At 36.3% G+C, this 105699-nt stretch overlaps 4 protein-coding genes and 2 long non-coding RNA genes across 13 annotated transcripts; 3 read left to right on the top strand and 3 right to left on the bottom strand.

Moving 5' to 3' along the window:
* Window positions 1-8041: 8041 nt before the first annotated feature.
* LOC117604627 (cytochrome P450 307a1) lies at window positions 8042-14803 on the top strand. Its single transcript, XM_034324932.2, has 3 exons — window positions 8042-9782; window positions 11055-11846; window positions 11937-14803. Exons 1-3 carry the CDS (start codon window positions 9383-9385, stop codon window positions 12263-12265), a joined length of 1521 nt encoding a protein of 506 aa, XP_034180823.2. The 5' UTR covers window positions 8042-9382; the 3' UTR covers window positions 12266-14803.
* Window positions 14804-16247: 1444 nt separating this feature from the next.
* On the bottom strand, window positions 16248-22062 carry LOC117604628 (trehalose transporter 1-like protein). Of its 3 annotated transcripts, XM_034324933.2 has the most exons (6): window positions 21566-22062; window positions 21221-21492; window positions 20711-20767; window positions 17648-17783; window positions 17256-17575; window positions 16248-17192 (listed from the first exon to the last, which is right to left on the bottom strand). In XM_034324933.2, the coding sequence occupies exons 2-6, from the start codon at window positions 21275-21277 to the stop codon at window positions 16248-16250; spliced, it is 1515 nt and encodes a 504-aa protein (XP_034180824.1). In that variant the 5' UTR covers window positions 21278-21492; window positions 21566-22062. The 3 variants fall into 3 exon arrangements, with proteins under 3 accessions (XP_034180824.1, XP_034180825.1, XP_034180826.1); XM_034324934.2 differs by having other exon boundaries at window positions 21221-22062; XM_034324935.2 differs by lacking the exons at window positions 20711-20767; window positions 21221-21492; window positions 21566-22062 and adding an exon at window positions 18730-18870.
* On the top strand, window positions 17470-26228 carry LOC117604630 (uncharacterized). 3 transcript variants are annotated; one of them, XR_004581489.2, is made up of 4 exons: window positions 17470-17604; window positions 23866-24108; window positions 24700-24920; window positions 25048-26228. It is a non-coding gene; the product is annotated as an uncharacterized LOC117604630 (long non-coding RNA). The 3 variants fall into 3 exon arrangements; XR_013062462.1 differs by having other exon boundaries at window positions 24700-26228; XR_013062463.1 differs by lacking the exon at window positions 17470-17604 and adding an exon at window positions 22102-22211 and having other exon boundaries at window positions 24700-26228.
* A 208-nt stretch (window positions 26229-26436) lies between these two features.
* Window positions 26437-27662, top strand: LOC143305485 (uncharacterized). Its single transcript, XR_013062464.1, has 2 exons — window positions 26437-26904; window positions 27024-27662. It is a non-coding gene; the product is annotated as an uncharacterized LOC143305485 (long non-coding RNA).
* Window positions 27625-92852, bottom strand: alpha-Catr (alpha-catenin related). 3 transcript variants are annotated; one of them, XM_034324928.2, is made up of 12 exons: window positions 92582-92852; window positions 62586-62775; window positions 51037-51314; window positions 50552-50794; window positions 46119-46382; window positions 45152-45403; window positions 44613-44772; window positions 44416-44534; window positions 43583-43912; window positions 40317-40523; window positions 38819-39296; window positions 37100-37234 (listed from the first exon to the last, which is right to left on the bottom strand). In XM_034324928.2, exons 1-11 carry the CDS (start codon window positions 92666-92668, stop codon window positions 38892-38894), a joined length of 2535 nt encoding a protein of 844 aa, XP_034180819.2. In that variant the 5' UTR covers window positions 92669-92852; the 3' UTR covers window positions 37100-37234; window positions 38819-38891. The 3 variants fall into 3 exon arrangements, with proteins under 3 accessions (XP_034180822.1, XP_034180819.2, XP_034180820.2); XM_034324929.2 differs by lacking the exon at window positions 92582-92852 and adding an exon at window positions 75777-77692; XM_034324931.2 differs by lacking the exon at window positions 38819-39296 and having other exon boundaries at window positions 27625-37234; window positions 92582-92851.
* A 745-nt stretch (window positions 92853-93597) lies between these two features.
* Window positions 93598-103644, bottom strand: LOC117604364 (myosin-IIIb). Of its 2 annotated transcripts, XM_034324324.2 has the most exons (16): window positions 103265-103644; window positions 102153-102487; window positions 101612-101893; window positions 100514-101098; window positions 99969-100360; window positions 99575-99903; window positions 98803-99309; window positions 98428-98714; window positions 98018-98292; window positions 97408-97775; window positions 97215-97331; window positions 96890-97146; window positions 96541-96749; window positions 96349-96429; window positions 95902-96066; window positions 93598-95250 (listed from the first exon to the last, which is right to left on the bottom strand). In XM_034324324.2, the coding sequence occupies exons 1-16, from the start codon at window positions 103278-103280 to the stop codon at window positions 94335-94337; spliced, it is 5121 nt and encodes a 1706-aa protein (XP_034180215.2). In that variant the 5' UTR covers window positions 103281-103644; the 3' UTR covers window positions 93598-94334. The 2 variants fall into 2 exon arrangements, with proteins under 2 accessions (XP_034180215.2, XP_034180218.2); XM_034324327.2 differs by lacking the exon at window positions 96349-96429 and having other exon boundaries at window positions 93599-95250; window positions 103265-103643.
* Between the last annotated feature and the right edge of the window lie 2055 nt (window positions 103645-105699).

The following is a 105699-nucleotide window of genomic DNA, read 5'->3' as shown; positions in this document are numbered from 1 at the left end:
GCTCGCTCGATAATTCCTTGGTAAGATGGTCCAGGCGGTGATTAGTTAGCGAGCATCGAAAATCATTCTTACGACACCCGGTGCCGACTTATCTTTACGCATACCCGGCTAAGTGATCGCTATTTTTACCCGGCCTTGGTTTTACAAAAAGGGCCACGATTACCTTGAAACGGGGTTTCATACGATATCCATCAAAGTTCATCGTTAACGAGCCGAACAAACCACGACGAGTTTCGACGTCCTAACTGGCTACCGGTGGGACTGGACTAGTCTAACCTGAACGAGTCTAGTGGATCTCCTAGCGCTTCTTGTTGATCCGGTGGATAGTAAACGGCCGACTAGCTTAGTCCAAGTACTTGGTCGTGACCTCGGATTGGTCGATAGACGAGCACTGCTTTCTTGTCCTAGGTTCCGGAGCCGGACTTGCCTACCTTGACGCAAATCCACGTGAACATGCCGGCCCGTGAAACAGCCACCTGACTTAGAAAGCAAACTTTTATTGCCATTAGAAATCTCATTACGAACTGTTGCATTCTGAAGTAGAATCCTTCGACGTAAACGCTGAAGAGACTTAGTGTTTTCGAAATTTTATCAGAATTTTGTCGGTTGAAAGGATGCTTCGACTAGGAACATTAGACGACGAGGATGTTCGGGATTCGATGTACCAGTTGTACTTTCGATTTTCGACGAAGATGCTGTTCGAATGGTACCAAACTGACCCAAGCTAATTTCCCTTTTATCGAACGGCCGGGAGTAATTGGACGCTCGTCGCGAAAGTTCGTCCCCGGGTGAAATTATACGGCGCGACATTCAAACGAATCAGGCCCGGGAAACCGGTTTCAATGCTCTGCTCGTTGGTCTGTCGTTTCTGTCGCTCTGCTGGATAGCCGGCCGGCCGGCTTCGAGATAAATCGACACGGAAGAGTGTCGTAATCGGGGCCGGGGTACCGTGCTACCCCACGTGGTGGGTGACGCAGGTGCAACAGCTCCTCTATCCTCTCTTTCCCTTTCCTCATTTCTCATACCTTCGATATCGGTCTAATTCATCTGTCGATTATACAAATCTTATTTTTCGAAAATTCGTTTCAACAGCATTGCGGGTACCTAATGGAGAATTTAAATTAACCAATAGATTTGTTGAAAACGTAGTAGCCTTCTTCCCATGCAACTAGAGCACACCGTGCATTTAACTCTCGGATGGCGGACCACGTAGAGAGCCCTAGTTTTAATTTAATTTTCTAAGTCAGAGACTCGATTGACGCGTACTCCTTTGTTCAGGATCAAAAGTACCATTGAAAAATAATTAAGTGGGATGATTTCTCGTTGAAAAAGATATTCTTCTTACTTCTTCGTTATCAATATCACGATGAATCAGCAGGATCGTATCCTTACCACGTAGAGAGCCCTAGTTTTAATTTAATTTTCTAAGTCAGAGACTCGATTGACGCGTACTCCTTTGTTCAGGATTAAAAGTACCATTGAAAAATAATTAAGTGGTATGATTTCTTGTTGAAAGAAATGTTCTTGTAACTCTTTCGCTATCAATATCACGATGAATCAGCAGGATCGTATCCTTAAAACCTGATCGGCGAAGCAGGACGAACGCCGAGTGGGGGATGGCTGTATGCACTTGAAGCAAAAGATGCATGGACTACTTTTTACCGTTGTCACTTTTTCTTGCTCTCAATTTTACCGATTCTCTCGTATCGGCGTGGCAAGCTCGAGGCTCCGTTACGGGCGATGCTAATATTTGTTCTAGAACCAAATACCTTTGCATCTCGTCCATTATGAACCAGAGAGATGAAACGATTTGCTCGCCCCTGTCCCATTAATGCGATATATCCATCGATCTATCAATTACAACAGCCACGATCAATCTATTCCATTTTAACGGATTCGATTTCGTTCCAAGTGTCTAGATGTAATTTTAATTTCAAGGGAGACACGACGAACGGATCGGCGGTCAACCTCGTTTGATCTTAATGATCGATTTACCGGTGCAAACTCCACTCGGTGCAACCTCGGCGCCGTGTTATGCAACGTCCCAATTCCACGCGCCGTGATACATGGAAGACTTCCTGTATCCCGGTCGCGAGACAGAAAAAACTTTTACCTTCGATCGGCATTAGCATCGCTCGCCTAACCCGTAACGATCCATTGATTTCGCATAAAGACGTGTCCCAGGGAATCGGCAGCGATCGGCTACGCCTTCATAAATGTAACCGTCGCGAATTTTATAAGCAACCCGTTCCGTTCGCTCGCGTTATGTATACGCTCCGTATAGATCGCTATTGATTTCTTCTTTAGATGTCAAATTTCTTGTACCATGATTTTCTTTTCCAGATAACGATGGACAAAGAACGTGGCGTTTAAAAAGAAATATTTCACGGAGGATTCGAGGATTTCTTAATTAATTACAATGTTTCTGGGCAATTTTTATTAAAGGACAATTGTACTTGGAAACGTGGAAGAAAAGTTGCTTTAAGAAATTTTTTTCCCTTTGCATCTCGTGAAAAGAAATGTACTCTATATTTGTTTCGAACGATGCTGTTAGAATTGGATGAAAGACAGAATGCGGTGAAATATATGGGTGCTTGTAACAAATAAGCCGGCTAGCTGTATGCACTTATGTATGAATCGCCTCTGACCGTTAGAGCGTAATGCACGACCGCTACATGCAGATCAACGTCACCGGGACGAGCTCTTTCACGATGCAGGAGAGAAGGGATAAGGAGGAATCGAGAGGGGGACAGGCCGTTACATTTTCAATAATTTCTTACATAACTCGTAACCTCATAGCCGGAACCAGGCTCTATCCAGGACAGCGGAATATTCCTGTGCTTTTCGGTTTCTCTCTGACTTTCCAGAACCTTCATTGATCCTCCCATAGTTGCTACGATCAATGGATCTACTCGAATTTTAAATTGAATTTTATTGTACCATGTAGATATCCCTTTTTTTCTTATTCTTCTTCTTCTTCTTCTTTTATGACATAAGGAATTGGAAATTTGCAATTTTTATTAGATACCTGGCAGACGATATTTATACTGTAATCTTTTCTTTTTTTATTCTGAAGTAATAATTCAGGTGTACTTAGAAACTTTTGTGAAATAAATATTCATGAGACGGTTTACAACTTCGGAATAAGGTAATTCAAAATTCTTGTCCCAAGCGGTTAAGAGGTTCGAAATTAATTTTTACTATCCAGAGGACCTTGGTAAAAGGACGAGGGCAGCTTCACGGTCTAACGCGAAGCAGAAGATTGTTTGATGATTTTATTCATTGCTAATCCGGGCAACCTTGATTTTCGGCACTGGTCACCTTCGTGTCGACGAATACGAATATCAAACAGCCACCTTATCTCGACGATCTATCTATGGCAGGATTCGTGGTGCCATCATTGGAATCTTCTAAAAATAAATGTACAAGTTCCTCTTTGCTATTTAACATTATTGAAATAGGAGACACGGTTTTAAACGGTTTCTACCTTTATTCGTTGAGAAAAAATATTTTTAAGAGGTAGAAAAATTTAATTACGTTATCGCGGTTCAGATATTGTTAGCTTCGACTGTCAGAAAAGTATGTCACCTAGCCGGCTTCTCTCACTTTCTTCGAATTCACTCTTCTTGATAGAACAATCCATACCGTCGTTGTTTATTTTATTTTTTGGCTTTTTGTATAAATATCAACCAGACTTCCATAGGGAAAATAATAATACAGGGCAGGATTGGGTATTATTTCCAATAATCTTCTGATAAAAATTTCAAGGTTCAAGATTTCAAATAATCAAGAATAAGAAATAAATTATTCATTCGTGTAATTAAAATAATAAATAATTCAAAATTAAATTAGTCATTTGAAAATAACAGTGAAATAATTTCCAAATAAAAATGTCTTTAAATTGAAAATTATTCTCTCTTTTTCAAATAATTTGGTTTTATTCGATCTATAAATAAATTCTTATTTAAGGAAAAAGTTATTTTTGATCTTTAAATATTTTCATTTTGTTCGAAATATGTAACAGGAGATTACTTGAAATAATGACTCTGATACAGAGGAAATAAGGATTTTCAGAATCTTAATTTCGACGATATTCATATAAAAATAATTTAAAAACAAAATAATATAATGTTCAGTTATTATATATTATAAAACATTTTAAGAGAATAGTATAAAATTAGCTTATGAAATATAAAATTAAATGAAAATTGGAATTCTCTCCATGGTCCGCCGTCGGAGGATTAACAAAATGTTAACAATTCAAATTTCCCGCGTCAACGTTTACACGCAAGTGGTGGGGGACTATATATACGAGACCATCTCCTCTATATTGTCATTCTCCACGGAGAAGCCCAAGGGGAAGGGCGTAAACCCGGGACATCGCCATTTCTTTGGAGGGAACCCAATTTGACAGCAAATGTAGGCAAATAGAAACATTGAAATATAAAATATAAAAAGGGGCATAAAATGTGTTATATTTCAAGAATAATGAAAAATTTGACAACCGACTATCCAGACCCACTGTGCGCCAGTCTCGATGAAAATAATAGCTATTGCAAGGTGTAAGGATAAAATCGAAGACATCCGGTATCGTTTCATTATTTAAGCGAAGCGGAGCCTTGATTTTGGTCGAGACGGGACCTTCGCGGAGTCTGGCCGGTTCCCGATAACCGTCGAACGGATCGAATCGATCCGTCTCACCTCTCGACCCGCCTCGGCTCGTCGTCGACTCGGTTTTCGCGGACGCGCAGCGGTCTTGAGATTCCGCGAGCCCAAGGCGGTGCTTCGCCGTCTTGGGATCAAGATCGAAGCTCGATCGCGAGAAAACAGCGTCGTATTCTGCGAATCTAACCAACGATTCCCTTGAATCCATCCGCACGAGGGAATCACCTCCGACCATTTAACCCTTCTAATCTGACCAACCAACTTACAATAATTCAAATTTAAATTGCCTACTTAAGGGTTAAATGGCGCAACGAAGCCAGTATCGTGACCCAGATCTCCGATATCTATTATACGAAGGTTATCCAATAAATAACCTTTATGTAAATACGAACGGATAACATAAAATTACTGGAAGCCGATGAAAATGGCACCTGTTCATTTCTTTGAGAAATTTTGAGAATCATCGAAGTCTGCTACCCTTCCTACATGTTCCTCAGATTATCTCCTTTTGGCTGTATTTTGGAATAGCCCCACCAAAATTGAGAACTCAGGTTCGGTATATAACCTAAATTGACTACAAGAATCCGATTAAAGTTGGTTTCAGAGCTGGATGTCTTACTGTTTTCGAGATATCGTGGTAAGGTTAGGTTAGATTAGGTTAGGTTCTGTGTATGCGCAGTATCGAATAGCACATGCGCAGTATTGAATAGCGTATGCGCAGTATTGAACAGCGCATACGTAGTCCCATAATTGTACATAAATTTCTTACCACGATATCTGAAAGACGGTAAGACATCGAGCTCTGAAACCAATTTTAATTGTCTTCTGGTAGTCAATTTAGGTTATATACCGAACCTGAGTTCTCAATTTTGGTGGGGCCATTCGGAAACTTATCTTTCCTTTTAATTGGGCCATCAAAACAGAAGAATCGCGAGATGCTTCCACACCGATTTCAGTGTTTACTCGTATTCATCGGTTCGCGTGACTCGAAGTATTTCGATAGATAATAACCGAGGTGCAATTTTATTTCGCGTGCAACTAACAACGTCCACCGATTTCGGGCCATCCTCTTTTTCGTCCGTTCTACACCCGAACGAAACGGGGGCCACACGCGGAACGGTTAAGCAGAGGGAAGAGGTCCCTCGGTGATCGGTGCAGGATGACGGGCCGGTATCCGTCCGATCGAAAGGGAAATGAAAAATTGCGCATGGTGGAAAAGAGAAAAGGAAAAAGGAAAATTCGAGCTTCGATTCGCGGAGAAGAATCGAGGAGAGACGAGAGCTTTCCCGTTATCCGCCTCCTCTCTAAGCTGATTTCGAGCTGGCGGCCTGAGGCCGGTACCGCTAGCTTCCCAGAAATCGAGCCTCGATAATACCTCTCGATACGGATGAAGCAATCTCCTACTGTCGCAGCGGCCGAGAGGGGAAAAAAAAGGTTGTCCCGCGACGAAAAGGGTGGGGGAAAACGAATAAGGGTGGGAGAAGTCGCGCATATAACCAGCACACCACTAGCTTTGCTTCATCTTTTATTCATCGATTCAAACGAATTCGAGGTGTACTCTTCATCGCGTGCTTCCTCATCGTCACCGATAACGCGATGTCCTTCTTCTCTTATCCGAGCTTTCAGGGCTAACTCCTCATTCAGGGATACCTCGACGCTGGGATTCTGCTCTCTCATTTGCCTTTTTTTCTTGCGTTTAGAGTCACTTAGGTATTTCTTCTTTTCTTTTTCTAATGCTTCAATGACAACCGACACGACAGACGTGATAAAAGGTGTCACTTATGGATGAAATTGTTATTATTTTTAGTCTTTCCGTGTTTTCGGGGGAAAATTTTAACAAGGTATGTTTCGAACTTCCTACTGTTTCGAGGAAACGTCTCGAGCTGTAAAGTGGATCGAGTAATTGCGTCTGACTTAAATTCGATTTTACCGAACTGACCTACTGTGATCGTCGCGTACAACGTTGACACACGAGCGAAGTATTTTCGCGAATGTTTTCTCGAAGGCATCGATAAGATCGACAGACACATTTTTTATTTATCCAGCCACGAGACGATTCTTCCTGATTTAATTTCACAACCCTCTTTGATCAATTTTGAATAAATGGAAATTAACTCTTGAGCAACGTGGCCTGGGTCAATCGTGACCCCGAATTTAATCTAAATTTAATGATTTTTAAATAAAAGCGAAAGAATAATTTTTAAATAAACAGTGTAGAATTTAGAAAATGAATTTAAATTACATTAAAACTGGGTCTCTCTCCATGGTCCGCCGTCCAAGGGTTACGCGTCGTCGATAAGTAGACGATAGATTTGCAAACTAAACGGTAATTATTTCGTCGACCGTAGTCAATTGCGACGGATTTATAAATATTAAAAATGAAATTTGTTTATAAAGTGAAATTTTCAACCGTTTAATGCAGAGACATTGTAACATGGTATACACGCGTTTGTTATAATTCAGCTGATCGATTCAGCCGGCTGGCGATTGAATCCGATATCCTCGCCCATTGCAAATCGGTCTAATTTTTAACAGACTCACAGACGCTATAATTTTCCACTGGGCACATTACGGTGAACCGTTGCACATTTATCGAATCAGCGCATTATCGTTTTCCATTTAAATTCCCGCGATATTGTGGAAAAGTATGAATGAAATATCGTTTCTCTTTGTAAAGCGTTTTTCTGGATAAAAAGAAAGATACAAGCGGATTCGTTTCTACTATTTATAGCAGGGAACGTTCCGATCGACATTCACAGTTTTTGATCTGAATTCCGTTGTTGCATCTCTTTTTTCTTATTTTTCTCTCCTTTTTCCCTCGGTTCTTGTGCCGATCGCATACGCACGAAGAGAAGTTGGTCGCACAGGATTGTGTAATCTTCATTCAGTTTCCTGTAGAAAAAGATTTCCGACTCAATAGCGATTGATTTTCTCGATCGGAAGTAGCAGAAAAGTCTCCGGCCGATAACGTGAAATCCGCGGACGTAAGCAAGGTGTCCGATTCGAGCGTCACAACGAAAGAGAATGAAAGCAAAACTTTCGAAACGTTTTTTTTATATTACGTTTCACCGGATGGCCGGCGAATGCGAATACGTGCCCGTTCGGGAAATATTTAATTCCGAGACACGGATGAAATCGAATAATACGATTTAGAAGAATAGTACGGACGTTTCGAGTGAACGATGGAAAGTGGAAGCGCGAAAGAAACGGAAGGCGAAAGCGTTACAGCTTTACTCCACTTTTCCGTTCGGGTAAATTCCTTTGTAAAAGGCACTCGATGCCTGGCTCGTTGGTTTTTCTCGCACGAACGACTCGTTTCGCGACACCCCGTTCGCCCTTACATGGTACCGTCGAAAATCCGACAGGAAAATGAGAGGATATTGTACGAAGCGAGTTGTGTCACCGTGAAAAACGAATGATTTTTCGGCTGCCGGCGCCGTCTCGAAACGGGCTGTCCACTGTACAACCGTGGCAAGCGTCCGAAACGATAAACGTCGAGTAGATGGAAATAAGAGCGGAATAAAGCGTGTCTGGATGGGAGGCTGGCGTAGCCGGTCTCACGAGGTGCTCGTTGGACTGGAGGCTCACCACCTTGCTGCCAGAAAACCCGATGGCACCTTAAGCAGAGAAGTCAAGGGCAAGATGCGTCCCTTCGTTGCCCAGTCTGGCTCAGCTTGGGCCCTACTTGGGACCCCACTCTTGGCTTCCTCGTCGTCCAACTCCAACCCCTCCCCTGTCTACACCTCATCTGTGTGTAACACTCCCCGTGCTTCTCCAGCCCCTTCACCTTTCCGTATCTCTCCCTCCTTCCACCTTTCCATACCTTCTATCATCCTTCCGTCCGCTCCCTCCACCTTTCCAGCCCTTCTTCTTCTTCTTCTTCAACGGGCTCTCCCGTTCCTCCACACACTGAACCGCGAGTCGCTTCTCTCGCGTTGGTGCCTTTCTTGAAATTCGTCTCCCTACCAACAGTACAAGCATCACCAGCAACAACACAAACAGCAACAACCGAGCAGCATTCAACAGTAAATAGCAACACCATCCAACAGCACGTGAACCAGCAACACAACCCGGTTGTGTATACACTTACGACAGAGAACGAACGACAGAGAGCACCACCTCCTCCCTCTTCTGCCCTCGTCACAACACGAATCCATATGTATGGGGTTGAGGCGCACAGGCGACGCAAATGTGCTGACTACATTACGTCCCACTATATAAGATAGCCGACCAACCATCCTATCCCCACAGACCGAGCCAGATCGGCAGACCGTTCACAGACGGACCAACGAACCGATCAACCGACACACTAATACAAGACACATCTTTTTCATTCGCGACAGATCGCGACAAGCTAAACACGGTAAAAGTCAATCGAGGGTTTAAAACGCTCGTTCGCGTCGATCGCGATCGGTTACAAACGATTTCTTCGATTTCCAAACACACCGTTCCAGAGAAAGTGATATCGGATTTTCGGCCTTTTTACTTCGACACGCGTCGGGATTCCTGTTATCCCGCAGCGGACCGCCGTAGATTTTTCGGGGTAAATCGAAAGTAAATCGTCTTTACAGGAGAAAACGGCTAAAGGTTTCTTTTCGCGTAAGCCAAAGGTACCGTAGGTCGGGGTACCGCATTCTCCGTACACGTTAAACAAAACCACACCGGAGAACTGTGCCGTAAACGTAAGTGAGTGCACCGAGGAGAGACAAGATCGAAGATGATCCCTTTGACAGCCACCACGTGCTTCCTGATCGCCGTCACTTTCCTGGCACTCGCGCTGATCCTCCTGGATTATCTCCGTTCGAAGAAGACGTCGAAGAACGTGATCGTCGACGATGACAGCCACTTGTTGCCGGAACCACCGGGACCGAAACCGTGGCCGATCCTGGGCTCCCTTCACATCCTGGGACGCTATAACGTGCCCTATAAAGCTTTCGGTGACCTGGTTAAGGAATACGAGTGCGAGGTGATCAAGCTAAGGATGGGATCTGTGCCCTGTGTGGTCGTAAACGGTTTGGAGAACATCAAAGAGGTGCTGATCACCAAAGGACACCATTTCGATTCCCGGCCGAACTTCGACAGATATCATCTGCTCTTCGGTGGTAACAAGGAGAATTGTAAGCAACTTTCATTTCTATCATCTCATCATCCGCTCGTCGAGCCTCTCTAACGTTAATTCCGAATTAATTAACAATCCGTTTACCATGCAAACTGGTCGCGGTTCGTGTACGTTCGGAGAATCAATCGGGATTACGTAACGCGACTCGAATCATGAAGTTTTAATTCACTTCTGATATTTCTCTGGTCTCCTTTCGAACGGACGCGACCGGGAAACGGATCGTCCAGATGTACGGGAGTCAGCGCGAAAAATTCAATGAATCGACACCTTATTGACGGTTGCTGAAAAACTCGTTCCCCATGCTAACGACCTTGCCGATGGTGCCGCGACACGTGAGCGTGTGCGGGCCGTTTATTTTTTCGTTCAGAGAACATCGAAACTCGTGCTAAGGTCAACGCCGAAGCGGTACCAAGTGCAACACCGGAAAGGTCACGGTACCACTTTCACGCGTTCCTCGGCAAACAGGATCAAGGCTGATCCACCGGAGGCGTTTCCGATAGCCGACTCGCCGGGAATTTTCTTTCTCTCTTTCTCCTCTTCCGCCTGCTCCCTCTTCGAACGAGACACGTTCGTCGGGAGAAAATTGTAATATTTTGAAAAAACTTTTTGCAAATTCTATGCCACCTCTTTCCCGGTCTGTGAAATAATGCGATCTCTTAAAAATATGATAAAACACATCCGAAAGGGGTTAAATCGAAAGAGAAGGAGAGCGTAATCGTGTCGTCCTGTAAAAACAGAAGAAACCAGGTCATTTCCTGTTCCGAGCCTGACTGGCGAACGGTTCGATTTGAAATCGAGCCGCAGGCTGGCGCGCGCGATTCGATGAATCGATTTTCTGCCGAGTACGCGCGGGACGGCTTGTATTTCCGCGTGTGCGATCCGAGAATCAGGTGGAAGGAGAAACGGCGAACGATCGGACAACGGAAAGGGAGAGGAGAAAGAACGCGCGTCGACGAATTTTTCCTTTTCGCCTGACAACGATATTTCGAAATCGCGTTCGCGTTCTTGCGTCAAGAAATGCCGTTGGAAGGTCAAGTTTAACGCCGTCGATCTTCGGTTCACCTTGACGCCGTAGCATCAATGAAAATCTCTTTATCGATCGATTTCTTTTCCTCGATTCAACCGTTTTATATTTAAATCCTCGTGATTCCTGGTTTTCCTCTCGTACATTTCCTGTCCGTAGCCGAGTGGAAGATCTTTTTCTTTCATTCCTTCTTTCTTTCTCTTCAACGTCGGTACTGAAGGAATGGATTTTTAACGAATGTTGCAGCTCTGGCGTTCTGCAACTGGTCGGAGGTTCAGAAGACACGAAGAGAAATGGTTCGAGCGTACACGTTCCCCCGAGCCTTCTCCGCTCGTTATAACGAGCTGAACGGTATAATCAACGACGAGATGAAGTTCCTGGTCGACCATCTGGGCTCCCTGTCCAAGAAGGACGTGGACACGAAACCGTTGATCCTCCACTGTTGCGCCAACATTTTCCTCACTTATCTATGCTCGAAGAACTTCCGGTTCGAGCATCCCGGTTTCCGTAACATGGTGGCCAATTTCGATCGGGTCTTCTTCGAGGTGAACCAAGGATACGCGGCTGATTTCCTGCCGTTCCTAATGCCCCTTCATCATCGTAACATGGCGAGGATGGCTCACTGGAGCCACGCGATACGCAAGTTCATCATCGAGAACATAATATCCGAGAGATTGAACAACTGGAACGGCACGGTACCCGAGAACAATTACATGGACTGTCTGATCAATCATGTGAAAACCGACGCGGAGCCGCACATGTCCTGGAACACCACGTTGTTCGTGCTTGAGGACATAATCGGTGGGCACACCGCCATCGGTAATCTCCTGGTCAAGGTGCTCGGGTTCCTCGCGACGCGACCGTGGGTTCAGCAGATCGCGCAACAGGAAATCGACGCTGTCGGGATCACGGGACACTACGTCGGCCTGGAGAACAGAGGATCCTTGCCGTACGTCGAGGCGATCATCTTGGAGACCGTTAGAATAATCGCCAGTCCTATCGTGCCGCACGTCGCCAATCAGGATAGCTCAATCGCTGGTAAGTTTCGACAATTTTATCACCCTTCCTTCTTTTTCTCGAATTCGATCGTCTTCGTTCGTCGTCTTATCCACGGTATCACGTTGTCAGGTTACAGTATCAAAAAGGACACGTTCATATTTCTGAACAACTACGCCCTGAACATGTCGAACGAGCTGTGGACGTCGCCCGAGGAATTCATGCCCGACAGATTCGTGCAGAACGGCAGGCTGTTAAAGCCGGAACACTTCTTGCCGTTCGGCGGTGGTCGAAGGTCGTGCATGGGCTACAAGCTGGTACAGTATCTCAGCTTCTCGATCGTGGCCACGTTGCTGAAGAACTTCACGATAGTGCCGGTGGAGAAGGAGGATTACACGATCCCTATCGGCAATCTGGCCCTGCCCGAGATCACCTTCAAGTTCCGTTTCGAGAGACGGTAGGGCAGCGAACGGCGGCGAAGGTTCGCCAGGAAGATTAAAAGGGCCGACTCGACGAGTCCGGTTGCTTTTCACCGAATGCTGCGAACGAGCTAAGCTCACCGGCGACTTATTGGACGATAAGGTTCTTTTTTTTTTTTTTTTTGAATTTAGCCTAAGGATCTTAGCAAACGAACGCGGAGTCGGCTGAACAGAGAGGTTCTCAATGTAATTAGCAAGGATGAAAATGAAAAAATGAAAAAATCAAGCTTTACAGAAGGTCGAATGCCACGGTGCTACTATCAGGATTCGACGCTTCCATGGCAACGAGAGCTTTACTGACATTACTAGACGCTTAAGCTAGCTAATTTGTTGATCGTCCGTCGATCCGTGACGACTACTCTCCCCTTTCCTCGAGAACACCCCCACCCCCCACCCAGCCCCCCGGTCGAAGACGATCAGCCGCGTAATCAGGAGAGAAAACTTGGACTGAATCGAAGAGGACTGACCCTACGGTTGATGCTGCAAGAGAGCACTACTGTTGCTTTAGCTGAACGCTTTTATTAGGTAAATCGAGTCTTGCCGTTCATCTTCTTCAGCGACTTCCTTGAGTAGAAGGTACGTAGAGTAAAACAGATAACACGTCGCTTTATTGAATGATCGTCGGTTCTGACAGTTGCATTTGTACCGGGAATTAAATCAGGTTCGTTAGGTACAGTTTTACCAGTGTAAATTCAGCATGAGAAAGGTTAGTTTTCAGAAAACGATCGAGGTGATACAGATACGATCGATAATTTCTTCGAAATTGATCCCATGGTCGATCGACGCGATTTTTATCGTTTCGATAATTTTTGCTTGTTGACGTCTCGCAATCGATCGATTTCGAGGAATCGAGCACGGTGATTCACGGTTCCTATCCAGATCCAGGGATCGGAAATCGCCGAGTCCCACGAATTTTCTGTTGATCCCGATGATCACGTACCGACCGTCATCCGATAATGTTCTCGTTCGAAAGACGAGACGCGAGAACGTGACCGGCAAGAAAATACGGTACGAGACGAGACGAGACGATTTTCGTTCGTGTTTCGATCGGTTGTTCGATCGCGGGAAAAAGAGAGAAAAATTTGATGACATTTAGGAGAACGAAACGCCTCGCTAAACGTTTCATTCGCGACCGGCTAAAAATATGTACGTTGCTTTCGACATGCATCGTTTGCGGTATTCCCAATACTCGACCAATATCGGCGTCGATATTGATCCAATATTTTTTCCTTTTCCCGCCAATCCTCGCGATCTTGGAATCGGAAATTTTTAGTATTATATTAAGTTCGAAGGGCACCGATTCCAATTCGGCGAAAGGCGGCGCGTATTTATTGTCGGAATCGTGATCGGTCGAGTTTGATTTAAAATATTCGTAGGAATCTTGACGCTTTTCTTTTTCTTTAACCCTTGAACGGCGAAGCCTGGATCGATATAAATGTATAATTTCCAAAGGAAAGAATACTTTTTAAAGGAACAGTGTAAAATTTAAAAGACGAAGATCGGGACTCTCTCCATGGTCCGCCGTTCAAGAGTTAAGCAAACACCAAAGCTTTTAACGCGTTGAATATTCAAAAGTATATTAAATCGCATGAATATTAGTCGCAGAAAATGTTAAATTAAATGTGTATTTTAAATAATTATAGTGTGGCCGCACTATACACGGACTTTTTTCACTGCGACATTTTTAACGCGTTAAGAATCTTATCGTATCGACTCGTCACGATTTCGCGCACTTGTTTATTCCGTGTTTTCAACGGAACGTTAGCGATGAAATCTCTTTTTTTCCAATGTTGGATCAATATTTTGACCCAGAAGATAATATTCGATCGTTTGGTTGATTGAAAGTGTTTACGAGAACGTCGCACCGAAGCGTACAACATATTAATTTGTTAATCTCGTTTCTCGACGTAATCCTCGACACGTTCCTTTCTTTCTCCTCTCCTTTGATTTCTTTGTTTTCTTTTTCTATTGTTCCTTCACTATCTGTTTCTTCTTCTTTCGTTATTCTATCCCCTAGGTCCTTTCAAACGATCCACCTCGCCATCGTCGTTGCAAAGGAGAATTGTAATTAAACGAAAATGAGAAAAAAAAGAAATGAATTGTTCACGGTGGCGTTAAGTGGCTCGTCTTTATAAGGGATGGGAAATGGTAGAGAACGAACGAGTTCGAGTTAAGACGAGAAAATCAATTATTATACCTGTAATATCAATTATTACACGACTGAATGACTTTTCTCAAAGAGAGAAGTTTATTTCTCGCGGGACAACCTCGCGGTTAATAATTTATTTCTGCTATCGAGCATCGATTCTTATTATTATTATGTTATTATTATTATTAGTATATTAATATTATTATTCTATTATTATTATCGCTTGCTATTATTATCGTCATTATTATACGTAGCTAGAGATGTCATCCTATCCCTTTTTATCATCACATTCTCCATCCTTCGTTTCGTGCTTCTTACATCCGTATGTTATTTTGTGTTTGTTATTTAATTATCCTGATTGTTACGACATTTGTTAATTTATTATTTAAGATTTTAATAATAAAAGCGAACAGTGAAATTTTCATTTCGATCCTTTATTTTATTTTTCTCACCCCCCTTTCAGCTGATTAATTATCGATTAATAATTATTCGCGAATGCACGAATCGCGTGCTAATGATTTTGATTACCGAGCAATAAACACGTGATTTAACGCCGGAATATTTCGCGAAACGTGCAGAAAAAGGTAGAATAATTTGAAAAGATTTTGATATTTTGCCGAGTAAGAAATTAGAGACCTTGAAAAAGTTTTGTGGTGACGTTAATAGAGAGAGTTCGAAATGATCGGTTCAGATTTCAAAAGTAGAATTTCTTAACAGGGATTCGTTTGAAAATTCTTACGATCGATATCGTTCAAGTAATAACAAAGGAGGATGACAATCACTCGTGTCATTTCTTATCGTACGCTCGACCTGTTATCAAATTGACTTTGTTGTCACAGCACTTATCTATGTGGACACAGACGTGCAAATAACTGTATAAAAATTATTTTGCATCAGTTAAGTTAATTATCCCGATGCAAAGCTAAACAATTATTTACCAGTTGAATTAGACGATATTTTCCTCAATCGTGGTTAGTCATTTATTTATAAATAATTACACTTAAATTGGAATAACATCTACAAAGAATGGTGTTTAACAATTACGATATTCGTTAATAACATTGTCAGGTATAGTTGCAGTTCTTATCTTAACGTAAATTAGTAGATTATTCTTAAAATGTACTATACAAAAAGTAAATGAACACAAACGGCATGTATTTGTTGCACAACTCGGTATCTTTACTTTTTCATTCATTTTAGACTAGTTTATACTCAAGTTTCCTTTTTCGGAATCTCGTGTTCGAAATTGAATAGTACCACTTCTAACATCAGTTTCTTTTGTTTTCAGGTGCGCTCAACATTCACTGGGAGAAAAGAGTATTTTCACATTTTCACTGGAATCCAAGCAACGTCTCAATGGTAAATTTTCATATCCTCCAATCTGCATACCACTACTTTTAACACAGTTTCAAACGGAGGATTACAAATTGGAAGATTCAGAACAACAACTGAAACCTTCAGAAGCGTAAGTTTAATTATTGAAAAGAGAAAAGTTTTTCATTTTCTGTATTCTAAAGTCTGTCTCGGAGGATTAATCAAAATTTCCAGCTGTCCATCGTTTAAAAACATCGTTAACCCTCGGACGGCGGACTACGGAGAGAGCCCCAAAACGGCGGACCATGGAGAGAGCCACAATTTTAATTCAATTTCGTATTTCATATTATTTTACACAATTATTCTTCCAATATATTAAATTCATTCTTCTAAAAATGATACATTTAACTTTAGGTTGATATCCTTCTATATAACTTTGGGTCACATCGACCCAGGTTCCGTTGTTCAAGGGTTAATATCAGTAAGGGACCAAGAACGCTGTTACGCAGCCGCCGACACGTCTTTAAGGTCCATCATTCTCTCTTTCTCCAGGCGATCGGCGGCTTTGCCGTTTTTTGAAAACATTTCCACGATCTCGGTCAGCGTTTTCCCCTTGGTCTCGGGTAGGAAGAAGAATACGAACAGGGTACCAAAGAACGAGAGTACCGTGAAGAACATGAACACACCGTATCTGCCCAACGCGACCTCCATGTCCGGGTAAGTCTTCACTGTGATCGAGCTGAAGATGTATGCAATGCAAGTGGTGAGTCCCGTAAGTACTTCTTTCACCTTGGTAGGGTAAACTTCGCCCACCATGGCGAACGGTATCACCAGGAATCCTAAGGTGCTCGAGAAGATGTACATAAGCACGCATATTACAGGAACGAAACCACCGTCCCTCATGGTGTAACCTCTGTCTTCGGTCAGCAAATAAATGGACAGCACACCCATGAAGATGGTCATTCCAGCACCGGAAACGATCGACGGGATTCTTCTACCGAATCGTCCCGACAGGCAGGCAACCAGTACACTTCCAACGAACCTGGTGAAACCAATCAAAACTGCTCCTAGATACGGGTCTATGGTGATACCAGCGTTTTCTATGATGTCAACCGCGTAATAAACCACCACGAATATGCCGGAGAATTGTTGGAAGAAGAAGTATGCAAGCATGATGGCGAACGGAAGCATGGCGTTTCTTTTCAACAGATGCTTCAAGAGATTCTGTTTCTTCTTTTGCGGACGTTGTGTCAGCTGATCGTACACGTGAGCCGGGGGTGACGCGTCCTTTGGGATGCCGTGAAACTTTTTCGACACCTGTAACGCCTCGTCTAGACGACCTCTGTCTCGCAACCAGATCGGGGTTTCTGGGACGATGGCCAAGGTTAACGTGGCCGAGACAAGCGGGAAGAGGGCGCACATCAGAGCCACCATTCGCCAGTCGTCCTTTAGAAACGAAATATCACCTTTTCGTATACGGTTATCTCAAATGCAACATGTCTCTCTTACCTTGAACACGTAACCGAAAATGTAAACGATCAGAACACCGATCGCTATTGATACGCTGGTCCACGTGACCATAGTTGCACGCCACTTCGGTGAGGCCACTTCTGCGCTGTATACTGTGGCTGGTACCGAAGCCGAGCCGGTCGCGATTCCGGAAATTATTCTGCCAACGAGGATTTGTTTGTACGTTCCAGCCATGTAGATGACGATCCAGCCGAGGATGGAGACGACGGATGTTATCAGCAGGCTCACCTTTCTTCCGCATCTCATGGTGTAACTGGAGAGGATGCAACCGAGGGGGATACCCAGCGCCGTGGCGGTAGCTGCGGATTAATCATGATTCAATTTTAAGGTAATCCCAATGAATTCTTTTGTTTTTTAATCAATCGTTTTACCTATCCAATTCGCTTGGGTTTTATCAATTTGTACGTCGCTGGTCTCGGACATCAACGGTCCCAGTGCAACCGCGCTGTAACCGAATGCCATCGAAGGACCCAAGACCGAGGAATTCGCGCACAAAGCCATGATTATCTGAAACAATATTATTCAGTAAATATTTCTACGTAATGAATTTTATTCAGACAGGTTATTTAGAATCGAGAGATAAAGATTTCGCATCGATGTTGGTTGTTCGTCATCGCAAAATGTGTCACAGTGATTGCAGCAATCGCCTTATCAGTAAACCTCTGTCTCTAAATGATGTATAATTCAATTTTAGACTCGACGATTTTTCTAGTATGCACGTGCAGGTTAACATTGAAAAATTTCCATGTTACATAAAGTTTCGTGTATCGTTCATCGGTGACTGCGATTAGTCGTCTTTATATTTGTAATTATCCTGATTATAAATTCAAATTAGATTGCCAGGGAACGGCTTACATCGACGTTGAAAGATTAATCAAGCTCGGTGATGGTGTAGCTACGAAAAATAAACTGATAAGCATGAAATTATTATAATAATTACCGAAGAATAACAGAACCCAGTGGCGTTATCATTTTCACGACAGATAGCGGTCAACTGTTAATGAGTAATAAGAGAATCGCGTGACCAGTGGCATTGTTAAATTTTATTTAGAAAAATTATTTCGAACACATTTTTTAACCTTCTCTGATTTTATCTTATCCATAAAGGATCAAGGATTTGTAAGTTCCTTGGATTCATGAATAAAAAGCGAATAAGTACCAGAGGATAGAGCATCGAAATCGACTAAAAGCGATTCGTTTGGGGAGATTCTTTTTTTTCTTTTTTCTTTTTCTTTTTTTTTTTTTTTTTTTCAAACCACCCTGTTCTTATGTGACCAATATCGAAACCGGTTTGGATCGAAGGTTTGGAAGACGAGCAATACGCTCAGGTAATAATTAAATTAAGCCTTGAAGTGTCGCCACACGAGGTTTACGTAAAGCTGCGTTAAACGTTCGATAATATCACGGTATTTCAAGTTACGCAAATCTTTCTAATAAGCTTGTGTCTACTCACGTTTATAATTTACCGTATTTTGTCTGCACGATGCGATACTGACTGCTGGTTACATAGCCGAGGGGGTCGTGTAGGAGCATCTCTTAAATTGTATTTGTTTAAAAATAGACTAATGATTTTTTAACACTTTAACTTTTCTTTTTTATAATTATCAGTTTGTTTATTTAATGCGATCAGCTGTTCGATTTTTTATCAACTAATGGTAGCGAACGTGTAATGGAACTTTATCAGCGTTCCATTAAACTAATGCACCGATCAATATCGAACACCAGCGAAAGCTGTCGATCAACAGTGTTTTCTTTTTTTCGCGTTCTTTTACGTGTCATTCGGAGTTTATTTCCATGGAATGAAAATTCATATACGAGGCTGATTGTTGAGAGAAAAAAAAAGGAAAAAGTTCAATTACGTCCGACTGAGGCATCCCATGTAATTTATTATGCAGATAAGAGGCCAACGATTGGAATTCTTTACGTAAGCCGATACAGCTTGATCCTCTTTCTTGTCTCTCCGTGTTTCTCGTCAAACGACACTTGTGCTCGTAACACGATCTTAGAAAAGGTCTTGAACAGTCTAACTTTAGCTTTTTCAGATGTTTTATTTCTCTAACAATCAGATTTATTGTGTTCTTTGGAAGGCTTGAAAATATTTTATTTTCAACTCTCAATGCTCCCCTGTACCAATTTTACTTTCTAGTGGATTATTACTCTTTTGACACTTGCGCCATTTACCATTTTAATATTTTCGCATTTCACTATTTTTCAGTTTTTTCATTTCACTACTCGACCATGTCTCATTTCTCATCCTTATCCCACACCCCCACATTTTCCATTTCCCATTTTCTCATTACTCATTTCACTATTTTACCATTTCCCATTTCCCATTTTACTATTTTATCATTTTCTCATTTCCCATTTCACTATTTCACCATTTTCCCATTCCCATTTTACTATTTTACCATTTTCTCATTTCCCATTTTACTATTTTACCATCTTCCCATTTCCCATTTTACTAATTTACGATTTTCTCATTTCCCATTTTACTATTTTACCATTTTACTGCGAACAGAAATATCTAGGCAACTGACAATGAAAATTGGAGATAATAGTATGAAGTCTGATTAATTTAATCCCTTTTTCTGCATTTGACATTGATAGTGAACTATTTCTCACTAGATTTAATTGACTCTTAAATCTTTGAGGAATCAGTTTCAGAGCAATGTAAAAAGCAGATAACGATGAGGGATTAATGTTCTCATAGAACTCGTACATTTATCTGGTCTGTTTAAAAATAATGTTATCAAACTTCTTCGCTTTGATTACGAATTAATGTCAATGGTAATAATATGTCTTAACGAAACGTACTCTCTATTCACCTGTTGAAATATTTTCTTCGAAACATTTTTACAACTCAGTGTGTGTGTACATTTGATAAACTTATAACACTTAATAAATATCTTTCCAATTCCACGACGCTCGAAAAACAGATTTTTCTTTGAAACGACGCGTTTAATTACTATTGTAGGAAATGCAAATTTTTATTGTAATTACCACTCCATTTTGTCTCCAGCAGCAAAATGAACAAAATGACAGCTGAGGATTTTACAGTTATAAATTAATCATTCTATTTTCGTTTGGTCGTTGTATTCCTTTTCAGACCTATACTGGTTAATTACAAAATAATTATCTACATGTCAATTATCTTTTCAAGCGTTTTAATCTTCACCTTTCAGCCATAAAATTGCTTCTATTCTTCACGATTATTTACAAAGTCGTATTCAGACCTGACTCTATTTTGTATCGTGTTTGTGCGAATTCTGTTGTCCAAGTTTCATGAAAGCAGACATGATTTATAATACCTGATAAATCTGTATGCAAAACAACGTACGCACACGATGGCTCAAAATCATTCGCGGCTACGTAATTCTTAGAATTCAAATCTGCAGTGTCTCGTCAAATAAAAATTCTTAATAACATTATTTTACCTGGTACACAACTCCTTTTCTCTCCCTTCTTTTCTCTTCCTCGATATCCGGCTCCATCTAAAGAAGAAAAAAAAAAATCAATTTTTGTTTATCGATGATTACTTTATCGAGTTACTTTATCACTTTTTCAAGACTGTACATAAATTTACGTAATGAAATTACGATGGACGTTCGACCTTCGTTTGTTTGTTTTTCGGAGGAACGTTTGAAATTGCTGAGTGGTGATTGAAAAAGTGCGATAATAAAATTTCGTGATAATTTCACAATAACACGGTCTACTAATAACACGTGACTCGAGACAACGGCAGTTTGACAAAACTGCTGTTGAATTGGACACGTGTTGCGAAATATGGAAATCACCTGTGGAAGGTGAGCATTGAAAATGACAACGCAATAAACTGCACTTATAATTATCGATGTAATTTTAAACTACAAGGAAATAGGAATTGATAAAAATTCATTTACTCCTTAACACACCTAGTCTAGGAAAATTTATTGATAAGAAATTACCTTGGCCTCCAAATCCACGTGCCCGTTCGAATTATTTATTCCATTCACGATACTCATTTTAATTGTTTCTAATTACAATTTCTAATTACACGACTCGATCTACTTATTTTTGCACTCGCATCTAAAGTTGATTTGATTTTCTTCTTTTTTTATATTTCAATATCAATTCGTCTATTGTCTCTTATTTTCCACCGAAATTCGATCGATTTACAAAGCACTCTGGTGTTTCTTCCTTTATTCAAGTTCCCAGGATCCCATAATTTCCCATATACCTAAAAAGAAGCTCATCAGCCAAACGTCCCCAAAGAAAACCAATAAGATCTTTTTCAGGAGCAAGCAATTAACCTTTCTCAAATCAAAGAAGCCCTTGTTCTCGCGTTCCTCTGCCTCCCATAAATTCATTTCAATTGGAAATTCGAAGTGAAAATTTTTTACTGAAAATTTTCACTCATCCTCTTTCTGATATTTTGATATTAGCCTTCTCTTGCTGTTATTCTTCGAATTTTCTGTAAGCTTCCAGCATCCGGAAGAAAACAATTTTCAATTTTCTCACCTTTCTTCAGAAACTCTTTGTCTGATTTACACTATAAAGCCAAGACGTAGGTATCGAAACCGTGGTACACGTATAGTAGGCTGTTTCGCAAGCAAAGTCGTCTGTAAAACGATTTTTCGAAGGTTTACAATAAACGACACTGGATCGTAGCCGATGCAATAGTCACTTGTAGACTCGTTAACCACCGAATGCAAAAGTCTGATTTTATCCTAGGTCGAAGACGTGCGGTTTCTTCGTTCACGATCGTTGAGGACCATTCACATCCGCGGCCGCGTCGCGATATTCCGCTTCTGTCGGCACGCGATGGCGTGGAATCGTATATGAGGCCGGTGAATTCCTCGAGATAAAGGAACCGATTGCGTAAGACGATCTTCTGTTTGTTCGAACCTCCCGGGTAGCTGCGTGGGAGACTGAGACCAGCTGATCGAACGAGCTGAGGTATCTTCTTTCGATTTCGAATATCGATTTTCTTTTTTCTTAAATTGTATGTCGACGAAGCATCTTGATATTTCTTGACGTCAAAATGTATCGATACCATTAATTCTTCCGATAAGTTAAGGATTTCTTTAATCGATAGTACGTAAAAGAAATGAATGAATGAAGATTGCAAGAGAAATAAATGGTTGGTGACGGGTTTGGGAAAATTGTGCTTATTTTTGAAAATCGTTTTCTGCTATCATCGTTATCACTGATATTTGACGAATATGTTAATTGATGTCTATCTGGTATATTTTGACCATTTTATAGTCAACTTCGTAGATAAAATAATGATACTCATTATTGATTTTATCGCATCGAGATGAAATTGAGGGCAGTCGTATCTGATTAACAGATATTAATCGTTAAACAGCGAAGCGTGCGTCAATTGTGTCCCAAATTTACAAAACATATAAAAATATTAATTTTTAAGAGAACAGTGTAAAATTCAAGAGACGAAAATAATATGAAATTGGGGCTCTCTCCATGGTCCGTCGTCCGTGGGTTAACAGAAACAGAAATAAACAAAGTTGCGCCAGAGGAAAGATTAATAACTAAATATCATTATCCGTTCTATTATAAGCGACAAAAATAAAATGCAATCGCAACGAAGTATTAGGAAGACATTATCTGTAAATACAATGAAGCGGAAGTAGCAATAGCAGATTTTCTCTCGTTTAATCGAACAGACCTTGGATCGCTGTTGCAGATTCCAGCTGATCGTCGGTGTATCTTCAGGGATCAAGAGGCCAGTCTGTGACACATTAAATTAAACCGGATTAAGATGATCGATACATTAATCATCCCTTAAATCATCTCTTTTCTTAGTCGCATCTGCGTTAGGGGATTATATCTTTTTTCGACGATGACACGTCGAACTTCTTACATGATTCACACAGTTGAACATTCATTGTCTCGTCTTCCGAAACACATTCTTCCATAGTAAGACAGTTGAAGTTACACATGTGGCAATGAACTTAAACGAAGCTAAGGGAATCGACAGAAACATCCAGCTTAATTAAAGTTAATTGCGACGTTAAACAAATAAGCCGCGAGAAGGAACAACGTATAAATTGGATAATTTTCTTCGCGATAATCGTCTCGAACCGTTTGCCTGGATGTTTTATTTCATTTATTTTAAGCTTTATCATTTCAGTATCTGCTAGTTCAATAAATTTTGTCGGTAAAGGAAAGGGTGGTATTATGGAGCTCTGCTGGTAATTTAGCCCCTTCGGTGATTCTTCAATTGTTTTTCTTTTACTCTTATCTTTTGTTAGAGATAACCTTATCAGTTTATTTAATTAAAAAAAAAGTTCAAGTAGTTTATTTTATGAATCAGATTTCATGCAGGAATAAAACTGGTGGGCCATGTTACCACCCCCTCCTCTATTTTCTAAATGGAAGCTGAACTTCATCAAGCATATCCCTCATTAAATATTGGAACAAGCAGATTAATAAGGCAAGATTCTTCATCAATGCCCCTACCTACTAACAACTTTTATATCTTCTGGACCAACCGAACGTCCGGTCCGAGTTTGCTGATCGTCGACGTTAGACACTGATCGTCGTTTCTCTTCTCCCTTTTTTATTTTTACCTAATGTTTCGTGTCAATAGATGTAGAAGGTATGCTGACGAGGCAGAGAGGAAGATCGACGTCGCCGAACACTGACCTCCCTCTACTACTCGGCTGTGTCCTTGGCCTTGAAACCAGAACGTGTTTCGGGAGATGAAATCCAACCAGCAGCACAGGTGGAACGATAATTGCTTGGCCGTCATAGCGAACGTAAGCCTTGCCTTTACTTTCGCTCCATTACGGAATCGGAGAACGCCCGAGTGAAGAGCAATCCTGCGCGTTAGGTAAGCTGAAACATTCTTTCCTCCTTTTGCCATAATCGCTCGAATGAAATTACCTAGGGAAAAGTGAGGAATTTCTTTATCTTCTTTCCGTCAATTTTCAAAAATTCTTCTTTCTTCGTTGAAAAGATAGTCTTTAAAAGGTCTCTACTTAGGTAGGCATATAAAAACTTTGTAGGGTGAGTCGTGGTTCAGCTTATGGTACAACTTCAACCCCCACGATTGGTAATAATTAAATATAGTCTGAAAATTAAAATTGTTTCTTTTCAATTTTTCAATTTTATTCGACCTGTGAACCATAAAATACTATAACCATGTATGAATAGACAAGTGAACTAATTGAATTTAGTAGACAAATTTAATTGCATTTAGAATATTTTTAATAATCGAAGATTTTATCAGAGATGAACAATATAGAGGGTTTAACATATTTGTTCTCTGATCAAGATATATTATTAATGACTTTTTTTAATAAATATGAATTCGTTTAAATAAATGCATAACATAGCTATGAAACTAATCAAAAAATACTGACTTTAAGTATATACGAAAAGAAAAATCTTTCCTTCATCTATTAATAGTGGTTATTTACAGTATTACTGATGGTGTGCAGACGATAATTATATTTTAATTGCAAAATTAAGTTGCCTGAAAGAGTAGTTTCAAATTCAACCATTACACCATCTGTTCAAAAACGCCGGAAACTATTCGATAACTTACCGATTGATTATCCAAAATAAGGAGAACTAGTGGCGCTACCTGTTAAAAGGGGTAGTAGCAGCTTGTTGAGTTATCGATCGAACGCCCGGCAGTCGGTAAGTTACCAGCACCATTTGTTCAACAAAAATAATAAAAGTTACTTGCCGTTTCATTATTGAATTATCAATCAAATTTTCTGTAGTCAAGATTTATTGTTAAGTTGTGTCCATTCCATTTTAATAGCTTATGCCTGATGTCTTACCGACTGTCGGAAGCTTGACCGATAATACCGACAAGAGACTCTCTCTTCTCGATACTACAGCATTCGGCTTCGATTCTTGGTTATGACTGTACCGACCCCTGCTGACTTGACGTTCAGTCGTCGGTGCTGGGCGGATTGCAGGTTTCAGGCGCTTTTTACTCGAATTTTTAAACGTTAATTACTGGAAAACAGAGCCGCAAACGCTATTTCGTTATTCTTGATTTTCGTCTTATTTTGATCCCTAGAATCACCCTTTAAAATTTTGCCCACCTGTTGTCGATCACCCTGTATATATGTATACATACACCACATTCAATAACTGTTTGATCTTTAATAAATTATAAACATAATATACATGAAAATCAAACTTAAAACACAGTAATTACTTCAGAATATGAAAAATTTGACCTGGAAGAAGGTGCAACCTCCTCAGTCTTATAGCGACAGCCGAGGGATGTGGATCAATTTGTCAAATACACTAATTTCCTTTCGGAGTTTATTTAATTTACTTTATTCATTTCCTTTGCTTACTAAATAAGTTCATCAAAGGGGATTAATATTTCTGATTTTATCCCTCTTCTGAGCCTTGGTTTTTCCAGTTATTTATTATTTTATCCCTCTTTTGAGCCTTGGTTTTTCCAGTTATTTATTATTTTATCCCTCTTTATAGTCCAAAGCCAATTCTTTTCAGTTATTATCCTTTTTTATTTCTTTTTATAAGCCTCACGGAGATCACCCTTCCCAGTTACTTATTATCCTATTCCTTTTTATGAACCAAGGCTTCCCTTCGCAGTTATTTATTTTTTCATTCTTTTCATGGGACTTGAGGAGATTACATCTTTGCATCACTTACGTCTCTGCATCCCTTACATCTCTACAACACTTACATTCCTGATTTCTTTATATCCCTGTAACTCTTACATTACTGCAGTCCTTACATCATTGCATCCCTTTCATCCCTGTATTCCTCACATCTCTGCATCCCTCATATTCCTGCATTCCTTACATCCCTGCAAACCTTATACCACTGCATACACCCGCATTCCCAAACTTTTTGCAAAATTTAGTCCCCCTTTCAACCACCAGATGGCGCTGATTCGACGCCGAAAATTTAGTTCAAATTTTTGCCGCTAGAGGGCCAAAATTTCTGCAAAATTTAGTTCCTTTTCTCGCCATCAGATGGCGCTGATTCGACATCGAAAATTTAGTTCGCATTTTTCCCGCTAGAGGGCCAAAATTTCTGCAAAATTTAGTTCCTTTTCTCGCCACCAGATGGCGCCGATTCGACATCGAAAATTTAGTTCGCATTTTTCCCGCTAGAGGGCCAAAAATCTTGCAAGGTTTAGTTCCTTTTCCCGCAACCAGATGGCGCTGATTCGACATCGAAAATTTAGTTCAAATTTTTGCCGCTAGAGGGCCAGAATTTTTGCAAAATTTAGTTCCTGTTTTTATCGCCAGGGAGCGCTATGATGGGATGTCGGGGCGGCAGAGATGTAAGGGTTGCCGGGATGTAAGGGATGTAGGGATGAAAGGGATACAGGGCTGTATGTGATGCGGAGATGTAAGAGATGCAGAGATATAAGGGATGCAGGGATGTAAGGGATACAGGGCTGTAGGTGATGCGGAGATGTAAGAGATGCAGAGATATAAAGGATGCAGGGATGTGAGGGATACAGGGCTGTAGATGATGCGGAGATGTAAGAGATGCAGAGATATAAGGGATGGCCCAGACGGGGAGGATAAAATAAGAAAGAAAAGGCATGGTCAGCCGAGGCCCATGAGAGGGATAAAATTATAAATTTCATCCCGCTTATAAGCTTATTCAATATGTTATGAAAGTAAGTAAAGTAAATTAAATGATCTCAGTAAATAAATTAAAGGGGAATGTATGTTTGACATATAGATCTGCACCCCTCGGCGGTCGCTGTAAGAGTGACTAGTTTTCATCTCGCTCTAGGTCGAACTGTTTCTCCTCTGCCAGGACCGGCCACGTTTACTGGAATGTTTTTTTGTTTTTTAACGTGGGGAAATCTTACATAAGACCCTCCACCATCTCCTGGGGGAGGGCGGTGGAGGAGTGTCAGATGCTTACTGACTAAAACCCCACGGCGACCAGCACTGGCGCTAAAGAAGGGATAATTAGTGTCCGAATAATAAGTGTCTACTTACTGCTCCCGTCGTTCTACCAGCACATGAGAACTCATTATTCTCTTTATTATACATTATACGAAACGATGTTTAATTAACAAAAAAAAAAGATAATGTTCAATTAAAGGAAACAAAATGAAGAAACGTTCAAAATCATAGATTTTACATTAAACAATAAAACACTATCCTCCTCCTGACTTTGGTTACAATTATTTATTTCCATTGTCCTCTTTGGCTCCAATACATATAATACTTGATATATAATGATTCAGTAATGTTCATTAAATACGAAGTACGAAACCTATCTACTCTAAATTCGTCTACAATCGGTACCTTTTTTTTTTTATTCGTCATACAATATCGTCAATACAAATGAAACGTTCGGTAATAAATTATTAGGTAGGTAAGCGTTATTTATCATTAATTTTTTTTTTTTTTTTGGTTTCAATCATCTCTCACACACGTTCACTCCTTCTCTCAATCGTGCTAATAATTACATAGAATCGTACGAAGCTTAGAACCGAACCTTCTATCGGATCAAAAAACGAACCATTTCGAAGAAAGTTCACAACAGAAATCTCGCGGCTGTCCAATCGATCGCCTTCGTTTTTATAAAATGATCGTTAACGAGGAAACGTTTCAAGCATCGATGGGAAGACCGTATGAACTACGAAAAGGCGTTCATCAAACACGAACGAACGAATTTTCTGTGTGTACTTATGTGTGTGTGAAAAAATCATCGAATGATTTTTCATCGAGCGGTCACGGTGAAAAGAAACGACACGTTTTTGTATTTAATGAATTTTAACCCCGCATTGTGCTACGGCCATTTTTTTGTTTGTTTTCGTTATTGTGTTTCTTTATTTGGTGACAATCACAGCCCCACGTTGAACGAAGAGAAAGAAATAACGACCGAATATGGAATCTTTCGTTTTGCTTGGTATCGATAGCATTTCCAAATTCGTACAGATCCTCTTTTCATTTCTATATTTATATTTTTCTCGCTATTGAATTCTATCGATGCTAAAGAAGTCATACTATGGGTGTCTATACGTGTTCATATAATTTTAGCGATCTAACGACACTTTTGAAATCCTTTCATGTATAGTAAAAGTTGGATAAATACCCAGGCAGATCCATTGAACAGTTTCCGGTAAGCATCCCCAACACCTAGGGGATCACCTTTGAAGAACTGTGAAGCTGATCTGAACTGGAATATCGATGAGACAATACTGATGCAGCAACAAAACCTTTTGATTTTCAATTTGTTTTTCAATAAAACTTTTACTAGTGCAATGGTGAGGTTCTTCTGATTAAAACAAGACCCAACATGATATAATTTGAAGCATACTTACTTATTACCTTAAAAAGGGAATAAGCAAATATGCTTGAAATTATATCGTGGTTGGTCTTATTTTAATCATAAGAATCTCACAGTTGTATTGGTAAATGTTTCATTTAGCAAAAATAAAAAATAAAAAAGTTTTTCAACTTAATGTAATTTAGGGTAGTTATCCAACTTCTGCTGTAATTTATTTATGAGAATTTGTATTCTTTTTTAGTGGTAATGTAGTGAAATGTGGAGTAAGAAGATTGTAAGAATGTGCAATAGAATTCCGTTTATCTTTACTATATTTTTATAAACAAATTAATCTAAAAAATTTGTAACTTTAATATCTCACATAAATATTTGGCGTCGTTGGCGTAAACGTAAATTTTATTAATAATTTTCTTGCAAATGTTCACGTTATATTGATGTGGGAAACTAGATACCATATTTCACCTTAATTTCTTTGCAATACATTTTTCAATTCCTATTCTATTAAACAGAGTTCTACTGCAGAAATTGATCAAACTATAAGAAGAAATGTTGATTTATTATTCGAGTGGTAAAAATAATAAATTTCAAAGAAACATTGAATTAAACTACTGATTTCAATATTCCCATATTCCCATATAAATTTTAATACTAAACAAGCTCGAAGTAGATTAGACAAAATCTTGGATAATTTCGAGAAAACACGTCATAGTAATTTTTATAATAGCGTTATAGAAATAGAGAAAGATCGCTATACGACTATGTTCGTGTAAGATTTTATATTTTGCGTTCAATTGACCGTCTTTCATGGATACTGAGACATCAGTCCCAAAAATGTGACATAACAAATGGCTACTTTTTAAATTCTTTTTTCACTTTGTAAACTCGCGTCTAATCGCAGAAAAACTACAGTCGTGATTTTGGCATCGTTCAGTCGCGTATAATAAAATGTAGAAAAATCTATATTTTATTCGATCGTGCTTTGACATCACGCACTTATAATTCTTTTGGATAAAATCGACGAAAGATAAAGCTTACGATTTACGTAGGTGTTTTGTAAGTGTTTATGTATGTTACTTTTTTCTTTATTTCTCATTAAATTCTAGATTAAGAGTCAAATCCGTCGAGATACATCAAAGAGAGATAGACTTTTATCTACTGAATCAGCTATTCAACGAACTATCGGTGTCTTTTCATCGATATATTATATAAATCGCTATAAGCTCATATATATATGTATATATATAATAAATATATATTATATTAGATGAATTTTGTTGAGTGATTTCTCAAACGTGGATACAAAGAGTTTTTCTTTATTATTTAAAAAGGAGACAATTCGAGTAATTTCTTTTCGCTTATCCTTTCGATTTTCTATATTAATTTAATGCACGTATTATTGGTATATCAGTGTGATTAATAATATTACGACTGAGAATTGAAATAGCCTCGAGAAATTTTCGCGTGAGCTGTTCTATGAGCGAGAAAATATATTTTCAGAAGATTATGCAAAGTTTGCGTTGACGGCACAACAATGTCAGTTTTCTGTTTTTTTTTCTTTCATGAAAGAAAATTGGTAATCCAAGAATTTCTTTCGTTTTCGTACAAGAAATATATTACTATCGCGTTACGTATTCTTATCAATTAATTAGCATTATTCGTTTAATAGTAAATTACCATGCTCATCGTCAAAAGTAATCGTATGATTATATTTCAAATTTTAAGAGATTAAATATATGTAAATGTTTTTTTGTACTTTCTTATAAAATTTGCGTAGCATATATATATATAACTGTTAATTTAGCACTGTTTAAAATTCTGATTAAAATAATTTTAGAGCTATTGCAAAAAGAGATTACTGCAATTGTAGCGCCATTAACACTCACTTTAATTAACAATTCGTTCGTTAAATGAACGATTGTTCGATGGTTCTTTCTCTTTCAGCCAGAAAACTATGAAAAATCTTTGATCCATTGAATTTAATTGGATCACGATCGAGTAATGTTAAAAAATATACCGATTCCAACTATCAATTGCGACCGTATCATCGGGATTAAGAGTTCGCTATAACAAATGTGAAAGTAATTACCAGAAATTATTGTCATCGATATTTGTCTAGAATCGTTAACTAACTAATCGTCATCTAACGTAGGACATTAACAGACAGATCTGAACGACGGTATGCGAAGCGCGAGTATTATATTTAACGATTCATTAAAATATGGAAAGACTACGATTGTGAAATTTATTGTTCGCGGTTAGCAAATATTTGGATATTCGACTTGATTGATTAACAATGGAATAGATATTAATTAATTATAATACAGCAATTTCAGTTGTAAATTATATGGGTTATAAATCTATGCAATTAATTCGTAATTAATTAAATAGATCATTTAGAATAATTAATTACATAGATCCCTAATTAATCCCTAATTGCATGGTGTTGATATTAAGCAACATTTTTATATTTTTTAATAATATAATATAATAATAAAAATAAAATTAATATGACTGACAAAAAGAAAATTTTGCAAATTAAACATTACAATATAATTAAAAGTAATTTTACCAATTAAAAATGATCGAACAGCCGAATATCCAATTATTTAATTATCAAGACTATGAACATTCCTCAGCTAATTTAATTTCTATGTCCGCTCTTTTTAATCGTTTTTTAAAAATTAAAATTGAGGATGATTGAACATCGGATCATCGGTAATATTACACCACAGGCACGAAATAGTCCAACTAACAGCAGTCGTCTCTATTCGTTAATTACATAGTATTTATGTGTATGTATATTAATAATTACGATTTGCACTATATACTTCGTTCGTTACCACTAGTGTCGGTTTATTTTTTCATTTCATCGGAGCGCAGAACAGCCACGAAGCGAACGTTTACGTTCCACAGGCGTGACACGCGTGTTTCGAGTAAAAATTTGTTCACCTTTAAAAGAGATAGGCACAATCGATGGCAACGATGAGCTTTCGGGAAAAAAAGTATCTCGCGTTGCTTCGATCAGTCGTTCTTGGATTATTAACCCTTTGAGTGCCCAACTTAAGGGTAATAACTTTTAACACTTACCCCCTTATTCCACTTATCTGATTAATTTACTAATAAAACTCCCTTGTTAAAATATATTTTTAGGATTGCCATCAACTTAAAAGATTTGAAATAATTAATACCTGTTGATAATAATATTGTTAGGGCGACAAATATTTGCAGTTCTAAAAGTTTTATGCACATCTTTGCATAAAAATTCAAACGAACTGCTGCAAAGCTAGCAATGATTGAAAACACCAGAAGCAATCATTATCAGTTGCTTACAGTCCAACACTCAAAGGGTTAAATTCGGTTAATTCAACGAGTATCCCATTTTTCCCCCTCACAGTTTTACTAAATGGTTTTTCCATCTACGACAGGTTCTAGCTGTTCAGATTACCAGGAATCTTCAAAGTTGATTTACGTATATCAGAAAAGTGTTATCCTGCAACGAACAAATGAAATTCCTCGAATACCTAATCGTCATTTCAAGAATTGAGGTAGAATTATACACGGGTAAATTCGGGACAGTGTACCTACGAAATGCTTGAAAATGGAAATGAACAAGAAATAATTATTCCGCGAGCTTGAATATCAAGAAGCTTCAATGAAGCGTAATGTCACGATTATGTGAATACTAAGAGCGTGTAACTCCGAGTCGTTATTGTTAATGTTATTGTTACATGTCTAACGATATTACCGATTACACTTACAAACTGACTCTATTCAACGACTAGAAATCCGATCATCTATGTGTACTTACTATCACCACTGCTTTACGCTAATATTCGAGATGAGAACTCCATTTTGGATAGGAAACAACAAATTCGACCTGACACGAAGCTGTATCTGTAGATCTTGGAGGAATGGTTAATTGTTGCTTGATTATTAAGATATTTAAGTTGCAATATGAAGTACTAAGTGTAATGAATTTTTAAAGAGTATCAAGATCTAAATTTGAATAATAATAAATTATTGCTTTGCAAAGAAAATTAGTTGCAGTAAAGGTTTTTTATTCAATAATAGTATTATTTATAAATTTCCAAAATTGCAACATGAAATTCTGAACGTAGTGGATTCTAGAACTTTGAAAGCACAAAGATCTAAATTTTAATAATAATAAACTACTGCTCTGTGAAGAAAATTAATTTAGCTAGGACCTTTGATTCCCTAATAATATTATAAAAGAAATTTCTAAATTGCAATATGAAACTCTGTAAATGGTGGTTTTTAAAATTCTAAAAATACGAAGAATCAAGTTACCTATTTTCCATAGACAATTAGTGAAAAATTAATAAAATGAATCACCGTTTTTCATACGTAGATCTAGCAGTCGAGCTTCGTGGATCGTTGCTAGTTGATTAACGATACCTATGACCCCACCAATCAGACACGATTCGATTAACGACAAAAACTGAACCCTCCTTCTCTCTTACAAAATATTTGTGCCGTTTTATACAAAAAGAAAAACTTAAACTTACCCCCCCCTCCCCGTCCTTACGAGCCCTACTCTAACGACCGCGAAATAAGGTATGATACAGAGTTTGTACAAACGCGTCGCGTATGTGTTTACACAACTTACATTCCTGCGAGATTATACGCGTACACGCTCTACGAAATCCGCGTAATTACACTCTAGGAACATCTTGAGGACTCCATCAACGTCCTCTAATTCGAGGCTTCCAATTTACCCCTCGTTTCGTTAATTTCGTTTGAATTTCATCGATCGAATCAGTCGATTTCTCGAGACACAAAGTATGCTTTAATTGCTTTAATTACAATCGCAAGCAATAATCGACTAAAACGATCGGTTTCTAGACCACAGAATAATCTGCTGGTATATTCGCATTCTTTGTGCCAACTCTGTATAATACATACAGAATCGATCCTCTATATTAATAGATAGATTAGATAGATAAGATAGATAGTTGTAAGTACGAGAAATGCATGACTGGTCGACGTTTAGCTCGCTTGAACTTAAATGTTCTATGTACAAACGCTTTCGTCCTCGTTTCATTCGATTTTCATTTTTCTTAATATAATCTACGTTAAAATCACCCTCACTTCGCTGTTTTTATGATCGAGTGATTTTAAACGTCTTCGACCAAGCTTCCATCGGGTGAAAGCTGGTACTTGATCACGGAACTACTTTTCAATTAATAATAGTGATAAGACACTATCGACGTGAGGTGTAAAAGATTCGACGTTTATCGTCGTGTACAAAGAACAGCTCGATACATTATTTTTTGAATTGTCAATAGTAATGTCCCGGTGAAATATAAAATACGTGGCGAGTTGTTCTTCGTGCAAGATCGTTGATAATGGTGATTAACCCTTTCGGTACGACAAAGCAGAGTTTTTGCTTTTTTTTAATTACTTAATTAAATTTTATGGAATAAAAGTGTTAAGCTTTCCACTCGCTACTTTGCGTAATTAATATATCACTGATGCTACTTAACATTTTTCTTTTTTTTTAATATTGAATTTTTTAACGACTAGAATTACTTTTCGTACCAAAAAGGTGAATCGGTCTCGATTTTCGGACAAATGAATCCGAATTTCATCAGCGGTTTCAAAGACGACTCTGCGCGAGTATTTCAATCGCGAACGCGAACAGCTAGTTTCGTTCGCTTCTCGATCCTCAGAACCGCAAGGACTCGAATTGAAAAATACATGGAAACGTGGAATCGAGAAACTGAACCGCATCTACGCTTAACGGGTTTCAAAACCACGAGATTTCGAGATTAGTGAGCCAACGTGTCTTTGCCACAAAGTACGTCCCTGACCGCCCTGCTGCCGCCCCCAGGTCACCCTCTATCACCATCTCCTGCCCCATCGTTTCTGAACCGTGCTCGATCATGGTTTCTTTTTTACCATTCGCAATGTTTGCAGCCTACGATACACGAGTGCGAAAAGCAAACATCTGATAGTCAATTGTATTTTTCGCAAAATCATTCAGTGATGAGCGTGGTATCTGATTTGGAGATCAAATAATACCTTTAAAATATAATAATCATAGTAAAAGGATTCATTGTAACCCACACTAAAATTAAACGATTAAATTTTCAAATTCACAAAATAGTTTTATATTGCAAGGATAATAAATAGAAAATTTCGAATTTAAAATTAAATTTAAACTCTAAATTATTAATTTTTTTTCTATGATTAAAAGAGCATTGTAAAACCAGCTGATAAAGGTATTTTCAGAGCTCCCTAAAATTTATGGTACTTTAATTTTTAATAAAATAATTCAGATTCCACCCTTTTCCACGCATAGCTGATGCACACGTAATAAGCAAGATTGCCTGGCTACACAAATACATCTTGCCAGACAAGCTAATTAGCGATATATCAATCAAGGAACCCTCGTACAATCACTATCAAAATTCTCAATATTCATTAACAATATTCATTGTAGTCGAGAGAAGCTCCATCAATCCTAAAAATATTTTACTTTCAATATTTATTGATCACCTAAGGGTTCCTTTGGACGTTCAAAGCAGATCTCGAGAAGCATTTCAATTAGCAGCACGCTCGCGTTAACGAGTATAATTATAAAGATGAAGAACAGTTGAAAAGAATCGGCGCTTGTAGGAATTCTTTGAAGATCAAAGTTGGTGAGACGCTTAAAATGGAAGATGGCCTCTATTAATGGTATTCACCTCTAAAAGGCACTCTCCGATCGACATACCGAATTATTATTGTCGTTGCACCAACTCTTCTACATGGAAGAACGATTCCTCTGCGCGTGAATTATCATTGCCATTTCGGAAGCCATGGGTTTAATTAACGAAGAAGAGGCTCGTTAACGATGAAACGCGCTGCCGTCGCATTTTATTTTGCTGCCGTTTAAATTCGTGAAATTCGAAACAGCAGCAAAATCATATCGCCCGGAAAAGAGGCTTACAGAAACGTACTATTTACGCAGATTATTGGCTTCGACAAAACGGCTTCCAGTTAAAGCAACCTAAAGCAACTATTTAGCCACGGGTGTTGATTTACCTCAAGCAGCTCGCGTTGTTCGCTTAGAATGTCAGTTGTTTTGATATGGCTGCATTATTGCCACCGAAAACACATCGAGTTTCATCGTGGAATGTGATTTTTCATACGGATCACGGGTCGCACGATGAAATTCGAGTGGAAATTTTCCACGCTGAATCCGTTCGTTTCGAGTGACGTTAATTCCTGTCTCGTTTAGTTTAATTAGATGGGTCGTGTTCGGGGCGATTATATTTTCAACGGCCGCGTCGATCATTCGACAATTTCTTAATTAGTGAAATTTTCAGCTAATCAGCGTAAATTAGCGAATGACGTAAACGAGGTCACATGATCGGACGCGTACGTTTTGGTGCAAAAATGAAGCGTGCCTAAGTTACTCGTCGTTATTTCCTTTTTATAAAAATCGTGTCCTCGTTTCGGAAAGACCACGAATCTTCTATATTGAGCAACGCAGAAACGTGTGTTGTAGCTAGTTCGGCTGGTATATTTAGCTTGTGCTCGAAGCGATTTACGTATTGAAACGTACACGTCGACGATCTAATGATAGTCTATTTGAAAATCATCATTATTTTCATAGATTACGAAGTGGAGAGAAATTCAGTGTGCTTCGAATATCGCGGTTAAACTTATCATCTATGTATCTCTTACGTTAATCATGGCTACCAGTCGACTGGCTCCAATAGCACCGGTATACTTCACTTTCTCCAACGAAAGGCTTGTCCAAGATTGTTTATCTTTTTTTTCTCAAAATTATGCCCAGTTGGATAGTTCTTTCATGCTCTATCGAAGATTTTAATCGAGAGCAATTTGAATGTGATTTTGGAATGAATCTTATTGAATTTCTTCTTTCCAAGGGATTTTATGGCACTGTGTTGGATATTGTAATATTTCTTCAAATATTTAGGACGTGTGATTTTGTAAGAATGTATATAGTTTATAGAAAAAGCTTAGAGGTTGATGGTGTCGGTGATATTTCAAGTTATACTACTTGTTTTTACATTAGCTCTACTTTCGGATGGCGGACCATGGAGAGATCCCCAATTTCATATTACTTTCATTTGAAGGGTTAAAAGGCATCAGATTTTAGACACATACCTGTGAATTTTTGTTGTATTATTTAATGAAATTTTGATATTGCCAATCATCAATAATTAATTACCATATGGTTCTCACGTTGATCTTGGCGGATATATTTCAGACAATACTACTTCTTTCAAATAATTTGATTCCACTGAAAAGTGGTATCAATGACTTATATTGTACTTAAGATGTTAAAAACCACACGAATGACCTTTTCAAACATAAAAAGGAAGAAGCAAAAATCCCTTGGAAAAATATCGAAATTCTGTTTAACGAACGAGTACCAAGGGTCTCTGTAGAGAGTCCTTGAGGCCTCGACGTGTACGCTTCGCTGGGGCAGGCGAGGGTTCTTCCTAGAAAAGTAGAAAGGAAACCCGGGTGCGGCGAGCGTCCCCCTTGGCCCGTCGGGCCATCCCAAACTGTCAGACGGACGGGTCGCTGCCGGGGGCGGAGCCCGTCTTGCTGCCGTCGACACCAGCACCGCCACCGTCGCCGTCGGCGCCTGCACCCTCTCCGCCCCTGTACGGCGAGCCGCCGGCCCCACGCGCCGACAGACCTCGGAAATCCAGGTTGTACTGAAAAATAGACCCAAAAAGTTAGATTATTAATAGCACTTATTGATACCTCTTCGATTTTTCCTAAGGAAGAAGGTTCACGGTGGTTTTCTTCCTACGTCGAACGAAAAATATCTTGAAAGTTTTGATAATAATATTAAAAATTTATCGTTTTACTTTTTACGGAAGTCTCTGGACAATTTTTGAAATGTTTGAAATTAAGAGAAATCGATGACTATTGGTCAAGGGTAATTTTTGTGTATTAATTATTAATGGATATTAATAGTAATAAACTTACGAAACATATATAAGGATATTAATCTAAAGTTAAATGTAAAGTCGTGGAAAATTTAGAAAATGAAAATAATATGAGACAGAAGGTTAAATTATAATTGGGACTCTCTCTATGGTCCGCCGTCCGAGGATTAAATTAGTGGACTGAAATACCAGATTAAAAAATTGTTTTCAACTACGTTTAATTGCTAAATGCGATTATTATGCATTAATATTAGTTACTTCATAATTACGTTCCACTTGTTTCAGTAATTATCTACTGTGAATAATGCGCTTACAAGCACATAATCAAAATCTAATTACCCTTATCTCCGTTGAATCCCAAAACATTTTCGCTCGACGTATCGATTTTCTAGTTAACATTGCAAATGAGTTCCTTTGATAGCACCCTGACTGTTAATGATGCTCTCACCATAGTAATAGACAAACATTATTATAATTATTTTGTTACAAGCTGAATAATCTTATCAAAAATCCAAAAATGAGAGGTTGTTATTTTAAAGATTGCCATTCATGAAAATCACATGTAAAATTGTTATTTCGAATAGATATAAAAATAAGCATTATTTCATGGTTATCAGAATTTCTGACAATAATTGAACAATAAAAATTTCTTTTATAAAACGTTACATTGCCCCAGTTCCTGCAAAAGATAGCTGAAAACAGTAAACTAGAGTGATTAGCAGTTGATTAATGCTATTACATATGTAATTTGTTAATCGAAGCAAAGCTTTTGATAATTAAAAATATCGATAATATTACAGTAAGAAAAACATTCAAGCAACTTACCATGACAATAGAAAGAAGCCTACGCGTAAAATGTGCCACGAAAAATAAAGCGTTAAGATGAAAAACATTTTTATGAAACGCGAATGACTGCAGACGATCGATCACCGTTTGCAAAAAAAATACATAAAACAAAGTACTGCTCCATTATCTATTTAAGTTTCCATTTTTTCAAACAAATTTCATGCTTCAACAAAATAATGGTCCCAGAAAAACGATTTATCCCCCGTTGGAATTTTATCCTCTCAACTTCGGAAGCTAAATAATTCACTTTTTCATCAACGCAAGTGCAGCAGCAGTTTCCATATACCGAGGTTCACCCTTAAACCCCTAAATTCCCGAAAAATTACGTTGCTTTCAATTTTACCGTGACCAGTGAACTCGATTAACCCAGTTCACCAGAAGAAGTTTCGCCTCGGTCGATCGATCGTAAACGGAATCGTTCGCGCGAGTTCGCGTGCAGGAAGCGACGTGAATGCGGCGATAAAGAAAAATTAAGGAAATAAAAAAAAACCAAAGTCGAACCTGTGCAACGTAAAGAACAACGCTTCGTCGGGAATACGCGCGAGCATCGCCTTGCGACGAAGATCTGTCTCTGTTATCTCGGCAGAGTGGCGTGTCTTAAGTGCTGCAGCTGTGCGTGGTGCAGCTGCAGCTGCAGCATCTGTAGATTCTGCAGACAATTGGGTGCCTGCGGTCCGCAACTGGACGTTGCGGTCGTCGAAGAGTAGGGTAGGACCGATGGGTGAACGAAGGACGCGGAATTACGTTGACCGGTGTTAGACGTGGTAGTTGGCACGATGGACGGGCCGAAGGATGGAAAATTTAAACCTGGCGCTCTTAAGATACCGTGTAATTGGGCTGAGGTTAAAGGATGAGGATGTACGTAGGGACTCGTTGAGGGTAACAACTGCGGGCTAACCGGGTACAAGCAATCCTCTTCGCCCAGGCCGGGCACTGTTGTCGGACTGAGCTCCACGTACTGCGGCATCGTGATATTGTGCTATTCGATGAATACATGGAAGGACATGTACACACTTTAGGCGTGATACGATACACGTGACGACCTGTACGATCACCTGTGCGAATATTTGTGTTTCAGTATAATTCAATTCTAATTTGGCCCTAACGACTGTTTTTTCATTCAGTCTATTTGAAATTTTTATTTTAATATTTTTTTGGGTGGATCCGTTAGTAAATTGGTAAATTATTAAAATTGAACAGTATTAGGTAATATTATTCAAGATTTACATTTATGTTTCATTTTTAATTCTTGATGGTGTTAAATTTATGGTGTTAGTTCCTGGTGATCAGCATGGATCCCAATACGTTAATATTCTTGATAATCCATATTATCGTGTGCCATATCGTGCATGGTTATAACAACTATGATAATGAATGCATTAAATGAGAGGAAATTATGTAAATTTTCAAACATTTAACATTGAATCTGTTTTATGTAATTATGTCTGCCAACCCAAGGGTTCTGTTCCACTTGTCTGACCACATATGCTGTTATACTACTGTATACTACTATTTGTCTAATTAGTTTGCTAATGAAATTCCCTTACTGAAATACATCTTTCGGATGCTAATTAACTTGAAAGGTATGGAATAAATAATTTATGTTAATATATAACATTATTAGAGCAACAAATATTCGCACAGAACTAATTGTTTAGGATTTCAAAGTATTACGCACAGATATACGTTTGCATGAAAATTCGAACGTATCTGCTGCTAACGCAAAGCTAGCTATGATAAAAAAATAAAGTTCAGTCTTTCCTTGTTTAAACAATAAAAATGATCATATAATTACAACAATACGATACACATAATAATAAATCAACGATAAGAATTGATATATATTGTAAAAAGAAAGACTAAACAATTTTTCTCGACGCATAGCACAAAAATCAAAGTTAAAAATTACTGAACAAAAGACAAAACTGTAACCTGAATAAAAACAATAGTTGATCCTTGATTCTTTGAACGAAGAAAACAAGTTATGCAGATATCTTACCTTTGTGGCGCAGACGAAACATGTGGTGACCACTTTCGAAATCACGTTCATTAAATTCTTAGTCTCTTGTATCACGTTATCGACTTTCGTAAATGTGGCGGCTTTCCCGACTGTGGGATTCTTCACGGTGAATTGAAGTTGTTGAACATATGTCGGCACACGGTCGAGATTTTCCAGAAGTTCTTTCTTGTGCGGGCCCCCTGGTACCTGCGCCCATGCAACATCGTATACAAACTTACATTTTCATTCGTATCGCCAGGCAAACGTGCTTGCACAATGTTTACAACGATTTCTATTAATTAAAGTTCAAAATACAACGATAATTAATAATATAACAATAATCATAAGAAATGGTCTAATAGATAATTTTAGGCTTAAATTTCATTTGATTTTATATTTCAGAAATTGAACTCTAAAATTTATAATATGACACATTTTTTCAAGAAGATAAATAATTATTTTTATTTATAGGTAAATTATAATTATTTTTTTATTAAAATTGCACGAGTGAAAATTGATTGTGTTTTATTTCTCTTAAAAATGTTTCAAATGTATAAAATTGAATAATTAAATAATTAATATTGATAAAGAAAATATTTTATGATATTATAATCATTGTAAACTATCAATCATATTTGCCCAGCGAAATAATTTATACATATGTAGCGTTTCTCAATGACTCTTCAAAGCAATGCCTGAATTCTATTTTTCATTGATTGTCTAGTAATAAATACTTTCAAATACGTATATATATATATATATATATATATCTTGGATATTTATAAAATTGTATCTAGTATAATTAGTTAACAAAAAAAAGATTTCTATTCATCCTAATAGAAACACAATGCAAAAGTTTGAAACGGAAAGTGTAAATTGTTTGAGAAGAATATTAGAGAGTGATTGTGTGAATGACAGTGAAATAGTACAGACCTTGTTGTTTTTGCTAGCTTCTCTGACATTCATTAATTAACTCTTTATCAAGATCAATTAACACATTATAAAAACCATCGCAGCTAAGATGAATTTTACAAGTAATGTATTAATTAAAAGAGCTGCCTATTTTAAATTATTCCCAGTATTAAATCTTTCATTAGAATCAATTCGTTACTCGTAATTTTCTAATTACATTAATATTTAATTACTTCAAATCTGATGCATAATGTTAGAATTTTAATACTGAAGACATTTATAGGGTATAAAATGAAATATTTTACGAGAAGATTTTCAGAAAATATTTCAAATTAAATATTGTTGAAAAAGCAAATGGTATTTTGAAAAATTTTCACAAGCACATCATTGTTATTTTAAATTTCTAGCAAAAAACATTTGCATAACTTGGAAAAACAGCTATCAGAAATACTAATATGATAAAATTTCATCTTAGCTGCTTGTTAATAAAAAAAATTCATGAAAATCAGAAATCAGAAGCTGGCAAAAACTGAGACATAATAGTCATGCCCCAGATAGTGGAAGGAGGGGGACCACAATGCACATAGACGTCGTCCACAGACGGAAGCATTCCCGTAGCATCTAAAACACACCTTACTAATCGTACACAAAAAAGTCGTAAATGTACGTACACAAAATAGATTTACCAACAAAATAATGATTATAGTTAATCTGACAGTATGAAACGTGAGATTCCAACAGTGGTAGCTCGTCTAATTTTCAAAACGAGAATCACGTTCCTCCAAAATCAATTATCTAAAAGTCTCAACAAATTTCTCAGCTACACTTCAATAAAATAAACAATAATTATTCTCATTACACATACAAATTGAATAAAGAGTAATCCTTGTCATTTCAAATTTCCATTACATAAAATCTTGACCCATGAATATTTCAGACCATTATAAACTTTTCTTTTCCAATACGTTAATATTTTCTTAATCAATCAAATTACCTAATGAGAATGATCTTACTCTGGTACAAATTACTCTAAACAAAAAATGAATGAAACGTTCTTTTCAAACGTGCTTTTCCTCTCTGGTAAGTACAAAATTAACAGAAAGATGTAATTACACACTACATTGTTAAAAAATGAAACGATTGTTAGGATGATTCATACCAGGTGTCACGGATCTTGCATAGCATTACTGTGTATAATAAATATGTATAACAATAAAGAAACAAGTGTAGTGATATGAGAATAGAAACGACAACATTTAAACACAGCAACTGGAACAATGAATTCGTCAAAAAAGAAAATGAAAACACGAGCGGTATATGTATTTATATATAATGCACGGCAATGAGAACGATCTGTACAAGGCGAACGTGATCTCTATGAGCCCAACAAGGGTCTAAAGTAAAGAGAGAAAGAGTTTACCTGGATGGAGGCATTCAAAGAGCGAGGGTCAAAAAAGGGTTTCATAATACAAGAATATATTACAAGGTTAGCGTTTCTGTTGATTTCTTTTAAAGAAGAGTATAGAGAGATCAAAAAATGGTTTCAGGTGACTATATATATATTTCGCCTAGCTAGGAGGGTCGAAAGGGCAGCAAACGTGTTAATTCGAACATGTCTAATGCTAATAGCTCACGCTCGAGTTACTTCCAATCCACTTTAAACATTGTTCCAACCAATAACTTCCAGATTCTTTCATTTATTGATTGAGAGACTAAATTTTTCATTAACGCATCGATGGTTGCATATTTCATAGAATAAATTCTTTTCGTGTCATAAATGAAATTTTTGGTATGATAGGATTTTCTAAGTAAACTAACAAGAAATAATGAATAAATTTCCTTATATATAAAAATATTAAAAATGTTAAAAATCTGTAAAAAATTCTCAAAGTCTTAATTTTGAAGATATTAAATTTTTAAAACCCCAATTTTGAAATCATTAATTTATCCAAGTGGTCAAAGTATTAAACGCTTCATGAATTACATGTTGTTATGTTATAAAAAAAATATTTTTAATTTTTCCGAATGATATTGGGATTCGAAGTAACCCTCTCGCGGCGATTACGTAAAAATGAAACTGAAACAGCGAAATTCAAGTAAAAATATCTCCAATATAGCAAGGATCAAAAAACTCGGAATCAAGTCCAGTATAGAATCCGTATAATAAAAAACAATGGGTAAAAAGAGTATGATCGTAAGAAAATAAGAAGGGGGGATGTACGTGTATACGTGTACGTATATAGGCGATCCCTGTACATGTACACGTATATACATAGCATCTCAACATCAGTCCAATTAAAAAATGTGTATCATTTTGCTTTTAATCTACGCTGACCATGACAACTGCTACATACCTGATAGCTGAATTGTCTCACAACTTTGTACAATCTGTTCGCTTCCTCAGCGAAATACTCAGCTTGGGTGAACAGATCTTGGGTTGTTTTCAATGCACCCTCGCCTCTCGTGAACTGATACATAGAGAACGCCATGGACGACATGTTTTTCGCGCGTTTTACGATGTCGTTGTTCTCCTCCAGGGCGCTTCCGCTTTCCTGCCACTTCTCCGTTTCCGCGTCCATCTCGGATGTAATCAGCTTCATCTCCAGACCGGCTTTTGCGATCTTGGCCTGTTCCTCGCTGTCCAGTCGCACGGGTTTTAGGGGTTTGCTGGTGGTGCCGTGTTTCTGAAATTAAAAAAAAGAAATAATCCTATTAGAAAAAAAAATACTTGATATTAAAATTAGGCTGTTAAAATTGTTAAAAATTTCAGGAGGAATACTGGTAAGCTACTGCAGTCATTATTCCAATCAAATTGTTAAATTATTATTTTATATAGGTGGCATTAGAAAATAATTTGACAATGTATACAGAATTGCTAGATCACTGAGTGTGGACGTAGCTCATGAAAGACACAAAATTATTCAAAAGCAAGGCTTATTCCACTATCAGCTCGTATTAATATTTAGTTGGACCTTCATATTAATTATGCATCCTTGCTGGTGTCGAGTAAGCTACCCTAGAGAATACTATGCATTATTGGATCGAGTCTATCATCCATTCTGCTAATTACTAAATGGACCACCTCGCTTTGAATATTAGTCATGAATAAATTAGATATAATGTATGGTAATTCTTGAATGCTGAAACGGACGATGTACTGTCGGCACGAAAGTGGAAATTCACTTACTCCTGGCCGCGGCAGGGACATGTAAACTTGTTTCTCCGGTCGATTTTGGTTCAACTCGAGCACATCTTTCGCTACTGTGGTCACATCGGTCATGAGCCATTGCCACATGTCGGTGAACACTGTAATATAAAAAATAAACAAATTATGTGAGATTTATTCTATTGGTTTCTATTGTGTTTTAGGTGTGTATGATTTACCTTCTAGGTTTTCCTTAGCGATTTTACTGGTGGGGTGTCTGGCCAACGTGTGAGCGGCTGTTACCACTTGGGGACCGTATATTCTCAAGTTGATTTCCGTGAACTTTGCTGAAACTTGCAGTGATTCCGAGAGTGCAACGTGTCTCAGCATTTTGCAAACCTGTTGATTCAAACATTAAGAGAAGATTTAAATATTTAGTCATTTATGAATCAATCTGAAGTAGGGGTGAGCCTTTTCTTAACCCTCGGAACGGCGGATCATTCACATTATTTTTATTTTCTGTTCTTTTAAAATTATTCTTCTAATATATGAAATCCTTTTATTTAAAAATTATAAATTTAATTCTAGGCTAATATCATTTGGGTCACGATTGACCCAGGCTCCTGTTCAAGGGTTAATACATAATGGTTTCAATTTTTAAAAAACAAGTAGCATTTATAAATATTATTTTTCTTTTCTTTGAAAGGCATTGTTTGTTTGGTACTTGTGCTTTATGTGAGTAAAGAAAGAAGGGATGTTTATGATAGGAGACACTCACTTCAAGAATATGATCGATGTACTCGTGAAATCTATCGCTACTCTCTTGAAGACGATTTATGTCATTAGCCAGAGCGAGATTCCTGATGGTTGACACAAGTTCTTGTCCAGCTTTGGTTACCTGTCCAAGGTCACCAGCTTGTTCCATGGTCGTGGTGCATAGCTGCTGACGAAGATCCCTGGTGGTACGTAACACACCCAGCACAGCTTGTTCCATCTCAGAGCTTGGGGATCCACCTCCACCTTCGTAATTCTGATATAAGAAATAACAAAATCTTTCGTATTGTTATGAAAATCATATGAATCGAAATTGTGAAAAAAGTCTCTACGTTAAAAAAATTCGAACACAATTGGCTTCGATCATGACTTACTATCTTTTATAAAATCAGAATCAGAAAATGATCAATCCAGTGGTTAATGGAAAGATGAATTAATTGATACGTGCTTTAAAAGTGAAAACAAAGAACATTTTTTTTTTGGTTTGGAACACAATGGTTTTTACCATGAAATGTCCTCCAAGGATTTTCACAAACGACCATACATTCTATATCGTTTTCAAAGGGACAACTGACCAACTACTATCCCTATTCACTGGCATTAGTCTTTCATAACTGGTTCGGTTTAGCACGGTCATTCATTCGGATCTATGACTCTTTCAAACGAGGATCAAGCAATCTGGGATTACTCTTTCAAGAGAGAACATTTAATCCGGTATTATATGAATCTTTTTATTTCATGCGTTAAATCCTTCCATTCGGACAAATTTTTCTATATAGAAGTAGATTTTATCTGCTCTATGATTTTTAATTCCACTGAAACTTTTCGTATTTATTCAATTACCATAAAACATGTAAAGTTATTATAAAATAATTTTGTTTCTTTCAAATTCATTTGATTTTAAATAAAATATATATATCCGTGTTTGTAATTTAAATATCGAAGGATTTTCTGCAAAATATTTATCTTACCATACTGTTACCGATCCGCAATAAGGTATTGAGCTCGAGTTTCGCACGATCGCAGAGCAAAAGGATGTTCTCTCGGTGCTCGTGACTCGTGTAAGCGCTATCAGTGAAGTCCTGGGTCCTTTCGACGACAGTATCCAGCGCGGATGTGAGAGTTTCCCGGCAACCTGGTCCTAGGAGAGTCATTCTCGTAGTTTCCACGAGTCTCTCGAAATGTTTCAGAGCTGAGAAAGCAGTGCTGCTGTCCCAGTCCTCCTGCTGTGGGCTCTGAAATTAATGACCGAATCAGCGAAACTTCTCTTCCGAAGAGACCGAGTTACCATCTGCTTCGAAATTTACATAATTCTCCCCTTTCCATACTGCACAAAGACGTATGATTGAAATTTTAATTAAAAATAACTATAGGACGTTTCGTGACTCGCTGTGGTAGCTTGTTTATTTTTTTCCATTTTTTTTCTATTTTTTTTTTAATTTATCAGAAGATACGCTTTAAAATTTAATTACGCGTGTTATAAACAGCGACTATGTTTACATGGGAATATGACCCAGTACCAAGACACCGTGTAAAACCTTAATGGCGCGTCGCATCTAAATATATATCCTGTCCTAAGGTCAGCATACATAGTCGTAGTTCAACTGATCACAGTCAACCGAGGATGGAGTGCATTCGACTATGAAGTATCCGAGCCACATCGTGTGCAACTATATATTTTTCTAGAGCAATTACTCGCACGAGATCCTTGAACGTGACCGAGCACCTCGAAAACAGTATTTCCCTTTAAAGATCCGCGATTATCGGTCAATCTGCACGTAATAAATTTTTCATTTAGTGCTCTACAGAGGTTCTCGTATATCGAGCTCGAATATTTTAGCTCTGTTCAATAACACGATGCATTTTCTTGAGGAAATAAAAAATAGCTGGATGAATTTTGAATTTATAGATCTGTAATTGTCCAAAAATTAGCTCAATAGCAGCAAAATATTAAATTTAAATAAAGTAAAAATTGCAATTAGTGCTTGAAGTATATGAAAATAAAATAAAAAATAGCTAAATGCAATATTAGTCCTCGAAATATTGAAAAATAACCCTCGCACGGCGGACCATGGAGAAAATCCCAAAACGACAGACCGTGGAAAAAACTCCGAGACGAAAAGTCGATTTTCGTGAATTCGAAAATTAAAAAACTATTTACATACATCGATAGAGAATAAACTGTAGTTTAACGTAGTGTAATCCGTTTTTTTATATTTGCTTCCGTTTTGCCGTGGTCCGCACTCAAAGTCAGTACAAATTCGTCAGAACGAAACGCTGATGATATTACCCGTAACTTCAATGTACGATTCTAATGAATTTTATTAGGAAAGATAAAATTCAAATGAATTATAAAGTTTACTACATTAGTATAGATTCTATTCAGTGCATAAAGTAAGTTAAAATCTTAACAATTTTTTTAATAATAGGATCTGATTGAAACAAAGTACATTTAACTAAAATCTCGACTTTGAGTTTGATGTTAAAAGAATGCTGCCACTTGCCAGATGTTTAATTATTACTACAGGAAAGAGTGAACCTTCCTCTATCAGAATCTGAAAAAATTGGGTGCACGTTCTTGCACCTTTTCAAGAAAATGGCGATTGAATGAAATTACACCCATCTTGGCCGCTGCACACGAAGATGGGAAAGCAGTACCAGATACGATTATTAACCAATTAACTGCATTCCACGTGTATATTCGTCATCCAAAACTTTATTTCGTTCTTGCAATATACCATAACAAATTTTCATAATTGTCGAAACTGTTTTCACGAATGATTTAGTATAGATCATAATAAATATAAATAAATATATTATAATAACACATGTCTTGTCATTTTTTAATTATTAAATCCATTTCTCTTACAGTTATTAACAGTTTTGAGTCAAATTTTTGTTAAATGACATAAAATATGTCTAACACAGTGAAGGATATTGACCGCTATACTTTATACGTGAATATTTTGACACCCTGTAGTTCAATATGATTTATATTGATAAATCTTCATTAATTTTCATTAAAATATTTCTAATGGAACCGAAGTTACAGATTTTTGATCGCCGAAAGCCGTTTTGTCCCACTGTGCGGCGGACCACGGAGAGAGCCCCAATTTTTACATTTAACTTTAGTTAAATATCTTTGTATGTATATATTTTATAAGTTTAGGTCTCGATTGACCCAGGCTCCGCTGTGTTTAAGGGTTAAAATCCATATTACTCATTCCATTGTTCATTGTGATTGCTCTAAAAAAAGAAAAAAAAAAAAACAACAAGCTCATGAAAGTGTTCGCGATGTTCTGGACGGCATTTAAACCAAATAAATTCCTCTTTGCCCGGTTCATTGTTCTTGCTCGGGAAGATTTGGCCGTTGGCAAGAAATTTAAACGATGCCGATGCATTAATGCACCAGCTGCAATTTGGCACGTGCCGAAGAATGGGCCGCAACGTTTATGACATCCATTTCGGCATCGTTCGCTATGCGACGCCCTTTATCCACGGTACGATATCAATTCGCATTGCTGTCAATTCACCGAGTCCATTCCATGCTTCTTACATTTCGAAAATGCCCCTGTTTGAAGACGAACGATACCGTTAGAGCACGTTGAAACTTTACTATGGAACATGGAACACCTTTCAAACGACCGTTCTCAACTTTCTAATGCTTCCTATTGTTACACGTATCGAGAATGAAATTTTCGGTGAAGGATCTCGACAAGTGTCAAACAAGAGAAAACCTATCGACGATCCTTCGAACGTCATACGATCCGTCTCGACGTTACGCTTTCACGAATGAATGAATACATGGAAATTTTATCTTCTACAACGGTTTGTATTTTTTATTTTTTAGTCTTCTTTTTATCTCGACGTTGAATGAACGCGCGGTGCTTCGTAACTTTACGTATTATAACTTTTTCGAGTAGTTATACTCTGCTGCGTCTGACTATGTACTGAGCTCTTCTACTCATTTCAACCGCAAGCGCTCGCAGACACACTGTGCAACATATTATATTTACAAAGTTTAATTAAATTTCAATTTTTATGTTTAATTAACACTTTGATAGCTTTACATTTTGTAGATTTTGTTTTCCCGATTTTAGAATTATTTTCTGTGACAGAAGAGAATTTCATTTATCTGTAACGTTTGTAATTTTCGAAGGTTAATTAGTAGCGTTCTAATTAAAATTCTGCCCCGTCGAAGGATATTCTTTCACAGTAGTCCGCAATTTTGGCAACGATGATACGGCGAAATGATTGTTTATGGTGGTACGTTAGAAAAGTTGGCCAATGTTAGCCAAGGTCAGAAAAATCTTATTTCACGGGCGATACAGGTTAATCGTGATTCAGAATTTGGCGAACGAAAGCTCCTTGGAAAGATTCCAGGTTTTCGAATGTATTTCATTGTTAATGTTTCTCGCCGCGTCGTCGCGCGTTATTTTACGAGGGTACCATCCTAGATTTGTGGCCAATATGCGATAACATTGGTCGCTTCACGGCGCCGAAATTCTATGAATGCATGATGCTATTGCAAGAAATTTGGATTTGCATAAACACGCATTGAGAATGCGGAATACTTCAGAGTTTCGTCGTATTTCGAGGCCACGAAAACATTTGCAATTTACATTGATAAAGAGATATATAAAATGTACTGTAAATGTATACTGCAAAATAATACGAACAGTTTGTTATTGCAGATTTATATAAAATAATTTCAAAATCCCTGTTTTATTTTAATCCCCTGTCAAAAGATAACACAGTGAAATTCGAAAATTAAGCTCACGATTGATCGTAGCACGATTCAGTTTTAGATTTAAATCTCACTGACACCGGAAGCTATTTTATTTTCATCTTTATTCATAGCGAAGGATACGGTATATGCAAGGATTAAAATGATATTCATTTCACAGTCAAATATCGGGTTTTGCATGATTCCTGTATTTATTTCACTGCGATGTATCATATTCCTTGAGAAATTAACTGTTCTCAATAGACAGTAAAAAAAATGAAAAATTGTTGAAAATTTTCAGTAGCATCGATAGTATGTCAATAATTTGGGGCGATAAATTTCAAAGGCGAAAGTGAATAATTGTATCTGGGTCTGACTATATCTTGACCATTTCTACTGTGAAAGTCCTGTTAAGAATGAAGAATCTACTTTGCATATTTTTAAATAAACTCTACAAATATTTTAAACATCTTTCTATTATCATTCCTTGTTCGAAAAATATCCTTAATTAGTGCTATTATAATATGTCTGACTATATACGATTATTTCCACTGTGCAAGTGAGTATATTCGAAATCTACCTTACACCTTTTTTAATAAATTCTATAGATATTTTATACTCTTTTCTTTGTTTAAAAATGTTAAATACTAATTCGAAGAATAATTTTAATTCACCAACCTGAGAATTGGAGTAGGATTGTGACTCGCTGCAGTCCAGCACCCCATCTTTAACCACGTAGTGTATCAAATCCATGGCTCTTCTCATCTGGCAGAAAACGGTGTCTCTGTTCTCCCTGGCAGATGGACATTCCGGATGCCTCAAGCAGGTTTTGCTGGACGTGAGCAGCATCATAGTGCTTCTCTCTAAAACTTGGCGAGCTGCGGCCATCTGTGCCCTCCGTCTCTCGTCTTTTAAGTCATTCTAAAATTTCGAAACGTTCCATTCATTCGTTCCTACACGTTTCACGTGTTGCTGGTTACTATTTGTAAACACTCCCTTCTTCGCAATTAATACGTTCACTGCCAAGTTACTGTTTACCACGAGATTTAAATATTAGCTACCGAGCATGCGATATCGTGTTATCGGACATTTGATGTTAATCAAAATGGCTATAAGAAATTTATAAACGACGATGTTTGATTTTAGCATCTAAGTATAATTACCTGTCGATCACCGGTCAAATGAGCCAGTTCCACCATCTCAGCCCCGAACTGACTGAATGCCTTCACGAATTCGGTGAAATTCGAGACGCTCTCGAGGCGACCCAGGCTACGAGCCACTTTGTCTTTCGCGAGAAGAAGCTGTTTGACCACGACGATGTCAGCCAGAAGGAGGACTCTCGTCACAGACCCAAGAAGACATCTCGCAGCCCTGACGACAGAGCCACGATCGGCCAAACTGTCCTCCATCGCGCACTCGCATAATTTCTCGATTGCTGAACCTGAAACGGAATAATTTCTCCATTAGTAACGTCACTCTAATTGCTTCTATTTCTATGGAGATTCATATTCATTAATCTTATGAACGATTACAGAGAAATCAATAAATTCCTGGCGTTACGAGGATTCTTCTTTAACGAGAATTTTATTCGAACGAGCAGGCATCATATTTCAATGGAATAAATATATATATCTTTCATCGTTGAAGATTAATTTGAGGGATTTTTTTCAAATAGGAGAGGAATTAAATGTAGAATTTATTATAGCTTACTTACTGACAAAGTGTCAATTGAGTTTAAATAATTATTTATAGGATCATGTGTGGGTTTTAAAAAAAATTAGAAAACATTAGAAATTTTTTATCTCGAATTCCTTTCTTATTTGACAACCCCTTTGTAAGACTGCAAGAAAACAAAATTTTTGTTTATATATAATATAATGGTATTATTAATGACACTTGGTAATCGGATTGTAGATCTGCATATCCTTGGTATTAAATGCAGAATACGCTTTATGCAAATCAATCGCTCGCACACGCACACACGGTTTCCATCCTTTGGCTGTCACCGTTCTGAAGCCCGCCTCCAATATCATCCTGCGCGACAATCGAATTTCCTTTCATACCACGCAATGAATATTTATCATCTTATGAAACGCGACGAACGTGCGATGAAGAATATCAATTGCATTCGATTTTCTCATCCTTTTCGCGCGACAGCCAACGCCTTGTTAAAGGAAAAATTTATTTTAGTTCTTAATACCGTCGGTGTCATTGTTATCGTCAAATTCATAACTGTATTGTAAAATGATAGAACAGTCTCAGGACGTTCAAGAAATTTTTGCACAAAACACATAAGTGTATTTTTTATTTATGTGTTTAAAATTAATGAACTTATGGTAAATTTTATTTAATTCACCCTAATTCATATGTATAGTAAAAAACATGAATCATTGAGAATCTAAAAAATCTATAAAAATTAAAATTAATTTCAAATTTTTTAATTATATACGAAATTTTGCAATGAATAAAAATATTTTAGTAAAGATATTTAATTTTATAATGTTTAATAATACTTTTTTCAAAACTGATATATATGACATTGAAGTGCTTTTATCATGAAACAGTATGATTATTAAATTCTCATTAATGTCAATTTTCTCTGACACATGAGATATAATTTTATTAATCATTAACAAAATCTAGATATTACAATATAATACATTAAACGAAATTAATATATAACCGGAAACTTCGATGTCAAAGTTAATTTGATACTTTGCAAAATTAATTCTGACGTTCCTTGAATATGGTACATTTAATTAAATACTGAAGCCAATAATTAATACACTTACTGTTACAATGGAAATGATCATTGTTGAAATTATTCCTTGATTCATTTTTCAATTTAAATTTCCAATTACTAATTTGCATGATTTTAATTTTCCTACATTTTTTTAAATTAATCAATTACATTTCAACCAATTTTAATACTATAATAATTAAATATTTCATCTAAATGTTATATGAGGCCCAATTTTCGTTGAATATCTCAGGCGAATATCTGATGACAAGTTATATTATGTTTGAACCCTGTGTCATAGAAAGCAATTTAACACCCATGTTTTGACATTCCATAATATACGATAGGGAATGTCTAAAGTGGAAACAGGTGTTTCACCATAGCGTTGCATCGACTTTGCCTCCATAAACTGTTCCCAGTTGATTATAGTTTACTATAATATCTCCTGTTGTTTCTCTATCAATTTCTCTCGTAAACAGTTTCTTGATCACAATTGTTTCCAAGAAAACTTTCCTCTTCTTCAATTACGGTAATTACCTTCGTGTTGGTCCCGATCTCTGCGTCAATTTTATTTATCGACGTATTTCACATTGGTACAAAGTTAATTTCTGATCTGATTGAAAACCGATGCTCAATGCTCGTCATAGGTGATCATCAATTGTTTTACCTTTTCCTATACAATAGTGTTCTAAACTAAAAATGAATTCTCCATATATTTAAAAAATAGTATTTAAAACAATAATAGAAAATTTACAAAATGAGAATGAGAATAATCTACAATTAAATTTAATAAATGGCTCCTATTTTCACAACATAAGTAAACACATGTATCTTTAATCTGAATGCAATTTCTTCTGCATCAATTTGTCTTAATAAAAACCACGCTGCGTTTTAGTTACCACGAATTAGAAATGTATTCAGGTTCGTTACACGTATGGGCAACTTTAGCGATAAATAAAGTTTAAAGTTACGACCAGGTGACACGAGAACGCCATAAATCGTTTGATTCTGATCTCTGGTATAACCCCAATTCATGCAGACCACGAATCCTCAGATCCACTTTATAACTTTTCGTATCACTTCTTTCTTTCTTCTCTTTTTTTTATCTCCAAACACTCGTATTCCTTGTATATGAATCTCTCTTACGTTCACACGTTTCCCATTTCCTCGGACGATATATCTCACACCTTTAATCAAATTTACTCGACAAAGTTCATCCACTGGAATTCAATTTAATTCACGAAATTTGTTTTATGGAAATTTCTCTTCTGCCCGATAATTCTTGAAATATTTCTGCAATAATTCATTTCGGAGTACCTGAATGTTCTTCGAAACTTTATAATTGTATTCCCGAATAATTTTCCTCCATTTACGTATCGATGTTTTCCATCTGTTAGAAGAATCTTTGCTTGTTATAAAGTTTCTCCGGGTTATTTGAGTTGAAAAACTTCATACGTTCGTAAATTTTCACGCCTAGCCAATGTCCGAGGATAAAGTTCAAAGGCGTTCTGCTTCCGTCGAAGAGAACCGGAACCCTTTCACGACACACCAACCTTTTATGGCGCGTAAAATTTCTAATAGAATTTACTCAGCACTGGGGCGTAACATTACATTTTATTCTTTTAGGGTCAACGCCCCCCTCAATCTTGTATCTTATAAGCTGATTTACATTCTTGTTACCTCTGTTTCCCTTTTTGCATTATTATTGTTATTATAAAGAGTTATAAATATTTCTTTTACAATTTATGTAATTTTACAATATTTTGTAATTCTACAGAATTACAATTAATCATGCGGAGGGTAGTTTAACAAAATTTTATCCTTTTTGTATTTGATCATTGAAGCGAACACTACTGATAAGAAGCAAACGAGGTAGAAGGACGAGATAAGCTGCTAAAAACCTTTAAGAAAGCATTCTTATTCTATTAAAATATCTCCTTATATCCTTGGACAGTGGGAGCTGGGTCAATTATGACCCAATCCTCTGAAAATTCTTTCATACAAAAGACCTTCATATATGAAATAATATAAAACTAATTAAAAATAATTAAAAATTAAATTTAACCTTTTACCAATTTAAAATTACTAATTTCATTATAAAAAATTTTCTAAATATCAAACAGTAATATTTGAATGTCATTTTCTTTTTTCATAAAACTTACAGAATGTATTATTAATAATTTTTATTTTATTTATTGAAATATTTTGTATAACTGTTCCCTTTAAAACTAATACAAAATGCCTATAGTAATTTTTTCTAAAATTTGAACAAGTGAAAAATTTTATCAATAAAAACGAAAGAATTTTACATTTTCATATTGTATACACTGTTACATTCCATCGTGAATTCATATTTCTGAGTATTCATACATCAAAGCTCAACACGAAACTCATTGTATGAGAATGAAATAGGTATTTCAAAAGGTTAGTTGGTTTTGAAACGTACCTTTCTGCCGAACAATTTTACAACCTTTTGCTCTGATAGTAACCAGTAAGGGAAGAGTTAGCGTAACGTAATCAGTTCAGCTGCCTTGATAGCGAAACCTTACGATGCTTTATGCAGATTGAGTATCAAGTACGCCATGCAATCCCCCTTGACCCAATTTAACAATCAGAGAAGTGCATTGCATCGTCCCGATTCGGTATTTACTATATGATTTTTACTGTCACGGATAAACGCATTACTCTCAATGTCAAATAAAATGTTTCTATTTCTAATATGACCTACAAGATCTGATTCCAGTTAATCATTGGATTTCTCTGATACATAGCAATAAGTTTATTTATAATTTAAGTAGATTTGGAAATTATGGAAGAATATAATATTGCAGTTGCATTCATAAGTGCAATATTTTAAAACAGTAAATGGCACTGAACGCTTTCAAATTTATATATATATTAATTTCACAAGATAAATGGAAAATTAAAATTATCCTAAGTAGTATTAATATAATATATTAATTTCATAAGGTGTCAAATAGAACGTTTAAATTCTTGAGGAAAATTGCAATTATAATATGACGTATTTATGACCATTTGCAGTGTAACATTTATCGTGTCAAAGATTATGCCAAATCAGGTCCGTTAAAGTCATGAAAGCATCAATATATAGAATGGGTCCGAATGGATCCAGAATTCCCAGTGTCGGGGTTGATATCCGATAGTAAACGCTCAATCACGTTTCATTACAGCTATAAAATTTTACTGCATCTTGGAAATATATTCTAAATAAATCGTCGTTATGGCAGCATCGTATAGACGGCGAAATTGGATCATACTCTAGTTTCTCATGTAAATTCGGCTGGACTGGATTACAGATATCGTACCACCACAATATAGGTGCACTGCGTATAACCCAGTTCACCGATTGGTAGTTTGCAATCGATTGATCCTTTGTTGTGACAATGGACATAGATAAATCAAGCAAAATGGATCGTTTGATCTATAGAAGTCTATTGCTGTTTATTTGGTACAGGTGTGAATTTAAAATTAACTCTTCGAATAACAGATAAATATCTGTAAAAGTGTATTACATATTTTAATAAATAATTTTATTAATTACCATGAGGACTTCCTGGTTCTCCTTTCTCGGACACCCATCCTTCCCTTTCGACGATAACGAGGAGAATCTCTTTTATAATATTAATATTGTCAAAATTAGAATTTTCAGAATTGTTGCTTTTCCTATATCGCCATTTTCCCTCGGGAAGTCTACTTTGCTCGATACTGTACATATTTTTTGAAATCATTCAATAATAAGACTCGAGTGTATTGAGACAAGTTTTTTTATTTCAAATTCAGCTGTTAAACGTACTGGAAAAGCCTGTCGATTTCCTCCCCAGACACTCAGTGCACATTCGATTCGTTTCGTATGCAAGATGAATCCTCAGGAAGTTGAATCATTTAATATCTGTACCACGCGTCTGCCATCGGTTCGATTGACAGTGCATTTCATGTAGCTAACACACGTGAAGCACGTTCCCAAAGGATTAATCAGAAAGCCGGAAGGTACGTTAGCGTATTTCAATCGATCGGTAATGTCGATATGACTCGGGCCAGATATATTCCTGGTGCATTCAATAGATCTGCGGTTGAACGAACCGATATGTCCGAGATAAGCCTGAAAAGTTCATCTTTTTCCTTTCTATTTTACACTGTGACGCAAAATGATTCGCGTAGCTGGAAATTTTGGCAATAATTCTTGGCACGAATGAAACCATTCGAGATAATATGATTTATTCCACGACTTTAATTACATCGTCGAAGGGTGAAATTTATGGACGTTACCGAGTTTCAACTACTTTTTGCAAACGTTATCTAGTGGCTGAAAACTTCTCATCCGACCGTTCCAATAAATTCGCATAATCGACGACAGAACGTCCTAAAGTAATTTCTTTCACTGATATTAAAATGACCATGAAATAAAACTGTAGTCAAAACGGAAATAAAATTGTTTCAATTTTCAAATCCAAATAACAAAGAACGAGAAAATATTCAAAATAAAGGTAGAATGCTTTTCGAATATTTTACAAGTATCAAAGTTTAAAAAACAGCAAAAAAAAAAAAAGGATATACCAAATATATCCTGGTTCTTCGTTCAAAAATGCTCGAGGGTTAATAAATGTTTTGCACGTTGACTTGACCCGATCTTAAAAGGTAGTTGGGATAAAAATAGCAAAGTGGCGTCTATCGTAAGGGTACACAGACTCTGGAAGAAGTTACCGTTCGCTGTTGATCGATGCAGTTATTAGTGGACGACGACAGAGTAGCTGTTTTCTCCGAACAGAGGGAAAAGCAAAATTGGAACTTCCAAATACGTGCCACGTTTATCGACCATTTTCGATTCCCTCTAACGATCGTTATTTCCCGATATAGAGCCGATATCTGTGTTCATTTTTCAGTGGATCGTTGCTTCGATAAAAATACTTTCCACGATTGACACTCGAAATTAAAATCCCTCAAAATTCTCCCCACCATTATACTTATTTAAAAATAAAAATTTCTAAATATTATTCGCAGGAGTTTCTAATTTTATTAAAAATTTGGAACGAGAAAAATATTTGTATTATTCAGAAATAAATTTCCACAGAGATCTTGATTTATTACATGATTTTCCTTGTAACAATATGTTCGAATTGAAGCACCAATTCAGGAGGCAACAAAGGGCCATAGAAATCAAAACTTTCAGTGTTCAATCTCGAAGGAAGACGTTAAAAGCAATCCACGGAGGAATAGGTAGCCAAAGGCGATCACCAGACTCCTTTGTTTCAGTAGGAAGGGCAAGAATGGATTATAAGATAGCTTTATTCGGAAACTTATGCACGACGCTGCTCCCAACGATATATCGTTTGGCATTCCGCCACTTTCTCAAACCGTGTTGCTTGCCCCTGCCTTTCTACTTCTCTCGATCGTCTTTGTCCGCAAAGTACTCCAAGTTCCCGAAACATTTGAAATTGTAGTGTTCTATGGCAAAAATTACAAACGGAAGTTGAACTGTCTTAACGTTTCTATAAGCAGAGGGCACAGAGAGATTGTAATTCAATTTTAAACGACTTAAAATAAGATATTTTAATATTAAGAAGTACTAAAAGAAGTTATTTAATTCGTTAAATATATAGGAGTCTGGATAATTATTGAGTTATACTACTTCCACAGTTATATATGCACTTATGGCTGACTTGTACTACTGAACTAGGTTGCCTCTGAAAGTTAGACAGTCTGACATAATTTCATGACATAAAAGTACTGCAAAATAGCATGTATGGCACATCAACTTAAAGCTTGAAGCTTCAAGAAAATGGGTGGCTAAAGGTTTCATCAATACTCTTAATACAAAATGGCTGGCGGCTGATTATAGTAAACAGTGTTCGATTTAGACACAAGAGAAATCTGATACGTTTTCATGACAGAAAAGTAGCTCAAAATAACAAGTGTAATACATCAATTTAAAGCTTAAAGTTTAATAAAAATTACCATATAAAGCTTTCGTCAACATCCTTAATATTGAATAAGAATTGTACGTTCGTTAGTGGACAGTACTAAGATGTAAACTGATTGATCAATTATATTTTCCAAAGATGAATCAAACATTTCGCATTAACAATATCAATAAACCATTTACGTAGTTATTTTTATTATTTCTTAAGCTTTAAATTGATATGTTATAAGTACTGTTTTATAATACTTTTATGTAATAAAATTATAAGAAGGTTCATTTGACTGCACGTCCCTTTTGTGGAAATTCATATCCAAATTGAAAGTCCTCGTGGTTAGCGTACACTGTCGTATCAAAAGTAATATCGCACCTTTAACTTCTCTACAGACACGTTCATTCATTCGCGACAAGACAGAAGAGAAGCCATAGGGAAGTCGGTATTTCTTCAGGGGGGGTCCAGGTTGTTTAATCTTCTCGTCTTGGTTCTGTCGTCTTCAAACTTTCCGCCTTTGTCGTTTTTTACTCCCTCTGCACTCCTCGCCACTCCCTTTGACTCTTCGCCTTTCCCCTCTTAACTATCATCGTCTGCCTCTCGACTTTTGACCTCGTACTACATTTTCTCGTGTTGCCCGTTTCCTGATAATATCTGCTCACTGTCCCCTGTCACGTTTGAACTTTATACCGAGACGAATGCAATCAACGATTAATGGCGCAAGGAGTAACGTCGATGTAATCTGTCTTCTTTAAAGCTTACAAAAGGATCGAATATTTCATTTAACTTTCATGGAAGATCTTTCTTCTTGGAATTGTTGTAAGATTATATATTTTTGAAATAAGTATGTCAAATTTGGATAAGCAGATTTTTACAAAATTTAATTATGCAAAATTGTCATATTGTAGCTTTTGAAAATTTTTGATGAAAAGTTCAAATTTTAGAAATAACATTCAAGCCATTTAATTTTCAGTTACAATAATATATCTCTACTTGCATAAAATATTCCTATTTTTGTGTTTATAATTTTAGAAATCTCAATTTAATTTCATTTTATCGCTCGAAATAGAATCACAGAATATTCAGTTACTTCCATATAAAACTTATTCCACGAGGTCATCGGTGATGTAGCTCGTAAATACACTTTTGTGTTGGTGCATAGAAGATGGTTAGCGTGGCCAGTAAAATTTATCGCGGCTTTTCTAATCTGTATATCGTAAATTACCGTCCACCGCGAACGCAATCATTCTTGTGGACGAGATCGTTGCAATTTCCGGTGGAATCGCGTCCAGATTCGCCTGTACTCGCATTAGACTCCCAATTAGCAATTAATAGTGACCTAATTGCCATTGCTGGCTTTATTAAATGCGTGCACTTCAATCGATTGACCCGATCAACACTTTCCAACACTTCAATTCGATGATACACATTTTCGAATTAAACCTCAGTCTCTGACATCTTTATGGTCTGGTCTTTTTCCAAAATTCGATCTGTTTGGTTAGCTGGGAGTTTTTATGGGAGGATTTATTACTTGGAGAAGTAACGTTGTTGCTTCTTTATTGATGATCCTTTGATTCTTTTTACACTTTTATTTCTGCATGCAAGTTAATTTTCTATTTAAGAACATCAAATGATTTTAAAATTTAAATGAAATTAGAAATAAATAGAATTTGAATTAGAATTAGAATTAGAAATGGAAATTAGAAATTACAAACCAAAAAAGAAATTAGAAATTAGAAATTTAAACAATAAAAATACAGAGAACGTTCCAAGTTAGTTATTTTAAGTCGACAATAAATAAGAAAATGATTAAGGCAGGTTTTTCTTCACTTTCACAAATTCTAATTCAAATAAATAAAGTACTGGAACAGTCTACAGTTTCTTGTTATTTTGCACAACATATTCCGGCTTGTTCGGAGCCATTATTTTACCAGGAACTTGAGATAGCTCGAAGAGAGACGGATTAACCGAAAAAGAAACACTTTTGAACAGTGGTTGTTTTCCAACGAGACGAAAACGTCACCCGAAGCTCCGCGTTCAAGACGGCGAAAAATCTTTCAAGGACCAAAGAATGTGGGTCAACGCATACCCTGTTTTCACATTCGTGCTATTTTTTGGCAATCCTGGCGCCACGATCATGCGAAAACACGATTTCCGATTTTCAAATTTATTTCAAAATTATCTGCATCGAATGTCAAACGCAGTCATCCAAAATATTGGAAACGAATTACTCCGGTTTTGAAAACTTTTGCCAAACTGCCGGATAGATAAGTTCCAAAGTGCTTTTACCAAGAATTTCTCCGTATTGAACATACGCCTTTTTTTTCACGATTCTCATATTCTTATCGACACTTTTCGCGAACTTACATACAAGAGTTTGCATTTACATCCTCTCAACAACGATGTTCAGAGAGCTTTTAGCCGCAGGCATTTCTTCCTACGTTCCTATGATATGTTTTATATTCGAGAGCGATCTGCCTGAATCGCAAAATCGCAAAAACGACACAACTATGGTTGCGTGAAGAAAATGCAAATGCAAAAAAAAAATTATATAAATATATTTTATCCATTTACTAGTATTAAGCCTTTTATTAAAAAAGAAATTGTCGACTTCTGATACAGTGAACGATTAGTGGATTGCAATTAATTTTTTATTTTTTATTACCAACAATTAATAAATTTCTAGTCTAATTTTTTTGTATATTATAATTAATAAAATGCTTAAATGAACTTCATAAATTCATAGAGCAGAGATCGATTGAAATATATCAATTTTACAAGCTACTAATTGAGCTGCCTCTAAATCGTTTGAATAAATTCATTCGCATGAAAGTTTTAACGATCATAAATATATAGGAATTACTAACGCAATAATTTAACGATGTTACTAAATACTATTCACAAAGTTTTAATAGGTTGGAATATATTAATGGATATGATATGTGGATACTTGTTTGCGGTTTCCGCTCAAATATCTGCATCGTATAAATTGGACAAATATCGTAAGGTCGTTTGGTATCCTTTGATTTTAATTATCCTGCGGTTTCGTTGTTTCTCGTTTGCGTTAATCGACTTGGCAAATTGGACGATTTCCATTTCAATAAAAGCTACATTTATTTTGTAAATTGATATCAATTCCTCTCATTTAAAATAAAATGGACTGTTAATTTTACAACTTCAAAAATCTACTATGAAATAGTATACATTTTAAAAATTTATTTTAACAAAATTGAAATTATATTTTGATAATATCTAAACTAATATATCTAAATTAGGCCTTATAAAAATAAAAAAATTCTATTTATAATAATAATAATTCAAATTATGATTTTTTTTTATGTGTTTTAAAACAGATGCAAATCAAGCTCTCTCATATAATCTTTAGTAATATTATTTTATAAAGAAAAGAATAGTCCATGATCGAATTTGAATACTGGAAGGTGTTAATAAAAATTTCTTGATTAGACAATTACCGATACTAAAAATCCTAGCTATCAAGAGAGCAAAATATGGTGAAGTCAGACTATAGTTAAACTTGTTCGAAGTACAATGAGTATATCTCTCTCTTACCATCAATGCTAGCATGAATGGCTGCTGAGAGATACTCTTTCAGCTTTTAGAAGCGACAACTCGTGACAAACGTCTTTATATTTTCGAGCGGCTTTAGAATCTTCGCGACGGCCTTTTAGAGACACCCTACCCTGCCTAACAAGTTTTCGCGATGAATCCTGAACGGTTCACTTTCAAACGCGCAATTATAAACATATTCCACAGGGATCATTCTCTTTCACCATTTCTTGATTTCCAGACTAATATTTTGTTCCATGGAAGGATCAAGATAACAGCTTACTAGGGACAAGTAAGTGTCAAAAGCTTCTACTATTTTGATTTTATGCTCTTTGGAAAATTAATTTGTTGCCTTAACGAAAAGATCACAAGTTTTCATTAGCAAAGAGAAAAGGAAGATTGAATGACAACGAAAGATTGATGGTTTGAAGAGGAATGCTTAAGCGAAGATGATTTATGAGGGTTGGATTCTACTCACCAGCAACCCTTGCCTCTTTACACGCCTCGTACATGTCCTGCTTAATTTCCGGATTGTCATCTGCAATTGTTTCGCCAACAGTGACGAATCTTTCGACCGCCAGGTTCACTGCTTGCCCGACTCTGGCGACCGCACGGAGACTTCTGTCCGAACATAGCGGACGTTCCCTGTGCGACACTAACGTGGAGATCTGAAACATAAACAAAAACAGATTGCAGAATTGTTTGGACGCGTAAGTTCCTCAAGAAAATAGGTATATGTTCATATAGAGACCCCTATAACTGATTGGCCGTTTCTTATTTTTTCATGCAGAATCACCCTTTTTATGATTGTACCATTAATTATGAGACAACCAATATAAAATCTACTTTTTGCATCAAGCCACAGACTTATTATTAAAAAAAAACATCTGAAGAATAATTTTTAAAGGAACAGGGTAAAATTTAGACAATGAAAATTATATAAAATATGGAACTAAATTATAATTGGGGCTTTCTCCATGGTCCGCCATCCGAGAGTTAATAATAAAACACATTATAGTATATTAATACTTATTTTAATGCTGCATTCATTTAAATGTGATTTAGCCTAGCTTTTAAACCCTTTGAATTAAAAAAAAGAAGTTGATAATAATTAACTGTTCACAATTGGCAATCCCCCTTCTCAATTACAGTGTGGAAGAAACAAAAAATATTTCTACCCTAATTGGCGAACTACCAATCCCGGAGCAACATCAATTCTAAAATAATTGCATACAAAACAAGGCAAAGCGCTCGGCACAGAGAGGGTAGAGCTCATTATTAACCGAGTTCAAGTCAGTTCTAATTAACGTTGCATCTCGTGGTGCGTTACCATGAAAAACAAGCGTGCCTGATACGCGTGAAGCCTTCCATCGTATGTAATGGAAAGCAGCCATGCTCGAATTGTTTTGTCTGCTGTCTAACGACCAGACAGCGAACTCCCTCTTTCTCGTAAACGAAGAACGGGTATTCAAGAAAGCTGCGCCAGAGTAACCCCGTTAGCTTGCCCTGTAGCTCGAGGGTTCACCCAGGTCGCGCCTATCCTATGCACCTCATTTTCAACACAATTAGACAATGCATTTAGCCGTCACTCGTTTTTTTAACAAGTTGATTGCCGTGGGGCCCGTTGCCCGTTACATTTCGAATAATTAGAAAAATAAGAGAAAAATATCGTAGATTCCACTGACATCACACTGATCGTTAGAATTTACGAGGGAAAGTGATAAATTAAGAAATTAATGTTTTATGATTTGGATAGAACACAAATTACTTTACGGTAAAGAGCCGTCGATGCGGCGAGTTTAATTTGAAATAATTACGAAATGAAAAGGATGAAAATACTGCGAGCATCACTGAAATTACACTGGCAATTTCAAATTTCAAGTGGAAGTAATAAATGTAATGAAAAAATTAATGTTTCATGTTTCAACGAGAATGCAAGAGAAGAGTCCTTTACGCATGAAATGAAGAGAGAAAAATATTCCATCATCGAAGTAATATACTACAAAATAAATTAACATTATTATTATCTTATTAAGATTAAAATTTTTGCATTATTGTTATTGACAAGGAATGTCGGTTTATTCGCTGTCTATGATTGGAGCTTACAATTTACCCAGTAAATTTTATTTAACACACAGTATCATTATTTCCACTACGATAGTCAACGTGTTAAACGATCCCACCTTCCATCGTACAAAAGCAAGGATAAGAACAGGCGTTCGCAGCTTTGAACAACAAAGAAGAAGAAGAAAATCCTGAAGAAACTCGCACAAAGAAGGATGAAAAATAGGCCAGAGGCAGCGATCGCAAATAAAAGGATAACAGGCAAATGCAGGGATAAAATAGCGATAAAAAAAAGGGAAAGAAAACGAACGATTCAGGCAAAGACTGTGTCATTTGTAAACGGGGTGAAGGGAAGAGTTGGCAGCAACGGAAGAAACGGAAGAGAAATTGACAGGGAGAAAGGCGGGGAGAGGGTTGGAAATATCGAGAAAGGGACGGATCCGAAGGTATTGTTTCACGAAGTGAATGCGTACAATCGAATGAACACACACACACATATACACGCGTTCATAGAAACGTTGATGCACCATTACACAAGCGATCTTTACACCTACATACGGTTCACTTGTTCATGGGTCTACGGTGCCACCCATTGTCAAATGTCGCTTGTTGAGGCAAATGCAACGATGTTACATAGTTCTATGTATAGAATGTACGCCATATAGTAAATCAATGTTTTTTTAAATATTGATTTGTATGGACTGATACCATCTGTACATATCTATTTATGAAAAGAATAAATGGTACGTTGCATCAGCCATTTTATATTACGAATATTCATGAAATGTTTGTGCAGTCAGTTTCTTGGAATCTTAAGCTTTAAATCGATATATCATATGTGCCATTCTGACATACTTTTATGTCATGAAATTGTGTTAGTAAGTAGTAAGCAGTTTAAGTAGTACGAGTACATAATTAGTCAGACATATAGAAAAATAAACTCTAACACGATTTCATAACGCAAAAGATTAATTGAAGTGCACTTATGATACATCAATTTAAAGCTTAAATATTGCTGAAAATGGCCACGTAATTGTTTTATCAATATTTTCAACACAAATTGATTGGTTACCAATTAAAACAAACAATGATCGATTTGAAAACATCAGAAGTTTGATACAGTTCGATGTCATAATAAATGTACTATAAAATAATATATTTTATATAAATTTCAAGCTTGAAATTTCCTGAAAAAGACTACAATAAATACTCAATTAAAATGTGATTGTACAAATGTATTTAAATTGATTTAATAAAACTTCTTGTTTCTTAAAATGAAAATTAAATGATTCGTTTCACTATGACTTTTATCTTTTACATGTTTCTGTACGTATGGCTGTGTGCAATGTGGCCACTGCATTTTTCGTTTCACCCCGAGAAGGACTTATTCCATCTCATTCGTCGAGCACGTAGAAAATTTTAATATCACCGCGGGAGAAAAAAAATGAGAGACTGCCCAAACAATGACAAGCAAGAATCCTACAGGGGTGAGGGAAGCTTTTTCGTTTATTTTCGGCGTAAACCACCCTCCAGGACAGATGTTTCCCCGCGATTGCTGCACGAGAACACCACCAGGATATTTGGACGATGAATTTTGAATGCTGTTTATCTCTATCGTCGCCTCTCCTCACGCCATTCATGCTGCTCTGATGGAATCACAAGGATGCGTTTCGGTGAAACGTTTTCCCAAGGAAGTTATAAAGGACTCGTTAACAATCATGGTGTTGATGCTCGAGGGAAATTGTTCGTGAAAAAGAGAATTCGATCGAACTATTTTGCATTCACCCGAGAAACAGAGAATTCTTGTTTCTATTTCGAACAAAGAAGATTGGTTTAAAGTGAAATTTCAAGTGTATTGGTGTAATTGTATAATTTTTGCTGATTTGAATTGCAAAGTGCTGACTCTGGCAGTACCAAGATTTTTTCTTTACTTAAATTACCAAGGGAGGAATATTTTATTGTGACTTTATATTTTAAATAATGGGAGCAGGTATAAATTTATTATTTATAAATTTTGAAAGTCAGAAATTTTTAAGTATTATATTATTTTAGTGGAAATTCTCGAGACAGTAATATGGTGAATATAAAACATCCCCTTTGTAATACGAGATTTAATCCATTTTTGGACTAAAATAAGGATAAAATGAAATTTTTAATTTTTCCCTTGTAATAAAGATTATTATCTATAAAATATTGTATTTCAAACTCGATGAGTACATTTAAATTTATATAGTGTACATAATGAGCGGTATTGGATACTATAAAATGAAATAAAAAGTATAGGGTATAAATTTCCAAAGTTCAATAACACATTTAACGCTACTTTTATCTCCCTGTCGCAGTAAAAAATCACTAACAATTTAAATATCAATCTCTATCATTTTAATATCTGAACGGTTAAACTGATACAAATTCAACACAGAAATATTGTGGAATTTAATTTGTCAAATTTCTATATGAATGGATATTGGAAAATATTCTCGATAAATTTCTGTTAGAGGAATATCGCGCCACGAATAAGTTTCAATCTTTCATGCCTTCTGACACCATGATGAAAACTTTGCACCATAACTCCCGTGTTCTTGGTAAGGTGCTCATAAATTCATTAGTTCAATATAAGGAGGCCACACATCATGCGAGGGTATACAGAACAAATTCCTTGAATAAGTTCATCGTTCTTGCGGGTGGAAAGTTATTATAGGACAGTGGGTTACAAACCACGTGTGGTTCGTTTAGTTGCCGACAAATTTCCTACGGATGTCAAGAAATTAATTCTAAACGATTAATCCTTGAACAGCGCGGGGTATGGGTCGTTTCTTTTCATTCACAACGCATTGTGTATTTTACTTAAAAACTATATTCTTCAAAAATACCTTTAACAAATATTAAAAGATTTTAAATAAATAATGGAAGGTGAAATCTTAACAAATATTCATTGTTATTCGCAAAAGATTATCAAACATGACATCACAAAATATTCCACGCGAACAATTTACATAATTAAATATTAAATTTTCATTTCGAACCCTCTTAATCCAAACGGTGCACGAGGGTTAATTCTCTCCCCAATTCGTATCTGTATGTTTTGCAGTATAAACTGTCTCGACACGCGAAACCGTAAAATTATCACGGTACATTTATCAGGAACTATGCTGATGCCATTAATAACCAGTTCGCTGTATTAATCCGAATTTAAGCCGAACAACAGGGGTAACATCCCAGCGGTGGTCGAAATTAGAGGCGAACACTCGAAAAAGCAGAAATTATGCGAAGGGTGACATCAAGTTGAGCTTTAATCACCTCTCCTCAGGTTCGCTTCTCTATCTAACGAGGCAAGTTCACGAATTAACCAAGGTTTCTCAGGGTCCTGGGAATTCCTTTTACGAATAGATCTCTAGTACCCTTCTGTGCCAATTAATTTTCCTCCTCACTTTTTTTTCGGTCTCCGACACACGTTATTCTCGCGCCCTACTCATGAATTTTCGCCTTTCTACTTAACAATTCTACATTTTTTCCCTCTCTCTTTGTTTTTTTTTTTTTTTTTTTTTTTTTAAGAAACCTCAACTGCCTGTAATACGGTGCAATTAGCAAACGCGTTAATTAATACGTGCAGCGTGCAGCGCAGACGTTTATGCAAATCCCGTAATTTTGCATAATAAGCGATAAACGTGGCACGATAACAGATAATTAGTGTTGGTGCCAACGGTGATTTAATTTATAAGCACGAACTGAAGAAGCTTGAAGAACTTTTGGTAAGTTTTGACTGGGTCGGAAGTGACCCTACGACTTTCAAAATTTCAATGTTACAAAATTATAAATTATAATTCTTTTGATGAAGCATTCTTCGCTTTCAAGAAAAATATTAAAATCTAATTCTTGTGCTAGAAGATTGTCAATAATTGTAATTAACACCGGGTCTCCAATGGCTCATCAGTATGCAAATTTTGAAAGTAAAATTTTAAGTGATAAATAAATTGGCAAGGATTATCGAGTAATTAATTAGGTGTACATTACTGGCAAAATTCAAGACAGAATTTGTTCATTTATTCTGTCTTTATTGGTCAATCGATTGCAGATACTTATCGTGCAATTAATGGTATGATGGCAAAGAAATTTGCAAGCAAAATAAATGGTGGTGTGATTAACGAGAGGAGTTGCAAGAAGACGAGGAGGAAACGAAAGTTAAAACTCTACCACCTGCAGCGTTTGTGTGAAACCGCTTCAATTTATCGTGGAAGGACAGAGCTTGTCGTGACGGTTAGTTGAAAAAGGTCGTGAATATTCAATTCGGTGTTAATTAGAGGCGTAGGACCTCTCAAAGCAAGATGTCGTATGCATGTAAACAATCCCGATGTCCATTAAACTTTTAAATATATTTCCTTCCCCATGAACGAAATGCTGAATTTTCAAAAGTAGCGTAAAATTTATAATAAAATGCAAAATTGATGTCAAACATCATTTTCTCACTTTTCTACTTTTTATGATAAATAATTAAAATTTTCAAGATTTTGCATTCCAATTAAAATATAAATGATCTGCTATGATATTTCATATTTTCATTAAAAATTTTGCATTATTTTTATTAAAATTCCAAATAAAAGAAAAAGGATTTAAGAACTTTCACAGCACTTCAATTAAAAATTTAGGATACTCGTTTGAAATTCTCTTTTTATTTTGTTATCAAATTTTTTGCGAAGAAACAAAATGACCAGATACGAAGTTAATTATGGAACAGTGGCCTCTTAAATCGAATGATTGACTATCGGCGTGTACACGATCTACCCTTCGTCATTTCCTCTTGATTTTTACCCCGTAGCCTCTTCTCTTCTACTTCGACGTATCATGCGATTACTAGCGACGTCGCAGGGGACGTACCCCTGGCTTTTTACCCTTATAAAAGATGCATGAGCTGTGCTTTTACACCGTTCATCCTATCAGTCACAGAGCTTCCTCGTTTCGCCGTTTCATCCTCACCGACTGTCCACCTATTCCTACTGCATACTTTCACGATCTCCTTCTTTTGTTGCTCGGGCATTATTTATCCACCGGTAGCTGTGCCTCTTCACAAAATAATGAGACACGAACGAGGGGCTTATTAAGACTTGTACATGTCAGTATATTTCTCCTTCTTGAGAGGCAAAGCTGCTTTCAAGAGAATTTTTATTATAATGAAGATATTCTTGAAGCTCGTTATCTCATTACTTTATCAAGCAACATGATTCAGACTTGCGACACGTACGCTTTAAGTAGAATTAAGTAGTAATCTTGTACATTAAAAATGATATTTAAAGAAATATGAAATTTTTAATTTGGAAAATGAACATGAAAAAGGGGTCTAAAATTAAATTTTAATTGCGGTTATCTCAGTGACCCCCTATCTAAAGAATAATTTATTAATGTTTTTGATTATTACTATCCTTGCTACCTGCAATTTTGGCGTCTTTGAATAAAAAGTATATTTTTCTTCAATAAAGTTCATCAGTGCCGAAGGGAGTAATCGTTAAGCAGAAGGCTTCGTATCTTCCAGTAATTTTCCATTCAAAACTTCAAAGACTTATGCCTGCTTTCTATCTCCGTCGAAGAAGTTCGTCAACTTTCTACCTTGCTTGAAATCACAAATACTTTGGACATTTTATAACGGACAGAAACAGTAAAAATGAACAACGTAATAGTAGCCCAGTTTCAGTTGAAAAAGAACTCGTAGAAGACAAAGTAACAATGCTTTGTTTCTCTGGGTAATCCTAATCATAGAAACGTTTAACCCAATTCCGCGAGTCTGCGAAAATTGTGGAAACGAAATTACAATTGCATTTACAGAAACGTAATTAAGATTTAAATAAGCAATTTAAAATATAATTACTTCTGTTTTATTTAGATGCTCTTGTCTCAAATTGAAGGAAGAAACGAGAAAAAGATTTTCCACATTTTCATAATCAGTGAATATACATTTCGACCCGGTTCCATCAGATAGGAAATTAGACTCGAGTGGTGGGATAAAAAAAAAATCTAATTAAGTGGATTAGGAAAAATCTGAGGCGGAAAACGCCCGTCCTAGATAGCGATGAAACATATTTTCCACAAATTGTAGACGATCACACTATTAATGAGAAGGATTTTATCCGAGGGGCTTTCTCCATGGTCCGTCGTCCGAGGGATAATATTAATAATAATATGTATACTGTCCTAGAGGAGATATTATTACAGTAACAATAAATTTTCTGAATGAAGGAATTTTTATAAATAATTAACGTCCCAATTGGGAATTCATGACTTAACTACCAATCAATATCAATAAACCACCACGTCACCCAAAATTCCTTAGGAATCTTGGCGATTTGTTGGTGTTGAACCACGGCGAACGTTCGCGCCATCTAAATGGTATCGAAATTGTGTGGAAGGAGAGAAGGAAAACGAGCAAAAGCTGATTTGATCCAATTTCCATGCCATCGAGAAAATAAACCGAATCGTGAAGGGACACCCTGTGCAATCCGTTAAATTGCTTGAATAGGAACACGTGTTCAGTCGGTTTCATTCGGATAAACGTTGGATTGGACAAGAATTAGCCGGGACACGTCGTTGCATGTATGCCTTCATTGCCATGAAACGAAAGTTAGCGAACCGATAGAAATGAATTAGCCAGGTAATTTGCTCCTCCCGTGTTCGGAACTTCGATGTCTATCTCGGTCATGTCACTTGTTCGGAAAACCGCGTCGTCGTTCGAGTGAGCATACGAAACCGAGAAACAAAAGGAGCAGATGGCAAACTTTGGTCCACTTCTATGTAACTAGTCTACGAACTAACTACTCTATCGTCAAGTTGAGTTTCCAAAAAGATGAACATCGAATGAGAGGTATCTTTTCCTCTATATCTCCTTCGATGTTATTTGAAAAGTATCAGAGTTGAAGTATTAGAACTATTGGTAACAATGTATTTAATATTTCTGAGAATGTGAATAATGAGGTTGACGACTTCTAATTAAGATTTCATAAATAACAAATAAATAAATATATAATGCAATAAAGTAAAATTTACTGAAATGTATTCTAACTCTCCATAGTACATTGAAAGAACGATAATTAAGTGCAAAGTATGTATAATTAATTCTATTTACCTCATCAATGCGACAGTGAAAAACAATTAGCTCTGCGAAAAAGCTGTTAAAAAAAAATCATAAAAAGAGGGTTAATCTAAACCATTCTTCTTTAAAAAAATTACATAATGTAATAAAATCAGAGTCACGCTTACCACTTCAATCAATTAATATAATCACGTTTAATTCGTTCTCGAGATAATACCCTCTGAAATTCAGGGAAACAAGATTAGCATTTAATTAAAATCCTCTTTAAACTCTAGCCGTCCTTATTCCGTGTGTAGTGTTTCATCAATATTCTAACCAAGGGAAAACTACCCTGTCACTAGGATGACGATTTTGCATCATGCTCCGATTCACGATACTGCTATGTAAACAAAGATACATCGTGCAGGGTTAGCGTAATCCGTTTATCCATGATTGGATTCCAAGTGATTCCATAGATATGCCACGGAAGACGGTTCGTCGCCACTATAATGACCTGTACTGACTGGCAATCGATGCCACACCGACGATTCGATGAAATCGTACTCACTTTCGCGATATGATCATTAACGCGTTCGATGCCGAGCACGCGATATCGCGGAATAAATATAGTAATAAACAGAATACATAATTCGGTCGTTTTGCTTTCTTTTGTTATTATTTACCATATTTTTATTTGCTATATGAAGTGTTAATTAAAATTTAAAAAATTTAGCCAGAAATTTAATAAAGTATTTTACAGAATTCATAGATCTTATAATTTTATATTTTTCACTAATTAGTTTTTCAATATAATTTTCTACAGTGATTATTTTATGATCTAAAATAATTGGATACCCATATGAATGAAGAGCTAATTACTAATATACTGTGGCTAAACAACGTGTTAATATTCTAGCAATTTATCGACCCATCATTAAATACATTTTCTCTTCTACTCTTTATAATTGAAACAATGAATCCACAAAAATTGCTAATTACATTAGAGTATTTTTGGTAAATATTGATCTTTTTAATATAATCACTATATTCATTGAAGGAAGAATAAGATGACTATTTTAATATATGGTGAATGAAAATGTGTAATTAGAAACTGTTCTAATGAACTCTTTGTAGTTTGAAGGATTATGCTTTAGGATTAATCAATCGTTCACGAACTCGGATTTCCGATGAAATAATTTTCACGTTAAAGACGTAATTCTTATATAACCATTTATTTCAGAGCCAGTGATTATGAAACGTTCAATGCTGGAGGAAATTTCACGGTTTGTTAATTAATTAACTGTTATCGATGGGATAATGAACAACTGACGATATTGTATAATAAAGAACGAGTCACTAGCAAAATGTTTAAGCATATAACAAAGGTTTTAATTAATTCTTCGTTTTCTCAGAAACTATAATAAATAGCAAATCAAAACACTCAAATAACAGTAAATTAAATATAATTAAATTTATAATTTTGTAACCGATATATTACTCAATAAAATTGTTGAAATTTATGCGAAGTACTGTAAGCAAAGTTTACCGTCAAACATAAAACACGTGTAGATCATTGGAAAAAGATTGTGTTAACAAGAGTATTAACCAGTCTCGCGTGATTTCCAGTTATAAACTGTCGTGAAAGACTCGTTTCATTTTACTACATACACTGCTATGCGTTCATCCATATTCAATTCTTCAAAATATTATAACAAAAACTGCCTTTCATGCTAAAATTTCTAAGCAGGTAAAAGCAATATATTTCTATTGCTATTCACAATTCTAAATATTGCCTTTGCTTTATTAATATGTAAAAATAATTCTGAATGAATGAGATTTTAATAAGAAATTATCATTTCACAAGATTTTTTAATCAGCGGGTGAAGCTTCAATTTCCAGTTTCACCATACTCGAGAAATTTTAATTATCCCCTTACGTGAATTCCACTTTAAAAGAAAAATTCAAAGATAGCATAAAAATCTGAAGAGGCACTTTAATATGAATAATAATTTCTTAGCTTGAAATTACAGAAAGATGGTTACAGATATGACGATTACTCTGACAAAAAATGTTTTCTTTTTCCTTGCAAAATTTTCATTTAGATTCAAAAATACAATTTATGTATTCAACCCCTATGAAAAGGTTTCTATAATGCTACTGCAAACCTTCGTGACACGAAGTGATAACCATGAAAAGAGGTACGAAATCGAACGGCAAAACTTAAGCCTCGATGATACCTTCCGATATCACATTTTTCTTCTTCAATATCTGAAGAAACTAATAAGCAGGATTTAATGGAGGATTCCGGCGCGAAATTCACCTCGTCTGAGAAGACTTTGCTACACGGGTGGCCTCTTCTTTAGGAGAAAAGACACAGAATGGCGGAGAAAGGGCGGTTTCCTCCGTTGGGAATTCACCCTAAAAATGAGAGGATTCGAGGGGTTGAATCGAGAGGGTGGTCGTCGAATCTATGGCCTCGAGACGATTCTCCAAGTAACGTTTAATCAAATCCTCACTACTACAGATGATACGTTCTTTGATGCTACTAGTTATTGTGAGAAAGATTGAAATAAATAATTCACACGAATTTCTGACGACAGTTTCTCGCATTTCAAGTCTTCATTAAACCTCGAACAAGGATTCGTAGAGACAGCGATAATTTACATTCTCTAAATTTCACTAATTGCTTTAAATATTACTTTATGAATGTATGAACATTTTTATTTGAAAATTTGAATATTTAGTTTTGGTGTCTTATATTTTACTCGAGGGTTAGTCTAAAGACAAAATGTTGATAATGAAAATTAGAAATATTGAGTTAAATAAAAGGTTACAGCCTATTTAATAAATGCATAATTATAAACATCGGTTTTTTTTCAGATGTTTATTACGATCACGTTGAACTCAAAAATAAAACGCGACGGTTTGAGCAGATAGTATTAAAATAACTTTGTTTTTCTACTAGAGGCATTCGTTTTTTTCAATAATAAAAAGAGTTCATTTATTCGCGGTTCAATAGCAATTTCGATAACCGGACAGTGAATTTTGAGCGAGAAATAGATCAATTTGGAATTATTATTTCATGAAAATTTAGCAAAATTCATATGCAAATTTTGAATATTATACTAATAGAAACATAATAGTAAATTTAAGATGAGAATATTCATTTTTCAACACGTAAGAAAAATATTTGAGAAAACTCGATGCAATGTTAAGACAGAAAAAGATTAACCAAGTAAAGAAATATTATTTCCTCTTTCGACATTCAATTTTGACAGGTATCAGTGGGAAACGAGCAACGGGGATTGTAGCAATTCGTTTTAAAGCGAGAATTTCTCGAAGATTTCGCTTGTACATTTCAATTTCGAATTCTTAGAACGTCGCACCAATCAAAAGGCACCCTCCAGGCGTCGTTTTTACAGAAACGGGGCCGACGTTTTAGATTTATTTCTCGAACTCTTTCTCCTCTGCTCTCATTTACTTCGATTTTCCTTTCCTTTACAATTCAAAGCACGTTTATCGGCAAAATGACAGAATATATACTTGTGTGTATAACTTTTGGATAAAATTTTTATGTCTGATGACCGTCAGAAATGGAACCATTTAGACATGATACCTTCAATAACTATGTAAAAATACACTATGAAAAAACAAATTTTCCCTTGATTCGTGTGAACCAATTAATCAAATATTAAAAATAAATTCAAGAATTTACAACCAAAATTAATTTTTCAGTGGCTCTATCCGTTGCTTTAAAGAAAATGTATATACTAGCTTTAACAAATTTTTAATGGCACTATTTTTCACTGATTTTGTTAATTTGTTTTATAATTGTACAGGTTAATTTTTTTTTTATATGAATAAAATTGCTTTTTGATGTCAGTAGAATGTAAAATTTTTTTACTGAACATTGCTCTGCTAATAAACTTGTTCGAAACGAAGTAGCAATGGAGAACAAAGTAGTAAAAAATTTTTCCATTGTACTTTATAACAATTGTCATGAAACGTAACAATCGACATTTCTCGTGGCCTATATGAAGCATTCAAAGAGAATTTACCGAGGAAATATTTTCACCTATCCGACGATCTAAATAGCCATTTGATCGTCGCAATTTGTTTTCTCACCCTCCCAGCAAATTTTTAGTTCAATCATATCCTACTCGAGAGTTATTATCATTGCTGGATTCAGAATTTTCACTGAAACTACTTGAAACTTTATGTAAATTTATTTTAATTTCAACAAAGTTTTCCGAGTTACACTTCCGATTTCTTTTTGATCTATTTTCAATTTAAAGATACACATCCAAAGATGGTTATTTTAGTATTAACGCGTCAAATGGCAGGAAAAATTTTATCTAAATACTTAGAAAAATATAGTGATTAGAAACACTTAATGAAATCTTACACCCTTTTATAGTATCTCAAACAATACACGAGTATAGTACGTGAAGAACAAAAGGGTTAAAATAGCCAAGAATTAGAAAATAGTATTTTCTTTCTTTCTAACACAGAAAAATTGTAAGGGATGATTTTATTCATAGAACCTACCTGTCGATCAGGGACCATGCCACAGTCGTACATGCTTCTGTCACGTCGGTAAAATGCGGCAGGCATAGGGGCAATTAATAAGTAATCAGCACAAACGATGATCCTCGTCTCCCTTATCTCTTCTCTTACTACTTTAGCGATAATCTACGCTTCAATAACTCTACGAACTTCCTTTTATTATTGTGCCTGTCGAAATTTGTCAGTTGCTTTATAATCTCTTCTTTTCTCTCTAATTTCACATACACACGTTCTCTCTCTCTCGTTCTCTCAGTATGATCAAAATATACTATGAATCGTCAACATCATTAGGATATGTGTGCTTCTCTTATATAAGTAAAGAAATATTTAAATCTTCTCTGTCGGTGCAGTGATGTCGTTCTTTAACAAGTGTGCTTCTCTCTCTCTCTCTCTCTTTTCTAACAATTACAATTTATTATTAGCTCTTTGTTTCTTTCTTTTGCCGTCTCGCTAATAACCACGAGGCCGGGAAACAATGGGGGCCCGTATTCGAACGGAAACCAGAACAAAAATAGACGTTTTTATATATGTGTATTTTTTTCTTTATTTTTTTTTTTTTTCAGGAAGATCACTGTTTCTTTTTTTATATTAGGCTTCTACCACAGGCTCAGAACTTGTCTCCGTTTTTCGAGTGGTACGATGAACCCGACTTCAAAGTTCGTCGTCGCCCTTTCAGAACAAAGGGTTCACGACCCGTACACGAGGGATCAGGCTAACTTTTCACCGTTAATTTTTCCTCGCGTGCACGCCGCTCGCCGGATGAAGCCTGCACGTCGTGAACCGATTAGCGGAACTTCTCGTAACGACAACAGACCGACCAAGTATTTCGAATCACCTGTCCGTGCTGCGATGAAAGGAAGCGACGGGAGAGGAAACTTTTCCACCGATCGACACCGATCAAATTCTTCTATCCTTATCTCGTTATTAATCTTCACAGTTAATCATCGGTTCGTGGGTGGAAATAGACGATTGACTCCGCGGTCGGTCAGCCAGAATGATTTCGGCAGGTGGTTACGATCGTTTCAGGGCACGCTCGTTTCCTTCTGTGATTACGACGCGCGACAATGAGCGACGAATTCGAAGACGACGACCACTCGTTGTGCGGCTCGCTCTCTCGCGTACGCGTGTACACAGTGTGACCAGACATGTGGTTGCCTGCTCATGTGTGTGTATGTATACGTGTGTGTCTGTATGTATGTATGTTTTATATATTTGAAAGTTCGTCTTTATATGTCATGCTCTATGTACAGGATAGAACGTATGTCGAGTCGAACGACGCGCCTGTGTAGATTCATACGTGTGTCTATGTTTCCTCGGTGTACGCATGTGTGTGCATGTCGGTGTGTGGGTGAGCGAGTGTTCTGCGAGGACGACAGAGCGCGTGTCGCTTCGAGAAACAGGTACCGGCCTGTCGAGTGCCTAGGGGAAGACTGGACTCGAAACCGACACGATGGCAGGACCACGGTAGCGAGGGTGGTTTCTCCCTCTTTCATTCCCTCTCTCGATCTTTCTCCGCCCTCTGTACACCCTCGCTCCGTTTCCTATCTCTCTCTGCGTGAAACACCGCGGAGCACAGGCGCGCTGACTCTCTCCACCAACCGACAATCAATACACCGGCAGGCCCGTACTTTCGCCCGCGAAATCGTAATTTTCACAGTTCCTTCGTTTTTTCCAACCACCATTCGTTCCTCCCACCTTATTCGTCCGATTGAGATCCTACGTTCTCGTCTTTCGGGTTTCGTTAAATAGGCTGCGATTCTTTTTTTAGATGAATTTTTCTGTTCTATATTTCTGCCTTGGGACGAAGCCGGTCTAGGGAATTCCTGCATTTTTCATGCTGACTCGAGCGAAAAAGCGCGGGAGTTTCTTAGACACCGACTCTGACGACCACCGGCAATGAGAAAGTACGCTACTTTTCCTTCTTTTGTTGGACGGAGTAATTATTCTTTGAATGTACTTTGCTTGTTTTTTTTTTTCTTTTTTGAATCTTTGCGCGGATTCAACGAGTTGGATTTAGAAGAGTTTAGTTACTCTTTGATATGGAGATTGTAAAATTTCGAATTCAACACGTGCCGGTGAATTTCAAGCCGGATTTCCATGCAATCTGTGGCAAAGATTGGCAACAAATATTCGATTATCGAATCGCTAATACCTCGATGTTTTATACGACGGTTTTGGCTCAAACCATGCGGAAATAGTTGGCTCGCGGTTGCATGAATTCTTCTCCCTTTCTGGGTAAAAATGTCCAAATAACACAGCGGATATAATTCCATATAATCGATGGAAGGCCACCGCGTGTGTTTAACACGATTTCATGCGTTTCCCGTGAAATGAGTTTCGGAGTTGTTAGTTACTCGTTCGATAACTTTGCTGGCTGTGAATCGAACGACTTTTCAACAGAGATTCATGGAGATGATGATATGAATGAAGGTATCAGAAAGTTCCTCGGCCAATTTGAAGCCTGACTAACTTCGACATTGATATATAAGGTATATGAAAGATCACTCAAAAAATTAGGTAAGTGCTTACGTCAGAAATAAAAGAGTCTTTCTTGAAATATCGAAAGATTCCAAATATAGATATTTAACCTTCGAACGACGGACCATGGAGAGAGTCCAACTTTTTAATTTTCTAAATTTTACACTGTTCTTTTAAAAATTATTCTCCTAGTAGGCTAATATCCTAATTGATTAATTGTACACGTTTTTAGGTTTGAGTCTTCATTGACCCAGAGTGACGCTGTTCAGGAAACAAATAATTCAACACTCATCCAAGAAAATATTTGATTGTCAAGCTATTCATATCCAAAAGTTATCCAAAAAAGAAATTTCACATTTAATGCGAGTAAAATACCACGAAAATGAAACATAATTACAAAGATAAAAGGAATGATACGGTTGAAAAGGGTAAAGCAAGCTGTAAATCTCGTAAAAGAAAATGTGAAGGTCTCCGTTTAATTGAATAGCTGCTGTTTCGAGTAATGTTTAATCAAATTTGTATTATTAGATTCGGAGATAAAAAAACGAGTGCAATGGAAGTGCCGAGTTTATCCAACAAGTCGGTGGAATCTCTATCCAGTAACGTTACTGATGAAATTGTGGCGAGGATACGAAATACTATAATTATGATAAGAGTATGAAACACTATATCTCTGGATAAGAATAAACTGAAATCACAGAAGCAAAACGACGAGAACGAGATTCCAAGAGAACCAGAGCGAAATACGAAGGAAATATAACGCATAACACTGTTTCCTAGATTAGAGAGAGGAAATGGAAAAAATCAACAGGAAAGAGAAGAAAAAAGTCTTGAAAATATTCTCAGAGATAAATTTACTTCCCACTCTGTCACTTTAAATCTAAATTCTTATTTGAATTTTTCTTTTCAAATGAAAATTTTTGAAATGTTATTTTAATCAAATAAATTGAAGCGTATTTTATGCAATATAAATGAGAGATATAAAAATATTTTTAGAAATTGATACATAAAATTTCCTTCTTTATAATAAGTAGAATAGGTTCGTCTATGGTCAGACGTACAATTCGGTGGATCAACATCTACGATTTCAATTGTTCTACGTTCAAACGATTTCTATCGTTACATTTTTCTCGCCACATCGATACACCGAGAACGAAGGACTCCGATGCAGTCGAAACCATGAACGAAAGAATTTCAGAAAGGAAAGAAATACCGAACAGCGTAGCGAGACAAAAGGAGCACGATTCGTGGAAAAAGAATGCCGAGCAGAAAACGTGACTGTTGTACATATTTCTGATACCTTTACACTAGAAAGGACTTTTTCAACGACGAAACATGCAAAAAATAGCTAGGTCTCTTATTATGGTATTTAGTACTGTTTTGTGCGTTTATTTATTATAAATCTTTCTTGAAGCAGAAGAACATTTTCTAACGACTAATAAATTCTAATAATTCATTAATTTTACCTTGATCAAATCTAATGCTTGTTACACTAAATACTGATTATTAGAAATATTAGAAATTAATTTTTCAATCATGTGCCTTAATTTGTTATTGAAAATTATTAGTGTGATTTTTGTATTTTACTGTTTTCATTTCCTATTAATTTCCAAATTAAATTAGGAACGAAATGATGCCTGAATAGAGCCAAATATCACTAATTGCATGGTCACTAAAACGAGCATTAGGAATTAATAATAATAATCTTTCGTGATGTCCTTTGCAAATACGAGGAACCTAGTTTCTCTTTGAAGAATAGAGTGTGGTCTACCCATAGAGTATATGCTATCATATGTATGCACAGACGAGTGAACGGAGCAAATATCCTTAAACCTGGCCATCGAGAACATGTCTTCGCTGAAATCTATGTGCAATACCCCGATATGGAGCAAACGGGACACATAAGAGAGAACGAGGAATTCCACACGGCTGACTTATCATTCTGCTCGATTGAGAGAAAGTCTGTGCTGGTATCGCGTTGCAAATGTAATCGATAAGCCTGCATTATCTCGTGTCTATAAATTCAGCAAATTTTCTCATTGGAAATAATCCGACAACTGAACAATTCAATCAATTTGATGGCTAATTAAAAATTTCTCAGAACTCCGACTGTCGCAGTAGAAATAATCCTAAGCTATAAAATTACTATTTTATGCTATTAACACGTGGAATATTGCACAAAATTAGAAATAAAAATTTCAACTACAGTAAAATTATTATTTTTCTCTGAAAACCTAATTTACGTTGTTTCATGGAATCATAAAAAAAAAAGGAGGCGAAGGAAGAGTATTTTTGCTCCCTTTACTTTCTGCTGTGCCAACAGTTAACTCGAGAATGGTTTCCTTTTTTATGAACCTCTTATGCAGGTTCCAGACGTGTCAAATACACTCGGTGTTTTATGCACCATTAGAAAAATAATTTGCACTGAGTTACGATTCAAAGCGCGACCATAGATCACCCTTTTAAACGGCATACTTATTCGCGAGAGAGCATTCGATTTAATCCTCGCCAGAAACGTTTCTATACGTGTGACTCTAACTCTTTTTTTCTCGTTGCAGCACTCTAGCCGCGCTGCATCGGCTAATTTGCACAAAAGAAAAATAAAGAAGGAAGAAGACGTCTTTCGCTCTTATGGGATTCAATTATTTTCTTTACAAATGAAATTTTGCTTTCGCGAGGAAATGAAGGTTGAATGGTGCGATAATCACGGCCAATGGTGTCCGGAGATGAGCTGTTCTTAATGGAATTTTAACCCTACCGCAAAATTGATCTTACGTTCCAAATGAAACGAAACTACAGCGAAATGAAAATTGGGGAAGATTAAAAATAGTTACTGGCACAGAATCACTGGGATAAGGATCTTCCAAGCTGAATTCTGAATAAATGGAACATCGCGATTGGCCAATCTCATAAAAATGTAGAAACGAGAAGTTTTGAATATTTTTCTTCGATAATACACGTCTTATAAAGTCGTTAAATAAATAACAGCGGAAGTCTGTTAAAAATTGATTTTGTACAAGGAAGTTTTGTAACACTTTTAAATTACAGTATACACTCGACACGGACGTTAACGGAAAGAAAAAAGGAAAGCAATGTTCAAAACTTCTACCATCTCATCGAGGAGCTCCAAGGAAGCGAAGTCGATCGAACTTCTTTCGATGGATCTCGCGACTGCAAACTTCAAACTCCTCTAACTCTAATGTAAAACAAAGTATCAGCACAGTAAACCGAGCCGCATACCGAAATCATGCCATGTCTGTGAGAAAGCTACTGAAAATAAGGGTAGGTAGACAAACAGAGAACAAGTAATTACGTTGGGTATGGCGTATCTTGTTGATTTTAATGATCTTGATATTACGCAGGTCGATATCCTGAGAAATTTCATATGTACATATTTTCAGCAAGACGTATAGTACTGCTTCAAAGTGTTTACGTATGCCACAAGGTCATAATTTTCTGCAACTGCTTAACCCTTTCGCTCCAAGACTCTTGGGATAAAATACGTCGCTGAAAACTCGACGTTGATATATGGAATACTTATAACGCACGTTTACACTTTCTGCTTTAGAAATTTTATTCATTATAGAGATTGCATATATTATATTTTCAATATGAGAAATAGTGGAGATTAGAAACATTAGAAATATTGTATTTAAATCTAATTGTAAGAATATTTCTATTCCCAAAAATATTAGATATAAAACGTGAGATTACTCAGGACATAGACCTAAACATTAAAATAACTAAAATGCACCAAATTCCACATAATTACTACAAAAAGAACCTTTGTTTCGCAACAAGAAAAAAACATTTGGATCAACGATTTGCCCTGTTCTCTAATCGCATACAACAATCGACAAACGATTCTACGTTTCTATATCAGCGCAACAAAACTTTCCAACCATGTACAAAATTTTTTCTTTTTTTTTTTTCATTAATTATTCTTCTTCGTGTCTAATCACATCGATCTATTGTATAAAGAAACAACTCTGTTGCAAAAAGCTGGTAAAGAAATGATTCAGTTCAGGCTTAGTCTATTCGTTTCGCTTCCTCTCGCTCTAATTACACGTAAACAACACCGTTCGATTAACGCTAATCAACTATGGAACTCTAACAGCGTTACACCACACGCAATTAACGATCAACGATTGTCTCGTGAAACATTTCTTCGCTAAAAAAGACTTACCATGGAAGAACCCATTATACCTACGAACTCAATTGTTTCGCCTGTCGAAGATGTGCCTAGAACATATCGTACAATCCTTTAATTGAAAAATCATGATCACGCGTAATAAGCTCGGGGGGCAGGCTGATATTTTTGTACTTTTATTTTTTTTTTCTTGTTTGTTCTACTTTTCTAGCGGTAAGCGACACTATTTTTTGTTCCCAGTTCGACGTTATCTGCCCGTCGGAACTCGCTTGCTTAAACTTTGTTCCTTCTAACGAACCAGCTCCAACGGTTCTCCAGAAACAACAACTACATCCCAATTCTGTCTACTATAATATGAAATGGTGTTTCCCGTATGTTCGTATTTGCGATAACGTTATTACAGCCACCTACGTGTACATAAAGGGTAAAGTGTTGCGTGTTGTGATGAAAATTTGATCGTCGAAATAAGATTAAAGAAATTTTTTCGGGAAACTAACGTGATGCTGTTTACCCATTAAGGGAGCAGACTCCGTGTGCATCAGCTGTATGCGTGCACCCACACAAACAACGGAAAGCATGCACTTATACGCAATGCGCGAGAGAGACACTCGTTTTCGTTCCGATAGCTGCATGAATTAAATTTTCGCAGGTACAGCACACACGGGTAGATTTCGCCTCAGGGTAGTGTGGTCAGTTTTAACGCCAATAAACACCATCGAGAAAAATGGTATTTTTGAAAAAAATAAGCTAGAGACAGGCACCGATGTAAAAAATTTCTCTAATGGTCGTTTATTTGCAACGGTGCTTAGATCGATTCGGAGTAAGCCTCCAAGGAGTCTGTGCCCTTAAGGAGCAAGTTTTTATTTAACGCTGCTTTGAAATTTGCTTGATTAAATTACAATAAAATTCAGATTTGTATGAAATATTTTTAAAAAAATTAGAAATGAGCTATGTGATAATTTTTGTACATTAAATCTCCAAATGGAGCTAAATTATCTGAATATATACTATTTAGATTTTGTGTTCTTTTTTAATAAAAATATAAACAAGCAAAGAAAATAGATAGATTTTTCCATATTATATTTTTTATTTCTACTATATGCTGTTTCATTCTGAATTATTCATATTGCAAAATGTGAGTACCTGCAAGTTTGTCCAGCGTGATAAAAGGTTATTAAATTGTTCCGCTAGAAATAAAACTGAAGGGTTAAAACGTAAGAATCTTTTCAAACAAAACCAGAGTAAATTTACGTAAGTAAGTAATTCCACATTTTTTCGCACCCTTCAATTCACAATTAAAGTCGAAAAATGAATCCTTAAAGAACGATCGTTCACTCAAGAGAAAGATTTATCTTCGCAATTTTAAATCTAGGCCAAATCATTAAAATTTCATCTTAATTTAGCAAGAAATGTTGGACAGTGTTTACAATGAAGTAGAGCGAAAATTTTAAGAAAAATATTGAAATCTAGTGAACAGAATTCTTGAAGAATATCATGAAATACTTTTTTAACGAAATTGTACTAACTCAATTTAATTGCCTTCATTTTCTTGTTTTTTCGGGATAAATGGATCTTCGAAATCTATCAAGGATTCTTTCTGATTAAAAAGGTCGAAGTAACTAATTCTGGCAGCAAAATAAAATGACCAAGCATTTTACTGGACCCTTTAAATGCGAATGAAACGTCTGTCACCATTGTGCTTAGATCGAAGTCGTTTTTCTTCGAATTTTTTGTCTCCCGATACCGATGCGATCGATTCAAGTTCATTCAAGATAAGGCGACACAAAACTCCTAGACGATCCTTTTATTTCTTCACCGTCCTATATTTTCTCAGCCTTCAAACTTCGGTCCACGTCATTCGCACTTTTGCTGCTTCGATTCGGCTCCATCTTTCTCCCAATCGAATAACAAAGCGAATTTCGAACAATGCAAATCGTCAGTCAGATTTTCATTTGATCATCTATTCTTCATCGATCACCATAACTTCTGTATAAATTAGTGGAAGGATAATGGCAGAAATATGGTCAATTTGGAAACTGAACGAAAGTAAAAAATTCCTTTATACATATTCGAATTTAAATTTACTTTTAGATTATATTACATTTTCTATTTTTTTATGTATGAAAGAATTTTTTTCCGTGCACTTCCAAAATTGGCCATTTTCTACCATTATCCGTTCCCCCCAAAAATGATCAATTTTTTCCTTGCTATTCTAAGAATGACTATACGCGTTCATATCAACTAAACGTTCCAATGTTTTCAAGTTCCTATCTGGCTATGTCTGCTTGTCTGCCCTGCTCACAATTCGAGATCATACTACTACACCATCGTGACATAAAAAACTTTTTATACGCCACTCACTTAAGATAGCAGTACCCGCCACCGGGGCTTTTATTCATCGCGATGCTCACCGATACGAGCAATTTATCGCGTGTCGGATTTAACACGACCATTTTGCGGCAACGCGAATTCGAGATTGAAATTTTCACCGTTTCCATGTTAATGGCTCGTCCGAGTTTCGCCAAGATTATTACGTCGGTTTTGAACCTTTATGCTGCGCAATTAATTCCTCTAACTATTCTTGAAAATTGCGAATGTTAGAGGAGAAAAGAATGTTCTTCAATCTTCTACCTTTTTATTTTTGAACTTTATACGTTAGTAGGTCAAGAATGTTATTAACACGCCTTGCTACATGCAAAAATTTAGAGAGAAGAGTAGAATTGTTGCATACATTAATAATTTAATAATTCATTATAACAAAACAATATCGACTAATTACTTCAAGAAAAAAAAAACATTTCATGAATTGAGTTATTTTCTAATTGGAATAATTATTTCGGAGTGTAGAAATGATTGCAGAGCTTAGTCAATTGAACATATAAGATACGAAAATCCTGCTTAAAATCCAGAAATAATATTGAACGTGATTCCTTTTTAACTCAACGCTACAAAACGGTGATCGAAGTTTCACTATCGTTGGATAGACCGACGGTCAATATTAGTTTGTTCGATGGCTTGTGGCATGTTTGCTCAGCATGCAAACGAAAAATATCTTTCGCTGCACACAACACATATATTGCTTTTCGAACTATTTGCCGACAGTTGTTTGCGAGGAACTTCAAAGAAGAAACGTATTAAATCCATCCTGCAACTGTAACAAAGCTCGTCATTCTTTCCTTTTACAGACATTACCTTACAAAAAAAAAAAAGAGAAAGAAAAGAAAAAGGGGTAAATTTTCATTTTGTATCAACAAAATTTTTAGCATTTTTATAAGATTATTAACACGTCGAGTGTTAAGATGACTAATGGAAGCTTTACAAGTTCATCAGTTAAAAAATATTAAAAATATGTTACATGTCTTCTCCAAAAAATTTCAAAAAAATTATTTTTCATTGCCAAAATTAAATCTGAGTCGTTGATTACTGTTGTCCCTCCCCCCCTCCATAACCAAGGTATCAATATAATATTAGTGTGTATAGAATACTAATAAATGATACAATGTTAAAAATACCACCTATAATAATACTATTTGAAAATTTTCTTCTCTCATAATTTATTAATTACTTAATTATATTACATTTGAAATATTGGCCACCAGTAACCCTCAAGACAGTCAACGTGTTAATAAATCACTGCCCTATAATTAAAAGAAACAAATCTATCAAGGTGTTTCCTAATTTGTATAATTTATAATATATGTGAAATTTGAATGATTATAAAATGATATTGTAGATGACACAACGAAGGATTTATTCAACGTATTATCGTCTCCTTGGAGAACACTGCAGGAATTAATTCGAACGATCCGAGATAGATGGATCACTTACAAGAACGTAAACTACTCAGGAAGCTCGTAATGAAATGACGTGTAATTCAATATCCACTGATTACGCTATCAAATAAACTTCATCCCTTATGCAATTTCTCAAAAGTGGTGTTCCATCGTGTGGATAGGACATTCATAGATTATTTCGATTATCTCGAGTACAAGGATCGCGTTGGATGCCACGAACGTTTACGTACCATTAAAACTTTCAAGGATAGAGAAGCTTGGCAAAAAAATAAACGCTAATGAAAATTACGGAAGAATTTTAACGAACGATTAAACTTCTCGAGTACATCGCTTGAATTACTCATTCTCAGGAGTTTCTTGAATCTTTATTACATCCCCGAATCTCAAGAGGTAAACGCGAGGAATGTTTAGGTCAAATTGAAAAGTAGATTATTCTAAGAGTACTTTTACATTAGAAATGAAAATTGTTTAGATAAAATCTATAATCCCACAATTCTGAGAGTATTAATAACTTGTTTTTCATTAAAATTGTAATGAACTGATGGATTTCAGTTTTTGTAGCCTAACATAAATAAAGCTGACAAATTCAAACGACGCAGCACAGAAGGAGGTCCATAATGAGAACATCGATTGATCGTAGCAGGAGAAGGATTACACTTAAATGAAAGAGATATCTCATTGATTAGAACCCTAAATTGCATCTAGTTTAGACCACGAAATATATTGTCTTTCAAAGGTATTTTTATTCTTTCCTTGAAACCTACTTCACAGAATAAATAGTAGAGTATCCTAGGATGATTCTTGACAACTTAGAGTCTAATTTTTATAAAAAATATATTCAATCCTGAATACGTATATAAATAAAGTTTAAAAAAATGTTGAACACTTCTGAAAATTTATCCTCCAAGAAAACTGACTCTGACTACCCCTCTGAGTGAGTTATATAAATGGACTATCCAGATAAGGGTTAATATTTGATTAACTGAATCTAAGAAAGACCGTTTAATTAACTTAATTTATGAAGCCAAAGTTTCCGATCTGTCTGAAGTTTAGTGACTTGATAGAGAAGCGTAAGGTTGAGTGCTTTTCGGGGTCGTAAATTACAGTTTGCTGAACACACTTGTCAGAAGAAGTTCTGTCTTTTAGGAGCTTCATCCATGGTAACATCTGACCGATGAAAAATAAGAAACGTAGTTTTCCAACGTAAGGTATAAAATTGTCACCTGCAAGATATTGGATTTCACACGAAAACCTTGTTACACTGTACGTTCATTTTTAATTAAAAAGGCATAAAAGCAAGTATGCGTCAAAGGAACAACAGTGGGAATAAGCATGTGTTTTCTTGGAGAGAAGAATGAGAACAATTTGCATTGAATAGAACGCGAGGGAACGTTTGTTCTTGCTCGGCTGGTGTATAGCCGGCTTAACACGTTAACTTCCACGTGTGCTATCTTAAAGCTGCCACGACAAGGAACCTAAATTAAGAATCTATTTTGACAAGAAATGAACGCTAAGCTTGTACACGTGCTCGTGGTGTCTGTATCCGCTCCTTTCCAAACATCTTTAATGGAATCTTCTACGAAAGCTTTTTTAGACGCGATGAAAAATCCAGGACAAAGTTCAAAATAAAAAGTTATGGGAGAAAGTTTTCGAAGTTGAAGAAAATTGAAATCTCTTTGAAGAATTTTAAAATAATTCTGTATAATTCAACAGGATCAATTTTACGATATTTTTATAACACTGATCAACTTTTCAATTTCTCAGAAATATTTCCTATAAAAAAACCTGGATGATGCTAAGAATTTTTAAGCAAAAAGTGTACAAATTTAATTGGTATTTTCGTTTTGACTAATTTAATTATTGAATGAAATTTGAGAATTTTTCTTTCTTATTATTTAATCTTTTTATGCTTAAGTTGCAACGTTTCAAACTTTTCGTTAAATTCCTCTAAACTCTACAGCTTTATTAAACAGAGGAAGCTCTGTTCCCAAAGATTATGTTAGTCAGATAAAATGTTTCCAACTATATTTCAGTACCGACTGCCTCCATTTATCTGTCACAGTTCTTGGTGTATAACCAAGGAGAAAGACTCTGCGGAAGTCTGTGGCCATAGTCACCGATCGTAACGTGTCAGTAATGGGTCAGTGTGGGGTTAGGTCGAAGATCGGGGTTAATTGAAGTGTTCAAGTGTGCCACTCGAGGAATTCTCAGTAGATATTGCTAGTTTACGAGCGTGTCACCATCGTCGCGACAATTTTTCTACGCTGAATACTTCCATTTCTTTTCATGCACAACAAATAAAAAAACAAAATTTATTTTGCTTAAATGAGTAGTTACTTCCTTCCAATTTTCTCTAAATTATAGCTCATCTAAATAAAGTGTAAAAAATGTTTGAAATTTAATGTCAATAATAATAAATACACACTTGACGGTTCGAAATTACCAATAGTCATACGACTGAAAAAACCAGATAACAGAAAATGATTGATCCTTCAAAAAGAGCGATGGTTTTTGCAATTCACACCGATTTGGAGCACCAAACCGATCACTTGAAACGATTATCGTGAAAAATGGAAAACCAATAAACGAATTTAAAAAACCAATAAACTGATAACAGATAAATTGATTTTATATTCATTTAAGCCATCCTATATTGTTAATTAACCAAATATTATCAATTAAGAAATTTGTTAATATAATTAACTTAGTAAAAGTGTAATAAAATACTAGATAAAAACCTCACGATGCTAATTACACCACAATTTGCGTCTAATTTACATCCACAATTGACAGGGGTGATGGACATCCCACAGTTACTAATCTTAGCACACTTTGATGATATCAGAGCGTAGAACAAGGGTTAATTGAAGTGTTCCAAGAAACTCCTTGGATCCATTAACAACACACAGAAACTTCATTTATTCTTGCAACATTGCATCAATATTAATAAACAGTAAACTATGATTGATCACTATCAAATATTCTATCTACAAAACCACTATCAAGATTGAAAATAATTTTCATTTTAGAGATTCAAGTAGATTATTCCAAATATCTACAGAGATTCACAGTTCCAAGACTACACCACGAAATAATTCTCTATCGAGTGAAAATTATTGATGAAACAGCAGAGAATTAGGTAAACTGAAAATCGAAGGGGATAGGAAGCGATTGATCGGCGGTTTACCAACAAATCTACCAGAAAATGGTCAATAAAACATTGACCGCAGCTCGGCCGCCCTAAAACCAGGAAGAAGGAAAAGTCTGCGCGAAAAGTGCAGGTCGAAGGTCTCTGTTAGACGAAGAAGGTACGGAAAAAGGGAGTAGAAAGAGATGAAGGAAGAAAGATAGAAGAAAGCGGAGTCCGGGTATGGCTAGACGGAGCTCTAACAAGTGGCTGCAGTCCGGTAACGATCGTCTTCTGTGTCATGCACCAGACACTCGTGCGCTTTCTCTATCTAAGAGGTTTAACCAATACACACCTGATTTCACGTTTCTTCGTGATCGTGTGTGTGTACCAACATCAGCAAATGCCTTTTAATCTATTAATTCTCACACCTCGAAAATATATTATTTTCTCTCATAAACAAAAGCAATAAATTATTAATACGTTGGATGCTTTGGGGCTGATTGAAGATTAGCATTTTAAATTTAGAAAATTTTCTAATAGAATTAGTATTTTACAATGCTAATGTGGAAAATGGAAAACCGATTGTGAGGGATGTTGCTGACTAACACTACAAATTCAATATAATTAAAAATTTGAAATACCAAATGGAGGGGTTAGATTAAAAATTTTTTGAATTATTATGTCATACTATTGTCCATGTTCACTGTGGTATTTTACTGCTAATTGTAATTAGATAGAAATTTCCAATTTGCTACCCTCCAATAAAAACATGCATAATTCATAATCATATTTTTCTCAAATTTATTTGAGGGTCACCAGTGACCCCTACAGCAATAATGAAACCTAGTTGTAATATATGCTACACAGTGAAAGTCTATTATCTTACTAATACATGTATTAGCCAGTATACTGTAGATATCGAACGAATAGGAGGAATATATGAATATAAAATGGAGCCGGAGTCGGTACGCGTACATCCCAAGGGTGCACAGAATTCGCCATAATTGGATACGATTCTATTATTCCGCCATTCGGAGAATGCAACTGGCCAGACGGTGTTCATATTTTCACATAATTCAATTACGCGTTTATTCGATTCTTAAACAAGTCGGTGCAAAATTTTCCAAACACTAACAAACGTTTAATAAACATCATTGATTCTTAAAAATCAATAAACCGTTCAAATGGAAAATTAAATTCTCTCAGTGGATTTGATCCTACTGAGATTTAAATTTTCCCAATTATTCGGTTACCGGGATATGTAAATATTTGGAGATGACCACTCGAAATTAATTCAACGAGAAGCAACGTAGAAAACTGGCTCGACGATTACGAAATTAAGTAGGTCCTGAAATAAAGAGAATCCACTTGAACCTGTTCGTTTGCTCTACTCTCCTCGATAACGACGTCTTTTGTGGATTGAGTTTCGTGTTTGAACACAATTCGTACGTAAAGAAACGAAGATTTAGGATGAAAGAGATACCAAGACGATCGTCGATTCAAGCTTTCTTTCAAAGATGCATTCTCTTTGAAGCACGCTTAAAGGAGACCGTGGACTGCCTCTAATTCGATCAAGAGTACTAAGTAACCCTTCGGTGTAATTTCCGTTTCAATATTTATCTTAAGAAAATATTAAGTAAAAATTCTGCATCCCATTTCTATATAGAATCTCGGCGAACCTTAAATTGGAACACGACTTTTTCAGTCAATATTTATAATTACATATTCAAAATGCCATATTTTTAGTAGCCGCTAAAATATACTAGAATAAATGTGTAATTAAAAATTTGTATTTTTATTTAAAAATAAATCATTAAGTATTCGAAAATATCTGTGTGAATTTTAGAATTTAAAATTATTTAAAAATTTAAGTTACTCAATAATTTAATGAAACTCTCGAAGAGAAGAAAGTAACGAATTATTTCGAGCGACTAAAAATCCTCGTGACCCTTTTTTTCGCTTCCCAAATTAGTAGCAAAGTCTAAAAGAGGTAATAAAAAACGCGACACGTGCGCGCCATTTCATTAATCACACGACTAAAGCTCCCCCCCCAAAAATACATCCGGATGAATATACTATTTATTCTATTTTTAATAAAAATAACAATTTAATGCTTTCTAAATAAACAAAGAAATTGCACAAAATGTACTAATTTAAATTTCACTAAAAAACGATTTGCCTATATCGAGGTTAGTTTACCAGTACCTCGTGTGCGCACTAATCCCGCCAAATTCGCGGATATTGAATTAAAACTTTTTTTATAGATTGGTTCAATGCCCTCTGATTTCTGCAACATGCCTTTGTGTATGTGTTTCCTATTTATAATCATGCACAAATAAAATTACACCACGCGCGTGTTTATAACCATTAAAAAATGAATAACAATTTTATAAAAATTTGAAATCGACGCGGTGGCACGAAACCCTCGTCACGTGACACCGGGGACATGTATATAACACACACACACATATATATTCATAAATATATATATAGTGCACGGATAGAGAAGGAAGAAGGTGAAAAGAAAGATGGACAACAAAAAAGAGGAAGCGAGAGAGTAGGAAGAACTACCGAAATATCTGTTACTTTAATCGTGCGGTAGCTTAGTCGTTCGATGATAGAAAGCACATGCCCGCCTCGAGAACTGTCAAATACCGTTATGTTTCTTTTTAACCGAAGACTAGCCGAGGCCTAAAAAAGGTACTTTCCTTAAGATTAAATCGATATCGAAGAAATGGTTAATGCTGCACGTTCCCTTGTCTTAAGTAACACTTAATCCTCGATGTACACGCTTCTTTCGTATATCTATCCCGCTCTCTAACGCGGTGGACACGCTTGTTTGTCCTTGTCTTGCGTCTCGCACGTCTGTATATTCTCTCCTTTCCTCCGGCCACCATGTACGCTCTCTCACTTCCTTGCGAAATATATACATATACACATGCATCGGTCGTGTGTGTACGTGCACGCTTTCTCATATACACGTGCAGAACTACACAACTACGTAGCGTGACGCGTAGCCAAACACGTATACAATCACTGTTATTATTCCTGTGTAGAGCAATACCGATGCCGTGCAACAGAACGTAACGGTATCGAAGTAAGCCGGGGTGAGAAGACCTTAACCTATCGTGGTTAAAGGCCAGGCAGTGTAAGCGGCTCAAATAAAAAAAAAAAGACCGAGTGATCAGATCAAACAAACGTTTCTTTCCTTTGGTTTCCGATTAAATTCTCTTACCTGCTTTACTAGTGGGAGTAGTGTCTGTTCTATGCTACGGGTCTTTATCTCTAGGGTGGCTGGGTCTACGGGGTCGGGTGTCGCCATGATTCGAACACAACTCCGCGCTCCGTAGACTCGAACCGAGCCTAGAGGGTTCGTTGCACCCCTCTTGCTTCTCCGTTCTCGCCACACAACCACCTCACAGCACAACCGTGTGTTTCAACGTATTTCCCTAGGCACCCCTCTTTTCACACTGCCGGCCAATCGTCGTACTGACAATCGTCGACGCGAGCGACATCCCGCTGGCGCGGCGATCCATGAGCAACTGCGTGTGCCTTCGGCTCGAACTACCGGAGTGGCCAACCGGCGCCATCTTGTGGTACGCAGCTGAGTCACGACGCTTGACGTCAGTGTTTCTAAACTGTTAACTGCTCCGCACGTTTCGACTGTAATTTCAGTGAATTTTATTGTAAAATTGAAGAAAATATATGAAAAGTAGTGTTGTGGTTAGTGTTCTATCAAGATTGAGCGAGTGGGAAGGGCTGGATCCGACTTGGGAGCAGTTTTTACAGCAGAAATGGAAGAAATGTGAGTTTCAAATACGCTTTCGATTTGCGCGCTAAAGGCAACATAAAAATGGCAATGCGCAGTTGTATAGTATCGTACGAAAATACTTTTTAAATGTAAATTGCAAAATCTGAGTACGATTGCAATATTCTTCAATCCCAAATATATTTATAGTCTAGTATGACATTGCATATATTGCATACATTGTATACATATAAGCACGTGTACTTGTCAGATACACATGGCAATAGAGGGATTGTGTAAAATATTCATTTTTTCAAATTCAGGTTAATATTTTGTTAAAATTCTAATAATTTATATTCCATTCTTTATCTTTTCTTCTTTATTCCATTTCCAGCATTTTAACATTATAGTATACTTAAATATTTGATTTTTTTTTAACATATACTATCTGTACGTAATTGTTAAACAATTGAAGGTAAATAAGACAGGAGAAGGAACATTTTAAGATTTATTTTTCGTAATTATGGATTATTTTTTCTTCTATCAGAAGTTTATTTACAATCTGTATTTTCGAGATTAATAAATAATTAACAATAACTATGAATTAAAACGCCCTTTTAAACACTCAACACGATAAAACACTAACAAACAATTATTTCGATAATTTATATTTAAGTCATATTTGCAATTAAATGCTCGTTTAGAATATAAATATCACGATACGCGTCAGATAAATAACATCGTCCGAAGTTCGTGAAATTCTTTCTTTTTTCTTGATTAACACTATCGAACACATCTAAATCTTTCATAAAGCTACACATGACTAGTTCTAAATAAACAATATCATTGCAATATATTTTGTTGAGAAACAGCAATTGTTTTTAATAAATACTGACAAATATCCTTTTTCAAACGGCTACAGAGAAATGTTGAATTAACCTAACATAAAAAGGAATCAAAGGGAAAGAAAATTCTGATTTTCTCTTTTAAACAAAATAAAAGCCCCACAAAATCATCTATGAAATTAAGTTTCGCGTGAGAATAATTAATTTCTAATTTTTAGGAGTATTAAACTTTCATAGCACTAAATTAATTACACGCTTCCTGTGCTGTGTTTCCCTACAGATTTCTTTTCTTTCCACTGGAACGTTACTATACCATCAGAAATTAATCGATACTGGGTTTAACTAATCATCAATTAATATCTGCTCTAAGATAGTTCGAACGTTCAAGCATAGAATTACTTCTTCGCGTGAACGAGCTTGTTTTGATTGGGAGCCAAAGGCGCTCTTCTTTTCACGTGTTTCTCAGGAACTTTGTCCTTTGACACGGAAACGCCGTTGCAAGCTACTCCACCCTTTCGTTTCCTTAAAGATTCAGTCGGCAGATATTCAGCTGGTCTCAATAGCTGCCTGAAATTATACGGTCCGTTGATGTCTTCCGGATCGTAATCCACTTTGATGATCTCTTGCTTTCGAACCGCGGTTGGCCTCAGTACTTGTCTAAGATCGGTTGGAATACCGCGTGTATCCTTCTCCATCTCTTTCCGTCCTAATCGACCATTAATAGCGTTCTGACAATTAACCAACCGATTATTGATCCCATTTTTACCATCCGCACCAATCGGTCGATTCTTCTTCAAATTACTATTCTCCTTCGTAGGCAGCAATTCCCTTGTTCTATCATTTGAATGGCTTCTCAAGCCATTGCTCAATTTCGATGGTTTAATTAACTCATCGTCCATAACCATCTTGTTGATGAATAAACCATTCTGGCATGCAGTGAAGACGTTTCGATATCCATTGCTGCTCGGTGCATGCCCATTCATCTTGTTCATCGGAGGGTTTGAACGACCATTTGGTGGTTCGTGTCCATTAATCAGATAATGACGATTATTTTGGGGAATGTACCCATTGGTAAATTGTGGATGACCGTTTGTGAAGTTCTGATGGCTATTTATAGAGTGTCCATTGACGACACGTTGCTGACCGATGATCGGTGGTTGACGCTCATTAACATCATTGTATCTAAGGATGTATCTGGATCGTATGCCATTTGGATTGTTGAGATTCGAAGAGTCGACCGCATGTTGTTTACGGCGCGGATTGCCCTCAGGGGACTGCAGCTTGTTGTTAGACAGGTGATTAATCCTTGTACTGTAAAAAAAAGATCAGTCTTCTAGGCTAATTGATTGGTCGTTAACATCAGAACTACCGACAGATGAAGATTTCAGAGACGATTGATAATTTTGTGATCTAGACATCTACATGTAAAAATACTCGGATTTCTGTAATGTTACATGGATTTTAATTTGAAAAATTCTTTTGTGGATTGCAGTTGGGTTGCATTGAGATCGGTTAATTAGTTTTTTTTTTTTTTTCGAATATTTTCGATCGAATGTCTTCTTTGTTACCGATGATTTCAATGTAACCTCGTGGCTAAGATATTTCTGACTTGATGTTTCGTGATAACTACATCAAGAATTTCTAAATAAAATTAAATTCTCTCAGATGGGTATGATACACTCTACGGACGGCATAATTTTATTATTTTACCTGGAAGTTTGCCATGATACCTCTGGCAAGGTTACAGAAACACACCAAGAGATTAGTAACTCAATAACTATGGTACAATGGTTAATACAACGATACTGTCTAATGCGAAAAATAATATAAGAAAGAAAGGTGAAGGTGAAGAGAATAAGTTGTCGAGGGTTATGTTGATAGTTTAAAGAGGAAACTGAAGATCAAGACCAGGGTTTAATATATGTATATGTAATAAATGATTGACTTGCCATGAAACTTTACCTCGGTCTGCCAGAATTCTCTTGTTCTGGACTCTCGCTCGGATTTCTCAAAGCTTTGTGCCATATATCGGAGAGATGTTGCTCCGGGGCTATCGAGTAGTCGCCCTGAGCTTCCAAACGTTCTTTCCTCTCGGCGTTTACTTCCAGAACCTGCCCCATTCGACTCCTAAAATTGAACAAAATATAACAATTTCTGAGGAAAATAAATTTGTAATCCTCAAATGAAGGAGAGGGGTCAATCGTGACGTAGACCTAGGGAGTCTGCTTCTTAATTAGGTACCCAAATTTTATTTAAGTAAAACTAGAAACGGTGTCTAAAATTAAATTTAAATTATTACTACCCAAATGTTGATGATAATTGGGGGGTTTTTACAGTGGATGTCTACACGTTAATTTAATTTAATTGAGATCTCCATGTGATATTGATTCTGAGATCTTCTTTATGTACCTCGACAATGGGTGAAGGTCATTTTCTAGCTGTATCAACGGTAAGTCCCAACCAGCTTCGTCTTCGTCGAAGTCCGAACCACTTCCGATGCGAGTGCCAAAAGCATTGGAAAATTGAGCATTCGAATTTTCCATTCGTTCATTGATCACGAAAAAGGTTAATCGATTGCAACAGAGCATTAAGTCTATTTACCTGCTCATTTCATCCTTCAGGTCACGATAGTACTTGATGGTCTCCTCTCCATCCGCTTGACCTCCGCTTCGGTATTGTAGGATTGGCTGAACCATTTTGAATCCTTCCGGTTGGACGTAATCCGGTGGGGGCTCCTCGATGTCGTTCAATCGTATTCCAGGCTTGTTGCGACGTAGATTTTTGTGCACTTCTTGATTCTTCATGTGAACCTGTTAAAAAAGTAATAATTTACAAATGTATTTTAATTAAATTCTATTGCCTCGGTGCTTGAAATAATTAATCTTCAATTTTTTTATAAATCCAAATAATACTTTGTTTACTGCTTTTTTTAAAATCATTTTTTACTTACATTCTGAGAAAATTGTATAAGATCAGCTTGTCTCAATTTAGGATGCACAGTGTCTTTCACAGGTGGTTTTTTCTTTTGAACTCTTTCTTCCTTTTTGTACCATTTTTCAACGATCATTTCAGCATCCTCGTTCTTTAAGCCTTCTCTCAGTAACGCTTTATGCGCTTCCTCTTTGTCGTCGTAGTTGTTCAAGATATTCTTGAAACGTTCCTCGTGCTCGGCTCCGAAACGCTTGCGAATGGTGTAGCCTCTGAAATCTGCGAAAATCAAAGGATTTTTTTTATTCCATATGTAGTACATGCGTATTTATTAACAATAAACATACGGCTTTGAATAATGACTGCAGCATCATCTTCCTTCAATCCTTCCTTATCTGTTTCCTCTTCATTTTCTTCAAGTTCTCTCTCTGCTTCTTCAGCTGCAGCCTTCTCTGCTTGTTCTTCTATAAAAATAATATTAACAAATTTTTTAAATTAATGTCTTTTTTTGTAAGTTGTTATTTTTGTTCTGTAAAAAACCTTGCGCTTTCTGTAGAACAGTAGATTCTTCCTCTTCCTGTTTCTTCTTCATTTCCTCCAACAGATGTTTTCTCGATAACCATCCACGTATGTGTCGTTGGAGAGTAACAACCGACACAGCGAATTGCCATTTTTGTTTTCTGAATCGAATCTTAGCGAGCCATCGACGAACGCATGACTGAACCATGATGATTTTTCGAAGTTGTTCCTCGTACATCTTTGACAGAAACTCGACGTGGTAGTATTTGAGGAAGACTTTTGTTCTACCTAACGCCCATCCATCCATTTTTAAGCGAATCAGGAGAAGACGACAGTTGTCGCGATTAGCTACCACTCGTTCGTCGAAGCCAAACGCCAAGAAACAGTATCTGCAATAGAAAATTTTAAAGGAAATTTGCAACGTTGCTAATCTGCAATGTTTCAAATTTTTAAAATAGCAAATTGGCAAAATTTCAAATTTTCAAAGCATCGTATTTTTTAATTAAATTTTAAATTTTATTGAAATTTTTTATTAAATTTAAATTTTAAATTACACAAAATTTGAAGCGCAGTTCATCAATGGTTCCCATGGTAATTGCCTGGTGTTAAAGAGTAATTCATGGACACGTACCTCTTTAAAAATTCATTAAACGGTATTCTATGCGAAAATCCGTTCTGTCTGATTCTTATTGTCTCCAAGACCCCAGTGTATCTCAATTGCTTCACGACTTTCTCTTTATCAAAGAATTGTGGACTTCTAGAGTCGTTTGGTTTTATACATCGTACGAATTGGGGTGATCCTGATACCATCTTTTGCAATAAATCCATAAGCGAGTATCGGAAATAAGTTGCCACAGTTTGTTGAGCTCTTGACTGCGAAGCCAATCCACGACTAGAGTAACGTTCCTAATAGGAAATAAGTAATTATTTCAATTATGCTTCCTCTAAATTTCTTTCTCAACTCGTTCATTTGCGGTATCACTCACTGATGTCCCTCCAAAAATGTTTAATGTATAAATTTAGAAATATCAAATCATGTACCTTGGTATTCTGATTTGATTGCGACAACTTCTTGGAATCAGTTTCGTGAACAGCTGAATACAGGTTGCCAGTCTTTGTGATAGGACATTGGAACAAGAAACGAACCATGTCGTACTGAGATTGTCTGACAAGTTGGATGACCTCCGGGGGCAGGAAATTTCTGTTCTTTTCCAAGAATCCTTCCGCTTGGTAAACCACGCGTCCTGCGAAATGGTGAACAGCGAAACAAACAGCATCCGATTTTGGTCGCACGTAGAATTTCGACTTGATGTTGTTATGGAACTTCTCTGTAATATATAAAAAATTTTTTTTTTTAATTAAATTTCTAATAATATAACTTTCTCAGCGAAAACTAATTTATCAAGATCAGTTTACCAATTAACGATTTATTGGTGGCTCTAGGAAACCGACTCTCTTCATCCAACAAAGCTAAAAGTCCCATTGGTTTGCTCAAAAGCATGTCCAAAACAGGTCTGTTGTCCGAAAATTCCACTAGATCCACAGGTATTCCCTCAGCCATGTACTCCTGCTGTTCCCACGTGAATATATGTTGATTAAAGTAGTATTGTATCTGTTCGTTGGCGATGTTGATGCATAGTTGCTCGAAGGAGTTTCTCGGGAAGTTTTCGAAGCCGAAAATGTCGAGAAGACCGATCGCCAACGGTTCGTAGTTAGGCGAACGATTGAAGCAAAGCAAACAGTTGATTTGATTGACCATCCAATCGAACAATCGACCGTACAATCCTTTCGCCATGGCGTCCCTTGCCGCGCAAGCTTCGGCTACCGTATTGTTTCGCGTAATTGTTTCTCCTCGGGTCATAACAGAGTTCGATGTCAAAGCTTCCAGGAGATCATTTTCCTCGATACCAAGTAATTGCGAGACTGAAATTTATCAATTACAATTCTGTAGATTTTGAATAATTTTGTTATTTTCGATTAAATGACAAATTTTGAAACAGGAAATATCTGACATAACGATAAAGGTATTGCAAGATGCTACTTGTTTTAATATTTGATTATTTGTCTATTAGCGAATATCCAATTTTCAATAGCTAAGAAGGGGGAAAAATTGTGATTTTCTATTTGAAGCATTAAATATTATAATTTCGCTAATTTTCAACAACTTAGAAAAATATTATTAAATTACCTCTGTGCAAAGGTGCTGTATCAATAACTCGACTCTTATTATCAGTATTGTCTTCACTCGCCACTTCTCCAAACTCGATATCCCCAAGATGAAGAACAGCAGCTAGGATACGATACACCGTATCCACTTCGCTATCTTGAAAGCCAAGTAATTTAAATCCAGCCTTCAATTGATGGAATTTATCAATATGCGTTTGGGAGGTTTGATTTTGATCCATCAAGTATCGATGATGTTTCCTGAGGTTTGAGTCTAGATAGAACTCTGAGAGACGATCGTCTGCTTCCAGACCGTCGTACATGTAATAAAATATGTGGAAATTGCGTTCACCTCTGAAAAAAATTATCAAAAAATTATAGATAAATTCGAAAGAAATTTTTTTTTACGTGATACTTACTCAGCTTGAGCCACAACTCGAGATTGCTCCAATAAATAAACTGATATTCTGGCACCGGTGACTTTTCCACCTTTTGTCATAGTCAAATCCAAGTATTTTCCAAATCTCGATGAATTTGCATTTATTCCAGTAGTCGCATTACCAAAGGCTTCCATTATTGGATTAATCTGTAGGATCCTCTCTTCCAAGTTGCGATTTGGAGCCTTGCTTAAATAGACTAATTGTTTGAGTAACAAATTAGCGCTTTCTGTTTTTCCTGCACCTGATTCACCGCTAATTACTATTGCTTGGTTCAGTCGTTGATGTAGCAATGCTTGGTATGCAGCATCAGCGACAGCGAAAATATGGGGTGGATTGTCTGATCTTGCTTGACCTTTGTATCTTTTTTGTTCCTGCATAAATTAATTGAAAAGTTGGTTTAATTCTTTAGAAAAATTAAAAGTGTAATGTAAGATAAAACTTATTATTGTATCATATTTGATCCAAAATCCACTATAAGTGAACTATTGTTCACCTAAGAATTAAAATTATTAAAAATTACTCACAATTCCCGTGTATAATCCTAAATTAGTAAAAGGATTAACAGCAACAAGTATGTCTCCGATATAAGTATATATTTGAGCTTGTTCATATCTGTGTTGCAATTGTTCAACAATTGCATCTTCAGATAACATATCCAAAGCAGCTAAATCATCCATATACATTTTCTCTGGTCTCGCTTTGCGATCAGTTTTCAATTTTCCATGTTTCGTGGTCACTTCCGGTTGCGTGTGAACCCTACCGTCGGTTCTCTGTCGACGAATCTCTTCTTTAAGTTCCTCTCTGACCTTTTCTACAGTCGCATCGACACCGATAAGGAGAGGATGCTCTTTTAATTCACTGGCGAATGGTCGGTACTCGAGATCTTTGACCAAACATTCGGTAACGAAATCCACCAATTCTGGACAATGGATATCCGGATTCTTTAAAGATGGCGGTGGATTTCTGGGGATTTGAAAAAGAGCTCTCATCGGATGCAGGTCGGATAGCGGAGGATCTCCCTCCGCTAATTCGATAGCTGTGATTCCAACTGACCAAACGTCGCATCGTGAATCGTAAGAGGAATCCAATTGTTGCTCGCACGCAATCACCTGTTTTTAATAAAATTATTTTTTCGAGGAAATATGAATAACGCTGTCGTTATCTTCTGTTGTATATAGGGAAGAATTTGTAGTTTATAATTAAAAATGAAAAAAATATTTTATAATTCTACTGAAAAAATTTAATGGTACATTTTTGGCGATTCATAGTCTTAGAAAATGCAAAAATAAAAATATTTCTCGTATACTTTAAATGTAAGCAATTTTAAAAGTGGTCCATGGTAAATGAATTTTCAACTAATTGTGGATGGTGATATCCGGGTATTAAATCTTTTTAAAATAATTAAATAAAAAAGTACAGAATTAATGCATACAAAATTGAATACCTCTACTACTACCATTCACAATCAGAAATTCATTCTCTATGGACCACTTTTAAGATCTTAATTATCTAGGATTTATTGAATAAAAATTTGAATGCAATTACAGGAAAGTAGTATTGAATTAATTTATAAGACGCATTTTTTGTATAGTGCATAAATAATTATTAGAAACACATCTCACCTCGGGTGCCATCCAATAAGGTGTACCAACCGAGGTGTTCTTCCTCGCGAGCGTTTCAGCGAGATGCGAAGAAACGCCAAAGTCCACCAATTTGACGTGTGCATCCTCGTTGAGCAAAATGTTATGCCCCTTAACGTCACGGTGCATGCAGTGATTGCTATGTAAATAAACTAACGCCTCCACCGTTTCCCGTAGGATATAAGCTATTTGTTCGTCGGTCAAACGTCTCCCTTTCTTCTTCAAACCTTGAACGAGATCGGTAACCGATCCCCCAGTGCACAGCTATCAAATCCAACAAAAGTAATGAAATTTTTCTAATCGTTAAATCGTGCAATTTAACTTTAATCATACACATATTTTGAAACACGAGCGATCAGCGACCATAAACTCTTCCTCGAATGCACCCCAACCGATCGGTTAATTGCAATTTAATAAGGTAATCACGAGGTTGATGATTCAGATAAAAAAAAGGTTAGCCTGGGCAATTGTTCACTCGTTACGCTTTCCTGACTGTGTTACGAGAAAGTCAGAACGACAATACCTCCATGACGAACCATAATTGATCCTCTTCCTGAGCTGGCTTCGCTCTCTTCAGAAATAAACCATGAAATTGTGGGATATTCGGGTGGTGGCTCAGATCTCTTAACACCAGATACTCCTCCTCGATCTCCTCGATATTATCCGCCACGTTCTCAAGGATCTTGATGGCAACTTTATTGCCAGTTTCGTTGCAGTGTGCGCTGTAAACCTCCCCGTAAGTTCCTTCGCCGATCAATTCCTCCAGGACGAAACGATCGTCGGGATCCGGTATCACGTCGAAGTTCACGTGCTGACTGAGACCGTGGTACGCCATGTTGGTCCCACCACCGGTCATTTCTGAAATGATTCAAGAAAATCAAGTTAGATTATAGTTGAATGATTTCTGGGATCTCCTTTGAATTATAGAATTTTTATTTTTTAAATTTGCATTCACTAAAATCTCTAATAGGGTGCATGTTCAACGGAGAGAAAGTATAGTGACTTTAATGGTGTTTTACTTTCCATGGGTACTTGGAAATATTATAGAAAATTAATGGGACCGCGTTAGTGAACCGATTCCTGGATCGAGTCTCCTAGAAAGTTGCGGTGAACCACAGAAAGAAAAGTCGTCGCTGCGATACGTGGCTTAATCAATAAAAAAACATTTTTCAGGCTAAAGTTTGTTGAAGAGAATAGGAAAAATAATTTCTATAGAAGCTGTGGAAATAGAACTTCTAATCCAATTAATACACCTAAAGAAAGGAGATTTATATAAGTCAGTTAGAGCGGTTATGTAACTTGTTATTATATTCCCTAATTATAATCGAATTTATATTTTACACTTATCTAGATCTAATATCTAATTAATAAATAAACTAAAGTTAAATTAAACATAAAATTGAACATTTTCTCTTATTAATAATAATCGTTATTATTATAGATTATGCAGTTCCATTATTTCATGAACATTTCACTTCATTTGAAGCATAGAAAGCACTTCCTCTTTTATAATATACAAATTTAACAACAATTAATCACTAAATTATTTGGAAAATTATATTAAGAATACTCCATTGCACTTTTCATATTATTCTTCAACAGAAAGTTCCTGATTATTTTTAGATTTTTACCCACCGATTATATCACCCATTTTCGGTAACTTTGACTCGCGTTGTTAATTTTAAAAATCTCGATGCCTCATTTAAGTGTTAGTGTTTTTAATGAACACTGTTCACTTGACCAGCTACGAGATACGACTGGGTCGTTCGTCTTCTAACCAGATACCTGTTAACCCCTTAATAGGATTGGACTCTGTAAGACCGGCGCACTTCTGCTAGGTCTCAGAAATAGGTCTCGTAAGAAGACCATGCCATGTGTTCCACTGTCATTTTAATTCGTGATCTTGATATTAATTTCATAATAGATTCGGTAGATCCGCTTTCGTACACCTTACTAATCTGACGGTTTTCGCTGTGATTGAACATGGTTTCTATGTTGGATGAATGGTACCAATATCGATACGTATCGATTATCAAACGATTTCGAAATTCGAGATACTTGGTAATTATCTTTTTAATTAGTAATAAGGTCCTAAGTTCCAAACATCTAAAATTGCAATTTTAATTTTTAATTTTAATTGTAATTGTAGATATTTGGTACTTACCTCAATAAATAATAAAGTTCCAGATACCTAATATTGTCATTCTAGGTTTATCAATCAAGAATTAATAAAATTTTTATAATTTTGATAAGGTGTTCCAATTTAATTAATTCCAATATTAATATTTATTTTGTATTATGTAATGAGTAGTCTGATTTCTTCAAAGAAATGAATGAAATGAATTTGTTAGTAGAAATATAGATTCTTTTCTTTCACATACAACAGAAGGCATTCAAGATATGCTAATAGGTGGTCTACGCCATTGGGTGAAGCCGCCTAAGGGTCGAAGCCACTCCTGGTATCGAATGACATTCTATAACACGAAATTAAACAGGACGTTTATGGATCACAAGCGACAGCTGCAGTTAGTGGTAGTTATTAGAAGAAAATTAATGAAACGAAGTAGTTAAATATTTTCAACACACCACTTTATTTTTTCCAATATTTTTTTATATTTTTGTTCCTTCTTCGAATCCTTTCATTTTTTCTTCTCAATAGTAATTACGTACTAATTTGAGTTCATTTTGATGCAGATCTGTTTCTAAGAAAAGGAAAACATAAATGAAAGGTGTTCACAAGTAGAATAAGAAGTGTATAATTATAGGGTATTCTGAAACACGTTCAGCTTTTATCTTTTCACGATGAAATAACGTGCAATTAGAATCAGCATAATTCTATTGAAATTCAAACAGAAGAACACGCTAAAATACACAGATAATTTCATAATCGTGTAAGCGAGAACATAGGTGTTAATTATTGTGCACGCCCATCGGATTCAGGTTCAACAGCGTGAAGTGTGTCAAATGCATCTGTTTCAGGTGTATAAAATAATTTACACCATGTAATTGTGATTCTGTATTTCAAACACTAATTAATCATAGGCTCGAATATGTTAAGATTAATGATTTCATAATACAACTCTTTTGATTTGTCAAATATTTCAATTTCTTTTACTTTTTTCTGGAAACCAAATTAAATATGAAGAAATGCTATTGAAATGCAATTGAGAGATTTGTATGCAACAGTAATTTCATTTCTCCTGGAAGAATAAAATTTCAAGTGGATTCCTCTCAAGTTGTTTAAATTTCACTCAAGTGGCGTCTTTTCTATCGAATGGTCGTCCTAAAAAATCACTGAAAACATCGACCGATTAGTGTCTTCGACCTAGAATACGGGAATCCTGTCAATTTCACACATCGATGCTTTCTTTTCTGCAAAATCTGTTCACGTTCATTTCGAGAACTATTGTCTCCTCGGTTGATGATAGTCATTGCTCGAGATTGTGCGTCTTGTGTCTCTGATAATATTTCTTTCGCTTCGATAGCTTCGATCGGAATATCAATCGTAAACAATAATCAATGAACGGTCACGTGGCTAGATGGGTATTAGAGCGAAGAAACCCGACGTGAAATTGGCTTAAAGGCCTCGACTGTAAAGTAATGTCTATCATAGCTGCGTCATGATGTCCAACTGCCTTGGACAATACTTGACTGCACCTAATGTGGTGCATAAGCCGACGAAGTCACGAACATCGTGGCTTCTCGGTTACAACGATGACATAGCTGATGAGAATTGTTTTTTATTAACCCGTTTTATTACTGCACATTGCCAGATAATGTCTATCATTAACACTTCGAAAAAGAAATAGTAAGAAAATGAAGTTTAATTAAAGGTTTAGTAAATTCCAATTACTGTACAGTGTGATTCATGCAATTATTATATTTTAAAGCTATTTTCTTTTGTTAGTGTAATTAGAAAAAGAATTTGAGAAGAAAAGAATGAGTAGTTTGAAGGGTATTACAGCTGTAAGTCCATGCATTTATTGCAATTGAGTGCAACGATGCACATGCATTTAATAATTGCAACACTTTTTTTAAGGCTATCTTTTACGTATTTTTTTACGTATATC

This window comes from Osmia lignaria, chromosome 7, assembly GCF_051020975.1.
Source record: "Osmia lignaria lignaria isolate PbOS001 chromosome 7, iyOsmLign1, whole genome shotgun sequence".
Lineage (NCBI taxonomy): Eukaryota > Metazoa > Arthropoda > Insecta > Hymenoptera > Megachilidae > Osmia > Osmia lignaria.
Note: the sequence above shows the minus strand (reverse complement) of the source record. Positions and strands in the feature narration are given on the sequence as shown.

What these genes read in the sequence shown, in the direction of transcription:
- LOC117604627 (XM_034324932.2), top strand. Translation starts at nt 9,383, where the DNA reads ATGATCCCTTTGACAGCCACCACGTGCTTCCTGATCGCCGTCACTTTC. An exon ending in CGGTGGTAACAAGGAGAATT is followed by an intron (nt 9,783 to 11,054) that starts GTAAGCAACTTT and finishes CGAATGTTGCAG; the next exon opens with CTCTGGCGTTCTGCAACTGG. An exon ending in TCAGGATAGCTCAATCGCTG is followed by an intron (nt 11,847 to 11,936) that starts GTAAGTTTCGAC and finishes TCACGTTGTCAG; the next exon opens with GTTACAGTATCAAAAAGGAC.
- LOC117604628 (XM_034324934.2), bottom strand. Translation starts at nt 21,277, where the DNA reads ATGAGTATCGTGAATGGAATAAATAATTCGAACGGGCACGTGGATTTG. An exon ending in ACGTGGATTTGGAGGCCAAG is followed by an intron (nt 20,768 to 21,220) that starts GTAATTTCTTAT and finishes TTTCTTCTTTAG; the next exon opens with ATGGAGCCGGATATCGAGGA. An exon ending in AACCCAAGCGAATTGGATAG is followed by an intron (nt 17,576 to 17,647) that starts GTAAAACGATTG and finishes ATTAATCCGCAG; the next exon opens with CTACCGCCACGGCGCTGGGT.
- alpha-Catr (XM_034324928.2), bottom strand. Translation starts at nt 92,668, where the DNA reads ATGGCGACACCCGACCCCGTAGACCCAGCCACCCTAGAGATAAAGACC. An exon ending in TGCGGATCGGTAACAGTATG is followed by an intron (nt 45,404 to 46,118) that starts GTAAGATAAATA and finishes TTCTTATATCAG; the next exon opens with AATTACGAAGGTGGAGGTGG. An exon ending in ACATCGATCATATTCTTGAA is followed by an intron (nt 44,773 to 45,151) that starts GTGAGTGTCTCC and finishes TTGAATCAACAG; the next exon opens with GTTTGCAAAATGCTGAGACA.
- LOC117604364 (XM_034324324.2), bottom strand. An exon ending in AATTATGGTTCGTCATGGAG is followed by an intron (nt 101,894 to 102,152) that starts GTATTGTCGTTC and finishes TGGATTTGATAG; the next exon opens with CTGTGCACTGGGGGATCGGT. An exon ending in CTTATTGGATGGCACCCGAG is followed by an intron (nt 101,099 to 101,611) that starts GTGAGATGTGTT and finishes TATTAAAAACAG; the next exon opens with GTGATTGCGTGCGAGCAACA.